Source organism: Juglans microcarpa x Juglans regia, chromosome 1D (assembly GCF_004785595.1).
Source record: "Juglans microcarpa x Juglans regia isolate MS1-56 chromosome 1D, Jm3101_v1.0, whole genome shotgun sequence".
Classification (NCBI taxonomy): domain Eukaryota; kingdom Viridiplantae; phylum Streptophyta; class Magnoliopsida; order Fagales; family Juglandaceae; genus Juglans; species Juglans microcarpa x Juglans regia.
Genome location: NC_054594.1, coordinates 44,583,706 through 44,717,340, shown reverse-complemented (window position 1 = coordinate 44,717,340; position 133,635 = coordinate 44,583,706). Strand labels below are relative to the sequence as shown.

Here is a 133,635-nt window from a genome sequence, read left to right as displayed (position 1 = left end):
ATTATTATTCACGTTTATAATTGATTTTAAGTATAAGGAGATATATAATGTGATCGATGATCATCGCCGATATATAATTTTCTCCTCCAGTAGTACATGTTCTGCTAGCTTTTGACCTCGGAAACTTCAGATAACTGAGAAATTACCCTAGCTAATTATGAGTTACAAACCATAATCTGCTTCAATAAACAGCTACCTAGCTAGCTACTACTTAAGATTCCCTCTGTATTCTGTCCGCTTATATTGTTTATATGAAAAAAACTGTCATGTTATCCAATAGTTTCCGTTGCATTTGACTGCTCATTTTTTTTTTATTTAATAATTAAAAAATAAATTTTAATGTATTGATATATTTTTTATATATTTTTAAAATATTTAAAAATTATAAAAAATGTAAATGAAAAATTGAATAAAAAAATATTACTTTTACAGTCACTTGGCACAATAGTGCAGCTCTATTTATATATAATCTGCCATCCACGTACGTCCCTTCATTCCTTTTTAGTTTTGATTTGGATTGAAAATTTTTATTAATTTATATTAAATTATTTTATCTTATCATTATAATATTTTTAAATTTTATATAAAATATAATAAATAATTTAATTTTTTTAAAATTTTTAAATAATAATAATATTAAAAAATAATATTCTAATAATATTTTATTTAATTCATTTAAAACTACCTATATTTATCCTAACTCATATTTAAAATTAAACGGGTCATTAGTGTTTTTCTTTTACGTACCTATCCTGATCTTAAACCATTTCTTTAACTAAAATTCTTTTGAAAAGTATTGATGATCTCTTGGTCGCTCGACCGTATGTGCAATAAAGAAACAAACTGCACAAAAATTTTGCAATATCTACAGTATGTAACTTATTAAAAACTGCACATTAACACACATGACATGAATACATTAGATTACTTCAAAGAGTCTAATTATTAATATGCGTACATGTGTAATATAAATATGAGAAATGATAGTTACAGTCGTGAATATAAGTGATGCACAATGATTTAAAAAAATAAATATATACAAGATTTTCATGAAAAAATTAATTAATTTCTTAATAATAAACTCCATTTTTTTTCAAAATGACTGCATACTTGCACACTTCATGACTGCATTTAATATTAATCAGGTGACCTATTCCTACCTAGACCGATTAATGAAGGAAACGAAAATGGTGTGAAGTGGATGTGTCTTAATATCTATATATATATATATATATATATATATTTGTTCATACTCTTGGATTGTCTAAAGAGCATTCACAATAGTTCTTTTATCTTATTTTTTAAAATATATCATTAAACTTTTTTTCTATTTTATATACTAACTTTTACATTAATATATCATACATTAGCTTATCTATTTTTTCTTCATATTATTTAAATAATAATTTTTTATTCTTTTTAAACATCTTACTTCTAGCAATAAATTTGTAATATCCATATATTTTTTTTATATTTGCAATATACTATTATATACAATGTAATATAATACAGTCTTATACATACAAAATAAAAATATATAAGCCAAATTAAAATTAAAAATAAAATCAAAATATGAAAAAATTGGTTAAATAATATTTCCAAGATATTTTTTTGAAAAAAAATAAAATAGAAGTATTTTAATGATGAACAGAAAAAGAAATTTGTATTGAAATGCAAAAGTAAAAGGAAATGATGGAGTAAATGAAATATAAATAATAAAAAATTGTTTGAATGATAAACAGTATCTCGGGGTTACTGTAGCAATTGATATTTTACATATTTTTTTTTATATAATCGGTTGGAATTCATTTTATGAATAATTTTTTAAATAATTTATATATTTTATATTATACATAAGTTATTTGAAATGCTCTATAATAACAGCTACAACCCTACGTACAAGCCCGAGAGAGAGAGAGAGAGAGAGAGAGAGAGAGAGAGTGTGAGAATTACACAAAACGTGGGGATCTATATACAATGTGTTCAAACTCATGTACTACACTACTAGTACTGTGTCATATGGGTAGGTTTCCTAACAATGATGTGAGCCACGTACTCTTTTCTTGTGTCTACTCATTACTACTACACTTAATACAAAACATCTCTAGATCGATCGAGGAGGACTAGAATTAATATTTACTTCTTTCTCGACGACGATACTTCTATCTATGCTAGTATGCTGGCCTGGCCACTTGTGTAGAAACTTCTTAATTAATTTAATTCGTATTATATAAAGGTTAATTTCTAGCTCGTCTCTTTCAAATCTTCGTTGCCGACTTACACATATATATAAAGATTACTTATAAAATTGATTTGATTATTGTATTTACAACTTGCTTTGGTTGCAAATAATTAAGTAGTACTTGCAACCATGCATCTTCATTAGTGAAGGAAACATGAGATTATCAATTCATCAACACTACAAAAAAAAAAAAAAAACATTTGGGACATATTATTTGTGACGAGAATGATTGTTTTAAATAAAAATAGACTTATTTTAATAGAAAATAATTATTTTTATAGAAAATAATTTACAATAAATAAGTAGTTTTAATGTAGTGTGCAATTATAAAGTGATGTAATTGTTAGATTATCATATCCAAAATATCATGTATTACCATATACAAATTAAGAAGCTGATCACCATGATCTTAGCCTTAAAACAAACAAACAAAGACAGTGTTCAGCTTGTAGTACTATACTCCTTAAAAAAATCGTTTATCGCCTTGTAGTACTGGAACGGTGGGAAAAGAGGAAAAAAAACATAAACGAAAAGGAGGGCTGCTAGGTACGTAGGACTAGAACTCTTCGTGGTAGGGGTATCTAGCTAGCTCAATTGATTGTTAGAGCCTAGAGCTTTGATGAAGGCCTCAAAAGAGGCTTATATAAACCAGTACCTCTGCTCCACTACTTCAGTCGCCTGCCCATTTAATTTTCTGGGTGGTGCTAACTAGGACACACACACACACAGACACACCCCTTGCAATATTACTGCATATATCAAACACACGTCGTTCAGCTTTGTAAGCTTTTGAATCGTTTCTCTACTGATCACCATGGCTAGGCCACAAAAACGATATCGAGGTGTCCGCCAGAGGCATTGGGGTTCTTGGGTCTCCGAAATTCGCCACCCTCTACTGTAATTAAATTCTCTTTAATTTGCTAGCTTGGCACCTCTAGCAAACAATATTTCTATCTTTTTCTTTTTCATCAATAGCTAGAAATTAACGTCTTTATTCTTTCCTTTGTTAGTAAAATAAACTTAAACTTCTTGATTAATTGTGATCTATTTTCCTTCTTTTATTTTTTGAGGCATCCGTAGTACTGATAGATGCATTTTTCTTTTAGCAGAGAAAAATTTGGATGGAGTTTTTGTGTTAAATATCTTGACTTTTGTAGTTTTTTATTTATTTTAACTGAAGTAACGTTCGTGTTGGTAATGTTATGCGCAGGAAGACCAGAATATGGCTAGGCACATTTGAGACAGCAGAGGATGCAGCACGCGCATACGATGAAGCAGCAAAGCTCATTTGCGGGCCAAAAGCACGAACCAATTTCCCATATAATCCCAATGATCAGTCTCAATCAAATTCATCTAAGCAGCTTCTCTCAGCAACTTTGAAAGCCAAGCTACACAAATGTCACCTGGCATCCCTGCAAATAGCCAAAACATCTGTAGAGATCAAAGAGCCCCAGGATGCACAGTGCATACCTGGGGTCATGACAGGTATGCACTGTCAAAAACATATGGAGAAATAAATTCATATTTTTGTTATTTTTAAAAAATTATTTAAGAAGATTTAAAAAAAAAAATATTGCATACCAGGAAAATATATATATATAATATTTTGGCAGCCTATATATATTACTTTATGATGGTGGGCTATCATGGTGTTATTGTTGATTGAGATTTACTATGCATAAGTTACTATTTACTCTTATATCCTATATTTATAATTTTTTCATAGAATGTGAGAGTATTTTTTATAAAGTATGTGAGTATTTTTCTTAAGATGAAGAGTGATGAATAGTGACTGAAGAGAATAATTTTTTATGTTAATTATATTTCAACATCCGATAGCCAGGCCAATTTGCAATGTTTATCTATGTGTCACTCTTATTGGGCCGAACAACGAGGACTTCTGAGAAAGGTTTAAAAAAAAAAAAAAGGTGAAGTTGAGTGGGCTATATTGGGCCCGATTACATGGCCCGGTTGGGTACAGTAGAGACGGGCTAGAAAGTGTTATTTTTAAGTTTTTATTTTGTCTTCAAAAGGACTGAATCTGTTCCACTACATGCCCAGCCCACCATGCTTTCCATGGCCTCGGAGCTCAAACGCGGGAGTCACAGCACAGTGACAAATTTCCCCGTGGCAGCGCAATAATAAGCCGCCACATAATCAATCTGAACTCGGAAAGAATATAACTGCGATCATAAACGACAGTATGGAATTAAAGATTGATGTGGAAAAAGACGAAGAAGCAGAGTGAGAATAGCAGGAACCAAACCAATTTTAATTTTGCATTTTAAGAAAACCGGAAGACCGGGGCTAAAATAGGAGCAAGAGATACGCTGGTTCACTCGTACCGAGAACAGGAATAGGGAATTTCCCATAGAAAGACGTAGGAACCCCAAACTCGCCAAAAAGTTCGTTACAAGCCATTCTCTTTTTGACTCTCTCTCTCTCTCTCTCTCTCTCTCTCACTGTGGCTTCAGAAAGAAGACGAAAGATACTTCTGTTTTTCGCAAAGACTCTCAGTGGGCTTCTATTCTTCACACGCAGCTCCCAGTGTCGTTGGACTGTGAGATAGCTTCTTCCGGTTGGTGTGACGGAAAAGCAAAAAGAAAATGGCTGAAAACAAGACCATTAGCTTGGATGAGATCAAGAAGGAGAACGTCGATCTTGTATGTTCCTCTTTTCTTTTGTTCTTCTTTTTTCCCGAGTGTGTTTTTGTTTTACGTTCTCCCTGTTTTCTGCATTATCTATTACTGTTTTGGGAGGGAGTCTTTTCGTTTCTGGCGACTCTGTTTTTGTTTCTGCGTCCAATGCGTTCTTGTAGTTGTTACTTGTTACGGTAGGCCATCATTTTTATGTTCTCATAATAGTGACGTTCGTCTCCTGGTTTCTGAACTCTATTTCTGTGCATTCATATAGTATTTCGTTTCTGTAATATCTGTTTCTTGTTTTTCTTATGTCCTTCGATCGCGTTTCTGCTTTCTTGATTTCTGCGTATGTTTTTTGTTCTCCCTGGTTTTTCTTTTTTTTTTCCCCCCTGTTAATTCTCTTGTTTTATGCTATTCCTCGTCACAAAATCTCAGCTACTGGTTTCAATGCTGTAAACTTATTCTCTGAGTTGTTAGGCTATTTGCTTTTCTTATCTTTTCGATGTGTTAGTTCTAGATCACTTCTTAAAAAAATCTCTGTTTGGTGGCCGAGTAAAATATCACGAATTTGAATTTTTCTTTAGGACCCTGGAAAGTCTGGAACCTCTTGCCGTTGAGCTTAGTTGAAGTATTTATCTCCCTTCTTTTGGCTTAGTGGCACACTGGTGTTATGATTAAGCTTAGTTAAAAGTATTGTTACACAGTTTTTGAAATCTTGGAATTTGAGTTAGATTGCCAGAAGGGATGGTTTTGAAGTCTTGTTTTAGCGAACGCCAAAAAAGAAAAGGAATTTGATTGTTTACTGTGCTAAGTTGTTATTTTTTTGTTGATTCATTACTCCAATGATATGCAACGTGCATGTGTATGCAGGAGCGCATACCAGTTCAGGAAGTATTTGAACAATTACAATGCTCAAGAGATGGTTTGTCAACCGAGGAGGGGCAGAAGAGACTTCAAATCTTTGGGCCGAACAAGCTAGAAGAAAAGAAGGTAATATCCATAAAACTTTTGTGTGTATTTCCCTCTAGTTTCTATAAATATTAACAGATCTGTTACGAACGATCCTGAAACAGGAAAGTAAGTTTCTGAAATTCTTGGGTTTTATGTGGAATCCTCTATCCTGGGTGATGGAGGCTGCGGCTATCATGGCAATAGCTTTGGCAAATGGAGGGGTAACGTCTCTCTCTCTCACCCGCGCATACAGGACACGCATGCACACACCATTAAAACAATGAAAAATTCTTAATCTCACTTTGAAATGATTTTCTTGTTTAAACTAAACAAATGTAGGGCAAGCCCCCAGACTGGCAGGATTTTGTAGGGATAGTGGCTTTGCTTCTAATTAACTCCACTATAAGCTTCATTGAGGAAAACAATGCAGGCAACGCTGCTGCAGCACTTATGGCAGGTCTTGCGCCAAAAACCAAGGTAATTATTATACATGATGTCACGGCTACAACAATACTTGAGCCATGTGTGATGTAGTCTAAGTCTGCGTTCTTGCTTTGTTGATTGTAGGTTCTGAGAGATGGAAGATGGACAGAGCAAGAGGCTGCAATCTTAGTACCGGGAGATGTGATTAGTATTAAGTTAGGAGATATTATCCCAGCTGATGCTCGTCTCTTGGAGGGAGACCCGCTCAAGATCGACCAGTCTGCCCTAACTGGTGAGTCTCTGCCGGTTACAAAGAATCCGGGTCATGAAGTCTTCTCTGGGTCCACTGTCAAACAAGGTGAGCTAGAGGCCGTTGTGATTGCCACCGGGGTGCACACCTTCTTTGGCAAGGCTGCTCACCTGGTCGACAGCACCAACCAAGAAGGACACTTCCAAAAGGTACCATCCCTAGGGTCCAGTGTGAAAATTTTTGAATGAAGCTCGAAAGAGCTATGAATGAACAGAGGAAAAGTGGGGGCTATTTTGTGAAATTGTGATATAATTTTATGATAACTCGGGAACTCGTTAAATAATTACTGGCAAACCTGATCCGTTCTGAATACTACGATACAGAATTGGGTTTCATGAGCTTTGGTGAAGGGCAGGCTTCAATAAATTCTGAATAAAGAGTTGTGCCAAGTTTGAACAACTAGGCCATCTCATTTTGCACAGTCTTTTGCTCTGTCTAATGTGCAGTGGATGCTGATTGTTTGATCAGGTGTTGACTGCCATTGGAAACTTCTGCATATGCTCGATCGCTTTGGGGATGATAATAGAGATAGTTGTTATGTACCCAGTTCAGAAACGTGATTACAGGAATGGGATCGACAATCTATTGGTGCTTCTCATTGGAGGTATCCCAATAGCTATGCCTACTGTTTTGTCCGTGACAATGGCTATTGGTTCCCACCGGCTGTCAAAACAGGGTGCTATCACCAAGAGGATGACTGCCATTGAAGAGATGGCTGGAATGGATGTTCTCTGTAGTGACAAGACCGGGACTCTTACTCTTAACAAGCTTACTGTAGACAAGACCATGATAGAGGTTAGTGGTTAAATTGTAGATGAGTACGTATAAAAGTATGCCTAACTATGCATGAGGTAGGAGAAAAGGTAAATACAGAAGAACATATACTGTGATCTAATTGTTGAGTGAATCAACAATCATAATACTCGGTGATTTATTAATCGTGGAATGTTGATTAACAGGTATTTGTGAAGGATGTGAACCAGGACGCTCTGATTTTACTTGGGGCTAGGGCTTCCAGGATTGAGAATCAGGATGCAATTGACGCTTGTATTGTTGGTATGTTGGGTGACCCCAAGGAGGTACGTTATACACCAAATACGTAATCATTTCAACTTACTCCTAAATTCTGTTTTTCTTTTCAAAGTTATGTATGCATGTGTGGCTGTGATCAGCTCACTGATCTTGCTGCTACCATACTCTCTCCACGCAATTGGAGCACCGTGCTTTACTTTCTTGGCCGGCTGATTGGTTTATTCAGTCTTTTGATAATATTTAAGACGTTTGTGCAGCCGTTTCTTATATACCCCAACCTTAAAAAGGCTATAATTTTCAAACGAAAGAAACAAAAAATTATTTGGATCTTGATATTAGAAAGGAAAGGAGAAGGATATGTTTGCAATTGCTCAGTATAAGGTGCAATTGCTCAGTATAAGGTGCAATCAACTTCCTAAGATCCAGATGAAGCCTAAAGTTGACAGGTAATGCAAAACTGGTGGGTATGGAGAATTGGGAAGGTTTTGGATGTAATCACATTTGTTTAAAAGATTTGGAAGTTTTTGGTTCTTAATTTTTTTTCCTTGTTGGCGATGAGATGAGTGGTCACATTGAACCTCAATTGATAGTTGTGACCAGCTTAATATTCTACCATAGTAGTAATCTTGCTAGATTTTTGTATGGTTGACTATTAAAATTCCACACCTTGTTTTGGCTATTTTTGCATGGCAGGCGCGAGACGGTATCAATGAGGTGCATTTCTTTCCCTTTAACCCAGTTGACAAGCGTACGGCCATAACATACATCGACTCTGAAGGCAATTGGCACCGAGTTAGCAAAGGCGCCCCAGAGCAGGTGCTACATTATTATTCGACTCATCATTAGTCATTACTGAGTTTTTTCGTTACAACTATCTTTGTACCGTGTTCATCTTTTATCTATAAAGCTAAGACCTCAATCTCTGCCAGATCATTGAGCTCTGTAACCTCCGGGAAGATGTAAAAGAGAAAGCCCATGCAATCATTGCCAAGTTTGCTGATCGTGGTCTTCGCTCTCTTGCTGTTGCTAGACAAGTGAGTTTGTGTTGTATTCTTCTCAGAGCTCTCCTTGGACGGTGAGGCTATTGTTAACCAAACTTGAGTTGTCATTGATTGTCTACTTTCAGGCGGTGCCAGAAAAAACCAAGGAGAGCGCAGGAGGACCATGGCAATTTGTGGGTCTATTGCCTCTCTTTGATCCTCCGAGACATGACAGTGCAGAGACCATTCGCCGAGCCCTCAACCTTGGCGTCAATGTTAAAATGATCACAGGTGATCAGCTCGCCATTGGGAAGGAGACTGGTCGCAGGCTTGGCATGGGAACAAACATGTATCCTTCCTCCTCCCTCCTTGGTGATCATAAAGACGAGTCCATTGCTGCCCTTCCTGTTGATGAGCTTATTGAGAAGGCTGATGGCTTTGCTGGCGTCTTCCCTGGTAATTGGACTGCATTCTTCATTTTGATTGAGATCTATGCGGCGTTCACCTGTAGCCATCTCAACATTGTGACTTTGGGAGAATCATTATATGAAATGAATAACTCCATGGGGGAATGAATTGGTGAAATACGAAAAAATTCTAATGATTAAATTAAGAGGGAAAAAGGAGTGCAAGAGTTTTGTTTCCTAAATGCAAGAATTTGTTGTTAATGTGAGATGGTTTAAAGTGAAGTTTGAATGATTGTAAGATTTTTCAAGCGGGAACTAACTAGTGGAAGCCTACAGAACACAAATATGAAATCGTGAAGAGGCTGCAAGAGAGGAAGCATATATGTGGGATGACTGGAGATGGTGTAAATGATGCCCCAGCTCTAAAGAAGGCAGATATTGGGATTGCAGTTGCTGATGCTACTGACGCAGCCCGAGGTGCATCTGACATAGTCCTGACAGAGCCCGGATTAAGTGTAATTATTAGTGCGGTCTTGACTAGCAGAGCCATTTTCCAGAGAATGAAGAACTACACCATCTATGCAGTTTCTATAACTATCCGTATCGTGCTGGGTTTTATGCTTCTGGCACTGATATGGAAATTCGATTTCTCACCTTTCATGGTTCTGGTAATTGCCATACTCAATGATGGAACTATCATGACCATCTCGAAAGACAGGGTGAAGCCTTCTCCTCTTCCTGATTCATGGAAGCTTAAGGAGATCTTTGCCACTGGCATCGTTCTTGGCACCTATCTAGCTGTCATGACCGTTGTTTTCTTTTGGGCTGCTCACGAAACTGACTTCTTCTCGGTAAGAAAATATCAATATCCCAGCTAATTGCAAATTCGTGGCATTTGTATAGACTTTCAGAAATATTTTATTGATGTTAGTTGGTCATTAATACAAAATCAATCTAATAGCAAATTCATGATTATTCTTACATGACATCGACAGGATAAGTTTCGTGTAAGATCTATAAGGAACAACAATGAAGAGCTTACTGCAGCTGTCTACCTTCAAGTGAGCATTGTAAGTCAGGCACTCATCTTTGTTACTCGGTCCCGGAGCTTGTCTTATGTTGAACGCCCTGGTCTCTTGCTTGTGGTTGCCTTTCTTATAGCACAGCTGGTGAGTGTTATAGGAAACTCAAGTTTCTGGTTTCCCATATGGTTCCCTTACAAAGGCGCATATAAATGACCCAAGTAGTGATTTGTTTTTCTGATGGATCAATGAAGGTGGCTACCATTATTGCTGTGTATGGAAACTGGGGCTTTGCGAGGATACACGGAATTGGGTGGGGATGGGCTGGCGTTATTTGGATCTACAGCGTCGTCTTTTACATCCCTTTGGATATTCTTAAATTCATTATCCGATATGTGTTGAGTGGCAAGGCCTGGAATAATCTGCTCGAGAATAAGGCAACAGATTTTTTTCTTGATTCAAGGAATATGTGTTTAGTAAACATCTTTTCACCAATCTTTGACCATTCTTTTTTTGCAACCCATTATCCAGACTGCTTTCACGACGAAGAAGGATTATGGAAGGGGAGAGAGGGAAGCGCAATGGGCTGCAGCTCAACGGTCGCTGCACGGGCTTCATCCTCCCGAGACATCAGAACCTTTCACTGATAAGAACAACCATGGGGAGTTGTCTGAAATCGCCGAACAGGCCAAGAGGCGTGCTGAAGTTGCCAGGTAATTTTCAGGGTTTGCTGACATATAAAGGAATATATGTGTGCGTGCGTGTGTAATTAGAAGTTAAATCAACCATTTTGTTTTGTTTCCAGGTTGAGGGAGCTCCACACGCTCAAGGGTCACGTTGAGTCTGTAGTGAAACTGAAGGGGCTTGATATTGAAACCATTCAGCAACACTACACTGTTTGAGGGAGGAAATAGTTTGGCAAATGAGCTGGGGCGGGGCATACAAGCGACAGAAGTTCTTTGTTTAACGTTTGTCCTTTCCTCTCGTGTGATTTTTGTAGGATGGCTAACTCTGATATTAATTAGCTTTTTATGCATATAGTCTGATTCATTTTCAACGATAATTCCTTTCGTTGTGCTTCAAGCTTGTCAACTATTCCTGTTTATCGAGTAGAAAGATTTTCTATAAATCCTGACTTCACACACAAACAATCGAAAACCGTAAATTACTTTCTATGTCATTGCAAGATATACGATCGAAAACCGTAAATTAATTTCCAGTAAGTAGTTGGAACAAGCAAACATCATGTATTGCTCAGGAAGAAGAAAGCTCAGTTGCATGCTAAATGTTTTAACCAATATGTTTCAAGTACCATAAGGCCCCTTCAGCTGCTTGCTCTGCTGCTGTTTTCTTTTTCAATTGGGGAGCACCAAAGCACTCCAAAACCGTGGTTGAGGCTTCCTCCATCACGACAATAACCTTGAAGGTGAACCTGTTTAGAACTACGAAATAGTCACTCACAATGTAGCATCCATGGAGGTAATATCAAATTATAGATTCTTACATCTTTGGAGAGTTGGGTGTTTGAGTAACATAATATATATATATATATATATATATATATATATATGTGTGTGTGTGTGTGTGTGTGTGTGTTGAACATACATTTTTGCATGGCTTGGCCCTTCCTCTTTGCAGCATTCAAATAAAGGGGGCTTCCAATACTTTGCAGCGCAGATCTCGAACAGATTTGATTTCGCCAATCCCTTCTTTGAAGCGCCTACGTCATTTGTAAAGGTAAATTCTTCGCAAATTCCAATCCAACATAATCTGAAAAAAAAAACTTTTTTGGAGGCAACTTGAGTAGTGCTTATGAGAAGATGAGTGTTCAGGCTAGAAAGGAATTGCACAAAAATGAACTCACAAGCTGACGTGACTTTATGTGATCTATTAGATTTGTTTTACAATAAAAATAACTTTACAATCGGACAAACTATATCAAACCACATCAATTTATAAGATTACTTTTATATAATTGATTTGTGACTAGAGGATTTTTCTTATGAGAAAGACAGTGAGAATCTACTACAATTTACCTGGAGTTGATGCTGAGTTCTCTCTTTACACCTTGCCTAACCTCCTAGTGTGTAACAGTATAATAGGGATAGGGATTTAAGACGTCTCACTTAAAGAGTGAGAAACCTCCATAAGAAGAAGACCTAGTTTGGGTAGTCATTACTATTCATAATTTTATTATCATTTTTTATTTACTTTTTACTGCTCACTATTCTATCATTACTTTTTTACTACTGTTTATAGAATGCCTGAGAATACCTCACTATCCAAACGCAACAGCTTACTACCATTTTACTACTATATAGTGTATTTAAAATTTTTATTTTTTTATTATTTTCTTTTAAGTATTTTTTTAACATCCTTAATCATTAAGAAAAAATTAAAAAAATATATAATTTCATTAATAATCACTTCCTTAACTATTAAATAAAAAAAAATCTAAAAAAATTTAAAAAAATAAAAAAATAGTAAGCCTATCATCATTCTTCTAAAAAACTGGACAATAAAGGTAAAGTGACAATCATAACCAATAGAAATTCACGACACTTATTAAAATAGTAAAATAAGACTGCCAATGCTATTTCCACGTGTACCCTTCCTTTGTACTCATTCTTTAACCTAACTTCAATCCCAGCCGTCCTTTAGATCGACGACCAACAACGTCTCCTTAGTTCAGTTCCCCTGCGCCTTTCCTTCATCCCGTGACTAACCTATCCATACTCTGGTTTGTAACATAGTGATTTTAGGAAGCCCATTCGCTATTCTAACGTACGGGCGTCTCTAGTATAATTGGAAATTTTTTTTTTCTTTTAAATATTAAAGATATTTAAAAAATATCTACAAATTTTCTAGTAGTCACTTTTTAAACATTAAGAAAAAAAATAAAATACTCAAATCCAAAGGACAAAATCGAGAGGCAACTAACATTTTCTCTGTTTACATCTAATAATAGATGGCGGGTTCTTGGAATAAAATACGGAGATTTACAAGAAAGATCTTATTAAGTTGTTTTAAGTTAGCGTTAAACTTATTTATCATACTAAACATTTCACCGAAATATTTATTATTTATAAAATTGGTAGGGAGCAAATAACAATACTGATGGGTGTGGCTTAAAACCTTTCAAAAAGAAGTATGATATGAAAAGGGACAAACATATAGATAGAAATGTAAAGCACCAATTTCCCAAACATCTCATTTTCCTCTTAAAAGGGGACAGCCTCGCTACTCTGCTGACCTTATTTTTTGTAAATATGTAATCTCTAATTTTGGGTAAAGAAGCCCAACAATGCCAAAAGACATAGCAGTAATGTATAGCACAAACAATCTTGGGTTTAGATCTGTACCATCTGTAGATTCATTCTGAAAGGCTATGTTTCCCCTGCCCCTAGTCTCCATCACTCCATTGGAGGTGAATTCTCTGCACTCTCTGGGACAAAGAGAAGCATCTTCTTCAACCATCAAGTTCTGTGCTTGAATGGTGTAAGCTTGATTCGCTTTTGTGGGTCGCCCATCATATTCAACCAGCTTTAGGCCCTGTTTGGCGCTTGGCTTTACTACTTTTCCTAATGCCCTGGTTTTGGGTTTCTTTGAATTAACCTGGAAAACCCCACACACACCAGACAAGGAAAAAAAAAAACCTGAAATACCCAATTGCAAACAGCCACATACAGGGAGAGAGAGAGAGAGAGAGAGAGAGAGAGAGAGGGATTGGCGTTTCTGTCTACCTGGGAGTGGGAAGTGGGAGGGGCGTGTGGATTTATGGGGGGAAGAAGCTTGAGATCAACAAAGAATTTTTCTGGGTTCGAGGAATTCATTTCCATATTGCTGTTTCCTATATACCCACTGCAGGAACTAATGGGTCTAAGCGGTTACGCAACTAACCAGAGAGACAGGTTTGCCGAAACTCGTACGTTTTACACCGAAATGACATTATCACCCAGGTATAGCTGCTAGATGTAGAGCAGCATCAAGCAGCAGATCTGTCCAGATAATTAGGTAATGAACCATCAACTACTTTTTTGCTCATGTCTTGTGCTTGCATTTAATAATTGAATTTAAAACGTCACTCTTCCATATAAATCATCATTATTATTTCGCTCTACCGACGTAATAGTATTTATTTTCTTTAGAATACGATTAGTTCTTGCAAAATAATTATTTCACAATTCGTTTGAATTTTATGACAAGGAATGGCTCTTCTCTGTAAAATAGTCGGCCCTCAAAATGATGAATATTTATTCCTCATGGGTTGTTGGGAAAGAAAATTTTTAAAAGCTTTTTTATTTTTTCAAAATAGTTTTTAAATAAAAAATATGCAAACATATTAGAAAATTTTCACTTGAAATGAAAAAGTATCTCATTAGTACAAATTAATAGCAATAGGTTGGGACGATCCAATGAAATTAAAAAATATATATATGTATATATCATATTTTTTATTGGAAATATATTTTTCATTTCAAGTAAAATGGAGAAATATCCTTATTTTTAAGCACATCAGACGATATTCAATGCTACTTCCATAAAAAGTGTATAGTTTTTTCTTCATTAATTCCTGTACTGTTCCCAAAAAAATATAATTCTGATATTACTATACTATTTCTAATACTGATACAGAGAAATAGCGGAATTAAGAATTTTCTGAAGCCTTCTGAATTCTGATCTCATGCATGGAGTATTACAGAGAAATGAAGTATATATGCTTACTTTGACCCTCTTTATGTGTATATATACTTGTTATAGCCTTAAATAGGGGTTAAAATAACATGCATGGATAATTACAATTATTATTCTTCCTTGATGCTTTCTAGACTCGGTTGCCAATGATCAAGAGATGCAAGTTTCTCGGGAGACCCTTTCATCCCAGGCCTCGTAAAATCACTACGCCTCTTTCTTGTAAGCAGTTTGACCTCAGAAGAACTGTTACTGCTGCTTGGTGATCCTGTTTCCTGACTTGAGTACTCCTCGCCATGAGTCTCTTGAGTCTTGATACCCTTTAGCAAGCCCATGAAGCAACTGTCATCAGAAAAGCAACACTGCTTGTCTGCATTAGGTTTCATGCTGCTGGCATATGTTAGGTTTGGAGAAGAAACAGCGCCATTATCTTCTTCCTCTCCTTTGCTAGATTGAGCGCTTCGGATTTGACGAACTAAAGACGGAGAATTCTTCAAAGCGTTGCGCTGAAGCTTCCGTATTGTGCCTATGGGCACGACATAAAACTTCTTGCCGGGCATCAGCGTCGTCTCTGGTTTGATAATCGCCCATGGCTGCTGGAATACATGTGGGTGGGCGACGCAACATTTTGGGTTCCGAGTCATGACCTCCGCTGCAAGGATTGGCCTGTCATGGAGCTCGACATGGCCACCAGGATGAACAATTTTAACAAGCATGTTCTTTGTGCTGCTAGTGCACAGCCAGCTTGAAATGGCCATCGATTCTTTGTCATAGACAGAGACAGAGACAGAAAAAAGCAATTGGGCTTGAAGTTTGGGGGAATTAAGTAGAGTTTCTTTTCTCGGGATGATCGAGAATATAGATTAAAGAATTGTAGTGCTGCTCAAGAAACTTGGAGTTGTATTCTTCTTCATTATTTGTTTTGTTTGATGCATTGATAATATCGTCCGCACTTCAGGCTTTATATAGTTGGCATTGTATAATTCAGCTAGCCAATGAAAATGTATTTGGGCCAAGAAAATCTTTGAATTGAACCAAAAAATACGTATCTGTAATGTTTATTTACATTCTATCTTGTCCACGCAAGATTTTCACAGGCAGGGGCTTTTACGAAGAGAGAGAAGATTTTGATAAATAATAAGAAGTCAAAGGCCGGTTCCTAAGCTGCCCATAAATGGTTTTTGGTGGAGCATGCCTAGGGCAGAGGAGTCCAACCATTGAGAGAAGAGGGGTACCACTTGAGAGAAGTGGCTAGATTTGTTACAGAGGCCAAGCCCAATGTGGGACCCGATCCAACCCTAGAATCTAACCGCACCTCAGTGATAAAGGGAAGATCGCCAACCCCAGGTTCTAAGATTCAAGTATATGTGAGGACGGCCATCCGATTAGCTGCCTCTGCTATTCTTCCAGCTCGACAAGGTGGTTTTCTTCTCGTGCCATTTGCAAGTCCTAGTTTTCCAGGTCTAGAGTTTTATCCGAGTCTACAGCTGTTAGCTCAGAAGAATTAGACATGTAATAAACAATAGGTAGTATTCGGCAAGCCACTCGCCCATTACTTTGGAATGAAGTAAAGGGCAACCCACCTCCTACTGGTCTTCTGACTGACTCTCTGAGTTCCATAGACGCCCTTCCTACTATCCCCTAGATTCGGAAGCCAACTCACTTATCAAGCTAAGAGCGCACTGAAGGTTTTTCTTATTGAATTGAACAAACTGGGGGGAATTCCTCAAAGAAAGGATAGGAAACACAGGGGACTAGTCCTCACTTTAGGAAGAAATAAAAGACTTCAGAGCTCACCTTCATACCCATCTAGGAACGGGAAAGCTAAAGACCATAGGCAACTAAGAGACAATGAAGGACGGGAATCCCCTCAAGAATGCTATCAATAACCTTCTGCCTCATATGCTGCTCTAACTCCTGGTCATTCATCCCTTTCACATGTACTGCATTCATGGTGGTAGCAGTCTCAATCAACTCAACAATGGTTTCCTCCAACCCTTCTGAGGTCGCGGTCATAGCCTTGGCAGCACCATCACCAGGCCTTTCCATGATACTCTCCAGCCCACTTGCAGTGGTCATTTATATAATGAAAAAAGACTCAAAGTTCAAAGTTCATGATTAAAGGCTCCTAAAGAAATTTTCTTCACCTTTTGAATGTATAACGGAGTTGGTAGTCCCAAGGATTATCTAGCCATTTCTGCAATGATTGTCGAGGGTACGAAAAAAAGGAGAGAATGCTAATCTACCTTTTTCATAAGTCCTTGGAAGGAGGTGTCGCATGATAGTTCTTCTCTCTCCCCTGTCATGCAATCCGAATGTTTTGAGGATGTGGTGGACTTATTCATAATAAAGTAGTTGCACCAAGCAGATCGTCCGCCGTGCTTGATCGAGTTGATTAACCTTTCTTAGAGGCGGGGGATCAAAGAGAGTAATGTTGTCTTCATTGATCGGTGGAGGAATCTTGCATCAAGAGTGACCTTTTCAATACCTGAAGGTGATGTCGTACATATAGTCCTTTCCAACATTAGAGGTCCCGAAAATGGTGCAATCGCATTGGGTAATTAAAAAAAGAAGACCTTTTCCGATTTTGACGAGAGCACCATACGCATGGAGAGTCCCAAACTGGCGAGAAAGATTGAGAAATTTGTGCCTCTCATTTTCTAAAGCTGCTAAGCAAGTGCCTTCTAACAGATATCACATTTAAGCCAATGCCATCTATTGCCTATCACCTACTTTGAAGGGAAGGGCACTGAGGAAAGCCTCTCTATGAGATGACGATGTTTGGCGCCATATTCCATATGTCACTTAGCCATCTCTGCCTCGCTGCGGGTCAACATCTCTGAAAGAAAGAAGGACTTCATTCAGTAACTTCATGATCGCCCTCTGAACGATCAAAATAAGGTAAAGCTTGAAGATAAGTTTTGTACTCTATTAATTTCTCAGTCCCTCTAGTCGAGTGGGCGTTGACCGGTCTTTCGAGTAGAGAGGTATTCGAAGTTTGTAGATAGATTTATTTTGATTTAAACAAGCTCTCTAGTAAAAATATGTTGCCGCGGAATAGTCTTATTTTGTTGGAGAATAAGATGAAAAATCATGGAAGATAAGGCAAAAAAAAAAAAAAAAAAACAATTTGTAGTTATCTGTGAATAGTCTTCCGGTTATTGAATGCTCGGAAGTAACTTATTTTGATTTCCTCTTTCCAATTCAATTGTTTTAATGCAATGTTATTTCATTCTCTCTTTCTCCTAGTTAGCAGATGCAGACTCTAGCTGCAGAGAATCTTTTTACATGCAAAATTCTCGGGTCCAATGTTCATTGCTTCTTCAAACGCGCAACGGCTTTCTAAAGCTCAATCCCTTGCTTTGTTCTATAGTAAGGGGTATTTTCTTTCAATAAGGCTCGCGCTAGCCTCTCATGTTTTTTGGCCCTCTTCAAGCAAACAAGCTCTCAATTTCTTGCTTTTGTTGATTGTAGCTTAAAAGTTACAGTTTAGTTTAAGTAAGCCACAATCGATGAAGCAATTGACAATTAGGAATTGGCTTTGAAATATTGGCAGTTAGCTTCAGGAGCAGAGGTAAGTAGTGAGTATCCCAAGATACGCACGAATGGTTGAGCTAGCCTCACATCTCTAGAGCTGCGGAGTATGAGGCTTCCCCGTCACCCTCAAGAGCAGAGAGGGAGCCGTAATTCGTATGCAGCTCATACAGTGAGAAACAGCTTCCTCCTCGATTGAATTCATACCAATGATATTTTTTATCTTATAAGATTTAGCTTTAACTGATTTGGCTTAGCCTTCAAGTTCAAGTTGTTGGTATGAAGATCTGCATTGAAATTCTCTGTGTGTTTGTCTTTGAACTAACTACGCTCTAAGATATGGAAGTCAAAATCCATTTATCATGTGTATATGTGTGATAACTCCAATCGATGCAAAGGCTTGAATAAAAGAGTTGGAAGATGAAAATTGTCGAAATTTGACCAATCAAGCTTCTGTCTTTCGAGCTATTTATTCATGTTTCTTTTTCCTGGGTTGTAGATTAAGCTTACAGCTGGAGACAAACCTCTCATTTTCCATCAAGCGTCTCAACATCTTTGTCTTCTTGTGCGTCTTTTTCCTTCTCTGTAGCAGTGGTTAACATATGTTACTGAACGAAGATGGCAATAAATAAAGAGGGGAATAAAATATAGGCTACGAAACAAACTAGGTGGAAAAGGAAAAACAAAAAACAGGATCAAGTTGCTTGCCTATTGCTCAAAATCTGTACGTGTTCTTTTTAATCATGAAGAACATAACTAACTTGGACGGTGACAAGTAACAATGGTGATTCACAGATGTTGTGATTGTTGTTCTCAAGCCTTGTTTCTTCGAGCAGGTATAAACGTGTTGATACGCACGAGGCCAAAAGTTGGAAAAATGAATTCGTTGTAAAAAGCAGAGTCAATATGATTTTCTAGTCGTTGATAAGATAAACCATGATGTAGCAAAATGAAATTGCCATAGAATGACCAACAAATTATCGACTTATTCATCCGTAGGATGAGAAAAGTTTATTTCACAGATTTTTGGATCCCCGCGCCTCTCTTTTTTTGGTTCTCTTACTGGTTTGAAATTGGTTCCCAGACTGTAATGGAAAAATTACATAAAATTTACTACAATTTACATCTTTAATTAAGGAAAAAAAAAACTCTTCGTACCATAAGTTTACTGCTGTCCAAATCTCACAGAAAAGGTAATCTGCAAAGAATGATCATGAGCACGAGAAAACGAATCGGGTGTTTTGAGTGATTGCCTAGAATGTGTTGATCTGGAGCATGACAATGTGTAATAGTCACAAGCTAGGTTCTCCAGTCAGCCGGAGGGTTCTGGGCGGCCTGGCTTCACAGGTTCTGTAACTCTGAGTGACGGCCTGGCTTTGCAGGTTCTGTAACTCTGAGTGACCCTCCAAGCTCACAAGGGACAAGAGGGATGAGTGAGTGCAGGACATCCGTTATCAACGGCCTGTAACATGGTTCTGGTTGTACACATAGCACAGCCACAGCAGCAACCTGTCCAATGGTAATACGATTATAATTTAGCTGCAAATCCCAACACATAACAATTCATTAGGTACCAAATATTAGTGTTTAGGAACCTGATATAAGTGCTTTAGGTCCATGGTGTTTTTTATTACAGGATCAACAATGTTTGGAAGCTTTGATCTGTCCGTAAGCTGGGGAATAGCCTGCAAATCAAAAATTGATTCAGACATCAAGCACCAGAAACTCAAAATTCACTTCATCAAAGGCAGCTTCGTGACTTTTGAAAGACGACCTACCCATGTAACAATAGATTGGCATTGGGGCAGAGCATCATTTTCCAATGGCTTTCTTCCCATAAGAAGTTCAAGAAGGACAACTCCAAAAGCATAGACATCACTTTTATCTGTTAGTTTACCTGTAAGAAATAATCTCACATCGTTTATATGGAAGAAAACCCTCTACTTGGAATTTTGGTTCTTTGTGGCATTAGAAAACCAAACATAGGGACAACTTAAGACAACTAATTGTAATGCCTTCTTGACTACAACTATATGATTAATGAGTGAAAATAAGTCATCCATTTTCTTCATCAACGGGATTACAGAAACAATATATAATTGACTCGTAATGATACATGGCCCATCCTACAACATCTTTTTTATCAGTAGCCCATCCTACAACATTAACATTGAAACCGTTATTTTCAACGTTACTTTTACCCTTGGAAGTTGGACATAGAACCATAGGAAATAATACATTCTAAGCATATGGATGCACTAAGGAACTTCTACACTATCTTGATGGTGAAAGACGGGGTTCATGTTATTTAAAAGAATCATCTACCTGAATTTTTTTTTTTTTTATAGGTAAACAAAACTTTACTGATCAAAGAATAGGCATATCGAAATACAAATAAAAGAACACTGAGTGCCCTAATCCAAATACCTGAATTTATGAATTATTATTACCCTTCGTATCATCACAGATTATTCACACTGTGCGATTAACTTGATCATTCTAAGCATTTTATACGCTACTCAGATCATGATGTCTGTTAGCAGCGAATAGATGCATACGCAAGGCAATTACAAAGAAAAAGCTAAAACTAGTTCTTTTAAGGCAAAACATAAAGACACTATGCTTAAGAGAACATGGAGCATTCGAGTGCAAGAACAGAAATTCGAAAGGTTTCACAGAAAGAAGAGCTCTCAAAGGAAGACAAATGCAACAAACACACAGATCATTCAAACGAATGCTTATTAGTATGCAGTTTAAACATCATATAAAATTCTCCATACCATCTGAAAGATACTCCGGTGCCAGATAACCTGATGTTCCTGAAAGCTTTATGTTCTTGTTTTCAGTGTCAGAAGTTACGGCAAGGAGAAAGTCTGACAGCTGATTCAAGAAAATCTCATTAAAGGAGAAAGCATTCTATTGAATATCACATACAGCCAAAATATCGTGCATGCCAGTTTCAACAGACAACCTATAGATCTTACCTTAGCATTGTAATTAGAATCCAGAAGAATGTTAGAGGATTTTATGTCTCTATGAACCACGGGAGGATTGGAATGCTCATGAAGATATTCTAACCCCTATCACCATTTATAACAACAACAACAACCGTGTTAGCATAAAAAATGGAGAAAAAATAAAGTAAAACAAGTTATGAGCATAGTGGACTTACCTAGCAACATCAACAGCTATTTTCATCCGCAAATGCCACGTTAAACCTGATCCCCGAGTAGATCCTACAACATCGAGAAAAAACAGATACAATACAAGCAGACCTACAAAGTTCTTTGGCTATTGTCCTTTTTAATTCTTTGCTTTAATTAATAATGAAGAAAAAAAGATATACCATGCAGTTGAGTTTCCAAAGAAGCTTTCTCAACCATTTCATAAACAAGAAACCTTGATTCTCCATTGATGCAGTAACCAAGTAGTTCAATAATATTCTGATGCCGAATTTTGCTCAAGCAATTTACCTCATTCTGCAATTCCAAGTAATCAATTAAGAGGAAACCTGTAAAGAAAAAGTTCAGGAACCAACAAATGGATATCCAAATCAATTTCAGCGAGAATATTACTTCAAATTCTCTTTCCACGCCTAGCCTGAAACCATCAATTCTCCTCACTGCTGCAAGGGATTTTTCGTCAAAACGAGCTTTGTAGATACGTCCAGAACTACCCTCACCTAAAACATTACTTTCATGGAAATTGTTTGTCGCAGCTTCTAATGATTGATAATCAAATATAGCTACCGCACTTTTCTTATCGACCATCATCAAGGAATTAAATCTAACCATCATTGGACTTTGCGACATCCCTTTTCCAGCCTCTTCAGATCATATTAGAAAGACAAGGTAAATGGAAAAAATGTGAACATTGATCTCAAAGGAAAAAAAAAACAAATGCAATTTTCATTAAATAGATGATACCTAAGCTTTTTTGACCTTTTTCATTGGAGTTCTTCGAGTTTTTCCATCTATAGATCCAAAAACATATTGAAAACAGCAAAATCCCACCAAGGAGAATGGAAGCAACAATGAGCGCTATAAGAATTCTCTTGTTCAAATCTTGGTGGTGCATTACTCTAACCTTTGGTACTCCTGGTATTAGCATGAGAAAACCATGACTAAACATGCTAATTTAGAAATACAGCAAAATGGTTTTTTTGATAAGCAGAAATTTTATTAGAACGCGCAAAAGGGAAATATAAAAATATAAAATGTGCATATGCATATATAAACATGGGAAAGATATCGTTTTCTGTTTAGACAATCATGGGGATTATGAGATCAGAAAAGGAAGCGAAATGTGAATGTGATATTTTAGTCCAAACCCAATAAATAACTGCCATGAAATAAGTACTGAAATATTAGAGAACAACATTAGCTTACTGTAGCATGATTCCGTTTCGTTCCCGAGGAAACTGGGTACTTAGCTCTTAAACTCCATGTCCTGATTTTCTTTCCATTTTTTTCTTTGTATGAAACACCCATGTAACCACAGCAAAGCAAGATAGTTTTTTTTTTTTCAAGTACAATTATACAATTGAGTGAAACTTCTGGTTTTTGGGAAAATCAAACAACAAACAGCCTTTTTCTAACCAATTTAACTTTTGCTTACGATACATTTTCTCAGAAATCAAACAGAGCACAAGAAAACGAGAAGAGATTAAACCCGCTAGAATACAAATTTACAGGAGATACTTCATCCTTTCACGGCATTGTCAGAAACCAAACTGTGCGAAAATATAATATCTAAAACCAAAAATCAAAACCCCAAATATCGAATAAATCTAGACTGAAAACATATCCACTCTAGTTGGGGTTTGAATGAATTCGAAAATTGGAACCAATGAAAACCCAGTAGACAAGCAAATACCCAACAGGCCACACAAGTCCCTGAGGTGGAACAAAGACCAAAAACAGAAATCCCTGTGCATTGTTGAAGTACCTGGAGATTCAGCTTCCATTTTTAGAGAAAATTGAGAAGTAGGCTCTCTCTGGGCAACAGAAGCAGGCTCCGAAATTGCAGATATAGCAGGCTCTGATCTGGCATCAATGATGATTGTAGACAAAATGGCGCTCGATACCCACATGGGAAGCAGAAGACCAAGAAGATTCATCATGCCACTTTTTCTCCTCAGAGAGGGGAGAGAGAATGCGTGCAAGAGTGTGTCAAGTTGTGTTGGGACTCTGAGAAACTTCCTTTGTTGCTTGTGTCGAGTTATCTATGTATGTAAAAATCTTTGTTATCTGCTGGCAGAAGAAGACAAAGAAACTGCTGGAGGGAAACCAAGAAAGCACTTTATCTATCTATCCGGTGGAGAGTGGGTGTGTGTATAATAACTATTGATACCTGAGGGGGCCGAAGGGCGGAAGGGGACGTGCATCGCGTGGGCCAAACACAGCCGTACCATCTTTTCTTTGATAAAAAAAAAAAAAAAAGTAGAGAGCGTTTTTGGGCGACTGAGACGCGTGGGTCGTCATGGGTAGAGACGAACTGTGAAAGAAGGAGAGTGTGCTGGAGTTCCGAGTCCGTGACCGTTATCTGTGATAAATTTATGCCCAGTTCGTAGGTTGAGATATTATTGTAATATTTCACTATTAATTATTGTTTTATTATTATTTTTTTATTACTATTTACATAATTCTTGAAAATACTTCACAACTCAAATACAACTTAGAAAAAATAATATTTGGAGAAATAATATATTTATTTTTTTAAAAATTTATTAAACAAACCCAAATTGTAAAGCGTCGGAGAAAAATGAAAAATGGAAATCGTAAAAATGCAAACTTGGTGGGAATTAATTAGTGACACGAGTATATTCTGTTGAAAGTTGAAACTAGCATGCAATGCATACGACGTACGGCGCCTAATTAATATGGCTGACAAAAATAGCTTGGCTGTTCTTTCATCTTTGGGTAAAGATCTAAGAAAACCTATTCTGTATCGTACGGGACAAAATCACAATTCTCATGTGAACCTTTTGAGCCTGAAAATTGACAAAATAAATATATAATTCCTAGTGGAAAAGATCACACAGTGTGTTTATTAATTTATGCATAAAACTTTGTATTACGTGCGAAACAAACGACAAGAACTATCAACTTTCTATAATCTTGAGGTTTCCATCTATATATATCTCATCTCCATGGCAAATGGCTGCCATATATTATAGGATTTTGTTATGCATCAGTCATTATTTATATTCATACTTGATATTTTTTTTTATTTTATAAAATATAGAGTATGAGATAGTAAATAGTAACTGATGAGAAGAATTATTCTATACTATATTTAGAAAGTATTGCTCCTTTTGTTAAAAAAAAAAAAGCATTGCTCCTTGTTTCGACAATTATGATTAGTGAAGTGCTACATCAAAACAAATATAAAAAGATCTCACAAAAATAAACTCACAAACTATCATGAGTTTATATGATATATTAAATATACTTTACAATAAAAATAATTTTATAATCTAACATACCATGTCAAGTTACGTCAATTTATAAATTTACTTTTGCAAAGTCTTTTGATGGATAAAATATTTTTCTTATGATTATACATATATTAACAATACGTATGTATAACAAGTAGCTATATTTTTTTATTTAAATGAGTAGTGATAGAAACAGAATTATTTTTACTACTTGTTTATAATTTTGGCATATACTTCCAGTTTATAATATTTTCTCGCATATGCTTGAGATTTGTATGGTGTTTTTTTTATCCTCTCTTTTTTTTATCTGTTTAAAAAAAAATGCGCACCAGGTGGTGCTGCGAGCACCACCGCAAGGCGCTGCTCGCACCACAGTGGTGCAGCGTGCACCACCGCAGTGCAGCGAGCACCAGCGAGGTGCAGCGAGCACCACCGCGGTGCAGCGGCGTGCTGTTGTGGAGCGGCTACTGTTCACGTGAACAGTAGCCGATGGAGGAAGAAGATGACCATTAGGTCATTTGACTTCCATGGGCTTGGGCCGTGAGGCCCAGCTTAAACGTTTTTTTTTTTTTATGACTCGGGCTGGGCTTGGCCCAATTTGTTTTTGGGCCATTCGGCCTTTCAGTATTTAATAAAAAAAAAAAACTGGGAAATTTTTTTTTTAAAAGCCCAACTTTATCAAGCCCATTTTTTTTTAACAGAAAATAAAAGGAGGGGATGAAATTTGCATGACTTAATATATGCTAAGATATATTGTTATATTACATGTGATTGTTTATTTAATGTTTTAGATTAAATTTGATCACATGTGAATATATAGTTATATTCATGCTATTTTTTTTTTCATTCCATTATTTTAAATTACATATGATCTTTTATTTAATTTGTTATATTAAATGTGATTACATGTATATGTGAATTGAACATGTGGATATGTGATTATTTTATCATCTATGAATGTTAGGCTTGAATGTTTATACATTAGTCTTTATTGATAACATAGAAAAAATTCCCACTAAGTAGTCTTAGTTAGAATTGTTAGTGTAAATGATAGACTGAAAAAAAAATTACAGTGACCCCAGTAAGAACTGTAAATGCACTGTATAGCCAAAAGACCACAGTGACCCTAGTAAGAACTGTAAATGCACTGATGGAACAAGAAAAATAGATTGTAATGGTCTTATATGAACCATCTTTGTAGACTGGCCCAACAGGTTACTGTGGTTGGAGTAGCTGTCCTTGTAGACTGGCCCAAAAGGTTACTACAATTTTAGTAGGTTATGTCTTTACATGTGACTAGGACTAGATGACTACTTAAGATAGTGGGAGTATGGTTGAGATTTATGATTAATTCTCCCATTTTTTTTTGAATTTACGCGGGAATTAGGTTAGAAATTTAATAATTGGATATTGTGGCGCAAGAGATGATTCTGAAGCCTAGCGATTTTTCGATCTTGCGACATGTCTAAATTATTTTTTTTCTAACTTGGATGGATGCAGCAGATTTCTTAGGTGTGTGTGTAATATCCCTTCTTTGCGTATTGTAGTGAAATGACATCTAAGAGTATAGTTGCCGATTTAAACAAAGGGGAGAAATTGGATGGGGAGAACTACGACATTTGGCATCGTAAGATTCAATATGTTTTAGATGAGCAAGAGGTCTTGGAGGCCTTATCTCACTCCCTTACTGAGCCCGGGGAAGGGACCTCGGAACAACACAAAATAGATCAACTAGCCTATACTCAATGGGCTAAGAAAAGTTGGTGCGCGCGCATAATAATGTTAAGCAGCATGCACAATGATCTAATGTGTGAGTTCGAGATCTATGACACTACCCAAAGCATGTGGGAGGCTTTGAAGTTGAAGTTTGGTGGAACTTCAGCCACTAGGTTGCGTGGGTTAACCATGAGGTTTTACTCCTATAAGATGCGCTCTGACCACACTATGAAGCAGCATCTTAGGGCTATGTCAACTATGATCCGCGAACTTAAGTCGGCAGGAAACAACCTGACTGATGAACAGCAAGTCCAGGCAGTGATAAGATCACTGCCGAATTCTTGGGAGAATATGAGCCAGAACCTGACGCATAACGAGAATATCAAAGACTTTGATGATGTCTCGCGTCACTTGGAATTGGAGGCTGAGCGCCTAGAGGCTGCCAAGCCCAATCACACGGCCTATGTGGCTGATTCTGGTTCGCGTAAGGCATCAAGGCCTAAGCGCAAGAAGTCCAAGAATGGGGTAGCTGCTGGACAAATTAAGAATGTGTCAGGAACTTCTCAACGCAGCAAGAGGGGCAAGCGCAGGAAGAACAAGTCGAAATTAGAGTGCTTCAACTGTGGAAAGAATGGCCACTTCGCTCGTGACTGCACTGAGCCGAAGAAGGTACACTCTAACTTTTCTCGCATTGTTTTTGTTACTAGCCATGTGATGGTTGCTCACTCCTATCCTGTGTGGACTGTTGATTCAGGAGCGACCGAACACATAGCGCGAGATAGAGTTGGATTTGTTGAGTATCGCTGGATTCCAGCTGGGAGTCATGATATCAAGGTGGGGAATGGAGCTAGCGTTGAGGTACTGGGACTTGGTACCTACAAGCTGGACTTGCGGGGTGGCCGCACCCTTTTCCTTCACAATGTACTATACGCTCCCGAGATCCGACGAAACTTACTTTCTGTAGTCACTCTATTAAGACTTGGTTTTCGTATTGTATTTGAAAACAATTATGTTTCCTTTTATTTGGGCCATGTGTTTTATGGTAATGCTTTTCTACAAGACGGTTTTATGATATTGAATTTAGATTATTCAAATATAAATGAGTCAATTGCTTTTCTTTCTACATTTGATAATTTGGATTCATATAAATGGCATGCTAGGCTTGGCCATATAGGGCAAGATAGAATGACTAGGTTAGCTAGAGAAGGCCTTATAGGCAATCTCGCTAAGGTCATCTTGTCCACATGTGAACATTGTCTAATGGGAAAAGCTAAGAGAAAACCGTTTGGAAAAGCCACAAGGGCATCTTTTCCACTGCAATTAGTCCACTCAGACATCTGTGGTCCAATGAGTGTGATGGCAAGACACGGAGATGTCTACTTCATCACATTTATAGATAATTTTTCACGTTACGGTCATGTCTACTTAATCTCCCATAAGTTTGAAGCATTGGAATGGTTTAGTCGATATCTAAGAATGGTTGAGAATCAGTTAGACAAGAGTTTAAAAGCTCTAAGAACTGACCGAGGACGAGAATATCTCTCTGAGCAATTTAAAAGGCTCTGTGATGAAAAAGGAATCAAAAGACAGTTGACGATATCGAATACGCCGCAGCAAAATGGCGTGGTGGAAAGGAGAAATAGAACACTGCTTGAGATGGTTAGGTCAATGATGGCGCAAGCAAACCTACCAATTTCTTTTTGGGGGGATGCACTTTTGACTGCTGCCTACATTCTTAACCGAGTGCCCTCCAAATCAGTAACTTCCACCCCATATGAACTATGAACCGGCGAGAAACCCAATTTGAGTAACTTGCGGCCATGGGGTTCAACGGATTTTGTTCACAATCTTTCTCATAAGTATGGGAAGTTAGGCCCTAGATGGAAGAAGTGTATCTTTATAAGGTACTCAGAACACTCTAAATGGTATGTATTAATAGGTGAACAATCTGATGGAAGTGTGACTGAGATTGAGTCACGAGATGTGGATTTTATTGAAGATGAGTTTCCAAGTAGATGTGAGGTTGATAGGAGTTTAGAACTTCATGAGATTGTAGAACAAGAGGAAAGTGCTCCAAGGAATTTAGTTGAGAATGAGGAAGAAATTCTTTAAGCTCCTACAAATTATTTGAATCCGAGTGGGAGCACATCACTTGTCAATCAATCACAACAACCTCAGCCGCGTAGAAGCACACGTGAAAGTATTCCCCGTTGTCGTTTTGAGATTGAAGGGGAAGCTTTTATGGTAGCTCCACATGATGATGACGAGCCTAGGACAATTTATGAGGCTCTCTCATCTTCTACAAAAGATGAGTGGATGAAAGCTCTTAATGATGAGATTGATTCTATGAAGACTAACCAGGTCTGGGATCTGGTTGATCTACCAATAGGACGTAAGACTATTGGGAACAAATGGGTTCTTAAGGTCAAACGCAAGTCGGATGGATCAATAGATAAGTACAAAGCTCGCTTAGTGGCGAAAGGATATACCCAACAGGAAGGTATAGACTATGAGGAGACTTTTTCACCAGTGGTGAGGTTTGCCTCAATTCGCCTAATTCTAGCTATAGTAGCAAATATGGATTTGGAACTCTACCAGATGGACGTTAAGACAACATTTCTCAATGGAGAACTAGATGAGGAGATCTATATGGATCAACCAACTGGTTTTGTGGTCAAAGGTCAAGAGCGCAAAGTGTGCAAGCTCAAACGATCTATATATGGCCTAAAGCAATCATCTAGACAATGATACCTCAGATTTCATCGAGTCATTCTCTCGAATGGGTTTACGATGATCACAGATGATCATTGTGTTTATGTCAAAAGGTCTAAGAAGAGTTTCATTATGTTGTCATTATATGTTGACGACATACTACTAGCTGGAAATAATAAAGGGTTGATAGTCGCCACAAAAGAGTGGTTATCCTTCAATTTTGAGATGAAGGATATGGGTGAGGCAGAATACATTCTGGGAGTTAAGATCTACAGAGATCGCTCAAAGAGACTTTTGTGTTTGTCTCAACAGACTTACATAAAGAAAGTCCTCGAGCGCTTCCTAATGAATGGATGTAAACCCATTGACACCCCTGTTGCAAGGAGCGAGAACTTGTCTAAAGTGATGTGTCCTAAGACTCAAAAAGAAAAGGAAAAGATGACCCGTGTCCCTTATGCTAATGTTGTGGGTAGTCTGATGTACGCAATGATGTGTACTCGGCCTGACATATGCTATGCAGTTGGCTTAATGAGTAGATTCCAATCAAACCCCGGACTAGCTCACTGGAAAGCGGTCAAAAGGATTATGCGATATCTCAAGGGAACTGCAGACTATGTGTTGTACTATCAGGGTTCAGATTTACTGCTAAAAGGTTACAGTGATGCCGATTGGGGCAGCGACCTAGATGAGCGCAAATCAACCACTGGGTATGTCTTTCTGCTCAACCAAGGCGCCATTACATGGAGCAGCAAGAAACAACCCTGTATAGCTTTATCCACCATGGAGGCAGAATACATAGCATGTTCTGCAGCAGTTCAAGAAGCTGTTTGGTTGCGGAGGTTCCTCAAGCATTTAGACATTGGCACGGATACATCAAATCCGGTGACAATATTCTGCGATAGCATGGCAGCCCTCGCATATGCTAAGGACTCAAAGTATCATGGAAGAACCAAACACATAGATATCAGATATCACTACATCAGAGACATGATAGTGCAAAAAGAAGTGGTTCTGAAACATCTTTCTACGAGTCGCATGGTTGCTGATCCCTTAACGAAGCCTATAGCAAGAGATGTCTTCGAGGCTCATGTTAGGAATCTAGGACTGCGTAGACTATAAATGTAATTTGTGTTTCAAATGACATAAAGATGTAACATTTCCTTTGGGATATTAATACAATATGATTCAGTTTTTGTCTTTATCGTATTGTTTTTAATACACACACACAAGATATGTCAACAGGCTTGGATCGGCTCACTCACACGAGCGATCGCCTCTAGTGCTTAAGTGGCGAGTAGAGATGAGACATTGTGTCCCTAGGTACTTGTCCATGTAGCCTGTAGTAAGCCAGATGCGAGTTCCTCTTTGATGCCTTGGAGACGTGCAAATAGAGGAATTCGGGTTGGACGCTTAAGGAGCGGCTAGACTAAGATCTGTACGGTGTTGATATAGACATATGCTCTTTAAGAAAGAGAAATCCACCGTAGCATGTGTTTCATACTATATGTGCTTATACGACCATATGAGTAAGTGAGTAAAATGTTTCCCTCTTTCTCACTGTGTGAGTCTCATTTCTTAAAAAATATCCTTTACTTTTGACTATGTCACGAGATGGAGGTTGTGATGTTTGCTACTTTGGCATGCTGTCTATGGCCATGATAGATACGGTCTAAAGAGGCATTGTTGGGAAAGCAGTTCGACCAAAATTGAGTGATATGAGTGTAGAGGGAAGACTATTCGATATTGTATCTTCGATAATGTTTGCTGACGTCATACGAATGACGCTACATCTTGGTAGCGGCTAAAGGTTGTGAACACATTGAAATATTTGGAGGTAGTCAAACATTGTTCTGAGTTTTTTAAATTCAAGAGGGTTCGAAAATGCTTGATCTTGATGTGATCAAATAAGTCTAGGACATGACCAGACACGTTAGGGATGTTACTATGCTGGTCTTCTCTGGGAGAGATTTGGTGTATGTACTCCCTCCTTTCTATAGATGTGCTTGGTGATCGCACGACCTATTTATTTGTATGAACAAGATTGAGAACATTAGAGAGATGCTGACTTGGGGTCATGCCCACTGTGTGCGAGTGGGAGATATTAGATGGAGGGGCTCCCACGTGGAGCTGACCCCCTCCTGCTTGTAATGCATGGCTTAAAGCCATGCGTTACTGCTGTTACATGATACAATTGAAGGCTGGCCTTTAAGGCCAGCCGTGCAGAGGAGGACTATATATAGTCCTCCCCAATTGTGTTTTTGGCACCATCTGAAAAATAGAAAAATACTCTCTCTCTTTTTGTTCTCTCTTGATAAAAATACTTAGGCTGTGGATTGATTAAGTGTTACTGTAGTTCCATACTACGTAGTACACTTTCGCCACTAAGAGAAAACGCTTGGAGTTTATTAATCTGGAAAAACTTGTGAAACAATTCTTTAAATTGAGCTTGAGATACTTTTCCGCTATGCATTCTAACAGTTTTAAATAAAATATATGTTTATAAAATAATAACACTCTTACAACTTTATTAACTAAATTGTAAAAAAGCTGTAAGAAACAGTCATTACTGAATAATTAGTGACACAATAACAGCGAAAGGCCACTCATACATTTTCCATGAAATAGCCTCCACTTGGGATATATTTTCAAGCATCTCTCCTCACATATTGAGCTTTCCTCAACTTCCAATATTCTAAAGTACAAAGATGATCATGAGGAAAAAAAAAATGTTAGATGATGACTCGAGAATTGCAATGAAGTTGTTAAAGATGGTATCATCTTGAAAGAACACTTAGTCAAAAAAATAAAAGAAAAAAGTAGAAGGGATGAGAGATATTATCCTAAAGACTGAGGGCTTGTTTTGAAAAAAATTTAATTTCAAAATTTTCATCTCATCCCCTTCTTAAATATTACTCAAACATAAATACTTTCAAACTAATCATTATAATTTTTCCAAACTTTCAGACAAAAAATAAAAAATAATTCAACTTTTTAATCTAAAAAAAATTATATTATTAAAAAAATATTATAATAATATTTAAACTTTATAATATTTTTTATTCAACTTTTTATCTCTCATTTCTCAAAACTCTATAAAACTTTATTTAAACTATTTCATTACTATATACAAACTAATTTTCTACTATTTATAAAATTTTTATTTCATCTCGCTTCCAAAACTTATCCGTAATGATTGATAATGCAGTCGATTTAGATAGAATTTTACATGAAAGTGTACGTGTACATATCATTTCACATTATACATGAAAATTCCATATTTATCACCGTCCCAATCTATTTATAATTATGTTAAAAAGATAAAATATATATTATATATATATATTTGATTCGAGTAGCCTTAAAATTTAAATATATAGATATATATTATTCGAATAGTTTTAAAATTTAAAATTCAAAATTTAAAATTGAACCAACAAGAAAGGTAAAATGAACTCTTTTCTTTCTCCTTTATTTCAAAACGCGGATATATCCACGGATCTCAAGATCTGCTCTACCAAAACAACTTTACCCATCTCTCCCTTTCATTCCTTCCAGTTCCTCCAACTGAAATCAATGTCAGAGAAACCCCCTGTACATCTTCCCGAAGAATGTTGGGAACTCGTGTTCTCTTTCGTCGACCACCATCGTCACTTCGAATCGCTATCTTTGGTCTGCAGGCAGTTCCTCGCCATCTCCAATCAACTTCGAGTTTTCCTCACTGTCACCGACCAGACAATTCTTTTCCTTCCTCGACTCCTCCGAAGATTTCGTCGTCTCCGCAAGATAGAACTCCGTGACTTTCATGGAGACCTCGAAGGCCTTCTTAATCAGATTGCAATGTCTGGGTTAGACCTCGAAGCTCTCCATCTTTCCAACCAGAAGAGTCTTCACCTCGATGGGTTGAGAGAATTGGGTTCGAATATGAAGAACTTGAGAAGCCTGAATTGCTCCAAGATAGGCTTATTGCAGGACATCCATCTGTTTACTATAGCATCATCGTTTCCAAATCTGGAAGAACTTGATATCAGCTATCCTGAGCATAAAGATTGCTACTCCTCAAATGGGTTGGATAATTTGGGGAGATTTTCGGGGCCTGTGACTGACTTGGGGGTTTCTGCGTTGACATTGAAGCTTAAAAACCTGATCAAGATCGACCTTTCAGGCAACCAGTTCATTACCAATCAATCACTAATCGCTCTGTCATCCAATTGTACCTTAATCAGAGAAATCGCGGTCCGAGACTGCTCTTGCATAACCCCAAATGCTATTGCTTTCGCGATTCGTTATAGTCGTGAATTGAGGTCCATATCTGTAAATGAAATCGGGTTGCCTTCAATGGAGGTTGGTTTCGTAGAATCTTTTCTATACGCTAAAGCCTTGGGAGATATTGATCTGTCAAACTCATTTGTTGCGGATGAACTGCTTTATTCAATTGTAGAAGCATGTCTCCCACTAAATAAGCTCACTCTTGCCCATTGCCACGGTTTCACGTTTGCCGGCTTCTCTTTGCTGTTGAACAAGTACCGGAGTCTTTGTTTGTTAAACCTTGAAGGAGTAAGTTTTCTCACAGACCAGAACATAATGGAGTTATCCGACTCTTTCTCCAAGTTAACCTCAATAAATCTCAGTAAATGTTCTAAGCTCACAAGTTCGACCTTCTTTACCATCATGAAAATGTGTCATCTACTGAATGAAGTCAAAATGGAGAGAACAAATCTAGGGAAGGAAGATCTTACTACGGATTTTGTGGTGAACCATCGCGTCAAGGCTCTAAACTTGGCTCAAAATGGTAAAATGGGAAATGAGAGTATCAAAACTTTGGTTACTGTTTGCCCCGGTTTACAACTCCTCGACCTAAGTTCTTGTTGGGAAATCACAGGAGAAAGCATTTCAGAAATTTTTAAGAGTTGCAGGGAGATCAGGCATTTGGAGATAAACCAATGTAGAGGGATCAAGGAGTTCATGATAGACTTCGAACTCTCCGAATTGGAGGAACTGAGTGCAAAAGGATCAGGGATTAATGATAATGCTTTGTCTATAATCGGAAAGAGAAGTTGCAGGCTACGACGTTTGGAATTGGCGGGCTGCCTGAATGTGACGGATAAAGGGGTGAAGGAAGTAATGAAGAACTGCAGAGGATTAAGGGAGATAAATCTGAAATGGTGCGATAATGTGAATATAGAGATTGCGTGGATGGTGTTTTCAAGGCCATCATTAAGAAAAATCACCCTGCCTTCTGCTGGTTTTCTTTCTACTGAAAGGCTAAGGAACCTGTTCTTGCGTCATGGCTGTTTTGTTGGGGAGGGCTAGCAAAAAGGACCCCGAAAGTGTCCCTCGGATACTCAATCATTTTACAGCTCCCTTCAGTTAACTTCTGCACATAATTAGTTGAAGATAGACGTTGTGTGAATTTTCATTTGTTTTTGTATCAGCAGACTCTTAATTTTAAGAGAAATGTCATTCTTCATGCTAGATTTTGTTATCCCACTGCTCTAATTTTGTCAATACAACACTCGCTGTTTATAGCCAATGTTAAAGAATGTTTTGAAGTAATTCAGTGCTGAGTGGTCTTCTGTTCAATAGGGAATGTAGTAATCTACATAAAATTGGGATATCAACTGTAAAAACGTTGATGAATTAAAGATGAGAGAAAGCAACCAAGTCATGGTTCACATGCTTACATTTTCCCTTTCTTTTGCTACCTTTTATCACTTGAGTAATCAAATAAATGTGGGTTAAAACAAAGAATTTTAATGGGTGAATAGTGAAAGCAAGAAGTCCCAAGGCAATACACGAAACAATGGTACCCCCAGTCAACCACTACATTCATGGTGGGCATGTTAAACATAGTGGACTACTTTGAATATATATTAACCACCCATTGAAATCTACGGAGCACTGTTAAATTAATGCTTTGTCCTCCTAATTCTCCCACCCATAGATCATAGGAAAGCTTTGTCCTTCTAGTTCTCCTTTTGCTTTTCTCCGATCTTTCCACAGATTTTTAAGAGCGTCTGTCCCTGTTGTTAGTGGGTGATAGATCATAGGATAAGATAAGCTAGAGTTATAACAGCTGGTTTAGTGCAGAGGCAACAGCATTAAATGGAAATTACAACCCCTGACAGAACACAATGACAACCAATCAAGCAGCGGCACGCAGCAAGCAAGGAGAAAAAACCAATAATATAATGTTGAACGTCAGGTTTTCTGCTAAATCTAATCGAGTTTTCTATTTCCTGTAATGGAGTATCCTGTTAGATATCCATTGATAGACTCTATTCCCAAAAGCAAGGGCTCTAGTGCCCTAGTATGAAACCAGAAGAAATGAAGTTTATAAAATATGTCGGCCCACTTCATTTCCCAAACGAATGATCTTCATTCCGCGGAAAGCATCATGTTTTTTTTTTTTTTTTTTTTTTTTTTTTTTTGGGAGAAAGCACCATTGCTTGGATGAAAGCACTAAGTATAAACTAATTGGGAAGAGCCATTGAGTGGGATTCCCGGAAGTCGTGTCACTGCAATATTAAACCAGCAACTTGTTCGAGTTGTGTTCCACGTAATTTTGTTGACACTGCACAACCGCGTGGAGACTGCAAAAAGTAAAAATAAATGAAGATTTTCTTCTTGAAGAATCCAGTTGATTCATAGCGGTTTATTTATGCAATCAGAAACTCTCTAATTTATTATAATACTATTTTATTTAATACCCATCTTAAATATCTCTTACTGAATTTGTTTCTTGTGTTCATAAGATTTACAAAATATCTCTTACTGAATACTGCAAAACAGTACAGAGTTTAGTGCCTTTTAAAAGATAATGTGAAACGGCAGTGTGGATCGAGCCACCATGATGCATACATAGAACACAACAAAGACTGCATTCGTATAGACAAAAAAAATACGCACTTTTACTGTATAAGTCTACTCCCATCCATTTAGATATCAAGTGCCTGGTAATCATGGTAAATGCACCACGCTGTCATGATGAGAACAATGTCAGCACCACCGTAATGAGAATAATTATGGGTGCGAATCATAAACGTAAGTAGTCATTACTTATTGATGTAGGGCTGAGGCTCCACCTCAAACATATAAGAAGAAAGTGCTCATTTCTTGATAGGGCATTATCCGTATTGGAGATAAAATTCAAAATGATCCTAACGCCACACCACAAGCCAAGGGAACAATTATGCCGAGTCACACTTGAGGATATTGCTACTGATATTTCGGGCTAGCAAATTTGTTAACGTTGTAATATTTTATTTTTATTTTTGAATAGCTTATATATAGGAGGAGGTAGGGGTGGGCAGCAGGGCCCCACCCTCAGCTACTCTACCCCCGTCCGCCCTGCTTTCGATCCGGGGGCGGGTATGAAACCCTCCCACCCGCATGGTGCAGGGCATGCGGATAGCACCCCTAGGAGGAGGTTATGGAGAGTTTGTATATAAATATTACACACTATGTACACTTGATATTATCTTGAATGAAAATCTCTCTTCCAGTGAATCTTTACAATCCGGTAGATATCAATCGTGACATTGGATAAATTAGCAGATTCTTGAGATAAATGAGATTAATAAAAAAAATAAAGCTTGGAAAAACAGGATCTCTCTTAATTCAGAAAATAGAACTTGGACCAGCTTCCTTAATTGATAGCAGAAACATATGGTGCTTTCTTTACACCTATTTTAGTGAATGGCAAAAGTGAGGACGTCGTGAGCTGAAGGGGCTCGCAAGTGTTGCCACATCGCCCTCTTCTCATATGGCATGCCCCAATTTGGTATTTATAACAAGGCTAATACGTACTAAAATGAACGTTGTGATGCTGTCATGCTTGTTGGCAAAATATTTTGTGGGGTTTTTATGTGAAGCTTTAATCCGAGATTAGCATCCTTGTGCTAATCATAATCTTAATTGCTATGCGATTTTGATACGCCTTCCTTGCTACACCATATTTGTGACCTGGTATGTGATCAACACAGGGATAGGAGAAGGTGTTGAAGTAGATGGACTCTACTCTTGTTTGCTTATATATTAGCTGCAGGTTTTTTTGATGATCAGTGTGCAGGAAAAAAAAAACTGAAGTATATGACAAGCACAGCTGATGAGAAGAACTAAACTATTTCTTTCATGGTTACATGTTTAATTTTGTATGTTAAACAAAAAATAGAAGTCTTTTTTCTTCTTTTTTCAGTGGTGAGGTAATATATATATATATATATTTATATATATTTGCTGGCTAGCTTGCTTCAGGTATGCTTTCTAAGTCAGGCATCCACCCTCTACAGTTTTCATCACCCGTGTATTCACCTGCCCCGCCTATGCAGCTTTTACTCTGAAGTTGAGAAACCTTCTCACCAACAGAATCGACTCCTTTCTCTAGTATCTCTAGCAGCTCTTTCTTGGTAATGATCAGTTTAATCCTGACCACCCCACTTTCTTGCACTGCTTCCCCCTCTGGATTTGCAAACCTCACCGTTTTCTTCTTCCCAACTTTTGGTGATGGCAAGGGAAGAGGTACTAGATGGTATACATGACCTCTGAGCAGTTTGGTTTCTGGTTTGAGATGCCGGAGGACAGGAAGGGTGTCAGATATTGCATGGCCAGGAAACTCCAACAAGACTTGGTGGACTTTCATGGGGGCTTTGTATCTGAGAACTTTCCCATCTGTTTTCATGATCTTGATAGCTTTTGTTTGCAGAACGAAGCTATTTCCCATGGTTTGTTTATTGAACCAAATCCTGGTTTAATGGAGGATTTCCAAGTGGAGAGTTCTAGGAGCAAAATGTGTTATATTTAAAGGAAAAGGTTGTAGAAAATACCCTCGTTATGTTTCAGATATTACAGAAAGTGGCCTTTCTCTCTCTCTCTCTTCGAACCCCATTCAGTTTATTTTTGTTGTCTCAGCTGGACTGAGTTCACGACTACTGGGTCATGGCCTCCTAATTGAAGTAATCATAGCCTTCTACAAACTTAAGAGGGTCGACTCGTGCAGAGTTGTGGGAGTCAAAACAGGTTGGCGATTGTTGGAATTTATAACATGCAAGTAAGATCATAAACCCTCACCACATAATTATGATTAGCTTTGCTTTCATTAAACAGTTGATCATGATATTGCTACCTCAGTAACTCTTAGTCATAAATCTTGGACTGGTTTACATCTTTAACAAATTTGTTTGAAGATCAAGCACAGATTTGACAATTGAAGTATGACAGAAAGGATGAAAACAAAAAAACTGCAAAAATATCAATGAATAATAGTAAGTCAGAATAACAATATCAGAACAAGTCTGTTATTTGTGAATCACACAGAGAATTAATCACGTAAAGTGAGGTTTTTACATGCTTCAGATCTGGAAAAAAAAACATTTGCCAAACACGAGTTTGTTGCCAACCTCATGGTAATTTTACTAGTAGAATCATTCATAAAGTGTAAAGGGCAATGAGTCAAATCAAGTATGTGTCGTGTATGGCATTACACAGAGTTAGGACCACCAAGTGGATTCTCACCAAAACCCATTTTTACAGTGAAAGATCAATCAAGATCCAGTAGAGCTGCGACTTGGTGGTTGACCACTGTGCACATTGTGATTGATTATTTCTAATGCAACACTGACATCTTGCCCTGCTCTTTTCAGCAGTAACATCACCCATATGCTTGTTGAGGTTGGCTAGGTATTTGAGCAAGTTACACTTCTCTTCTCTTCAAGTGTTTGGATGCCAAATTAAAATCATTTTTGAAGATACCGACCCTCCTTACTTGGGAAAAGATAAGAAAAAAACGACAAATTGTATTTCTTCCCATTATAAAATAATTTGAAGTACTTCATTTGAGGAAGAGATCAAGAGTTCAAGATCACACTTTTACTATCCAATTCCAATGATCCGTTTTGGGTGCCATTATGTAGCTGATAGGAAGATGTAGATTTTATTATTTGTATTATATTCTTAATACTCCCATTTACGTGTGAGATTGTCTATTTTTAATGATTAGGCCCAACACATAAAATATTTAATTAAATAGGTAGAGTGTAGAGTCAAGGTTCGAACTCAGAACTTCTACTCTGATACCATGTGATCATCATTTGTTCCAAAATCTTAAACTGATGGAAAGAACTAGATTTTATTATATTCTTAACAGGATATGCATAAAAAAACCGAAAGGGATGAGCCGAGTTGTCAAAAGGATGAAGACAACCATGGTAAAAGTGTAATGCAAGAGTTGAAATATTAAAACAGATCCTGGCCAAGTTGAAGGAAATGGCAGGGGAAAAGATAAGAAAAAAACGACAAATTGTATTTCTTCCCATTATAAAATAATTTGAATTACTTCATTTGAGAAAGAGATCAAGAGTTCAAGATCACACTTTTACTATCTAATTCCAATGATCCGTTTTGGGTGTCATTATGTAACTGATGGAAAGATGTAGATTTTATTATTTGTATTATATTCTTAATACTTCCCTTCACGTGTGAGATAGTCTATTTTTAATGATTAGGCCCAATATATGAAATATTTAATTAAATAGATAGAGTGTAGAGTCAAGGTTCAAATTCAGAACTTTTACTCTGATACTATGTGATTATCATTTGTCTCAAAATCTTAAACTGATGGAAAGAACTAGATTTTATTATATTCTTAACAAGATATGCATAAAAAAATCGAAAGGGATGAACCGAGTTGTCAAAAGGATGAAGACAGCCATGGTAAAAGTGTAATGCAAGAGTTGAAATATTAAAACAAAGTCTGGCCAAGTTGAAGGAAATGGCAGGGGAAAAGATAAGAAAAAAACGACAAATTGTATTTCTTCCCATTATAAAATAATTTGAAGGACTTCATTTGAGGAAGAGATCAAGAGTTCAAGATCACACTTTTACTATCCAATTCTAATGATCTATTTTGGGTGCCATTGTGTAGTGGGAAGATGTAGATTTTATTATTTATATTATATTCTTAACATTCCCCCTTATATGTGGAATAGTCTCTTATGGTTTGGCCAAAATCCAATAATAACTAAACTTTAGCATGTGCCAAAAAACCACCACAATGGATTAGACATTGCTATAAAATTTTAGACTTCAACTACAGTAATTCTTCAAATTTGTAGGTGAACAGTAGGTTAGCCAGATATTAAAATATTCAATTCTCACTCCTTTCACAAAATAGGTATTTTTTGTAATTAAGAAAATTGGTTCAATTTATTATTATTAAGTATAAAATGTGATAAAAATAAATTAATTAGTTAATATTAATTAGAATATTAATTATTAAGTTAATTATAATGATAAGTTAATTATAATATAATAATTATTAATATTAATATTAATATTTAATATTTAATAAATGTGATAAATATAAATATAAATTTAATTAGAATATAATTATTATTAATATTAAATTAATAGAATTATAAAATGTGATACAAATAAATTAAATAAAAAAATTATTAAATTAATAATATTTTATTATTATATAGAGAGTAAATAGCTAATCCAGTGTGGAGATTGAATTTAAATGGAATAGTCAAATGCAAAAAAGTGTGATATTGGCTAAATTTTAAAAATGAATTTGGCCAAGCCAATGATGATACTCTTAATGATTAGGCCCAACACATGAAATATTTAATTAAATGGATAGAGTGTAGAGTCAGGATTCGAACTTAAGACCTCTGCTTTGATACCATGTAAAATTATTACTTGTCTCAAAAGTTTAAATTGATAAAAATAGTTAGATTTTATTATTTGTATCGTAAAAAACCGAAAGGGATGAGCCGAGTTGTCAAAAGGACGAAGACAGCCATGGTAAAAGTGTAATGCAAGAGTTGAAATATTGAAACAGAGTCTGGCCAAGTTGAAGGAAATGGCAGGGGAAGTTTTGAGTGTAAGCCATGAAAACGATTGAGAGGCGGTTGGCGCGTGAATTGTGCGGATTGGAGAGTAGTGCAGAAAAGGTGGGCTTAGTGCTGAGTGATGTTACCAATACGCAAGCTTGATATAATAACACTCTCGTGGTGTAATTCTTTTAACTAGTGGAGGTAGGAAATAGTTCCCTTCACTATAATTTCCAATGGAAACAGAAAGGGACCATGAACTTTGTTTCATCTGGAGGGGGGGGCGTCTGGGCTAAATGCTTCATCATAGTCATAGCATTCGGATTTTGACATTGAAGTATCATCATAATCAGAACTTATTTTGTTAAAAACAAATCGTTGGATGGTTGGGTGGAGAAATTAACGATGATTATCCAGGCATGCCGAGTTATATTGGATGACTATCCAGGCATGGCCTTCATATATGATATATGTACACACACTTCCTCAAAATCTTTCAAGAATAGAACTGTTAAGGTTGCGTTTGGATGATAAGGTATTCTCAAATATTTTGTGAATAGTAATGAAAAAATAATGATAGAATATTAAATAATATTGAAAAATATGTGAAAAATAATAATAAAATAATAAATAATAATGAGATTTTTTTTTTTTTTGACTTGTTTTTGGGATCTAAGGAGGATTGAGATGGTGTGAGCGATTGTGTCAGCATGATGAATACGCCTATCTGTAATGTGTGTTTGAAAACAAATAAAAAGAGAAGGCAAAAGAAAGAAAGAAAAAGAAGAAAATTCACATGAAACTTTCTTTTAGGCCCAGAAAGAGACCTGTAATTATGTTGAAGTACATTGCATTCAATGCATATAATTGTAAAAGTGGCAAGACCGTTGCAAACTGCACACGCTTTTCTTTTCTTTTCTTTTCCCCAAAGCACGAAAAATGAGAAAACTTGATCAAACGGCGAAGTTTTGTTTTGAAGGTAACTAAGGACGATCAGTTCAAACTGGGGTGTTGAAACAGTAAGCATGATTTTTCGTCATGTTGCTGTTGATATCCGACCTGTTTCTCGAAGCAAGAATCGTTACCCTTTTTCTTTTTCTTTTTTTCAATATTGGACTATGGTGTCCTTCGAATAACTCAAAATGGAAATGCAACTACTGCTCACACTGGACTCCTTTGTCTTCTCTCAATCATATTAAGTCTTGAGTTTTAGAAAAAATTTACACAATCTCATATTATTCACACAACCTTCACACTTCACATTTTTTTTAATTTTTATTATTTTTTTTGTTTTATCAAATATTTAATATATAAATAATGAATAAAAGAATTGAATTAGTTTAAAAAGACTAAACTCAAAAAAAAATTTAAAAAATTAAAAATTTAAAAAAATGTGATGTATGAAAATTAAGAGGAGGTTGTGTAGTATTGCTTTGAGTTTTAAGCTACATTTTTTGATATTGAGAAGTTGATTTGTGAATAATAATATTTTTTGAATACCATTAAAATATAATGTAAATAAATTGAGATATGTGTGTAAATATATAAAATAGATTGATATGAATTTAATTTTTACGTAAAAATTTTAAAAAAATAATAAATTATATCAATAATTAATTTGAAATAGATTTAGATAACTAACCAACCAAACATGGCCAAGAGCTTCCTTTTAAACACAAAAGATAAAGACAAGGTCCCTTTAGATTTTCGCCCAACATTCCCTCTTTTTTTGTGAGAGTATATGGCTTCTAGATTGCGTCAAGACTCGAGAGTGGAGAGATATGGTCGGCTGATGTGGCGTGGCGATGAGGGAGCGGAACTTGCCTCTCACTGGTTGAACGGCACCGTCATGTAGAATTCTCTTTAATTAATTGGATAATATTTTTCCTTAGACTTGGGGATTAAAACGGTCATTAAGCAATTATGATGCTTTTTTAACTTGATCATTGCAATTGGCATTTTCCGGAAAAGTGCCATTTGTCCTCCTTTTGGAATGTCTACGTGGAGGCCCTGAATGTCGCTTGCATATGTCAGCACATGTTTCGTTTTCTACTTCTTTTATTCATCAAAGACGGATCCCCCTATTGGTGCTTAATTAGTGTTGAAATTTAGTATTATAGAAGCGAGATAAATGCTACACATCATTTTCATACTATCATGTTTGTTTAAATAAAATAATAAAACTGACAAATCACATATTAGTATAAGATATAAAAGATGATAAATAAAATTTTTCATACAAACTATGAGCAAAATCTCAAGTATGAGTTTTACCTTGAAATTCGGATAAATTTTAGAAGATCCTAATCACTTTATAACATAAATTAACGCCTTAAATCAACAATGCATTAATTATATTTTATAAACATAGGAATATAAATCATTTTCTTAATTGATTATAGTCTCATAAATGATTCCTATCTAAAGTAAAATATAGTTAAATCAAACCTTTTCAATATGTCTAAAGATAAAAGTATATATGTTACAATTGCAAACATAAAATGAGTAGGGTAATGTAAACCATTTATAAAGTAACTGGATACCATATAAAAACATTTTTATAGATAAGAAATTATTCTTATTAGTCACTATTCACCACCCCATACAGTATGAAACACCCTCATACCTTATAAAAAATATTCATACACCATATAAAAAAGTTATAGATGTGGAATTTGAGAGTAAATAGTGACTGATGCATAATAAATTTTTTTATGAATTATGTAGAGAATACCGTATTATTTATATAAATAATACATAAACAGTATAATATTTTGCCCATTTTGATATTTTGTTTATACAAATAATACATAAACAGTATAATATTTTGCCCATTTTGGTATTTTGCTTTGTTAGTGCGTGTACCACAACTCGTTTGAATAACTTGTTGCACTTCAAAATTATTCCAGATAACATCACATTCCAATTGTTAAATTTTCTACAGCATAATTAGGCATTGGTGCAGTGTCTTGACTACTGAGAATCATCACCGTCCACCAGAATCTTTGTCTCCTACGGTGACTTTGGCATTCAAGATTTACAAGTTTTTTTTTTTTTTTTTTTGGTTTGATAAGCAAAGAATTACAAAACTTAGCATAATGACATTGTATTTCATTTGTGTTAATTCTTCTAAGTTCTTATTCCACTCTATGCTAGCTGAAGTTGTGATGTGATGGCACAGAGAAAATAGAAAAGGAAATTGGGACATGCTACACAGAAGTGCACATTATTTAAAAATATGTGATTTTACTTTTTTACCTTCATACTTCATATTTCATATTTTACATGTTAAGAAATAAGAAATATGAAGTATGAGAGTAAAAAAATAAATCAAATATTTTTAAATAGTATGCAAGAATATGAGACTTATGTCTAGATTTTTTCTAACGAAAAATGATAATGTATTGAAATTTAAACAACCATGCCTTCAAATCTTCCAACCATTAGCAACATTAACGGTTGGGATACAGAAACAGTTTCATTTCATCATTACAACTTTTCTAAATTCCCACACAATATAATAAACAATTCAAAATTTTCAAATTCTATAATAATAATAATATTAAAAAAATAATATTCTAACAATATTTTATTTAATTTTCAACTTTTATCTTAAACTATCTCATCTCATCTCATGTCACTATTCAAATGAGGCCTAAAAAAGAAAAACCGTATCTTCGGAGAGACATGCATTAAGAACATACCTGTTCAAGAAAAAGGGGAAAAAAAAGGTAACAAAGAAATATGAATCATAAAATGGTTAAACAAAAAATCATTGTAATGTCTTTTAGCTCCCTCGACAAATGGAATTATGGAAACCTCAGGTAGACCAACTAGAATAGTAATCTTGCAGAGGAAAAGAAGAAAAAAGGAAAGAGAAACACAGCGATGGTAAAATTGTTGACTAGTCTAATTTTCTCGTAATCAAGGTTGTGCCAAAGACTACAAGTAATTATCTTACAAAGAAAACACAAGGTTGGCATTGTTGACTAATCTAGTTCTTGTAATTAGGATTGTCCCGGAGACCGAGCTTAGAGAGAACCAAGCAGTAGGAATCCCAGTCGGTTCTTCGGAGATACTTCAATAACCTCTTCCTCATCTGCACCATTCCTATAAGACCCTTCCGAGAATGCTTATCCTACAACATTATGACAAGTTAATCAAATTAGGAAAAAGGGGGAAGTAATGACACCTCTAGGATTTCCATCTATGCAATCGATTAATAGGTAGACTTGTTGGCAGTCATACTATTATTTTCTTTTTCCATTTTTCGGGGCGCTAATGGGCAGGCACGGTTCAGATATCATGTTATAAGTAAATTCTCACTAAACATGCCCAATAATTTAGAAACTAAATATAGTTGGCTAACCACCTCTTTATCAGGAGCGGATGCAATTTCTTGTTCAAATAAAAGGATTGGTATTAACCTCAAGTAATACTATAAAATGCTAAATATAGTTCATCAAACTAAACAGTAGAGAAATGAGCAGTGATACAATGAACACCATGTAATATAGTAGACTGTATTAAAGAGATACTTAGTTCGATTGTCACCTTCTTGTGTAAAACAGAAGATAGATGCTTGATCTTAGTTGTGAGTTGTGCCACTGCAAAGAAATCAAAGGAAGGACCTCAATAATCCTTGGCCAGTTAAAAAAAAACACCACTAGTTGAAAATATGATATGTATGGAAAGACTTCAAGGATAAAACTGAAATGCTCACTTCTCCGATTTCTCAACCGTAGGTTCAAAAGGAATATAATACCTTCCCCTTGGGGAAAACGGTGTGGGGAGCCGGGGCATACACATCCACCCAGATATGTCATGGATTTGAATGTCTCAAAAAGAATTCTACATCATTAAGTAGATGATTATACTGCTAAACATCTCTGCTTCCCTCCCATCATCAAATCCATTATCATCATACATTTGCAAAAAATGAATAGAGGAAATTAGATCAAAAATTTTACGTTAACCGGTTTTTTTTACGTATAAAAAAAATCACAAAATATGAGATACCCTTTTGCCTATATTTATCAAAAGGGAACTACTAGCTACCCAATTTTATGTCGCAGTAGGGATTTTAATAGCACCCACTCTCCAATGAAAGTACAAAACAACCAGATTGCATAGAAAAAAGGCAAAGTCCCCAAAAGTTGTCTTTTTGCTTTCTAGATCAAATTGGCCAAACCATACATATACAGTCACTACTCTCCTCAGACTAAGACACATTCTACAAATGTCAAAAACAGAAAATGGAAAAAAATGAAAAAAAAAAAAAAAAACAGCCTTCTTTTTGTGTTACAAACAGAAAGAGAACTAAGAAGATAAGCCTGGACACATCAATCAAAAGATGAGCATGTGAAGATAAAGGCTTTACACAAGTACCATAAACCATAAAATGAGAAACAAAGTAATCAATCAGTATGGAAAAGGGTAATGGAAGTATAAAATGAACCCCTTTACCTTGAACACGTGCAGATCCGCAATCTGACTCTGACATTTTAAATTCATCTCTTACTTTTGCAAGCTCAATTTTCAGTTTTTCTGCAGAAGACATATTATCCGGATGGAAATACTGCATTAAACATATTTCAAAAAAGAACAATTAGAGCAACAAATCTCCTCCAATATTAGAAAGTAGAGTAACTTCATGTGGAATGATTGAAATGTAGGCAATCAATAAGTTCATACTGGGTACAGTTTAAGGACATGCACTTTCCAAAGAATGAGCTACCCAAAAATAAATATCTTGTGTGCACATTTTTTTTTATCGGTAAATAAGATTTTATTGATCATAAGAATAGGCAAAGCCCAAGTACACGGGTCATATACAAGAGCAGCGCCTACGAGTGATGTTCTAGTGAAAATGCCAATTCTAGAAGTGATGGCGACAATGTAAGGTTCACTTATTTCATCTGAGATTTATGCCAGTTCCGTCATCAGCATATACTGAATTTGTCTTTCAGGTAAAAATGCTCAATGTAAGAAGGACAGGATGCTAAGAGTAATACTGGACATATACTAAATCCTAAATAAAAGAATGCAAAAATAGGATCACAAATAGATGAAGATTTCAAATTAGCTCTTTCGCAAGATTATATGAATTAAAAAAATACACTTCACGAAAAGCCCTTGCAACAATCTCATCCAATTGAATGAATAACAAGAATGTAAAAAAGCGAGTAGGATACTTGCCTTTTCAACAAGATGCTCCTTTGGAGGTTGGAGCATAAAGTTTGGAGTTCTGCCTAACTGACCCAGAATATCCATTCTCTGGACTGAAAAAATAAATCTGAATCAGTAAATTATATGAGTTTATAGATATCATATCGAACAGCAGGAAAACTTTAAGCTAAATAATTATAAAAAGCTACAAAATTTTTAAGTGTTATTCCACAACTGAACAAACATTCTAACCAGCATTATATGAAAATGTTAATAAAAAATAAAACAAAATGAAAACAAGTAGTGATATTGCAAAATTTTCTTTGGACCCTGCTAACACACACAAAGGAGTTCAAGAAATCCTTTTGTCACATTTAAAGGTTAATCTAACAGGGATAAGAAGAAAGGAAGAACTAAACCAGGCCCGCTCATGATCTACTATATAGGTAAGTCCGGATTCTAGAAATTATCCAATTGATGGAACAAGATTAGTATTGTGGAGCAGCGAGATTGATTTCATTCTCAACACTTTAAGGGGAATAAAAGGGTGGAAAACCATAGAAATTAAATATTTTCACTATTTATGAAACAAGAAACAAAATTTTACCCCCAATCAAGCCAAGTCCTAGAATGTAGCAGCACGATATCTGTCATTTTTTCTAAAATTTTACAGAAACCATGGAAAGAGAATCTAAATTGTAGTTATAAAGCCAAAATGGAGCACAATCTACCATCTAGCATCTTTTAACTCTTGGAATTTGATAATTTCAGGTTGATTAGCTTCCGGATGATAACTGAGTTCAGCACAGTCAAATAATGTTTTGTTCTGGAGTAAAGAAAAAAACAGTACCACTCAAACAAGTAGTCCAAAAGATACCTGCCTAAATGCATTTTTCATCTTTAATGTCTTAACCGGTCCAAAATAATAAAATACTACTCTTCGAAACTTCCACTCCTCTCACTTATCTTCAATCTCAGCAACCGAAAACAGAGGTTAAATCCGCATACCATGAAACATTAAAATATAACATCATAATAAGCACAATTTAGACGTGCATAGAGACATCACTAGATTGAAAACCTTGACCCCCTCTCGATGTGCCATTATCGAATGCAGAAATGTTTTGCCTCTCACAATCGTTCACCTTTTTAGGGAGTTTTAGCAAGGGGGTGTGGTAGCATATTAACATTTTTTTAATACGTAATCAAGAATTTTATTGATGAAAGCAGGTTACAAATTAACATAAAATCAAGCAATCCAAACTACCCCTTTCTTCATTCACAATAAAAATACCAAACAAAGAAACATAGTTTCCCATCCTCTACCAACCATAACAATTTTCTATTATTTTTCATATTCTATTCCAAGACTAGCATGCAAATTATCAATTCCATAAAACTTCCTCAGACCCAAAACAGAATGTACATTCTTCCATGATCTACTATCCAAATGATAGAACATGCTTAGAATCTATTTTATTGAACTACATGCAAAACCATGTTACTTACTGGAACTTTTCTTCGCCTTCTCATCGTCTGATATCTTCATTCTCAACAAGCTCTCCCTCAAATCCTTAAACGAAACCCCGCCAATCCTCGACTCTGTCTCCTTATCCTCCATCTCCCTCAGTTTCACCAACCTCTCGTTCAGTTCCCCAAGTGAAAACCACGCCTTCCCTTCTTTGTTCCCATCCGACCTCAGCTTCCTCAGTTTCTCCCCCAACTCCCCATAGCTATACATCTTCACAAACTCCGTCTTCATTGCCATTTTCTCCCCCTCCGTATCCTTCCGCTCCCTTTCCTTCCCAAACACTGAAACCGGCAGCGTATCAGTCCCGCCAATCACCGGAACCGGATCCGTAGACGGCTTCAATTTCAAATTATTCTTAAATTCCGATAACGACATCGGGTCAGCCCTCCTCCTCTCATTCTGTGCCATACCGGGCGACGAACGTAGCTGCCGTAAACTCAAACGAATTGCTTCGAACGAATGATTTCCGCCACTGCCGCCAAATTTTCCGGGGCCCGAAGCTGTGTTGGTAACGTTCTCGTCGGCCTTCTCCGTCACATTCCGTTTGTAAAGCTCTTGAAACGAGATGTGCTGGGATGAAGATTCGGAGGACGGTGTCGTCGCATGTGCGGAGTTGGGTCTGGAGAGAGGTGGCACAGAGGATCGGAGGCGGAACTCGGAGAGGTTCCTGCGGATTTCTTCGAGGGAAGCGATTTTGGAAGGCTTGGAGAAAGATGAGTCTGAAGGGCTCAAAGGTTTCGCTGGGATTGTGGGATTCCTTTGTGAAAATGGGGAAGCGGGTCTATGTTGTCGCTGTTGTTGTTGTTTGAGACTGGCTTTGACATCAGAGAAATAGGAGGATAAGGATGATTGAGATTCGGAGGGGTCGGATGAGGCGGATGGCGGGGATTGGTCGGCAGAGGTGGGCTCAGGAGGGGTCGAGGAGGTAGAAAAGAGGTGAACGAGGGAGGGGTTGTGGAGGGTTCTGTGTTTGGGTCTGAGTTGGAGAGCAGCCATAGGAGGCGAAGAGGAGTGAGCTTGTTAAGGGATGTAGGGTTTGGGAGGTGAAGAAAAGGGGAGTGAGGGTTTAGTGTGCGAACCAGGTAGGGATTTTGGTGTTTTTGGGGTTGAAGACGAAGACGCTGAGGAATGGTTGGGGCCAGGTTTAGGGCTTGGGCCACCTGAGACAGGTTATATACTAGAAATTTAAAGAATGCAGCCTCTTTTCTTCTAGGCCCAATAGAAGGGGGAAAACTCTTCAAAAGGAAATCCGAGCTTACGAACTTTACCGCGAATACATAAAGTGACCCAGTAGATATTTGTGAAAAGTGGCCCATCCTATAAGCAGCGGCCGAGCCTATCATTATATGGCCCAATCACGTAAGAACCACCTTATATCAGTTGAAAGATTACAAGGCATCATATTTTAGATAAAAAATTATACAATACTGTTTGAGTTTGTTCTCTCAATTTTATCGCTTATTTATTTATTTTTTATTTTTTTTAAATACATTTGGGGGAGGGGGTTTGGAACTCCATACCTCTATTTTGGAAGCTAGGGGTTATGCCAATCAGATTACAAGTCTTTGGCTTTTTTTTTTTAACTTCATAGTTAGAGATGTGACAATTTGCACTAATGACACACCTAATAGTAAAACCTGAGCGGCATAGTAGCGTTATCCTTTTAGATTAGAAAAATAAAAAGAATAAAGAAACTAATTACTTATCTTTAAAGTTTGATCTATCTATCTATTATTTCAATTAATATTAGTTTTCAAAATAGTTCAGTTTTAACATTATTCTGGGCAAGTTTAAAAGTCTCAAATAGACAAGTATGTAGTAGTTCATTTATAAAATTATAAAAAAGAAAAAAAAGAAAAGGTAAACTCCATTATAAAATTGTAAAAAAAATATTTTCATTTGTAAAATTTAAATTTTAAAATTTATCTTATAAATCAAAATATGACATATAAATAATATGTGGTGTATATTATTTATTATTATTAGATAAATTTTTTAAATAATATTAAATATCAAATAAATGTATTAAGTTACGAGTGTACAAAAATAGGGGGACTAGACCGAACAGGTAGATTTGTTCCGATTTTATAAGCGGTTTGGTGCGGTACAAGTTCTTAGGAATCAAAACTGGTCATAAACCAGTGTAGTAACGAATTTTAGTATTTTGAAAATCGTTTAAACTGAACTAGCCCGGTATATATATTTATAATTTTTTATATTATATATTAATTTAATTTAATATTATATTTTTTATATTGGGTGCACCCCAATCCGTCCGCCGCCCCCCTACTAGGCTAAAGGCCCAGTACATTTTTCTGGACCCAGAATTTAACTAAAAAAATTAAATATATTTAAAAATTGAAAAAATATATAGTATATACATATATATAGATAGAACTATATACTAAATTTCAACTATTAACTACTAAACTATTACAAATTACAATTTACAATTATACAAATTAAGACTCTAAGAGAACTAATAAACTTAAACTAATAAACTTGGGATTGTGGGATTCCTTTGTGAAAATGGGGAAGCGGGGTCGGGCCCCTGTTGCCCACCCCTACCTTTGGGCGCATGGTAGAATCTAGATGATGTGCCGCCCATCTCACTGCGACTCCGTCAGACTCCTCATTTTTTTTCACTTTTCACATGCACTTTCTTATTAAAGACTAAGGCCTCGTTTGTTTTCAGGAAACATCTCATCTCATCTCACTTCATTATTACAACTTTCTCAAATACCCACACAAAATAAAATAAACAATTCAACTTTTTCAAATCCTAAAACAAAAATAATATTAAAAAATATATTCTAACAATATTTTATTTAACTTTTTAACTTTAATCTCATCTCATCTCTGAAAACAAACGAGCCCTAACTTCTGAGAGCATCCCCTTTGGATTCCCCATAAAATTCTATATAATTTAACTAAAAAAGTACATTTTCTAAAATTTTTTCCTAAATTTTATTCATCTTTAAAAAACCTTCTACATCTCGTTCCTCATCCCTATCTCTATTCTATTAAATAATATTTCTCTAATATTTCTTTATTATTTTTTCTCTCACTTCCATTTACAATTTTAACTCTAACTCTTTTGTCTTATTATCTTCTTTTCAAATATCACATTCTACTAAATACTTATACGATTTTGACTACCGAATACAGTATTATTTTTCAAACCGAAATTTGTATTATAAAAATAGTAATTTTTTTTTAATATGTGCATTTTCTAACTGTAACATTTTGAACTCCTACTTCCAATGGTAACATTTTGAACTCCTATCTCCAACAGTAATATTTTTTATTTTTTCTCCAACAATAACTTTTTTTGTCTTCTCTCAAACGGTAACATTTGTTGTCCTATATGTAACGGTAACTTTTTACTCTATAAATAGACATTCTGCTTGCATTCACATTCTCACAAACTCAAGTCTCATTTGATCTAAAACACTGAAATTCAACAGTCTCCCCTGATATCTCACTCCCTTCATCAAATGGCTCGTACATTCTTTCATAAATTGCTCACATACTTATCCTCTGAAGATGAGTTGGATGTTGTTCTTAATGACGAGGCTGATGGACAATCATCGAGGCATCGTGGCAATCGTCAAGAGCATGAGCACCTATCTCGTGATTATTTTGTAGAAAATCCAGTATATCCCTCGAATCTATTTCGAATGAGATTTCGGATGAGCCGTCTCCTATTTCTTCATATTCTAAATGAGGTAGAATCTTACGAATCGTACTTCGTCCAAAAAAGAGACAGTGCCGGAAGACTTGGTTTATCTTCTATACAAAAGATAACCGTATCACTTAGAATGCTGACGTATGGGGTTATTAGAGATTTTATGGATGAATACATACGTATTAGTGAAAGCACCACAATGGAGAGTCTTAAAAAATTCTCTGAGACAATAGTAAGTGTTTTTTCATAATCATACTTGTGGTCACCAAATGCCAATGATATTGCTTGATTACTTGCGGTTGGTGAACAACGAGGATTTCCAGGAATGCTGGGAAGCATTGACTGCATGCATTGGAAGTGAAAAAATTGTCCCGTAGCCTTGAAATGTATGTACTCCGGCCACATTCGTGAACTAACTATTATTTTAGAAGCAGTTGCTTCATGTGATCTCTGGATATGGCATGAATTTTTTCGTATGTCCGATTCACATAACGACATTAATGTGCTAGCGATATCTTCTATTTTTACGAAACTTGCCTAAGGGCGTGCTCCTCCAGTCAATTACACAATCAATGGCAACGACTACATTATGTGATATTACCTTGCGGATGGTATTTATCCCAAGTGGCGAACTTTTGTGAAGACGATTCCATTACCACAAAGGAATAAGAAGAAAAATTTTATGAAAGCACAAGAATTCATAAGAAAAGATGTCGAGCGTGCATTCGAAGTACTTCAACAACGATTTACAATCATTCGTGGACCTTCCCGAATGTTCAAAGTCAAGAAACTAAAAAATATAATGAAAGCATGTATTATTCTACATAATATGATCATTGAAGACGAGCGTGATGATAGTGAGGGTCATGATGTTGAGTATGATCAACTTGATGATGAAGTTCCGGAACTGTCGTGCAATCATACAACTGAGCTTACGGACTTCATCCGATGTCATCATCATATTAGAGACAACTCGACACATCATCAGCTCCAAGCAGATGTAATTAAGCATCAATGGTTATTATTTTCCCAACAATAGACATGTCGCATAATCTATGATTTTTTTTCCGCCATTTTAGTAGTGATAATATTTGAGTTAATTATGGTAGTTTCGTATTACCTTCATGTTAGTAGTGGCTATATTTGAGCGTGCATCTGTAATAGTTTCTGAAAAAGTAATGCTACATACAACCGTGAAGTGCGTAAACGCCGCGTAATCGCTTTGAAAAAGAGTGAGGTCTACTATTAAAAAATTAATTTTTTTCATGTGGGTCTCATATTTTATTCACTTTCTTCAAAGCGATTACGCGGTAGTTACACAATTCACGGTTGCAAATATATTTTCTCTATCAATAATATTGTCATACATTTTTGTTTGAAACAGAAAATAAAGAAATAAACTGTGAAAAAATTCTTAATTTTTTATCAATCCAAATGTGCAAGATCATTGCGTCTCGTCATGATTTTCCTCTGCAATTCTTCGAAATATAACCGTTGCAGTGCTGGCATGACCCTGACGTCCATCATCATAATGCTCTGATCCGCTTCCTTCTTGGCGAGCTCTACTTTCTCCGTCTCCAACCTCAGTCTTTCGTCCTCTTAATGGATTTTATTTAGCTTTCTTTTCCTTGTTAATTTCCATTTTCTCGGCCTCCAACCTCAGTCTTTCATCCTCTTGACGGATTTTATTTACCTCTTTTTCCTTGTCATATTCCATCTTCTCGGTCTTGAGGCGATAAAACTCTTTCTCATGAGCACATGACTCCTTCAAAAGCGTATACTTCAGCCTGCTGAGCACAACAATCTCTTATCCTGTCATGCCTTTGGCCTTTCGTTTTCCTTTCTCAGCTTTCCTTTCTATTGGTCGATCCAATTCGATCGTGTCATTATCTGGGTCGAGATAATAAACTGAATCTACCATCTTAGCGCCCGAACATCGAGTCGAGGTAGGGGACATCATCTTCATTCGCTTTAGATCATCCTTTGTGGAACGCCAAATCCATTTAGGTTGGTCTTTCAACAGGTGCCAACAATGCTCGAACTGGAATGAGCTTTTTTCTAGCGATTGGTACATAACCTTGGCCTTGTCATACTAGCATGTAAACAAAATAACGACATGTTAAACCAATGTGAAAAAAAAATCTAATTATTCATAACTCAAGTAAGAGTATGGATATTTACCTTATCTTGCTCAGTCATGCCACTTTGATTCAACCCTTCAACCTGGGCTAGTTTCGCACAAAATTTGTTTGTCTCCTTTTGAATAACAGACCACCTATGTATTAAAGACTTCATTGTCTGGTCATTTGTGATTTCTTTAAATTGCTCGAAGTATTCAAAATTTTTTTTCCAAAGTTGGAAGTGTTTTTAGTCTGTTCTCTGGACGGCATCAATACTACAATTAAGCCATGAGGAGACAAGTAACTTGTCTTCTTCGGGGGTGAAGTTTGCACCCCTTACTGATTTCCTAACTCTGGTACACTCGTTATGGTATAGGGGTAGGGAGTTACCAACAATCATAGGAGAGTTTCTACTTTGCCCACTGTAAGTGGGGTCTAGTTGAGAATTTTGACTTAGGAGGTTGGTAAAGTACATAAGACCTGGGTCTTGTGAATCCATATCTAAAAATGCATTGAAATGTTAGATACGTAACTATGAAGTTTAGGGTTTTTCCATCGCTGGCTCAGAAACCAAATGTTTACATCTACCAATTCACATATTCACACAAACCAACAACTAAATAGCATGTAAATCACAATAATGCAAAATGAGAGCATTCCCATTGGATTCCCCATAAAATTCTGAAAATAAAGAAATAAATGGAGCTCATAATGGTGGTAATATTGACAGTATGCGTAAGCAATGAGCCATTCACATTGAATGGCTGCAAAACCCCACCCGAACGTCCATTGCCTTTTCTATAAAGTACCACAAACTGCAATATGGCAATTCGGGTGAGGATTACTCCACCATATCGATGGGGCCCTATTAACACTTGTGAATTAACCCGAATTATAATACCATCATCACAGCCTAATAACAACCCCTCTCCTTCGAGAGATACGAAACACTGCAAAGAAACCCAACACAAAACAAATTACCCATAAAAAGAGCAATGAAACATAATTGGTTTAAGGAACCAGAAATTATATTTTTTGGATAACATGAAATTTACATAATTGGTTTAAGGAACCTATGAAATTTACCTATCATTCCCTTTTTTCAACTTCGGGGGTAAAATGTATGCACATTAAAAGAATCAATATTGAAAGTTTGTGGTGTCTCTGTTTTCAATAAAGGGTGCTAACTAGTAAGAAAACATGTGCATAAGGATATGGTTTCCCGAACAGAGACACCAATGACAAGCAAGATCTTCCCATGCCCTTTTGAATAAATCACAAGCAAGATATGGTTTCCTGAATAAAGGACCTCACTGCCACTCCTTACAGCTTGCTACCATATATAAGTAGTAAAACTCAAAACACTTTGAAGCCTAATTTGCATTGCAAGGATAAAATGAAAACTACATTATCTGCTAGAAGTTTTTGAGATAGTGCTACTGCCTCTATAGCAATGTTATACAAGAGCAATTCTGCATAAACTTACAAATACCAAAAACCCATTGCTTAACAAATTGGCCAACATCGTTCAATTACTTTCAATAATTCTCCTTCCATGAAATCAAATACTACAAATAATTACACAGTACATGTTGAAAGAAGATAAACCACAAGTTGAATCACACATTAAAAAATAAATAATTCCAAAACTGAGAAAAATAAAACAATAGGTCTCATATTCCATAAATATGAGCTTCATTGAGTATTTCATTTAATGATGAAGGATTCTCACTTTTAACTAGGGGTGTAACCGGTCCGGTCCGGTCCGGTTTTAGACAAAATCTAAGACCGAATCGGTATGTATCGGTTTTGTATTTTCTAAAACCGATTACGCACCGGTTATCCTTCTAAACCGGTACTTCCGGTTTTACCGGTTTCTGGTCCGGTTTTCCCATTTTTTTAAAATGTTTATAAAAAAAAAAAAAAAAACTAATTTAACTAGTTTGTTTATAAAAAAATTTGTTTACAGCCAGATTTAGTGCTGTTCACAGGCAGGTTCTATTCATTCATCTAACTAGTTTTGTTTAGTGGATGGGATCTTTTATTTTGTAATGCATTTGTAACTTTGCTATATGTTTGCACTGCAACAGCATAACATTATATACTCTAAAACATAAATAAAAATAATCACCATGCAAAAGTCTTTAATTAACAGAAACTTTATTTGTCAAAGGCCAATGGCCTGATGGTATAACAATCAGGCAAAATGATAAACTGGAAGCCTTAGCACTAGCAGGGCATGCCACATGTTGGAACTCACGAGACACACTTTATTGAAGAGTAGGCTGGACATGTCATAGTAGGCAAACAGGGAAAATAAAAAGCACATGTACAGCCTTTGATGGTTCACAATGAAAGCTTACTCGCAACAACAAAACCCAATCGGTTGTTAACATTAAATACTACACATACATGGACTGACTGTTACCAGCAACAAAACCCAATCGGCCACAAGTTCTACAACCAATTCAACGACAAAGCCTAGGCCACAACCAACAACAACCCAATCGGCAATAACAAACACTAATAAATTTCGGATTAAAAAAAAAAAAACCCTAATATCACAAAACCCAATCAACCCAATCGGCAATCAAGATTCACAAAAATCTCAAAATCACAAAACCTAATCACAAAAATCATAATATCACAAAATCCAATCACAAAAATCAAAATAGGCTACTGCTAGTATGTAATTTAAAAAAAAAAAAAAAAAAAACCTTACCGTGGGCTGGGGGCAGATCGGCAGAGAGTTGAGAGAAGAGAGATTGTGAGCGACGAGGTCACGGACTCACGAGAGAGTTGAGAGACGAGAGAGTGAGATACGGGACAGTTGAGAGTGAGAGACGATTACGAAAGAGTTGAGAGACGAGAGAGTGAGAAGCGGGAGAGTTGAGAACTTGAGAGTGAGAGACGGAGAGAGAGAGAGAGAGAGAGAGAGAGAGAGAGAGCTGCAAGTCTGCGACTGCAAGAGAGTGAGCCACAGAGCGGCGACGGAGAGAGCTTGCGGCTAGAGGCGAGAGCAGAGTGAGTGACTGAGAAGTGAGAGACGAAAGAGATGAATGGCGCCGCTGCTGCTGAGTTCAGAACTCTGCGAAGGACGGAAGGAGATGAGTGTCGAGTGATAGTGATGAGTTCACTTTAGGTTTTTCAAACATATTAAAACAGCGCCGTTTGACATTTGCCCTTTACTATTTAATTAAAATTTAATTCTTTGAATCTTTTTAATTTGTTTTTTTTAAATGATAATTAAAATTTTTATATATTTCTAATACATTTAATAGACTATAGACTATAGTGATTATAGTGATTTAATATAATTATTATTTATTAACTATATATATTTGTAATACATTTAATATACTAAAGTCAAATATTTTATATATTAGACTATATAATATATATATATATATATTTGTAATACATTTAATATACCATAGTCTAATAGTATTAATATTAGCCTATTAGTATAGTTATATATTAGTATTAGTTATAAAGATTAATATAACTATATTAGTATAACTATAACTATAGTTTATAGTCTACATCAAACTATTAGTATTAGTTAAATAGTTATAGACTTGTATATTAGTATATCTATATAATATATTAGACTATATAATAGTATTAATATCAGCCTATTAGTATTAGTTATAGTGATTTAGTATAACTTTATTAGTATAACTATAACTATAGTCTATATTAAACTATTAATATTAGTTAAATAGTTATAGACTTATATATTAGTATAGCTATATAATATATTAGACTATATAATAATATTAATATTAGCATATTAGTATAGTTATATATTAGTAATAGTTATAGTGATTTAGTAGAACTATATTAGTATTAGTATAAGTTATAACTATAGTCTATATTAAACTATTAATATTAGTTAAATAGTTATAGACTTATATATTAATATAGCTATATAATATATTAGACTATATAATAATATTAATATTAGCATATTGGTATAGTTATATATCAGTACTAATTATAGTGATTTAGTATAACTATATTAGTATTAGTATAACTATAACTATTGTCTATAGTATATATTAAACTATTAGTTAAATAGTTATAGACTTGTATATTAGTATATCTATATAATATATTAGACTATATAATAGTATTAATATTAGCCTATTAGTATAGTTATATATTAGTATTAGTTATAAACTTTTAGTGTTAATTATAAGTATAACTATAATCTATAATTTATATTAGACTATTACTATTGGTATTAGTTAAATAGTTATATAACTATAATACTAATATAGTTATATATTAGTATTAGTATTAGTTATAGACTTATATATTAGTAATTTAGTATAGCTAAATAATATATCAGACTATATAATAGTATTAATATTAGACTATTGGTATAGTTATAAGTTATAAGTTATATATTAGTATTAGTTATAAACTATATATTTAATATTAGTATTAGTTATAAACTTTTAGTGATTTAGTATTAAAATTTTATGTAATAATTTATAAATTATAATAAGAAATTATTTCATATATGATATTATTTCATATATATAATTATATATATTATATATAAAAATTTCACATAAAAATTTATAATTATACATAATATATAAAACTTATATATATTAATTATTAATATATATATATAGAATATTTTGTATAAAACTTATATATACAATAATATAAATATTATTTTTTTATATATATTTTTAATCAACCGGTCCGGTCCGGAAAATCCCAAAACCGGAATCGGACCGGAACCAACCGGTTTTCCCATTATAAAAACCGGTCCCGGACCGGACCGGTTTAAAACCGATAAAACCGGTCCGAACCGGTTTTCCGGTTTGAAATTACACCCCTACTTTTAACGCATTCAAAAGCACATACAATGTCAAGACCCAAATTTCCTTTTCTTTCTCCTAATTTACACAGTAGCCAAGCATAAGATACACAAAAAGGGTACATATTTTAAGTTTCAAGCAAACCAAGAGACATATATTGTATGATATAAAGCATCATAAACCAATACATGAAGAAAAAGAGAAATCATTATAAAGCAAAAGGGAAAAAAAATAAATCAGCTATTCAGTTTCTTCTTCTTCCTGCAACTGGAGATTTCCACAATAAGCAAACAGTCCATGAAGAAAAATGAGAGCAAAATAAAAACGATCACACACAAGCACAACGTAAAACACAATTTTAATTCAATAAATCTAACTAGATTTCGGAGCAACCAAACAATGGTGAAAAAAATGAGAGCAAAATTAGAAATATCAGCTTCGACCGCAATACAAAACAAATTTCACAACCACATAAGTCTGAAACTCACATCTTATAAAAAGTGAAAGAAAAAACATCTATACAGAGTAATTTAAAAAAAAAAAACATCTACGAAATATCATTACTTTCTCGGCAGCCAAACACTCAACACAACCAACCAAAATGCAGATAAATCAATGGCAACACAATGTCAAAATGAGAACCAGTTTCCTCAAACAAAGCCCAAAATGAGAATGACTACATGAGTGACAAAAAATTAAAAAAAAAAAAATTGAACCAATCTGAAAGTAAAGGAACATTCTCGGCAGCCAAACAATGAAGAGATCGACAAAGCAGAGCACCAAATTGTAGGCTCTTCATCGCATACTTACCTTGATCATGGCCTCAGGAGGAAGAAAAATGGGAAGAGAGAAATAGAGAAGGAGAGAGGTATGCAGTGAGAAATTTTTTTCGAAAATGAGGGAGAGGGGCTGCGAAATTTGGTGTTGTGAAATCAAAGTCACAAAATTTTGAAAAAAACCGAAATCAAAACTTACAAAATTTGCTGTTAGAGAGGGGCTACGATCGTTGGTGTTTCGAGGGAGGAGTCAACACGATGGGGATCTACAGTCGTTCCCCATATATGGAGAACGACTGTAGATCCCGTAAACTTAAACCGCAAAATGGAGAATCCAATGGGGAGGAGTTTTTCTCCAAAATCTTAAATTTATCTCTAAATTATAGGGATAGATCCCATATAGAAAATCCAATAGAAATACTCTAAGATCGCAACCGTTGATCGGTTCCGACCTTTCCGTACAGGAGGCTTGGAAATTTGGGTTAAATAGAAGTTTGCATTTGTATGGTGTCCAAAAGTTGAAAACTTGATTTTTATTATTTGTTTTCTAAAAATATTGGCCTTTTTGGTGGGGACAACCTTGTCACCTAATTGTGGATAAAAGTGTATGTGTAGGGAGAATCGGGATATATATAATAGAGAAGCTGACTTTGTTGGTTGGTTAATGGTAATAGGACCGGACCCAAAAACATCCAGTCTCTGGACTGAAAAAATAAATCTGAATCAGTGAATTATATGAGTTTCTAGATATCATATCCAACAGCAGGAAAACTTTAAGCTAAATAATTATAAAAAGCCACAAAATTTTGTAAGTGTTATTCCACAAGTGAACAAACATTCTAACCAGCATTATATGAAAAATGTTAATAAAAAATAAAACAAAATGAAAACGAGTAGTGATAACGCAAAATTTTCTTTGGATCCTGCTAACGCACACTAAGGAGTTCAAGAAATCCTTTTGTCATACTGGAAGGTTAATCTAACAGGGATAAGAAGAAAGGAAGAACTAAACCAGGTCCGCTCATGATCTACTATAAAGGTAAGTCCGGACTCTAGAATTATCCAGTTGATGGAACAAGATTGGTATTGTGGAGCAGCGAGATTGATTTCATTCTCAACACTTTGAGGGGAATAAAAAGGTGGAAAACCATAGAAATTAAATATTTTCACTATTTATGATACAAGAAACAAAATTTTACCCCCAATCAAGCCAAGTCCTAGAATGTAGCAGCACGATATCTGTCATTTTTTCTAAAATTTTACAGAAACCATGGAAAGAGAATCTAAATTGTAGTTATAAAGCCAAAAATGGAGCACAATCTACCATCTAGCATCTTTAAACTCTTGGAATTTGATTAGCTTCCGGATGATAACTGAGTTCAGCAGAGTCAAATAATGTTTTGTTCTGGAGTAAAGAAAAAAACAGTACCACTCAAACAAAGTAGTCCAAAAGATAACTGCCTAAATGCATTTTTCATCTTTAATGTCTTAACCGATCCAAAATAATAAAATACTACTCTTCGAAACTTCCACTCCTTTCACTTATCTCCAATCTCAGCAACCGAAAACAGAGGTTAAATCCCAATGAAACATTAAAATATAACATCATAATAAGCACAATTTAGACGTGCATAGAGAAATCACTGGATTGAAAGCTTTGACCCCCTCTCAATGTGCCATAATCGAATGCAGAAATGTTTTGCCTCGTTCACTTTTTTAGGGAGTTTTAGCAAGGGGGGTGTGGTAGCATATTAACATTTTTTTAATACGTAATCAAGAATTTTATTGATGAAAGCAGGTTACATATTAACATAAAATCATGCAATCCAAACAACCCGTTTCTTCGTTCACAATAAAAATACCAAACAAAGAAACGAAGTTTCCCATCCTCTACCAACCATAACAATTTTCTACTATTTTTCATATTCTATTCCAAGACTAGCATGCAAATTATCAATTCCATAAAACTTCCTCAGACCCAAAACAGAATGTACATTCTTCCATGATCTACTATCCAAATGATAGAACATGCTTAGAATCTATTTTATTGAACACCATGCAAAACCATGTTACTTACTGGAAATTTTCTTCGCCTTCTCATCGTCTGACATCCTCAGTCTCAACAAGCTCTCCCTCAAATCCTTATGCGTAACCCCGCCAATCCTCGACTCTGTCTCCTTATCCTCCATCTTCACAAACTCCGTCTTCATTGCCATTTTCTCCCCTCCGTATCCTTCCGCTCCCTTTCCTTCCCAAACACTGAAACCGGCAGCGTACCAGTCCCGCCAATCACCGGAACCGGATCAGTAGACGGCTTCAATTTCAACTTATTCTTAGATTCCAAAAACATCAGCTCAGCCCCACTCCACTCATTCTGTGCCATCCCGGCCAACGAACGTCGCCGCCGTACATCCTCTCGAATTGCTTCGAACCAGTGCTTTCCGCCAGTGCCGCCAAATTTTCCGGGGGCCGAAGCTGTGTTGGTACCGTTCTCGTCGGCCTTCTCGGTCACATTCCGTTTGTAAAGCTCTTGAAACGAGATGAGCTGGGATGAAGATTCGGAGGACGGTGTCGTCAAATGTGCGGAGTTGGGTCTGGAGAGAGGTGGCACAGAGGATCGGGGGCGGAACTCGGAGAGTGCTGGGATTGTGGGATTCCTTTGTGAAAATGGGGAAGCGGGTCTATGTTGTTGCTGTTGTTGTTGTTTGACATCAGAGAAATAGGAGGATAAGGATGATTGAGATTCGGAGGGGTCGGATGAGGCGGATGGCGGGGATTGCTCGGCAGAGGTGGGCTCAGGAGGGTCGAGGAGGTAGAGAAGAGGTGAACGAGGGAGGGGTTGTGGAGGGTTCTGTGTTTGGGTCTGAGTTGGAGAGCAGCCATAGGAGGCGAAGAGTGAGCTCGTTAAGGGATGTAGGGTTTGGGAGGTGAAGAAAAAGAGAGTGAGGATTTAGTGTGCGAACCAGGTAGGGATTTTGGTGTTTTGGGGGTTGAAGACGATGACTCTGAGAAATCGTCGGGGCCGGGTTTAGGGCTTGGGCCACCTGAGGCAGGTTTTATACTAGTAATTTAAAGAAGAGTCGTGCTACGAATTAGCCACCATTTACATTTGATCCGTAGGACACATGATATGTCCATTATTTTATTTTTTATTTTTATTATTTTTTCAAAATTAAAATCTTGTTTTTCCCTCTGCACCCAGTTCCCTCTTTTCCACTTGATTCCCTCTCTCAGCTCACTGCCTCATCTAGTCCCGCTGTGCATCATCTATAGTGCCATCACCCACCACTATAAGCTCCCCCTCGCGCCGGCAACTTCCAACTACCTTCAATTCACCATGAAAGCCCTCACGTGTAGTGCTCTCATGCGAAACCATAAATGGATTCTCCTACACGGCTTGTCGTTGCTATTGCCACCGTCGTCAGCCACCAGCCCCACCATCGAGCACCATTGAGCCCCTTGACCTCCCCCTAACCCCATCGAGCACGACAGCCCTCCCCCTCTCTTTCCCGAAATGGGTTTCACCCATACGGGTTCTGCCCTTTACCAAGTCGTACGCCGCCACCCACGACTCTAGCCGCCACCTCGAGCCTCCCTCAGCCACCACCAGTTCTACCGCACCTCCCTTAACCCTCTATGCTCAACCATGCCTCTCATTTGGCCTTGGGGGGTACGAGTGGGTGAGAGAATGCAATGCAGGTTGCGGGTGGGGGAAATGATGGTGATGTCAGGTGGGGTGGGGGAGAGAATGCCGACGCCGGCGGGTGGTGGGGGTCAGGGGAGAGGATGGGCGAGCGGCGAGGACGGGGGGCTTGGGCGACACGGGGTAGACGAGCAAAAAAAATGAAACGAGAAATGAGAGGGAAGTGGATTTTGTTGTGAAGTTTTTTGGTCATTTAACTTTGGGACACGTAAGGTGTGATCCGAATGTCCCAAAACAGTGGTTGCTTCCAATATTATTTCTTTAAAGAAAGCAGCTTCTTTTCTTTTAGGCCCAATAGAAAGGGGAAAAACTCTTTGAAAGGAAATCTGAGCAAACGAGCTTTACCGCGAATACATAAAGTGACCCAGTAGAAACTTGTGAAAAGTGGCCCATCCCACACGCAGCAGCTAAGCCTATCATTATATGGCCCATCCACGTGCGAAACACCTTATAACAGTTGAAAGATTACAGGGCATCATATTTTAGATTAAAAAAAATGATACAATTCTGTCTAAGTTTGTTCTCTCAAATTTTATCGCTTATTTATATATTTATTTTTTTTTTTACTTTTTTTTTATACATTTGGAGTAGGGGGTTTCGAACTACATATCTCCATTTTGGAGGTTATGAGTTATGTCAATCAGGCCACAGACTTTTAGTTTTTTTTCTTTTATTTAATGGTTAGAGATGTGACTATTAATGTATTGATAAATATATTTAAAAAAAATTGAATAAAAAAATTTTAAAAAAAAAGTATAATTTGCACAAAAGACATGTCATGGTCAAATCTGAGCAGCATAATAGCACTACCTTTTTAGATCAGGAAAACAAAAAGAATAAATAAACTAATTACTTATCTTTAAAGTTTGATCTATCTATTATTTCAATTAATATTAGTTTTCGAAATACTTCATTTTTAACATTACTCTGGACATATTTAAAAGTCTCAAATCGACAAGTATCTAGTAGTTCATTTAAAAAAAATAAAAATAAAAATAAACTCCACTATGAAAAATGTAAAAAAAAAAAAAAATCATTTATAAAATTTAAAATTTAAAATTTATCTTCTAAATAAAAATATGGCATATAAATAATATGTGGTGTAGAGGCTTTAAAATATAATTGTTATATAAAAGGAGATCTATATTATTTATTATTATTATATAACTTTTTTAAATAATATTAAATATCAAATAAATGTATAGAATTAGGAGTGTAAAAAAATAGGGGGACTTGACCGAACAGGTAAATTCATTCCGGTTTATAAGCAGTTCGGTGAGGTACAGGTTCTTAGGAATCAAAGCTGGTCATAAACTATTGCGGTACTAATTTTTCGTATTTTGAAAACCGATTTAAACATAACCGGACCGGTATATATATTTATAATTTTTTATATTATATATTAATTTAATTTAATATTCTATTTTAAATTGGTAACTAATATAACATGAAATTCTAATCTTTTTATTCAAATCTATTAAAAGATCAATATAACATATGATATAACATAAAATTAATTTTTAATAAAGCATTTGATATAATATATAAATTTTACTTGTAAATATAAATATTTATATTAAATTATTAATATAAATTTATTTTTGATATATATATGATAAACATATTTTTGGCATAATAAATTATAATATATATTCTTTTTGTAAATACATTTTTACACATTTGATCATATATACTCATATAAAAGGTAGGATTTAACCAATTCGGTTTTAGACATATTTTAGAATTGAACTGGTATATACTGATTTTGAGATTTGAAGAACTGATACTACACCAATTAGACCTCTAAACCAGTACTTTCAGTTTTACCTTTTTCGATTTTATACAAGATATGATGTGTAAAGATAAATAATAATGGATGAGAAAAATTATTCATCAAATAAATTTATAGAAACTCTACTTACAACCACCCTTGCGGAACTCTATGCAACCGGCGATACTTTTCATGACAAAATTTATTTTTTTAGTCCTCTGTTCCCTCTCTCTTTCTCTATCTATTGCTTTTTGACCTTCTTCTTCCTTCCTCTACATTTCTCTCATCTGCGCATGTTTATGTTTCATGCACGACTTGTTCATTTCAGATGCTCTCTGTCTTCTCTTTTGCAATAGAACTGAAGAAGATGCAGAGGATCTTCCAAAGCACAGTATCTCAAAGAAATTTCTAGCTGCGGCAGCCTCACTGCCTCTCCTAGCTAGCCCATAACCATACCCACTCGAAGAAGAATATGATTTTCTTGTGCCCAAAATACCCCATTTCTCCGCAAAGTCTGCAATGACATGATGCACATACAGAATTGTAGAGTGCTGCAAGCGCCTTGTCTAGTTAACAATTGCTTCCACCACATCCGAGTGACAGTGACCGCAACAAATAGTGGCTATCCCACCGAAGGCATCCAAATATCTACGGCCATTTTCATCATACAAATACTACATTTTCTCATCTACCAAATTTAGCTGTAAAGCAAGAGTCAAACTTTTTCATTACCAAATATCATTCGCACTCAAGATCACACATTTGTTTAAGGCTCGAAAAAAGATAAGATTTTGCATTGATTTCTACATATCCGATAAAGATAAAAGAATATAGAAATGAATGAATGAGGTGTCTAGATATTTGTCTATATAAAAAAACTTGTTGGGTTCTTGTATAAGTGCAATATAGAAGGGCTGAGGTACTCCTTGTGCTTTTCCAAGATCTCAGATGCAGATGGGCTAGTGTAAGGGGGTTTCGTTATTTCTAGCTTCCCAACTACTGACAATTTTGAGTTGAGGACGCAAGTTTGAGCGGACCGACGGTCTCGTGGGAATCATCTAGAAAGAATATATTGTAGAAGGAGGATGAAGAAGGTCAAAAAGCAATTAGTAGAGAAAGAGAGAGGGAACGAAGGACTAAAAATAAAAATAAAAATACATGAAACATAGTGTCGATTGCACGAGGTTCTGCAAGGATGGTTGTAAGAGCATCCTCATTGACTTAGCCAAAGTTGAAGGATGACTAAAATTTAGATAATCTGTATCAAAAAGACTCCACATTGGATCAGATATTTATAAAACAATTTAGATTTCAACTACAGTGCTTCACCAAATATAGCTAACTACAATTACTTCATCAAACATTAAAATATTAGTTTCTCGCTCAAAGCAAACAAATTAAATTAATTAGAATATAATTAACATTTAACATTTAGAATATGATTATTATTAACATTTAATAATACTTTTTAATATTAATTTAATTAGAATATAATTATTATTAACATTTACTAATACTTTTTTACTATTAATTTAATTAGAATATAATTTTTATTAACATTTAATAATACCTTTTTTAATATTAATTTAATTAGAATATAATTTTTATTAACATTTAATAATACTTTTTTTAATATTAATTCAATTAGAGTATAATTATTATTAACATTTAATAATACTTTTTTTTAATATTAATTTAATTAGAATATAATTATTATTAACATTTAATTGGTAGAACTATAAAATGTGGTAAAAATAAATTTTATTAATTAATTATTAAAATAATAATATTTTATTATTATATAGAGAGTAAATGGATAATCTAATGTGGGGATTAAATTTAAATAGAATAGGCAAATATAAATTCATGTGATGTTAACTAAAATTTGAAGATGCATTTGGCCAATCTAATGAGAATGCTCTTAGAGTTTCTAATAAATTTATATTGTTCTATCTTCTGTATCCACTGTATCAAATTCGGATATCTTTATCATTGTTTTAAGTTTCGTACTGTATTGGCCAGTACAGATACTATATACGTTTCGTATCGGCCCAAATACCGGCTGATACTGGCTTCAATTTCGATTTCGGCCTGTACCGGCCGATATTTTGGTCTTCAATTTTGTTTTTTTTTTCATTTTTTTAAACTACAAATTTATTTTTTTATTTTTAATTCAGATTAGGCTATTTATAATTATATATATATTTATATATAATTTATTTATATATAAATTATTATTTTAAAATATAATTTATATATATAATTTATTTATATATTAATTATTTTAAAACTATACACGACGATATTAATATAAAAATATTTTATTTTAATATTTTTACCGATATAACTTCCGATACGATATTCACAAGATTGATCTGCGTCCCTCTACTCCAACAGTCCAACCGCTGAAACATCCATCACTGTGTAACATCCTCACAATCCGTATGCATATGTCCACCTTCAGATCGGCGCGTTAACGGCCACATCCCTATCAAAAGCAAACAAAACTGTGAGAGCACATAAAAAGGGTGACATGAAAGGATTGGTGCCACGTGTACGAATGGTGGACCCGGACACGAGAAATAAAATAAAAGTTGAAAAAAAGAGAGAGAACAGGCCGAATGAGCAAGCATCCATCCTGCCCGTTCCCCAAACCACATATATAAAAGCCTCTACCTTTAACCCTCCCATTAGTTAACTAACACGCGCGCGCGCACATACGTCCATACTAGTCAAGCAAGATTTTCCTCCTTCGCCACCACCATATCCACCAACCCCTTCCGGGCTCCCTCTCTTTCTTTGTAAGAAACCACGTAGTGACCGGAACATGAGCGACGAAGAGTGGGCTAAGGATGCCATGACCGACGACTCGTTGGTTGCGTACGTGCTGCTACGGCTCAACCAAGAGCAGCCTCCGACACAGCTACCGCCACCGCGGGGCCCGCCGGCTCTCCATCTTGACTGGACTGTACGCCAGCGGCGTTCGAAATCGGTACCGAGGACCGGCGACGGGAAGAAGAAGGCCGAACTAGCGAGAGCTAGTCCCACCACGCCACTCTCCTGGAGCGGCGCCACCTCCGTCAGCGGTGGAGGACTCGAAGGTTTCGAGGAGTCCAGCCGGTCGGTAAAAAGGACGGGCGTTTCCAGATCTAAGGTTAGTTGCTCTGATTCTCTCTCTCACCTCTCCCTCTCTCTCTTCCGAACCTTAGTCGGTAGGTTGGTGATGGCGAGGTTAGGACGAAGGATGACTGGATTTTTGAGTTTCTCATGATTTAACGCTTTAATGAATTGACGGTAACACCCATCTAAAAGTTAGATATTTACGTGGATTGCGTTTATCAGGGGATGGAATCTAGGCATCATCAGCACCTGTCAGATTTTCCGTTCTTTTCAATCTTTTTAGGAGCTTCCATTATTCTTTTTTTTTGTTCTTTGGTTTTTCCAAAACTAGATCGGTGCGTTCGCCGGTGGTCGGACTGGCCGTGTTGCAAAAGTCCTTGACCAAACTGCCCTCCCAATTTCGATAAATGAAGTTCCATTTCCATTTCCCATATTTTTTTTTTTCTGAAGATCTTTATTTATTATTTCACAGAAGATTCATAACTTTGATTCAACGCATTGGAGTACGGAGGGCTCTGATCGAGTCTCTTATCACGTTTTTTTTCCTCCTCCTCACACTACTGCCATCCGTGTCATGGCCACATTCGAATTGACCAAAACACCCTTCTACTAAAAAGTCCTTGCTGCCTGCCACCCCCTAATTCCCTTGTCGGAGTCAATACTCCTCCATTGGTCATGTAACTACTTTTCCAAACTCCTCTGTGTCTCTCTGTGTCAACTCGAGGGGCCATTTATGTAAATGTGGAGAGAAGTGTTTTAAGCCGCTTTTGTCTTTTTTTTTTGTTTTTTGTAATCTCGATCGGTGGCGTGTTTTCGTGGCAAATAGGTCTGCGTATAGTTTGGTGTAGTGTTGGTAGTGGTTGTGCACTTTATGTTTGCTGCGGGTGGCCAAATGATTCCCTGTTGTCGCCGCAGATTGGCTTTTCCTGTGGGCGCACGGTAAAATCTAGATGATGAACCGCGCATCTCACTGCGACTCCGTCGGACGACTCTTTTTTTGCCCTTTTCAGACGCTCTTTCTTATTAAAGACTAACCTCTGAGATCGCAACCGTTGATCGGTTCCGACCTTTCCGTACAGGAGGCTTGGAAATTTGGGTCAAATAGAAGTTTGCATTTGTATGGTGTCCAGAAGTTGAAAACTCGATTTTTATTATTTGTTTTCTAAAAATTATTAGAATAAAATTACTTTACCTCCCTAATCTACCGCTCCATTTCACCGCGTAACCGAATTTTTTTTTATTTAGTTTTTAAAAAAGTGATTTTAAGCGTATTGAAATTTTTATTTTTATTTTTTAAAATATTTAAATATATTAAAAAATTAGAAAAAGAAAATTAGAAAAAAAAATTTAAAAAGTACAGTCGGTCAAATAGAGGGAATAACTCTATACGGTAAAATAGTCCGACTCAAAATATTGGCCTTTTTGGTGGGGACCACCTTGTCACGTAATTATGGATAAAAGTGTATGTGTGGGGAGAATCGGGATATATATAATAGAGAAGCTGACTTTGTTGGTTATTGGTAATAACACCGGACCCAAAGACATCATCGATATAAAATTTTTAGAGCAATGCTAAATATAATTATAAATTTTATATTAGTTATTTGTAAAAAAAATAATCTTGCTATTAAAATATAGTTTTTTTATATTTTTTTAAATGGAGTCTATTTTTTTACTAGAACTTATATGAATTTTATTTATTTGATACTTGTACCAATTATTTCTCTAAAATTTAGGTTGTGTTTAGATGACAAACACATTTTAATATATGTAAAGCTAATTATTGATGGAATATACCATTTTTATAACTTCTCATAAAAATTAAATATATTTTAACTTATTTTATATATTTAAATATATGTATCAGTCTATTTTATATATTCAAATATTAGAAAGAATTTAAATCATATGAAATCGTCTCAACACACCGCATTAGAATTTCAGGTAAGGATTTTTAAAAGATGCAAATAATAAAAGCCACAGAGTTGGGTCGACAAGGGATTGCTTTGAGGGTGTGGGGTCTACAAATTGAGAAAAGGTCAAGGCGTGTAGTTCATACACGCGCGTGTAGATTCAAGAGCAAGTCGCATGACTTCCTTTTAAAAAATAAACGACGTAAACCTTGGACATGCTAGTGATTTCCGCACAACAACATTTTTCTTTTAATAATATTAATATGCATAGAATTTTCCATATACATTTGGGTAAAAGAAAATTGTGGTGTGGTGCTTTTGAATAACCAAGCCAAATGCGTGTGTCCATGCTATGCTTCGCTCTTGCTTCTGGCCAACAGATAATAACGACAAAGAAGGAAAGCCCTTGCAATGTCTCCGACGAAAAAGTGCACTAGAAATTTCATAACAATTATGTGGGTCTTTCTTTGACTTTGAGCATAAAAGGTCCGTTTATACGGTCTAGCATTTTGTATGCACAAGAGACTTTCACGTGTTTTTATTTTTTATTTTTATTTTTTATATTCGAGAAAAAAGAGAGCCAAACGGGTATCTCTGGGCGTCTCCAATGCATATTCTGCAAAGCTTTCACCTATGAGTTCTTGGATGTAAATCTATAACTTCTGTTTACATGATTGTAACCTATATCGCGCATGTACAGGTAGCTGTTAGGGGTGAAACTACCACCAACAAGAGGTCGAGGAAGAAAAAGGTAACCTACCTCTAAACTTTCACGATATGGCCCCATCAATGAAGATTTTCATGATGGAACAAGAACAGGTGCCAATGTTCCATGTTGTCATGATATTATTGTGCATAAATTTTTAATAGAAGAAAAATCTAAAAACTTTGTGGTTACCGGCTGTTAATAGTGTTCTAGACATGGTATCTCAATCATTAATTACTTTCCAAATGGATGAGCCGCAGTCATCTTAGAACTCTAATTGTATGTCGATCAACGATTAGTGAACAAATGTCATTGGAATATCAGGTGGGAATTATTTTTTTTCCTTTCAATCCAAGCTTGAAATGAAGTCATGAACTGACGTGTGCCACCACCTTGCTTTGGTCCTTTATTTGTTTAACTTTTGATGATGAGTAAAATAATAGTTGGAGTCGCATCTCTTAAATATTTCCTCTTTTTGGCAGTCATTAGCTGAACTTAGAGAGGAGGAAAGTTTTCTCTTAAAGGAAAGGAGAACTTTGAAAAGTGTATGTTCTTGCGACCTCTTTTCTTGAGATATCTTGTTCCCCTATGTTTCTGTGACTTCTTTGGTGATATCTGAGTAATAAATATTAATATTTCAATCTATTCATTGGTCAGGAACTGGCAGCCTTACGTCTCACTGTCAAGAAACAAAGAGATGCAAATGAAAGCTTCAAGAAAATGAAGGTCAGTTTGCGCTCTCTCTCTTTCTCTCTCAGAGGCAAATCTTTTATCAAATCATGGTATATGAATTAAATCGTCTTGGTTAACAGTTATCTCCTAATGGTAATTATAGTGTGGTCATGTGTAAATCGATGCCTGCGCACATTAGTGTATATGCATGCATATCTGTATGTTTCTAATAATCCGCTGTTTATAGGAAGACAGCTTTTATGAAGTGGTCATTCTAGCAGATGTTCTACACTCTACACTACACTAATATAGAGAATCTCATTTTGTAACGATTGGCTACATAAAATGAGAGAACGGAAAAGGCATACATGATTCTTAATTTCTTTTGTTTCCTAGTTAGGAATCAAGTGCATGCCAGTTTGCTTCTATGACTGTTTATGATGCAAAGCCAAGAGGTGGTTGTACAATACAATGAATAAACAATGCAGTCTAAACATATCTATATGTTTGTTACAGCTTGATTTGCAGTCACAGCAGATGATGAAAGCTACAACCTCTATGGCATCCAAGGAAGCCCTCTCTGACCGACCCCAGAAAATGGAAGAAGTTTGTGACCCTGCTTTGATCTTTCCATCAGACGTGTCATGCGCTAATCTTGATGCTGCCCAATCCCCATGCCAATCGAAAAGTTCTCCGACAGTACAGGAGGTTAGAGACTGTGAAACTCCGTCGATGTTGCCTGATCTAAATCTGCCACTCGAGGAGGATTACACATCAAAAATTTTATATGGAATGAGCTAATAAGAAAGAGAACCGGGATGTCTACTGATCTTCTGTTTTCGTTATTAAGCTGATCGAGTTCATCAACTGCATCTATGCTTAATAAGAGATAATGCTTTAGTCTAACCATATATGCGCGCGGTAGGTCGAGTTATTATAACTGAAGTGAAAAAGAAATTCCCTCACAGCATCCTGACACAAAGGTGTGGATTTGTCATTTAGACACGAAGGTACAGAGGGTAGTTGTACTGTAGAGATCGTAACGCATTCGTTACATTTATAACATTCTTTCCTCGCTGTTTCTACAAGCGTCCAAAATTCTTTGGGGCCAACCCTCATTCCTTCTGTTTCCTTTCAGTTTAGGAAATCCTCACAGACAAGGTGTAATTATTCTACAGACAATCAAAGTGTTTGTATGATTCGTTGTTGCATTTTTCTTCTCCATTATTACAAATGATGAAAGCCGGAGGGGTGCTTGAATAGAGCCTACGATTGATTATGTAGCATTTAAATTATGTGAACCGCAACTTTACACAGATTCTTCAAAAGATGACTGGTGTTTGATACAGATTTGAGTACTGCTAACAAAAGGCGTGGAGTTTTTACAGTCTAAACTGCAAAAGAAGGAAATAAAGCTTCTTCTGCTTAAGAGGTTTTATGAAGTCGAATCCCGTACATTGTAGAAAGATATCAAAAGCAGCAACTTTACATAATTTGGATGGCATCAGTCTATGAGAGCGTCAAAAGTTTCTTCGACTTTACACAAACTGAGTGGAAAAGCAATTGTGCAAAACCAACCCCATATATAAGATAGTCAAAAGTTTCTTGTTGATGCTTTTGTCTGGTTCGCTGAAAAAGGCTCACATATTACTGCTAGTCTTCCTAGTTGGTATACCTTACTTTTCAGACACTCTCTAGGCATACATATATTAATGCAAAAAAGTAGGTTTGCCTCACTTTGTGCACTTTACTAATGTGATTGGTTGCGTTACTTTTTTTTAATATAAAATAATTGGTTTAACCAATCACATCAGTAGAGTATGTAAAATTAATTGTATGTAACAGAACTCATATTAATGCCATTCAAAAAAAAAAAAAAAAAACACAAAGACAAGTCAATCTGCTTGAAAATTGCCTTGGGTTTGGGATGGTATGCTCTTTACCATTACCTCACAGTTTTGGGGTAAGAAAATTTGGGGGCCTTTTTTTTTTTTTTTTTTTTTTTTTTTTTTTTTGAGGGGCTATAACCTTAACATGAGGACAGATATGCGAATTACGAATGAGTTATGTCATCATGCTAGATTGATTAGTACACTATTCCTGGAAATTTCGAGGAAAATGTGAAGGAAACTGTGGTTTGTGGGCCACGAGACAAAAATCTAGTAGGACAAGACATTGAAGCTGCTCAAGATAGTTAAGAGTGCCTCTTTAACCTCATTGTGTGTGCAGTCCCATGTTATATATATATAGTATGCAGCAAATATTTGCTGTAGTTTGGAGCTTCAAATTGGAAAGTTTCCTTGGCACTACAGTGAACCGAACCAAACTTCAGCGTGGTTGCAATCGTATCTGACAAAGATGGTCTCAAGTCATCCCCAAAATATTTTTTCTATTTTCTTCCAATTTTGGCCAAGAATATTTGAAATTTTGGAACATTGGTGGTAATTCGAGGAGTTTGGACTCTTATATCCGCAGCTTATTGAAGAGTTTGGACTTGTTCCCTTTTTTGTTTGGTTAAAGAAAAATGTTACAAGAAAATCTTACACTATATATTTCCACCTGATTAATATGTGATTTGTTATTTTTATTATTTTATTTAAATACATTTAAATATTAAGATAGAAAGATAAAAATGATAGATTACATATTATTTAGGTGGAGCTGAATGATGTAAATCTTTATGTAAAATTTCTCTTGGTCAAAATGTAGGCAGTAATACAATGCAAGAAACAATATGATATTTAAAAAAAAAAAAAAACATTAAAAAAAAGGAAAAAACAAAGATAGGCCCACACCCGGGGTAAACGCAAGGATTGGCAATTCGGCATAGTTATTGGGCCGGGACTGGCCCAGCAGTTAAACTGTATGGACCGAGACCGAGAAGTTCTCTAAACTGAAACTTTTTATTTGATAGTGTACAGTCTCTCTCATAAAAAAAATTTTCTTATAAAAAAAATATTTTTGTCACAAAAGAATTATTTAAAAATAAATTTATAAATTGATGTGATTTAATGTAGTATATCATATTATAAAGTTATTTTTATTATAAAATAGATCTAATGAATTTCATGAATACACAATTTGTGTGTTTATTTTATTTAATTTCTTTGTCTCTCTCCATTATAAAAAAAATATACAAATTACAAAGAAAATAGTAATAAATGCTTTCAACCCAGGTAGCTTTGCCCTTGCACCAGCTTTTCATCAAATCTTTATTTTTTATATTTTAAAAGCTTCATAAATTTTTTATTTGAAAGATGCAAATCCATCACTTGAAATTAATAATAAAACGATTTATTAATTAGACGGCCAACTAGGGTAAAAATAATAATTTCCTGGGGGCAAATCCACCGGACTACAGCTTGTTAATTTAATTAAATTCCATTATATTGTGTTCGCCATCAGTCTATCTATCGTAATAAAGAAACAGCATCTCCATTTATTACCATCTAAGATTTTACTGTCTCTGACGCACTGTTTAATAAGGGCAAAATGATTTGTTTTTGGATTTTCAACATCAACTGCAGAAGATCTTCACTGCGACTGTACCTCTCCCTGCTCAACTATGTCAGCAGCTAGCTCCAGTGCTCAGTTTTCAGTACAGTGAGAGTTAGTATCGGACTCATCTTATTTTTCAAATTTTAATTAATACGTAACTTCTTTACTTTTAATTAATCATATAAAATTTAAAATCTATATTACATTAGTCATCACACTCTTTATAATAATAAAATTTTATTATTTTTTATTATTTATTTTTTTAATTAATTTATATTTTATTTTTATAATTTCAATAACTTCCAACAATCATATTCATATTCATTTTTATTTTCACAATCTAATAATTTATAATATAATAATCTTATATATATATAGATGATAAAATCTCACATGAATAAAAATCTAATATCTATAATATAATAATTTTAAAAAATACTTTTAGACTTGTTATAGTTCTTTTCATATTTAAAAAAAAGAATAGATTTACTGTAACTTATAATTTAGATAAAAATAATTTAACTAATTCAATATGAAATAAATATAGATAATATTTATTAAATTTAAAGATAAAAAGATATTTAACTAATTCAATCACATTGCTCTTAATCGGTACAAACTTGTGAAAAGTATCAATCTGTTTGTTTCCAGCTCCTTGTTCAGGCCTAGAAAACCCTCGGCGGATCTCTCCGTTTCAAGTCTGCCACACCCGACCATAATGGGCGATTTTTAAGTTCATAGTAGGGGTCTGGCCTCCACACACGTTTAACAGTGTTCTAGACTTAAATCTTCATCATTTCAAATATCTGAACTGATTAATGCACAGGGACGTATACGTTGCGAAAAGGCCAAATATATAGGCGAACTACTTGGTTGTACTTGCTTTTAATTAAGAATTTAGTTATCACAGCGAAAAAAGATCCAAGATTTTCCCTTTTGTATTGCTTACGAAAATGTTGACACATCTTTTCTCTGCTGCTTTGTACTTGATGGTCAAGGTCTTGGGAGCTGGGAGATGGGGGTCTTGGTGATCTCATCGTCTACATGCATGAACAGATCAGTCACCCACGAACGCTATCCAACTAAAAATATATTCCATACACAACGCAAAGATTTTCTGCAGTTTCACTCCCCAGAGAATAATCTCAATAGCCATTGCCGCTAACAATATTATATATGAAATATCAGTAAACTTCGTTCGTTATTGGAAGACGCGCGGTCGACTTATAAAAGCCAAAAAAATACTAAATTAAGAAAATTAAATCACTGGCAGATCTCTGCAGGTTAGGTCACTTGAACAAATATTGCAGACTTGAAACGAACACATTCATATATATTGCAGAGAAATATGAACTGGAACATCGCAGGCTAGCTAGTTCTCAATCCCACAAACAAGTAAATAAAAACTGACGGAGAGAGTAGAATCAAGACTTACTACAGTAGTTGGTTTTTAGTATCGATATATATTATATTCATCTTCGTCGCCCACGACCTCAAAAGGACCTGCCGGATTCTTCATCCTAGTACAATAAAAGCACCTGCTTTCATGCACATGCATGACAACAAGAGCCACACAAAAAACGAGCCAGCCCGCCCCATCCCTCCCAAAAAGACAACAAAAATAAAAAACAAAAACAAAGAAAGAAAACCCTACAGGATATGCTAATCTAAATAACTACAGATGGAGTAGCACTTCTACTCAGGAAATTCACACCCAGCTTCAGCTCAAGCTCAACATTACCATTTCCATAAGCATTCGCTTCCCTAGCCGTGACACTTGCAGTAGAATTCGAACTGAACAACTGAGCCACAGAAGTGACCACTGTACACTTCTTGGCATTGCGCGCTGCCTTGGCTTTGGCACTCGCCTTCTTAGCATCCGAAGATGAAGACGAAGATGTTGAGGGCGAGGCAAGTACGGGTAGTACCGAAGGAATTTCAAAGTTAGTACGGGCTTTTGAGCCTCTCAGCCTCCTCGCCGCTGCGTCGTAGGCACGGGCTGCTTCCTCCGCAGTGTCGTACGTGCCGAGCCAGTGCCTGCACCGCCCGACACGGTCGCGTATCTCCGCGGACCACCTTCCCCATGGCCTCTTCCTCACCCCTCTGTAGTTTTTCTGCACCGAAACGCTTCCCGTGCCCTTCTTATCGTCCACCGTCTTCAACGTTTCGGTACCAAAACACTGTGAAATGGAAATAAAACCCGAGTTTTCTGGCCTGTTGCTGCTGTTTACACTTCTCTTGGTGTTATCACTGCCAAAGAGGACGTGTTGGCCCACAACAGCGGCGATTCCATCAAGAACCTGAGGCGTTTCAATTTCGGGTTCGGCTTCTTTGCTGTCGACACCACAAGAAGAAACAGTGGCTGAAACACCGGTCGAAAGTAGGGGAAGCTGACTGAGAGGGTGGAGGAGGTTGAGGTGATTAGGGGCCGAGCTTGGAGTAATTGGTAAGTGGGTACCGCAGGAAGGCCCATCAGAGCACGGTGTTTCGGTGAGAAACCCTAGCGTCTCGTGTTCACGAAAATGCGCCGACTTCAGGAAGGGAACTGTTTGCAAGGCTTTGCAGTTCATGGTGTTACTGTCACCGCCTCTACCTTGAACGCAGGAGGTGAACAACCAATATTGAATATTCCTGGAGACTCATGAATTTGCATGGAACAGTTTATATAATGCCAAATAAAATTACTATTTATTATTTAAAAAAAAAAACCATTAAGATTAGGGTTTTTTATTTTTTTACGAAGATTTAAAAGATATTGCTGTCCATGGCTCAATAACGATGAAGACCATATTCCCGACTTATATTTTGAAAAATTTAAATCATAAACTTCACATTTCTATACGTACACAATTTAAAAATATATAATTTTATTTTTTTATCTTGAAATATTGAATAGAAATATAAAAATAAAAAAAAAATCACATATTTTTAAATAGTATATAAAGTGTGAAGTTTCTATATAACACATCTCTTATATCTTACCTAATTGTCTTGTCTTGAAGTAGGGATATACGATAAAAAAAATTATATGTGTTAGTCATTATTTATATTTTATATTTTATATTTATAATTTTTATAAGATATAAAGTATTTTTCATTAGATATGAGACGTTTTTTATATGTTGTGGAATGTGAAATATAAATAATAGTAGATGAGATAGGATAATTTTATTTTGAGAGGAGGGATGTACGATAGTTATTGACTAAAATATCCCCAATATGTGTTGAATTTTACATATGGGTTTCATTGTTAGCTTTCATGCATGAGCAATTGCGAATGTTTCAAGCCAACTACAAATCAGACCCTTCTAGCATGCATCATAGATGGATGTATATAATGTTTTGTGATATCATTATTTATACACAAAATGTCCAACATACCCCGATCATGGGCATTTCAGATGGGGCCAAAAATGGCATTAAGGAATAAATGAAGGCTAATCGGGGAACAAGACGATTTGATGGGCAATTAAGGGAGTGCACCATCTCGAGGATTTGATGGGAACGTGGGGTGGATTCATAGCCGTTGGATTATGTAACGTGACGATGATGAGAGGGCGTCACGGTTCCGTCAAGGGAAAAGACTGTTTGACTGCTTAGCTTTTTGCCATTGGTGATAGCTATTAAATACGTTTCGATTGCGTTGCTTTGGCTTTAGACACAGGGAAGATCGGGTGATCGAGTGTAACGGAGGTACGTGGGAATAACCGTGCGGAGTCAAGTGAGAGACCGTTAAGTAAGAAGATGGTGTGATCGAATTGGTGAAGATAGGAGGGAATGTCAGCCATTGATCTGGAGAAAAGAAGGGGGGGGGGGGGGTGGAATTGCCACACGAAAGGTCAGGATCTTATCAATCACGGAGATTTTGGGTCCACAGAGAGTGTTGGCTTTGGGGGGCAAAAAAATCTTTGGAAAATGGATGATCATGACTGTGTAATCTTTTGGGAGATACAGAGGGAAAGGGATAGTTGTCTGCTTTGTCTACTTGTCTTGAATACGCAGATAAAAGGGCAAAAGTTTCCTTAGATCTTGTGGAGTTTTCTAGGGTTGGCAAATCATGAGTATCCCATCCGTTTTTAATCAATAGTTATCTATTTTTTATTCAAAATTTTTTTTATCACTCACTATTCATTATCTCACATCATACATTCTATACAAAATAAAAAAATAATTTATATATAACATTTTTTACAACACATTTCACAACAATATGTTAAATAAGGAATAATTTTATAAAACACTTTATAAAAATAGCATTACTTTACAAAAATACATTTATCTTGCAACAGTGTTGTAAAAATGTGTTGTGTATCATTTTTCTACAAAATATCCTTACACTTTATGAAAAAATTCCTACCCCTATGAAAAATATTATCATATCCTATGAAAAAAATAAATAAATAGAATTTCACATCATGTGTGTGGTGTGTGATGTGAATAATTACTAATTTATAGCAAAACTCTTCTTCTATTTATAAGTGGACATTGAATTGAGATGAGATGATTTGAGATAAAAATTAAAAATTAAATAAAATATTATTATAATATTATTTTTTTATATTATTATTATTTTGAAATTAAAAAAAATTAAATTATTTATTATATTTTATATGAAAATTTGAATTATTTATCAAACGAGAAGTCCAGTAAGCCGGCCTATTTTTTAAAAAAACAATACAACCTTCAAATATGTATATAGCAATATGCTAAATTGTTGTAGTAACATTAATATATTAGTGTTGTAGAGAGGAGCTCTATGATCACGCTCATGGATGATTACTACACTGATTGCCTCCTCCCCTTTTACTTAGAAAACATTAATATGTTAGTGAACTGTTCTTGTCAATTAATTACATGACTCAGTACTACTTAAGATGAAATCATCGATGAACGTAACGAGAATATCTGGATAGCATTAAATACTCTGATATAATTAAGTTCAATATATTGGTCGGTCAGTGAGTGTTTATGGTCAGTTCTTCAGAATCGCGGTTCTAATTTTCTTAGCATTTTAAAGAAAGTAGTTTATTATAACGTCAAATGGATATGTACACCTGACTGTGCATGAATTTGCAACCTCGGACGCAACTCTTTTTTTGTCGAATTTCAATTAGTTGATGACTCAGAAGGGTCCAAAACCGCAGAGTGCATACGAGTAAATTAGGACCAATCCTGGTTTGCAAGTCTGCGTGATATATGTCATGATCATCGTGTGATCTTTATGTACATGAGAAGGGTTCCTGATCTCTTCTTGTAATTTATGGTGCTTAATTTAAAAGCATTTCGAAAATGAAGAATTGAAGCCAAGCCCGGGCCGGCTTATTTCGAACAGAACTAATATTCTGATCTATCTAATACGTCCTTTTTACGACTGGGGAGAACATTCATGCGTTAAAAATCACTTGACAAGGTACGCATTCAAGACAAAGTGAGTATCGCCCAAGAAACTGTTGGGGTGATCCATGACATTATCCGACGATCGATGGCCATCTTTTAGTAGTCGGAAGTCAATCTTCGAAATGGTGGTCCATGCACCAACCTCAAACAATTATTCTCTCTCTCTCTCTCTCTCTTACACACACACACACATACAGAGACAGACATCCACGAGAGGAAACCATGGTGTTGGCTTGTTTTGGGCATATTTCAAGGCGGTGCCGGAAGTGGCCTACTCTCGTTTTGATACTAGAAAGAATCATTCGATACAAACAAAAAAGAATGTCGGTCTATAACACCCTATACACCTTCTAAGAAAGAGGAAGACAGAGGAGTTGCCAAAAAAGAGAGAAAAAGATGGTGTTCCCCAGAGAGAAAGAGAGAGGACTGAAGCACGCGAAGTTTTTAGTGTTGTTTTACACACACACTTTGGACCGAGAGACTCTCTCTTGCTTGGAGAGAAATGGATTAAAATTTCATATGGAGCTTTGAGAAAGAAAGAGAGAGAGAATTGGTGGGAAAATCCCAAGAAGATAGATGACAAAGAAAGTATGTTATTATGATAGCTTTATGTTTCTCGAATCTCGGTCGTGTACACATTTGTTCAAGTTTCAATTACATGTTGCAAGTAATTCTTTATTATGGCTTTGTGGGAAATGTGAATTGCCCCAATGCAACTATCGTTTTGCGCATCCCCTTTTAGGTCACATTGTTTTTGTCACTTTTAAATATCCTTCCATCTCTTTATCTACATCTTTTGTGAGAATGGTACTGAGCAGGCAGAGTAAACAGCAGTAAAACATGGAGGATGTTTTATCATCACATGAGCTAGGGAGTCTGGAAAAGGCATTGGGCTGGGCAGAGTCTACTGGGCTATATTTGGGTTCGAAACATGGACCAAAGTGATCTAGAACAAATCGTTCTCATAACTGATGCATTATATTTGTCACGTTATTCTAATTAAACTGCAATTTCATCAGAATCCCATAGCGGAAGTAAAAATGCATAGCTAGATATGATCTCACGTTAAACATAATTACAATTATCCCAATTGGCAGTGATCTTATACGTAATTTGGTTGGGTACTATATTAGCACCGCTCCTATATAAAATAAAATCTTGGGGACAGCCAAAAGGAGGTACTTATGGTTGAGCAATAGATCATTCTATGCATGCTTGCAGAAGGATAGACTGAGATTGATGAAATATATGGCACAATGTCATGATCAAACTCTAGCAGATCATGATATTATCTATATCATGTTCACATTACAAATCTCACGTGCAACTCGAAACTGAAATCAACATTTTCATAGTTTCAGTTACCCTTGTCCAGTGCCGGTAAACCTCCAAGCAGAATCTCAGCTGCATGCTCCAATTCCTGCTCTGTGATGATCAATGGCGGCAGAAGTCTAATAACGTTTCCTTTTCCCGCAGTTAACACCAGAAGGCCAGAGTTTCGGCAGGCATCTACTAATGGTGAAGCGGATGCATCCAGTTCTATCCCAGTGATCTATAAGCCCTAGGCCTCGTACTTCTCGCACATGAGAGTTGCCTCCTAGCTTTTTAATCAGCAGTTCTTTGAAGTACTGACCTTTGTTTGAGACACTGGCCAGAAAACCAGGTCTTGAGACTTTCTCCAAAACGGCTAGAGCAGCAGTACAAACAAGTGGGCCACCTGCAAACGTGCTGCCGTGATCTCCAAAACGAATGGCGGCGGCAACTCTTTCAGTCACCAGCACAGGTCCTAGGGGAAGGCCTCCGGCAAGAGGCTTTGCAAGTGTCATAATATCTGGGACTATACCATACGCTTCATGTGCCCATAGATAAACGTATCGGTACGACCCAATCCACATTGCACCTACCATATCAAAATCTATAACAATCAGTCGAACAGTGGGCTAGCGAAAAGTTTTTTCATAGAATATGTTTTATCTTGATCTGCTAGTTTCATCAGCATTAATGTTCTTAATTTGCTTTCAAAGGAATGTTAAAGAAGTTTGAATTCCACTTGTGGCCCATTGTCATGTAATTGAAAGCAAATTAAAAGCAGTAGTACATGACTCATGGATGTACAAGATATCTCCAAAGACACAAGCTATAATATATGTATTCGTATCAAACTTTGGATCTAAGATAAAAAGGGATGCATGGGACCAAAACCTTCACCTAAATGCATGCATGATCACCAGGTTTTATGTACCAATATCTCTGGGTTTCCTATATTCCAGCTCAAATGACAAATGAGATGAAGACCGTGAGTAGTTCATTAATGCAAGATTAATGTCATTGTCGACCTATGGATAGAAAGAAAAATGCAAGAAATAAAATTATATTTTTTTTGTCTGTTTATCAAAACACCCATTGTACATATATATGCCCACTAGCTTACACAAACAAGAAAACGTCCAATTCGAATAAAGAGACAGATCACTCGCAAAGAAATGCAACTACTTGAAGGCTCTTCTACAGTACTTTTGCAAGGATTGGTGCCTGATACTTCATAAATCCAAGCAAAAATTATCAACTAAATGCTGAATTGGCACAACGAAATTAATGAACATATATAAAATCAATTTGTTCAAAAGCCCGCATCCAACATTTTCCATCAAAATTACATGGACATGGCCATTTCCATGAGCTAGGTAGGCTTGCGTGCAGTTGTGGGTTTAGGTGTTGGATCACCAAACCAACCTCCAAATCGACAAGAAACTTGGCTAATTAAACTGAAGCAGTGTGTGTGTATATATATATATATATATATATATATATATATATATATATATATATATATATATATATATATATATATTTGCAACCGTGAATTATGCAACTGACTCGTAATTACTTTGTAACAAGTGAGTAAACATGAGACTCACATGAAAAAAATTAATTTTTTAACAGTAGATCCTACATTTTTTTAAAACGATTACGCAACGTTTATTCACTTCACAATTATATGTAAAATTACTCTATATATATGCCAAGTATTTAGATATTGAGTAATAATATCCACGTAACACATTTCACAACATTACAACATATAATGTAAATATGAATATTTTTATAAAATGATATTACTTTTACAAGTTCACAAAAATAACATTCATTTTAAAATATTATTGTGTAAAATGTTATGAAAAGTGAATAGTATTTATTATTTTTCTTTATAAATTATATAGAATATGCTTCCAAAATGAACAGCTGCCTACCCACCTACCTCGTCAAAGACCAGAAGAGAGCCAGAATCATCACGAGCTCTGCGCAAGGAATATAAAAATTCCTTTCGTGCAGTATATGTGCCGCCCTCGCCCTGGATGGGCTCCAAGTCCAAAAACACAGCGGCGACTTTTCTACGTTGAATCAGTTGTGTTGCAGCCTCTATATTCCCATACTCCAGGAAAGTGACTCCTGGCATGAGGGGTTCAAAGGGTGATCGGTAATGCTCTTTGCTGTCAATGCAAGGGATCCCATTGTTCTCCCATGGAAGCTATTCCTGTAGGAAATGAACTCTATCTGGGGCTGTTCCTCTTCTGGATGCATAAATCTTTGAAACTTTCTCGCGAATTTAATAGCAGCTTCGTTGGCTTCGGTTCCAGTGTTGTAGAAAAATACACGATCAGCAAACGTCGTACAATCCACAAGGCGTTTCGCGAGCTCCACCTTAAGAAACGATGGCATTTTGCATTTAAAGTTGGCAAATTTCAGGAAAGAAAAACCAAACATTTCTTGCTTCATGGTTCTTACCTGTAGGATCGAGTAATAGGCATTGCTGACGTGGGTGAGCATACCGGCCTGCTCCGTGACCGCCCGCACCCAGTCCGGGTCGCTATGTCCGAGCGCGTTGACGCCTATCCCAGAGTCCAGACGTCAAGTCCAGATACTCCCGCCCCTCGGGGTCGTACAATTTACAACCTTTGTCACTGAAGATCACCGCCGGCGCTCTGGCATACGTCCCAACAAGTACCCTACCCTCGGCCTCCATTACCTCCTTGCTCACCCCTACGGCCTTCTTCACAGAATTCGGCGCGTGAACCTCCACGTTTCCGCACGCCTCCACCCGACGATACTGACGGTGTGGGTGCATTGCCGGAGATATCGAACGGCTGAGAGAAAATTGGAGGGAACTCATTGTATATCGTGGTTGGTGTCGTAAAATGAAAGTACGTGAACGGGGACTACAAAAATAGTCAAAATTCTCAGTGATGAATATGAATACGAATACGATTTGATTTAAGAGAATGGGATCGATGAATTAATTCGAGTTTTGTAGCAAAAAAAAAAAAAAAAAAGAGTACAATAATAGAGAACACGAAATTATTGGAATCAGGATTGAAAGTTGAAATAATTGAATAGATTTAAATCAAATTTGTAAGCCTTTATTTTCTTTCATTTTTTGGATGACCTTTTTGCTCGCAGCGTTTATGCTTCATAAGGGGTACCCCTTGTTTTGTGTTTTCACTTGTAACTATTAATCACACGTAATTCCACGTAATAACGTCGTGTCTTACCTTATTTTATATTTGAGTAGTGATATATGTTATTATATATATAATTTTATTTATAATACTCATTTTATTAATTTTAATTTCATAATTTTCAACATATTAATAATTAATAGGTAGAGAAGTAAGTGTTTTATAAAATTTTTTTCAACGCATTTAATATTTTTCTAGAATTAAGAATTAATACGCCTTCCCTAAAAATATAAAAAGAGGATCAACAAGACAAAATAAGGATTTTAATATTTTATACTTTTATTTCTTGAATGTTTCATGTAAGGGTATTTTCTCTCCCTAAATCCTAGCGGGCTTAAAAATAGCAATTAAGAGAACTAAAATCAAAGGCCCAGCTCAGAATGAATAAAGTCTCCAACCCGGCCCATGAGTGGGCTCCTTTAGACGCAACTTGTATGAGGGAACGTGCTACAGGGGATGTGACTTATCGACTTGAAAATCTCACGAGTAGTGTCCAACTCTTGAGTGTTTGCCCTTATAGTGGGTGTAATGTACTAAGAATTCTCAATCCTTTAACAGGAGGGATATCAACGGACCACTAAGGATACTAGCGAGGAGGGAGAAATCGGAAAATTACGCCGCATTAATGGCACTATTACCTGAGCTACACGCCACATTAATGACGTTGTTACAAAACCATGCCGTATTAAAGAACTCTGGCAAAGAGAACAATACGAAGGATACTGATTCCATGAGGGCAGACATGATCTGTCCTCCAGACTTATGGTATAAATGGTTTGTTCTTTATCTCTATCTCATCTCTTATCTGATCATTTTAATTTTTTCAAATCACAAAACAAAAATCATATTAAAAAATTTATTCTAATAAGATTTTATTCAACTTTCATCTCATCTCATCTGTGTAACCAGACGAGTTTTAAAATAAACTCAAATTGACACATGATTTTTTGTACTTTATAATAACAATAAAAAAATCTACTTATCATCCATATATTACACATCATGTGATTTGTCATTTTTACCCTTCTATTTAAACACACATATTAATGTGTAAAAAAATGTGTGTTCAAATAAAAGGACAAAAATAACAAATCACATGTTGATGTGTGGTGTGGGGATGATAAGTAACATAAATAATATAAATAATTTGTTTTGCTTTATAATAAAAATAATTTTGGAATATAGAGTTTTGCTATTCATCATCCTATACACTACACTTGTTTTTATTTTTTGTTTGTTTTATAAACTAATCGATATTTTTTATTCATCATCTATACACCACATATTAATGGCATATAAACATAATGAAAACATGCAAGTGATTAAAACAGATAATAGTTTACCATTAAAAGATGATGTAAATACTTTAATATATATATTAACCAAATACTTTGTTGTGATCCTATTCAATTCAAAGAAATAACCAATGATTTGTTGATTAATTTAAAATGTCCTCAATTATCTGATTTTTGTTGATATAAATATGTATTTATAACTAAAGTTATGATAAGAAATAAGTAACTATCTTCACATATGATAGTTACTATGAGTAAACAATTAGAATCTAAATATCTCCTATTAATCATACTATTAAAGAAGTAAAATAAACCTTATTATTTGTTCTCTATGAGATCTCATCTCATCTAAAAACTATTTTTTCTAAAAATAAAAATGATTTATTATAACTAATCTCTAATAAATTAGAAAAATTAACTATTAGTAATACTGCATCTACCTCAAAACAATCCCATATCAATGTATTAAGTAAAACAAATTCTCCTGTATTATCTGATTATGAAATTATTAATATTGAAAACTAATTATAATAATTCATTATTCATTTGAATTAGTCTAATTTTAGTTAGAATATTATTTTCTGAAAATTCTTTCTCCTAAGTTATATAATAAGATAACATATACTATATAGTTACTATTAGAAGTATAATATAAGTATACTAACTATGAGAAATAATATACTAACTATAAGTATAGGTAACCATATAACTATTATAAATTGAGAAAATCTATTCATCATCTATTTTTTTTATAATTATCTCATTATCTTATAATATGATATTAGATGATAGGTTCACAAATGAGATAGAATAAATAGTCACAATCATATAATGTTATATTATAAGATGATAAATAGATGATAAAAATTAAGATGTCGAGTAAGATTACTCTTATAAATTATAATAACAGTATAAGTTTACGTTTAAAAAAAAAGTATAAGTTTACGTAATCTCCCTCTTTGTTGGGTATTTAATTTTTTTTTGGCATTTTATATTATTACGTTATGCATATTGAAATAGATGGGCCCTTCCCTGTCAGAATTCGAGATGCAGTTTGCATTTCTTCAATCTTCTAGAGTTCCAACAGCGACAAGTAACCGGCGAGTTTTACAACTTGGGAATGTAAAAAGGGTCACCTCAAAATATCTTCCTTCAATTACATTTTTTTTTTCCTCTGGGATCGTCAATGTCTGAATAAGGTTTCGTTTTCCCTTTTTCTGGTCCTGTCCGTTTCAGGTAACAATTTCATCGGGTTTCGGCTTCTGTTATTCTCTAATGTCACGAGGCAACGTGGTTTCAGATCTAGGCCTTCTGTTACTATCATCAATGGAATTCTCCAGAGAGAAATCTGAATCATTATGTTCTGACCCTGTTAAACCGGTTCAAATTTTATATATCTTTCTAAACCTGTGATTATGCGCCCGTCGAATTGCATCTTTATTGCGTTTTGTTCTGGCAGTAGTGGTAGTTGTTGTTGTTGTTTGTGGAATAATATTTGAGTTATTACATGAAATAGGATTTTTGTTGGGTTGTTTTTAAAAGAATAATCTGTTTGATATCATATATTCGTAGGAAGTTGTGTCCTCATCTGAACTCTAATTTTTTGTATAGTGATTGGTCCTATTGTTTCTTGCCTATTTATTGCTTACTGCCTTTAACGTTTACGCTTTACTGACTTCTGAAGCGTAAATTAGCTGCTTCAAATGTGCTATGTGAAAATTATGCGTGAATTTGTCTGAACTTTTGGGACGAAGGCATTTAAAAAAAAAAATGCAAAATTGTGAATTTATATTCTCATGAATTCATCGAAGAAAATATGTCCCTAAACTCCAATCATATTACACAATTTTATTGATTGGAGTTTAAGGACATAATTTCAAAATTTTTTTCTGCCTAATGATATCTGGAGCGTTTAGGTTGGATATGTAACTTTTACTTATCCAAAAAATATCTGGAGAGTGTCAATTGAAAATACGAACAATTCTTTCTCGTGGCATTTGGATGCTCCACTTGTTATCGTGGCCGTTTGATATATTTATAATCTCTTAATTGATGCTCCTCTGAACAACGTGCAATCTGTTTTTGAGTAATGTCAAAAGGGTGGAAAAATCGTGGCTGAAATCCTCAAATGCGGTTGTTCCATTAAAATTCAAATAAGTTTCAACAGTCAAATCTGATGTTTATTAAAAAATCAGGGGCAAAAATGTCTGCAACCATCTCCTAAGGCCTTTATTATTTGCATTTTAGTAAGGTCTCTTCCCTGCATAATTTTTTTCGCCATATTTCCAGGTGGTTGTGATTGTGTCCTGTAGAGCCGGAAGGAAAAAGTAAGGTTGTGATGGATGATTTACCAGATGAGTTAGTTTGGAATATTTTGAGCAGGATCAAGAAAACCAATGATAGAAACTCTGTGTCTTTAGCATGTAAACGCCTTAACGAATTGGATAATGAACAGAGGCAATCTATTCGAGTTGGCTGTCGATTAGACCCTGCAAATGAAGCTTTGACTTCCCTATGCAGTAGGTTTCTGAACTTGGCAAGAGTGGAGATAACTTACTCTGGTTGGATGTCCAAACTAGGAAAGCAATTGGATGACCAAGGGCTTCTCATCCTTTCCAGTTGCTGCCCTTCTCTGTCTGATCTCACCTTAAGCTACTGTACGTTTATCACTGATTTGGGTCTTCGTTTCTTGGCTTCTTGCTCCAAGCTTTCCGCATTGAAGTTGAATTTCACTCCCAGAATCACAGGTTGTGGCATTTTATCTCTTGTCGTGGGCTGCAGAAATCTAACCATTCTCCACCTTGTCAGATGCCTGAATATTACCAGTGTTGAGTGGCTTGAATATCTAGGCAAGCTTGAAAGACTTGAGGACCTTTCAATTAAGAACTGCAGAGCAATTGGGGAGGATGACTTGATTAAGCTAGGTCCTGGCTGGCAGAAACTAAAAAGGTTGCAATTTGAGGTGGATGCTAATTACAGATATATGAAGGTTTCTGATAACTTAGCTGTGGTTCGATGGCAAAAGCTGGGGTACCCATGTGAAAACCTGCTGGAGCTTAGCATGGTGAATTGCATCATCAGCCCTGGGAGAGGTCTTGCTTGCGTGCTGGGGAAGTGTAAGAACTTGGAGAAGATTCACTTGGATATGTGTGTTGGGGTAAGGGACTGTGACATTATTGGCTTAGCCCAAAGATCTAGTAATCTTCGATTCATTTCATTGCGAGTTCCGTCTGATTTCTCACTGCCTCTTTTGTTGAACAATCCTTTGAGACTGACAGATGAGAGTTTAAAAGCTGTGGCTCAGAGCTGTTCGATGCTTGAATCAGTGAGGATATCTTTTTCAGATGGAGAGTTTCCTTCATTTTCTTCATTTACATTAAATGGAATGCTTACCTTGATACAAATGTGCCCTGTTCGTGAACTTGCTCTTGACCATGTTTATTCATTCAATGATGTTGGAATGGAGGCTCTTTCCTCAGCTCAGTATCTTGAAACCCTGGAGCTTGTAAGATGCCAAGAGATTAGTGATGAGGGACTGCAGCTTGTGGGTCAGTTTCCTCGATTATCCGTTCTACGATTAAAGAAATGTTTGGGGATTTCTGATGATGGCTTAAAGCCACTTGTGGGGTCATACAAATTGGAATTGTTGGTTGTGGAAGATTGTCCTTATATTTCTGAAAGAGGTGTTCAGGGAGCTGCAAAATCTATATCTTTCAGGCAGGACCTTGCATGGATGTACTGATCCTGTTCTGTGCTCTCAAACATTATTTAACCCAGTGTGTTTGGTCTGTGAATGTAAAATATATAGTTTCTGTAAAAGTGAGTCATTTTACACAATATTTGTATAAAATTGGTTGTGCAGTGAGTTTGCCTATGCTGACTATCATGATGCTTATTATACTTGTTTTTCTAGCTCCTCTTTTGGAGTTTAAACTTTAAAAGCCTTGTGCAGGAACAGACACTGCTAACTTGTAGGAGCATTTATTTATTTTTAACCTGGATCTAATGCTAATAAATTCAGCAACAAATAATAATATTAAAAATAAATCAAAAGGTAAAAAAAATTAATGACCTGAGATGAGATAATATGGAGTAACTTTGTAAATTGAATTGTGCAGAATTAATTGCATCAGATGCGTGGCCCATCTTCGTAGGAAAAACAAGCATCTTTGAGTGCTGCTTTCCTTCCCTATTGCTTTTTTCGCGAGCACAAGGAGAAAAAAAAAAAAAAAAATGGTATCCATTTCATGTTGAGGCCTGTTTATTATGAAAAATGAACTAACGTTGTTAAAATGATCCCAAGGAATCATAAAGGGGGAGGGTTTTTATTTTGATGACTTTGTCTGTTATATTATTATGCATAACGTTTCTTCGTGGCTGGCTGATCAGCCATGTGGCAAAGAGTCCTCTTTTGGTAGTCTACTAACAACAACGTACGAGAAAATCCCTCCTCCAATCCACTATTAAAATTACCATGTATTACTACATATCCTCCACATTAGGATATTGACACATGCTCAAAGCTCACATTAAAATAATGTATTTACAAAATCTAGTTTGGAAACTTGATAAAAGCACATCCAGAAAGGATACACATGTGTGAGCCACTGCTCATATTTTCGTGTTTTTTTTTTCCCTCCTAGAAGAAAAATAAAAGTGGATTCCACTAGCTCATCTTTCTTTCCTTTACTCCCCGTATAGTTTCCGAAGATCCTCAGCTTTTTCGGCTGTTATTAACCTTCTTTCCCTCCTTAGTGCTGCTGCTCGAAGAGGTCTCCTCCATTGGTATTGACAAAACAGTGCCATCCTTAATTTCACTTGACAATGATAACTCCTCCATCGTCTTCCCAGCTTCAAGGAATACCATCAGATCTCTAAGCTGCAAATATGTGGAAAATCAAACGATTCCCATTAATTTATATGCATGTTTTTGTCTTCAGATCTTTTGTTCGGCCCAAGATTTAGGAGCTGGGAAACCAGCTTGAGGACAAATATGTCAAAGTTTCAAAAAGTGGTGTGTCCAGGGAAAAATAAACTGATTTGGAAACGGTATATTACCTGTTCTTCCGAGTCTCGTATTTTATCATCTTTCAGTTTCAAAGCCTTTTTCCCTCTGTAAAGTAACAAACTCGTATTAGAGCTAAATTTAAGCATCTTTCGGGTCATATTTAGTAAGGTATCTTAAACTTGGAGGCAATCTAATTCCACGGGAAGAAAGAAGTGAAGCAGTAATGCTAAAGCTCCAACGAAGTTACGGGGCAGAGGACATGGATGCAAAATACAATGGTCCTTGAAACTAGTCAAGTCCAAATCATTTTATATGGCACTCCCATACTGATATCCATAATGACAGTCTTCATAATCTTAATCACAACAAAATATAGTTACGCATAAAATTAAAAACTCCATATTAACCAATACGCACAACGTGGTACAGCCAAGCATACATGCATGGAGAAAACACATACAAATGTAATGTCAAGCATTCTAACCTTATTCTTACTGAGAAATAACACAAAAGTAAATTCAGCATATCCATACCCATGATCAAACCAATAAGCATAACATGAACTCCTAAGCATACAACTATACATGCATGCTTAAATCTAGTTAACAATAGATTAGCTTAGCATCACTTCATGCCACTCAATCGTTTATTTATTTGACTAAAATGACTTTTTGTATGGGTAAAATATTAAACTAGAACAACTTAGCATCATTTTGAGCCACTAAATAGTTGGGATGATGAGATTAAAGTATCTTAGCAAAATAGTCTATCGAGTCATTTACCTTTCTTCTATTTCAAGTATCTTTGCTTTCCAAATCTCCTGATTTTTCAAAAGACTCTCATTAAGCTGCATCCAAACACAAATATTTAACTTATGACAAAAAAAAAAAAGTTGCTAGCCAGGAGGCAAAACTAAGCATAAGAGCAGTTATATCATCGAATGATAATTTTTTTTTTTTTTTATATGTAATCAAAGTATATTAATAAAAGAATAGGCAAAGCCATGTGTAGTAAATCGAATGATAAATTATTTCTGCATCCAATGACAAATCAATTAACGAGACATTAATACTTACATCATCAAGAATTTCCTTTTCTTTAACACATCTATCCAGCTTAGCCTGCATCTTCTGAAGTTTTTGACCGACAGCCTTGTCCACAGCTTTAGAAATTTCTCTTTCAGTTTCTTCTTTGATATCTTGCAGTAGGGACTCAAAGTACTGTGACGAAAACAGGGGTTACTGATCTCGAATAAGCAGCCTAAAAAAATCCTAAACGCTTAAGGCTTGGTTTGGATAGTGAGATGAGATGATCTGTGAATAGTAGTGAAATGGTTTGAATTAAGATGTTTTATGGAGTTTTGGAAAAGGAGAAAGAAAAAGTTGAATAAAAATATTATAAAATTAAAACATTCTTAGAATATAATTTTTTTAATATTATTTATGTTTTAAGATTTGAAAAAGTTGAATTGTTTTTTGTGTTTTGTTTGAAAGTTTGGAAAAATTGCATTGATTAGATAAATGATTAGATGAAAAAGTTGAAAAGTGTTTGTGTTTGTGGTGTTTGAATATTGAGATGAGATGAGATGGGAGGCTGTTGCTATCCTAACCAGGCCTAAGACTGTTTACACTGCCAATTCCCTATAATGGACTAAACCAAAGAATCAGAAGAGATTCGCCAGATGATAAAATGAATGTCAAACTCCATCGAAGTAAGAACTGAATGGTTTTTAAAATACAATATTGGGCGCAGCAGAAAAACTCATTTTCCTTTTCAGGGTAAAGCGGATGCACTTACTAATTTTTGATTCTCAAGTTGAGTGGCAAGCAATTCGTTGTATTCATTAACAATCTGCACATAACATTTCATAATGAGTATTTCAAATAATAAGAAACAAAGTGGGACTGAAAACAAAAGAACATTTTAATATCAAAGAATTCCTTTACAGCTTCCACTCTACTGTTCAAAAGGGCCTCACTAAGTCCAGAATCTGTGGATTCACAACTTCCACACGCATCACTATCAAGGGTGCAGTGGGCATTCAACTCAACCAACTTTCCATCAGTTTTGGACTGAATCAGTCGGTGAACATAGTTGTCACCCACATAATCCCACACTCGTTGTGTTTCCACTTCGAGAGAATAGCAATGCTGTGTTTCTTTCCAATGTACTATGGCATGCCCTCCTTCATACCTTCATTAAAATTTTGGGTAAGGAATTGCAGAAACACATGAAACTGACAATAAGGGGAAATCACACTGTTCAAGTTATTTTTTTTTTTTTTTTCAGGACAGAAAGCATTGAAGGGAAGAATATAATTACCTCCCACAGCCAACAAAGCCACAGATAACACAAATCCAGAGATTCTCAGAAGTTTGACAAACAGAACATATTGATTTTTCAGGCTGCTGCTGACAATACCGGCAAACCTGAAATAAAAAGTGGAAGCCAATTACTCCCAAAAGTTGACAATGCAAATTTTTGACAGAGCAGTCCTTATAAATAACCAATAACGTTACTACTGTAGCCAGATGAATAAAAGACATAAAAACGTAAAAAATATTATTTGCAATAAAAGCTACAAACTATTTTTTTTAAGTGCAGATTTTATTAAAAAACTCACAATGCATAGCCTCAGTACACAAAAAGTATACAAGAGGAACGCATAATTAGGATATAAATAAGACAAGCTTGGACTAAAAAAAGCAAGACACTTGGGATCTGTTAGAAAATTCTAGATTCAATTCAGTTACCAAACTACCCTCTATTCATGAGTTGAAGAAAATTACTCATCCACCCCTCACTTAAAAATAGCAATAATTTATAAAATACAAATCCAAACTAAAAAATAATCTAAAACTACAATTTTATGACTCTTGCTTTAATCAGACTTCACATGTTGGCGCCACATATGAAAAGTTCAAGTTGTAGAAATTGAAAATTGCGCTAAATACAGCAACTTGACTCTCGACCCATGGATGCATCAGGTGGGGTAAATAAAATGAGAAAAAAGTAGTTGACCAGGAGCTTTGGAATGGGGTTAGCAATTGGGAGTGAGTTCTTGCATACTTTTTATAGGTTGTGGTGGACATGAAAACTGATTTGGAGATGATTGTGTATGGTAGTGCCAATGGAAATCTTGCAGCGTTGCTCCCATCTCCAGTCAACAGAAAAACTATAGCAGCAGTGCAAACATCTTTTGGACTCAACTAATTATGTGCTAATAAATTAGGAAGTTAACCTTCCCTAATCTGGATTAACTTAGCAAGACCCATATATTTTTTTTTACAAGTATATACAGGACAAATGTACACGCCCATACAGAGAATATAGAACCACAAATGAAAAACTTACCGGACAAGAAGAATCCGTCCACATTGAGATACAAGAGCAGTGAAAAGAATGATTGCAGATGGTTGTGAGAATGCCATTCATGTCTTGGTCTAATCTCTCTGCAAAATGAGGCACAGATAAGAAGTATACAATCACAAAAGCAGATGTAAAAAATAGGCCATAATCCTGTGCAAGCAATTTTCACTTATTATAAACACAATGTTTCCGGTGACTGCCAAGGTAAAAATGTAAAAAAACGTGTACTTAAAAATTGAAAATAAAAAATAAAAGAAGTGGAAACAAGGAAAAGAATTAAGGATGAAAACGATGATCAAGAACAATAACTGGGCTACCAGGTTAAACGTCAACAAGGCTAACATGGCACATTATCTCCAAAACTTAAAAATAAAATTGAGAAGGAAAGCTATAGCTGCAGCCAGACTTAGGTCCTGGCAATTCAGTGCAATGCCTCAGTCATAGTGTACAACCAGGTATGTTTTGAATCTTGAATCCCAGGAAAAAACAAAGACAAGAAGAGTCCAGCAGTTTGCAATTTTGAACTCCATGACTAAAAATCCATTTAAACTTTCCCAAATTTGAAAATCATGCTAAAAAACTAGAACATTTTATGTTCACAACACCTCATGTTTTCTTAGAGTGGAGTATATATCCTTGTCTCCAGAACATTCTACAAAATAAGTCTCACTTTCATTGTTCAATAGAATATCTGCCAAAAAAAAAAAACTATTTCAACTAGGCATCTATCAAAGATGTACGTTCTGGTGCATCATCCCAAAATAAATGAGAATATAAATATCATACTTAAACAAGCACCCCAAAATTAATGAAAATTAATTTCTAGGATAGATAATGGCTATTCTTCATTTTGCTCTTGCACTGACAACTTGTGCAACACGTTTCTAAATGAAGCCACTTAGATTCGGTACAAAGTAATAGCCACGATATGTCACACTAAAAACTCTTCCCGTTATTCCTTAAAAGGGATAGTAGAAATATAATAAGGAACTTTAAACCGTTGCTTTTCTACAAGCATTTTGTCTCTCATCTAAAAAGCTTTTACCAGCTGTGTGCTCATGAAGTGCTGAATGAAGATTAAACCTATGATTCCATGCACACACTACACAAAGGAATAAAATTACAGAAGTAAAAAGCGTTATGTACCAAGACAAACTGGACAAGCAGGCTGATCAGTTGAGCTTGCAGGGGTTGCCTGCTCATGTTCAATAGAGCCTGTGTACTGGACATCCACTGTGAAAAGCACACGGCAAACCTCTGCCTAAATTTGAATTAAATGTAAAACAACAAATAATAACATCATTATTACGATTAAGATGGTATCCTTGACCCATCATTTGTAAACAATTATATATAATTCGCCAACTCACTAGACGCAAAGATATTTATTGAAAGCAAACCAAACCTCTAGGGATGAAAATCGCCTCCCATTGAAATGCCTGTAGAAATTATCGGTGGACTCCTGACTATCAAACCTAATCAAAATACTGTATCGATCCTCCATTCCATCATTTCTGAACCTCAAACAAAATAGACACAGAATAAAGAGGAAATCCAATGACATAAATAAATAAAACAACAAAGGAAAATAATTTGCAGTTCAGAATTTGAACCTGACAATTCTCATCTCTAAGATATGATTAATGAATGAACCACAGAACTGGCAGAAATCTGCATATGTCATATAATTTGGAACTCCGAGAACGCAAACAAGAGGCTTCCTTCCAACCTAAAAAGCAAGATGAACATCAACCTCAACAAATCTGGAAGTTCAGTTTTAACTAAAAATTCAAACTCCAGTCTTCGAAACGCAAATCACTCAAGTTGAGCTTCTACCATGGTTTTTTCCGACTCTCAAGAAAATGTTGCATAGAAACGGACTCTATTTTAATATTTGAAAGTTTCCAATATATTCCATTTGAAGCTTTCAATATAAAGGTCTAAAGTTTTCCATCGATATTTCCAAAAATGCTGGCCCGAAATATTTTAAAGATCTATTTCTTTTTAACTGTGATTTACAGCTGATATACAAAAGAACAATAATTCTTTAGTTATAACACAAGCAAACAAAATTCACTGATTCTTAGCCTTTCCTTTTTACATACTAAAATCCTATGCGAATCTGTTTTTCTCGGCGAGAATTTGAAACCAAACTCCATGCAGAAGTACGAGCTTACGGGGAGATCGGAGGAGGAGGAGGAAACGGCGTCGTCGCGATAGAGGTGCATGACGCCGCGAGTCTCCTCGATCCTAGGGTTTCCGGAGGAGAAAGGAAAGGCCTGAGTTAGAGCGGAGAGCGAGAAGGACGAGGAAGAGGAAGAGGAAGAGGAAGAGGAAGATGAGGTGGAATCGCCTGAGATCATCGCCGGTGGTGATCGGAAGACATCGTCGCTCGAGGGTCCGGCTGGTCCTACGCTGGAACTCGTAGACATGGATAAGTTTTTTGGGTGCACGTCTGACGGAAGGTAAAGAAAGTTCACAGTATAGGCATACGAGTATACGTTATAACCGCAGGTCCGCAGTTATGCAAGAAAGGGTAACGCATACAAGTTCGAAATAGAAAAGTTTTATACAAGTTTTTTATAAAATAATAGATTTTATTAATAAATAATAATTTTTTTTATACTTTTTTAAAATAAAATTTACATTTTTATAAAGATTTATATAGAACTTATCTATTTAGAACTTATACAAATTATTTCTCTACAAAAAATGGCACCTCATTTCTAGCTAAAGAAAACTTTAATATCTTACGAAAATACTTTGCAATGATGAGATGTCGTTAATCAATATTTAAATTTATTATTTTAAAAAGATAAATACTTGATAAAGACCGATGGGTAATATTTGATAAAAATAAAATAAATATAGAATATAACATAAATCAAATTAATTATATATTCAAGTGAATAGTGTATATATGACCTTGACACTCTAATCTTATTAAAAATATAATATCATTATAATTATTTATATAAATACATAAAAAATATAAGAATTAAAAAATTATTGAAGATATTTTACAATTAAAGAAACTACCTCGGTTAGTAAAATCTCCTAATTTCAAATCATGTTTTTGTATATTAAGCCATCTAATAGAAGTGTCATTATTTTTTTTCCATCGGGTTTTTAGACAAAAATGTGAAGTAATGTATGAATGCCTAAAATCGGTATAACAGTTCAGAATGAAAGAAAGATCCATTCCCGACTCTGTTGAGGTTGTTCTGGGCCTCAATTGGCGTTGAGTGGAGCTCCTGGCAGTAGCCCGATACGGCTGTACGATATCCATGTGTACGTCCATAGCGGTGAATAGTAAATAAATGCAGAAAAAATAAATAGACACACAAAAATTTATATGGTTCAACACTGGGCTTATGTCCACTAGGGTTCAGGGAGAAGAGAATTCACTATAATATACTTATTTATGATCTCTCATGATCTTTTATCCTTACTGTACAATGGATATCTAAGTTATATCCTCTGGTTTTCCTCCTCTTGCTGGAGTCTCTATGGTAAGGTTGAATAAGGTGAAATCTCCCATAAGCCTGACCAAAAATCTCTACAGTCATATGTGCCTATTCCTTTTTTCTTTTGCTTCTCCTTTGCTTTATGTCACTTCACACATTCTTTATGTCCACTCCCATATTTTCCTCCAACACCTTTTTCAGCATTGTCTCCTCATTCCCTCTCTCTTTCTTCTGATGAGTCCCCCTCCTTAGGTTGGGCTTAGAAAACACTGTGGGCCTGATATATTTTATCCCTTGCCCAATTAATCAATGATTTAGGCTTTCAACTGCCCATAAAGAAACATTACTGAGCACAATACATACAACGGAGCAAGTCCATTAGGATTCCTAGATAATTGCATAACATGGAGATTGTAGTTGGAAACTAGAGTGATTTTGATAAGTTAGTTGGAAACTAAAGCGATAATTGAAAAACACCAATTCAAAATCCTAACTTCAAAATCCTCCTTAACTGTTACAAGGACAACCATATTCAGTCCGAAGAATCGCAAAACTAGATGAGCTAGAAGTAGCAGTGCCTGAACTTAGAACAATGGCTTCCTCATTGTGGAGACTGTTTGAATACAAAAACAAATGGTCCATGCATATTAGCCCTTCTTTCATCCAGTTTCCATTCATACTGGAGAAGGAACTTGGGAATCTACTGACTTCAGTACCTCTTCCCCATTTCCTTGCATCCACCAACTTCTGCATAAGCAAATGTCAGCCAAAAATCAATAAATTATAACCGTATCAACTACCTTAGATTGATATGACTAACTACTAGACGCACCAATCATGTTTACATGAAGCTCCATTAAGAGTTTTAGAAGAATCTCCACATTATCATATCACGAATCAAACTATAAATGACATGGTGTGCTAGTTCTTTTCTTTTGTTTTTTCCTGGTTTGACATGGTGAGCGGCTTAAACAACTGTTGGAGTTTATTCTTTTTTTTTTTTTTTTTTTTTTTTTTTTTTTTTTTTATGAGTGAGTTTATTCTATTTTATTCTGTTGCCCTCACCAAAACCAAACAGAATATTAATATATCTTAAGTAGGTAAATATCTTTCCACCAGTGAAAATGATAATGGTCTGCCAAAATTTTGCAGGATACAAAATGCACATACATTTCCATCCGAGTATATGTCACCAGTTCGATAACCTCTACTCAAAGTGTCCAGCACCGCAGTCTCAATTCTCTTGGCAGCATTTTCTTCCCCTAGACCGTACTTCAAAAGCATGGCAGCACTGAGCACCGTTGCTAATGGATTTGCCTTATCCTGCATATTCAATCATTAGATTCTCTATCAAAACAGGCATATAATTATTCAAGACTAAAAACTTGATTTGTAAGCAAACCAACCTGTCTAGCAATATCAGGAGCAGAACCATGAATAGGTTCAAAGAGTCCAGGTCCCTGAGCCAATGACAAGTTCAATTTCAGTACGAAAGATTATTCAAACATTTTTTATTTAAAACAAAGATGATTTGAACTTCATCAAACAGATATACAGGCACTACAAGAACTTGTTTCCAAATAAAACCAAAAACTTCAACAAAGAGAAACTAAATGATTAACCATACCGATTCACCTAGACTAGCAGATGGAAGCATCCCAATACTTCCAGTAATCATTGAAGCCTCATCAGACAAAATGTCCCCGAATATGTTGTTCGTTACAATTGTATCAAACTGCAATTTTCATACCAGACATTTTAAGGCTTGCATTTATAAAAAAATGTGGCTTTGGAAGTTCACTTACCTTCCCAAGTAAAACTTTCATAAGCTGGGTGTAAGATGAAGAGAAAGATGATGCGGGCATTTTGAAGGCAAACCTGTTTTGGGTTCCGAACAAGCTGCATTGCGGCATTATCAACATACATGTGTGAAAGTTCAACATCAGGATATTCTGAGGCTATAGCTGTTACTCTTTTCCTCCAAAGGATCGATGCCTGAAATAATGACATTAATAATCTTGTAGCATGTTTCACAGTAATCTCATCCATTTACATGTATAAGATACGACAAATCTTACTGCTAAGTCAGCCAATGACACCTTATTATTCAACTATTCCTCATATAAGATACCATCTAATTATTTATTTTATCATATATTGCAGTTCAACCTAACAGTTTTGCAGTTGAGTTTCACAGAAAATGTTCATAAAATGGTGAACCATAAAAAATGCATCTTCAGTTTTTTCAAAATATTTAGTTTCAATTAAGAATGAATTAAAAATTGATTGAGAAAGTGAGGAAAAGACACCAAGACCTCTGATATAAGATCAATCTATAAAACAAGAAACGTTCCCCATATGCACACTAACATTGCATCAGACGACTGTCGTAGGACATGTAAATTACCTCTTTAAAGTGAGAACTTACAACAGCCACATCTATAAGAAAAATGATGTTTTTTGGTGTATTGGCTTGAGTACTTCTACAGGGAGCCACACTCATTTTTCATACAATAGTCTAGGACATAAATTATAACAGAAAGAAAAACAAATACAGCTTGTCCATAGAACTCCTTAAACTGCATTACAAGGAACAAAACCAGAAGTATATTGGCACAAAGTACCTCCAATACATTCGCTTTGTCAACAGAGCAAAGTTTTCCATGCCGCTTCCGAGCAGTCTCAAATGCCACACGAGCAATGCGATCAATCTGGCAGGTAAATTCTTTATATTTAACAACCACTTATTTTCATCTACGAGTATACAACACAATAGGGAGCAGTACATTTCAGAAACTAACTTGGATTTCCCTTTAGCACTACCAGACCACTGCAAATATAGAATGCAGCTTCGAATGCCATATACAGTCAATGATACAAATCCCACACGTGCTGTTATTTTTTTAGAGCAGAAAATCTTGAAAATTGAGTAGTCTCAACTCGCAGGACTTAAACATGCAAGACTTGGGACAAATATGTCTCTTTTTCGAAACTAGATATCCCATGGCAAGCGTGCGCTTCGATAAAGTTTTTGTTCATCCAAATTAGCTTAGACTTATGCTTAAAAACGTCATGTGCCAAAATAATCTTATGGGTTTCATGTCCCCTCACATGCTAAGACAGCCAGTTCACCGCAACAGAGATATCTCTATATCCTAGATCTTCCTTACCAAGTAAACCTATTGCCATCTAAGATGATAAACAAAAAAGGAAATGAATGTGTTCAAAAGTCAGAGAAAAAATTAGAACAATATCTCCAGTTGGCGTAAAGGAATTGTTCTACAAATGTAATAACCAGAATGCAGTAGCTTAAAATTAAGTCAAAGGAGAATGATTAAAATGATAGTCAATCTTGCAAGGACTTATTTTGGCTAGAAAACCCTAGGGGTTGGCTTAAGTGGTAAAGGCCTTGATCTTGGTGGTATGCTCCCTCCAAGGTCCAAGGTTCAAATCCCATTGGGTGCAAACAATCTCTAAGGGCCATTGGACTGGGAGATTTTTCCCTTAAATTACCCAAGGTGCACTTGCAGGAAACTCCTTTTCGAGGGCCTATGCACCCCTGGGATTAGTCGGGATGCTGTTCCCAGACACCCGGTGCCAATAAAAAAAAGTTGGCTAGAGTAGGTAAAAACTGATGGGATACAAAGTCAATTAACACACAAGATTGTTAGTAAACAAACTTGTATCATTTAACTACCTCATGAGTGGTATACACCTCAGTATTGAAGCCAATCTCCTCACCATTCTCATTGGTGCTGAAACCCCTGGGCTTTCCGAAATAAATACCTATGTCAAGAGGAAAATTTCAATACATGCTTACAAGGAAAGCCACTCACAGAAGAAAACCCAATCTATGCAACTGTAGTAGAATTTTTTGCACACTGACCTCCAGTAAGCTCTCTTACAACCATTAGGTCAACACCTACTGCAACCTCTTTTTTCAAAGTTGAAGCATCCACTAACTGAAATGAGTAAATCACATAAAATGATACATTTATCAGGTACACATCTGAGACAGAGCACTGATGTAGAAATCATAAAATAATTTAACAAGTATAAGCCATCATTTTAAAAAGTTAAGATTTAAAGTGATTCCAAGATTCTACATGAACGACTGGCTTCTCCAGTATCAAGCAAGGGTCCAAGTTTTCTTTCAGTGAACTATTGTATATATTTTTACACCGTTGAGATAATAAACCATCATTACCAGCATGTGGCAATCACAACTCCAGCAAGTCAGCACTGAGATACTAATTCAACATTTAATATTCTATTTTTTAAAATTCTAAAAATAATTTAAAGAGGTTTGAAACAAACTAAACATACAAAGAAATCCAGTTTCATCCTGTTCGTCCTAAATCATTTATTTTTCAGCATGTCATACGCCCCACAGACGTCTGGATCCAACTTAAATAAAAGAAATGTATGATTTATCCGTAGGATTTTTGCAGATGTGTATGACAACGGAGAAAACTGTTGTGTTAAAACTATTTTACTATGCATAAAAATGATATCTTGAAAACAGAAGTTGCTACTCCAGCGGACTAATCAAGGAAAAACAAACCCCAAATTTGGGGTGCACTTCTGGCAAAGGCATAACATTACCTCTTCCAGACTTGGCCATCGCATATTGTATCCTAAAACAGGTGTCTGATATGACACATTTACGTAAAAAAGGGAAAAAGGTAATAGAACTTGGAAAGGTACATTACACAGGAAAAAAAAAAAAACCCAGAGAGAAGCACCTCCACGAGTTAAAAGATATACGAGTACCTGACATACTTATAAACTAAAGCAAGTATATCCATTAGTCATTCGATACTTTTGGATTATTTTTAAAGCCAATTGAAATTTTATTATGGATTTATCCATATTTAAAGCCTAATGTGCATTAAAAGAAACGCCATGTTTTTTTTATAAGTAAAACAAGTATTTACTAATTCAACAACTGTCAATTACAAAGTTAAATATGCCCTATTTATGTAGGTACATTAGAAACTAAGAAGTCATGAAGGTCCATGCCATTAAAGTCCACAACAATGACCCAAGTACAAAGAGTCCTAAAAAATAAAATTTTTAGCTCCGCCATAGATCTCTCTTTGTCTTCAAAAGTCCTCTCATTGCGCTCCTGCCACAAACACCACATAATACAGATGGAGATCATCTTCCAAACCGCTTTGATCTGTCGCACACCTCGAATTGAGGTCCAGTAAGCCAATATATCCAACACGGTTTTCGGCATAACCCACGCTAGGTTCGTTCTTTTAAACACCTCATCCCATAGAGTCCTGGCTACCTCGCAATGTAAAAGTAAATGATTCATCGACTCACCCCCTCTTTTACACATACAACACCAGTCTGCAATGATTATCCTCCTCTTTCTCAGATTATCCATAGTGAAAATCTTGCCTAAGGACGTTGTCCACACAAAGAATGAAGCTTTGGGAGGAGCCTTATGACGCCAAAGCCTTTTCCAGGGAAACTGTATCTCATAAACCTGTGTGAGGACCTTATAAAAGGAACGAACAATGAACACCCCTTTCCCTGCAGGACTCCACCACAAATCATCTTCATGCTGGATATTCGGACGACACGAATACAAGAGACTATAAAAATCTACAAAACTCCTCATCTCTCAATCTTGTGCCGCCCGGTTGAAGTTGATGTTCCAGTGAATGCTCCTTCCTGAGACTTCCATAACCTCCGCCACTGTGGCATCTTTGGCACTTGCGATCGAGAAAAGTGTAGGAAACAAATCTTGAAAAGCAATGTTGCTACACCAAGCATCCTTCCAAAATCTGATCTTGGAGCCTGTACCCAACTGCAATCTAGTGTGATGATGGAAGACCTCCCACCCTCTTCTAATATGTTTCCATAGCCCCATTCCATAGGCCCCTCTAACTTCTCTAGTACACCATCCCTCCTCTAAAACACCATATTTGTTCTCAATCACGGTTTTCCATACGGCTTCTGGTTCCTTGATATATCGCCACAATCATTTGCCCAAGTAACGCCCGATTGAACAACCTCAAATTTCTAATACCCAAACCACCATTAGAGATAGGACGACACACCATCTCCCACTTGACTAGATGGAATTTAAACTCTTCTCCTAAGCCCCCCAACAAAAAATCTCTCTGTAGCTTCTCAAGTCGACCCGCCACGCTTGTCGGTATAGGGAATAAGAATAAGAAATAGGTGGGTAGATTTGAAAGTGTACTTTTGATTAACGTAATCCGGCCCCCTTTCGACAAGTACATTCTCTTCCACCCTGCCAGTCTCCTCTCTACTTTTTCAATCATTGTATCTCAAATCGAGCGCGCCCTCGAAGCTATACCAAACGGTAGTCCCAGATAAGTCATGGGAAGAGATGCTATCTTGCAACCCAATGCCAGCCAACTCCCATATATTTTGAACTTCTCCAATCGACACCAACTCGGATTTATGATTGCACATAATAAGCGTATCGTCTACAAACAGCAAATGAGAAATAGTAGTAATACCCCTACTCGGTGATCCAATCTAGAATCTACTAACAAACTCATTAGTCACCAAAGCCGAGATCATCCTGCTTAGTGCTTCCATAACAATAACAAAAAGTAATTGAGATAACGGATCCCCTTATCTCAAACCACGAGAGCTCGGGAATAAACCCTCTGGGCTGTCATTGATCAACACAAAGAACCTAATCGTGGATATACATCAACTAATCCAAGATCTCCACCTTTCTCCAAACCCACACCTACCCAGTAAATATAGAAGGAAATCCCAATTAACATGAACATATGCTTTTTCCATATCTAACTTACACATAATCCCTGAGCTGCCAGCCTTCAATCTACTGTCCAAACATTCATTAGCAATTAGAGTCGCATCAAGGATTTGTCTACCCTTAACAAAAGCATTTTGAGGCTTAGTAACAATCTTCTCCAAGACCTCACTTAACTGATTAGCAAGCACTTTTGCAATAATCTTGTATGCACCATTCACTAAGCTAATAGGCCAAAAATCTGTGATCTCATATGTCCCTACCTTTTTAGGGATTAATGCAAGAAAAGTGGTGTTGAGACTTTTCTCAAATTTCCCTACCGAAAAAAACTCCTAAAAGACCTTCAAAAGATCTTCTTTAATCACCTCTCAACATTCTTGAAAGAATTCCAAAGAGAACCCATCAGGGCCGAGGGCCTTATCTTTTACCATTTTCCTTACCACATCATAGACCTCTTCCTCTTCGAAAGCCCTCTCCATCCTAGCTACGTCCCCGGCTCAATAGTGTCAAAAACCAATCCATCGAGAGTAGGCCTCCACCCCATCTGCTAAGTGAGGAGCTTTTCAAAGAAATCGACCACATGGTCTTGAATAACTTCTTCTTCTCTGCACTCCACCCCCTTAATTTAAAATGCCAAATTTCATAAATGAACTATGAGTATATCCTGTAAACTTTGCATCATAACAAACATTACCTGTGGTAAAACAGTTGCCGGCCTCAAATTTGCAAAAACTTTCAGGCCAGCCCGAAGTTGTAGTAACCCAGTCTCTGGCTTCAAGTGCTTTTCATTTTTATCCCATTTATACCTTAACATAAGAAACAACATTACATCAATTAAATTACACCCCCCTGCAAAAACATTTATATGCAGTATACACATAGACAGGAACGTAAGTGCATACACACAAGCATAGTTACATATATACAAAAAAGAAAGTGATGGAACAAAATTGGAGAGCAAAACTACCCTCCAATTGCCCCGAGCAAAACTGCATCCGATTTCTTTGCAGCTGAAAGCGTCTCCTCCGGCAATGGTACTCCAGTCAGATCCAACGCAGCTCCACCCACAGGCATTTCTTGGAACTTAAATTCAATCCCTAATATATGAAAATACGTATTTATCTTTATCAGAGTTTTTTAAATATAATCGTATTGATAATGTGCTGCTCGTGTATATGTCTCGTGCATTTGGGCTACGCCTACTTTTCTTACAAAAATATAATCGTAGTCCTAATCCCCTAAACGTAAAGACTGTGTTAAAATAAGTCCACTTCATTGAGCCCAGAACAATTATTTTCGTTTTTTATTCGCAAAAAAATAAATTTCTTCAATGAAAATGAACACAAACGAAAATTTCTGCCTCCTAAAGTTTCCAATGCTGTAAAAAAGAACTGAACCTCATTTAACTCGCGAAACATGAAGAACAGAAACCCAGATTTTTCTTCCCTTGTCTTTTTTTTTTTATCGGAAAACAAACATTGAGAGAACCACAAAAATAAAATAAAATAAAATACATAAAACAAAGTATATTAGAGTGAACTGAAGGACCTTCGAGAGAGCCGGCGAGCTTGAGGACGTTGGTGGCGACGGAGATGACCTCGGGGCCAATGCCATCGCCGGGAAGCAGAGTGATGGTGTAGCGTTTGGACTGTGTAGTTGCGGCGCACCTGATCCGACCCGATTTGGGTGATTGTTTGGACACAGACCGGGAAACAGGGTTTAGTGGGAAATAGGACCGGAAAGCCTTGGCGTTGAGTTGCAGACAAGCCGCCATTCGTTTCTTTAACTCTTGAGTTTCTGCGGGCGTTCGTAATCGTGAGTCGACCGATTTCTGGCGGAGTAGTGACGGAATTTTCCCTTCTTTTCTCCTCTTTACTCACTAATCTAACACGTCTCAATGTGTAAATACTAAATAGAAAAAAAAAATTAACCAATCGGTGTTTTTTATGGGATTATTACGGAATGGGCAAATTTTAGTCTGTACACAAAAATTCTAAATAAAGTTTTTGTTCAAAATATAGTTGTAAAAAATGATAAATATATTTAATTTTTTATAATTAAATTATCTAATTCGATTAAGAAATTAAAGAGTAATTCCAAAGGACCAACATATTAAACTAGGCATCGTTCTTTAAGTTGAATAACTGCTACGATCTACTTCAAAAATAAATGGAAGACATTTATGTATAATAGGAGAGAGCTATGTTCTTTTTTATGCTAAGAATTGTTTGTGCATTCCTTAATCATCGAAGTGTCGGCTTTTCGATAAACTTCTTTTTTATTAATTATTTCTGATTACCTACGAGCTCTGCAAACAAGTTCCCCTACAAAAATATTAAAAAAAAAAAACTGAAAGAGCTTTTGATGAAATATGTATGCCTAGAGGTAAAAACGGATCCGCGTGCTTTTTGACCAAAATTGACTCCGACCAATGGAAGGGATTTGTACAGAACAACTGATTGTACTGGTCGATGGAGAGGAGAGATACTGATTGTATTGACTCCGATGATTCTCTGAAGGTTCTCAATCGGTTCTTGATCGCCCTAATGGCAATGTTTATTTTAGAGAATAGAGAGAGAGTGAGTGAGTGAGTGAGTGAGTGATTGATTGAGAATTGAAGAAGAATGAGGGAGGGGAAGAAATTATCTCAATTCGAAACGACGTCCTTTGGTTTAAAATCAAAAGACAACTTTTCAATTATATATTTTTTTACAAACTGACGTTTCAAAAGAATGTCGTTTCACCTAAATACAACGACATTTTCACTTATTTGAGTGAAACAACGTCGTTTTATATATGTATAATTTAAAAAAGTATATATAATTTATATAATCAGTCGGTTTAGCGGTTCGGTCCAGTTTCAAACAGGAATCGAATCGGTCGACGACGATTTTGACATAATTCTGCTGCCAGCCAACCGGTTCCACGCTGGTTTCATGCTCCGACAATCGATTTGAGGAGGTTACAGTCGGTTTCTTCAGTTTGTGTACACCCCTAAGTATGCCAAGCCAGGAGAATGATTAAATTTTAGAAGAAATTTATCGTTTGGATACAGAAATTATCTCAACTCATTTCATCATTATGATTTTTTTAACTTTTCACATAAAATATAATAAACAATTCAATATTTTCAAATTTTAAAATAATAATAATATTAAAAATAATATTTTATTGAATTTATTTAAAATTATTTTATTTCATCTCATTATCTAAACCAACAAGTAAGGCTGCAACCCGAGCAATCCGTTCAACATTTGAGCCCGATCCAATTTGACCCGTGTTTCTGAGTGTGTCAAGCCGAGCCGACCAGACCCGAAGATTCAACCCGTCTTCTTGTTGTTTGTTAGTTTTTTTTTTCGTTACCGGGTACACGCCCAAGCCAACTAGAATTGGCTGCTGAACCCTACAACACCACCTCTTTGCGCTGGTGATTTCCGTCGGGTTTTGTGGAATACTTCACCTAGAGTTGCGGAAGAAAGCAACGGAGAAAAGCAGCAGAGAGAGAGAGAGATCGAGAAGGACTAGCGGGATGGAGATCTGTTGCAGAGCTTCACGGTTTCGATAGCACACGGGATCTTTGACCAGAACATCCCTATACTTTCTTACCCAATTGCCGAGTGTTGTAGATAGCCCATATTCGCTTATTATGGAATCGCATCAACAACTTCTTCACCCAGATCTAAAGCTCTAGCTAAGGTTTCGTACTCTTCGCGTCGGTGATTTCGCACTTATTCAAACGGTTGGAGTCTGCAAAATGAGAGAAAGTTGAAATGGGTAAAGACATGGAAGAAGAGAATCAACGAGAGTGGTAAAAGAAATACCGTGTGCCGTTGAAACCGTGAAGGGGAACAAACAGAGGCGATGGTGAATTGTATCGTGAGGAAGAGAACTGGCTAGGGTTTCATTCATAGAGGATAAAAATGTGAGCTTGAGTTTTTAAAGAGGTGGGTCGTCGGGTTGTACGGGTCGAACTTGAACATTAGTTAAAATTGATTTGTCAGGTCAGGTCGGATCGAGATTAACGGACGGGCCGGGTCAATCGGTTTCTTGCACAGACCTACCAACAAGTGACTTTCAATCGAAAAATGGCTGCCGTGGCGGTACAATCGCAATGAATTTATTGCTTTATTAACTTTCAGAAAGAGCCATTCTAATTTACCAAACTAATGCGGCCTCTGATACAGCAAGTTAACACGCAGTCTTGATTTGATAAAGAAAAATTATTTATATACAATATTTTTTATAATAATTTTAAATATATTTTAAAAATATACTGTGTATATCAATACTTTCATAAATTATGCCTCTTTAGGACACCTAAGCGGCTAAGCCCAACCCAGAAATAATATTAGGTGGCGTTTGTATTCAAAATTCAATTTAATTTATATTATTTTATTATTATAATTTTTTTTAAATTTTTACATAAATATAATAAATAATTTAAATTTTATTATACTATTTATAAACCATCTCAATTCATCTCAACTCATCTAAACAAATTTATTTAGCGGGTTTGGGAGCAAAGACAAGATGAGATTTAACAACTTTTTTAAATTCTTATATAAAATATAATAAATAATTTAATTTTTTTTAAATTCTAATTCAATTTTTTTAAGATTGCGTTTAGATATTGAAGTGAGTTGAATTGAAATAATAAAATATTTTTAGAATATTATTTTTTAATATTATTATTATTTTGAAATTTGAAAAAATTGAATTGTTTATTATATTTTATATTAAAATCTGAAAAAATTATAATAATGAGTTGAGATAAATTGAAATGAGTTGATGATCTAAATGAAATCTAAATCTTAAAATAATAATAATATTTTAAATTAATATTTTAAACTTTCATATGAAAATAAAAATTATAATCTCACTCTTCAAACTAAGCAAACAATTTCTCATAAATTTTGGAGCTGCAGAGCCAATTGACCAAAACCCAAAGGTCCCAAACCACGCTGCTCCTGGCTTTCAGAACTGAGCGAAACTCACGGACAAGAATGCTTCCTTCAATCTTCTCTAGACGCTTTAAGCTCTTCCCTCTTCTCTCCCGCACTCAATCCCTCGTTTTTCCCTTTCCTCAATGTTTCTCCACCGAACCCATTTCTTCTTCCCACCCCAACCTCCCAGAACCCTACTCAGACCCCACCACTGTCTGTGAGACCCTCTCCTCCTACTGCAACGATTGGAAGCGCGCTTTCGAGTTTTTCAACTGGGTCGAAACCCATTTCCGTTTCCAACACAACGCTGCTACTTACAACCGTATGCTTGACATTCTTGGTAAGTTCTTCGAATTCGAGCTCTCTTGGGATTTAATTCGACGAATGAAAACAAACCCATTATCGAGGCCAAACCATACCACGTTTCGCATACTGTTTAAGCGCTATATATGTGCACATTTGGTTAAAGAAGCTATCGACATGTATGATTCATTAGAAGACTTTGATTTGAGGGATGAGATGTCATTTTCTAATCTTATTGATGCTTTATGCGAGTATAAGCATGTAATTGAGGCCCAAGAACTGTGTTTTGGGAAGGACAAGAAGTTCAATATCATTGTAAACAGTACGAAGATTCATAATATGATTCTTCGCGGGTGGTTGAAGATGGGGTGGTGGGGAAAGTGTAGAGAGTTTTGGGAAGAGATGGATAAAAAGGGTGTTTCTAAAGATTTGCATTCATATACTATATATATGGATATAATGTGCAAGAGCGGAAAACCATGGAAGGCTGTGAAGCTGTACAAGGAGATGAAGACTAAGGGGCTAAGGTTGGATGTGGTGGCATATAATACGATAATTCATGCTATTGGTCTTTCGGACGGTGTGGATTTTTCGGTTCGGGTGTTTAGGGAAATGAGGGACTTGGGTTGTAAGCCTAATGTTGTGACTTATAATACAATTATAAAGCTCCTCTGTGAAAATGGGAGGTATAAGGAGGCTTCTGGGTGGCTCAATCAAATGCATGAGACAGGTTGCTTTCCGAATGTCATTACATACAATTGCATTTTCAGGTGTCTTGAGAAGCCTAGAGAGATTCTTCTACTGTTTGATAAGATGATTGAAAGTGGGATTCGTCCTGGGATGGACACTTACGTGATGCTTCTGAGAAAATTTGGGAGATGGGGGTTTCTTCGACCGGTTTTTATTGTGTGGAAGAAGATGGAGGAACTTGGTTGTAGTCCGGATGGGTCTGCTTACAAGGCTCTGATTGATGCTTTGGTGGAGAAAGGAATGGTAGATATGGCCCGCAAGTATGATGAAGAGATGTTAGCCAAAGGGTTTTCAGCTAAACCAAGGGTTGAGCTTGGGAGAAAGCTTGCAGGTGGAGAATCTCTTGACAGCAGCTTTTAAGAAGCAGAATTTATGAGGGCGGTGTTGATACATAATTGGCAGAAAATGAATCTGACAGTGAGCTTGCTCTGATCCAGAATCTGTGACATGGAAGAAAATGAATGAAATTTGAGAAATTTGTTTTTCAGAAAAGTGGAACAAGTTTACTTCAGAGTTCTGAATCCTGATGAAGAATATATTGCTACTTTTTGGGTATGAACAAGTTCCGTTCTCATAATTGACAGTGAGCTTTTCTTTTCTTTTTTTTTTGTTTGGTTTTTTTTTTGGGGGGGGGGGAATCTATTTATTCCTCCCCCGTGGTTTCTTTTCTTACACTTAAATGATTCAGTATAGCACTATAGCTCCCGAACCAGCTTGTAACAATGGCCTCCTAAATTAATGCTTGCCTTCAGTTTGTACAGATGAACCTCTGGGGTAGACTGCAGTGCACCAGATGAGCAAATGCACTGGGGGTGTAGGGCAGGCATGTTCGGTGAAGCTTGTGCACTTTTGCGAGCATCTGAAACCATTCCTCACGTGCCTTCATAAAATCAGGGTGGCCGGTCTCTTCTCTGCAAGTTTGAGTAATCAAACTATGTTTCTTGAATTTTCTGCTATTTTGGAGGCAGCTACAATATGGTCCCAGCTGTAAGATGTTGGAGTATTTGGTTAACAAGAAGGTTTTTTTTTTCAGCAAAAATACTCTCACACAGTGCAAGTAGCTTATGATGCTCAGAAGCTGGTTTCTGTTTTCATGCAGAAAGTTGGAGCCATAAAGCAGAGAAGACATTTGATTCTAAGGTCAGTGAGATGAGATCTTTACATTTTTAAACCTGTATCCATCTGCTATTTTAGTGCGCAACCTTTTAACCATTAGAAGAGGCTCTTTGGCAACCATCAGGAATGCAGTTTTCCAAACAATTGTGGCTCGCTTCCAACAGCAACAAAAGGGTCGCATGCTTGGGAATTATCATATGCAACCCAGGATAAGTTGATCACTTGCCAACCAAAGGAAGCGTGCAAAATGTGAAATTGTCAAATATGGTGGCATTACTCATCATTGACCATGGTTTGCATAAGTTTGCAAGGCAAGTTAGACAGGTTACAGCATTGTTGTTCCTTTGTGTTAAAGTCCAAAGAAAAGGTGACTGCATAGTCCTAAAATTTTACGTGAAATGAAAAACATTTTTAATTTAAAAAAAGAAAAAAACACTATAGGTTTGCACCAAAAACAAACGTATAACAGACAGAAATTTTTGCCCTTTTTCTGTTAGTGATGGTTCTTGTCTCCAACATGTCAATGTCTCTTGCTGCAAGACTCATCGTATAAGGGTAACGTATGACCAAACTCTTGATGAATAAAAATAATACATACTTCGCTTATATTACAAATTGAACGGAAAATCCCTTTAGTGGCCGTCTCCCTCTTTGTACTTTTTCAATATGGCCGAAGCTGTTAAATATAATTAAATCTAGGCTTTCTTACAAAACCTCCATAATATTCTGAACAATCATTGCATTTTAAAAGCCATTATCGATATGTATTAACTCGTACCGTTTTTAAATACCAAAGTCATGTCAAAACACATATTCCTCGATCGAGGGGTTTCTCAACAGCGTGGGAGAACCAAGAGAATATTATGTTAATAGAGTTTTGTTACGTATAATCTTATACGCTACATATTATATTTATTTATTTATTTTATTTTTAAATTAATCGAATTCTTCTACTCATTATTTATATATCATATATTTAATAAAAAAATAATGTGTCGGAGTAGAAATATTTTTCATATTAATGTATTATCGCTCTCCGTATTTTAGGCAAACGTCAGAAAACGATGACTTCCCTTTTGACCCCCAACATCCAATCATAAGCATTCCACGTTTAATCCATGAGCCCTGTTCTAAAGCAAAACAAACCTGTTACCCTGCAACTTTTTTTCCAATAGAATGAGAATATCACAACACAAATGGCCAGTCCGGGCCAGACATGAAAGTTACTCCTGAGAGCTGTGCAATGTTATGAGCGTGAGCAACGCATTTGGTATTATTTAAATATAGAGGCATGTGGGAAATTATGCCAATAAAAAACCTGTTCTGATATTTTCTAACTCCCATCATCACTGAATGCATCAAAACAGTCAAAAGCTTCGATCTCCTTCACAACAGTCAACATAATGTCTTCTTCCCAATCCACCGTGCCATATTCTCAATCTGATCCCAAAATTGATGAGGTGCAATGGATCATTCAGATCCGTCGAACCCTTGAATCAGACCTCGAGGATGATGAGGAAATCCTCGTTTGCATTTTCAATGTCCCCAAAGCTCTTCTGGCCACTGATCCAGATTATTATATTCCACAGGAAGTTGCTCTCGGTCCTTACCACTCCTGGCGTCCAGAGCTGTATGAGATGCGGAGGTATAAGCTGGCGGCAGCAAAGAGAATTCAAAAGCAACTCAAAGACCTTAAGTTCCAAAATCTTGTTGATCAATTGATGCGGCTTGACCACAAGATCCGAGCGTGCTATCACAAGTATTTGGATTGCAATAGTGAGACGTTAGCAAGGCTGATGGCTGTAGATGGGTCATTCCTGCTCGAGTTCCTTCAAACTTACGCCACCCACGAAGGAAAGGTGCTAGCAAGAATTTCTTCCAGGATGTCACACTTGGTTGACCAGCAGGAATGAAGTCAGCGCATAACGCAATTCTCAGAGACGTGGTAATGCTCGAGAATCAAATCCCTTTGTTTGTATTGAGGAAGATGCTAGAATTCCAGCTATCATCCCTAGAGTCTGCCGATGATCTGTTGCTTTCAATGCTAATGGGGTTATGCAGAGCTGTTTCACCTTTTAAGGTGGGGGGAAACCTGCCAAAGGTTCAACTCTCCCAGAGCGCCCATTTGCTAGACTTTTTGTACGAGACGATCGTGCCCAAGTTGGAGGACCCAGTACCGGAAATCACCGAAGCTGCAGGGGAACATAATGAAGGCATGCAAGGGGATGAAAACTCTTCTGCAGACCGAGGTTACGTGAAACAACTCCTAGATGAGGTTTGGAAGCTGCTTTCGAAATTAGACGTCGGCCCTATACATCTTATCAAGAAGGTACTCGTGTCTAGACCCGTAAAAGTCATCATAAAATTGCCTTGGACTATCCTCTCTAACCTTCCTGGATTCAGCATCTTAAAACAACCCGTGGAGTTGCTTTTTTCCCAAAATAAAGAAGCAGTCAAGCCAGAAAATAAGTCTTCAAGCTCAGAGGACAGCATAAGCAAACCACCATCGGTAGAGGAAATCACAATCCCCTCTGTGACAGAACTTATAAAATCAGGGATCCGTTTCTCACCCACAAATGGCAGCATTTCAAGCATTGCTTTTGACGCAAAGACAGTCACATTTTACCTCCCCACCGTTAGCTTAGATGTTAACTCGGAGGTGACTTTGAGAAACTTAGTAGCATATGAAGCTTCGATTGCATCAGGTCCATTGGTTTTTACGCGTTACACTGAACTGATGAATGGAATTATTGACACTGAGGAGGATGTGAAAGCACTTAGAGCAAGAGGTATCATTTTGAACCGTTTGAAGAGCGATGAAGAGGTGACAAACCTATGCAACGGAATGAGCAAGTCGATCAGATTGACAAAAGTGCCATTCTTAGACAAGGTGATTGAAGATGTGAACAAGCATCACAGCCGCAGATGGATTGTTAAAGCTGGCAATTATTTCAATATTTACGTGTTTGGTTCTTGGCAATTTCTCACATTTCTTGCCGCAATTTGCCTTATGGTCTTGATGTCATTGCAAGCGTTTTGTTCAGTTTATGGCTGCACTCGCGTTCTTCCAGTCAAGACCATTACTAGAACATGATAGAGATCGATCGATGTAGCTAGCTCGATCGGAGGTGCCTAGATCGACTTTACTCTATCGTTATTAAGAATTGAGATTGGTAACTAATTTCTCTTTCGGGGTTGAGATTTCTCGGGAAATAGTTTGCATAATTTGTTTTTTCTCGCTAGGACACGAGCAATATATAATATATATAGTTTCTGTGAGTTTCTACGCTTCTCTAGGAAAGTTGCATGGTTTGATGCAATTTCTTACTTTTCTTTCTTGTTCTTTCGAAGGTTGTGGGAATGTCATGATGACAATATATTGTGTTATTGGTAGCTTGTTAAAGACTGTAATGATGAGTGCTCAAATTGTTTTGCTCTCAATTTCTTGAAAAATAAAAATAAAAAAAAGGTGCGTTTGAAGATCTAAGTTGCTTTATCATGATCATTAGCACGTTGTATCAGTGTTCATTTCTTTCCATATAATTATTATAATTTTTTTAAATTTTTACATAAAATATAATAAATAATTTAATTTTTTTAAATTTTAAAATAAAATAAAATTAAAATTTTATATTATAATAATATTTTATCTAACTTTTAATAAAATATCTTGCGTAACAGACGATGGTCGAAGCTCTCTTGCCCTAGTACCACCTTTTGTTAATTTGGATCACATATTTTTGGCTCGCCTTTTAAAGCTACGTATATGGCAAGATAGGTCAAATCTAAAAGGTAAATATTCTAATTATAAAAATTATATAAAAATAATTTTATAAATCGAAGTAATTGGATATAATTTGTCAAATTATAAAATTATTTTTATTATAAAATAGATTTAATAGATTGGATAAAATTACATCAATTTATAAAATTATTTTTTATAATTTTTTATGAATGTAACAATAATCAATCCAAAATAACCAAGCAAGAAAAAAGTGTTTTACGCATAAAGATGGGTAATAATACCTTGAATTTTTATTTTTTATTTTTTATTTTTTAATTATTATGGGGCATTGATCAGTTTATAGCTTAGCACCAATGGAGTGATATTAACCAGGAACAAGAGCACAAACATCAGCCATCGCAACCAAAGCTACATGTTCTCCAACAAGAACATGCATGTGCTCCCTCGCCACCCATCCCGGCTCTTTCCGTTGCAGCATGCACCGAGGTTCCCGGAGACTTTCCGGCAACTCCACAGTCTATGTAATGAATCGATCAAAGCTAGACTCCAAAACGAATGGTTATCAAAGTGTTTCTCATGCAGATCATCAAGCCCCCCCCCGCCATCATCTTGATCAACGCAAAAGGAACTTTCGGCCCAGGCCCTCCAGATTCTGTTCCATGATTAATGGCAGTACTTGTGCTCGTGATGGGGTCGCAGTTGCTAGATCGATAGTACTGATTTCTATCTTCTTAATTGATCTATACGAGTAGTGCTAGCTATTATTTTTAAATAGTAGGTTCTTTTAAAAAATAATAATTATATTTATACCTTTTTAAAACAAATTTTTTTACTGTTTATTTAAAATTTGTACACATCATTTCTAATTCTCTAATAGAATAAAACATTTTATTTTCTTTTATGGGTAAAAGATTTTAGAATAAGAGAAATTTTGCTTGCAACTGCGTGGGGAACCCTAACGTAACCAGTGCCGCATGGAAAATGAGAAAGTGGACCCGCCCTCTCTCCAGGATTCCATAGTCGCATCTCTCATAGTCGTTACCCTCTCTTTCACCGTTTTCCCTTCTCCCCCCTCCATTAACTCCCTCATTCACTTTCCCAACTCCTCCCCACTCACTCACCCCTCTTTCGAATCCTTCAGTACCAACGCCACCTTCAATTCCTTCACCATCACCATTATGTTCATCCTTTGCTTCGCAAATAGAGGCTACCCAACCATTGGCACTTCGACACTCACCGCTTCAAGCGTCAAGCTCCACGCGTAGTGCCTCACGAGTCCCCCTATTGAGGCGTGACTTAAAACCTCCACCTGCGGAGTCCATTGTTTCACCATGAAACCCTTATCCTTACCCCATACATCAACTTCCTCGAGCTCCCCCCAATCTCTGACATTCCTTTCAATATTTCCTATGTAGAGTTTCTCTTCCTACTCTCATCTCTCAACAACCCTGATCTTCACCAAGCCCTCCAAACATCTTTCAAACCTCCAAATTCAAAGCCTTGATAATCGATTTCTTCTGTGATGTTACTTTCCAAGTGGCTACAAACCTTAGCATACCCACATACTATAAATACACATCTAGCGCAAGCACTCTAGCCCTATTCCTTTGCTGCCCCACTGCCCACCCTGCATAAATGCTATGGTAAAATAAAGGAAAATCTCATGGATTCGCTTCTTGATATTCTTGGCTTACCTAGCATCTTGGCGTCAAATCTCTAAAAAAAATATGTTTGATCGTAGTTCCAAATTGTATGGGTATTTTTTAACCGCGACAACCAACATGGCCAAATCAAATGGACTGATCGCAAACTCTTTCGAACAGCTCGAAACAAAAGCTATCAAGGCAATATCAACTAGACTATGTGTTCTAGATGGACCGACTCTGCCAATATTCTGCATTGGACCTCTGGTATCATGAATCAATCGAGGTGGAGGTGGACAACATGAGTGTTTGACTTGGCTAAACTTGCAATCGAGGCAAAGTGTTGTGTTTCTTTCATTTGGAAGCAAGAGATTGTTTTCGACAGAGTAGTTGAAAGAAATGGCAGTAGGAATAGAAAACAGTGGCCAGAGGTTCTTGTGGGTGGTAAGAAATCCACCACCAAAGACGAGGGTAATGTTGGAGTATGAGCTTGCCAAGCTCTACCGTGGTCAGGTGGCTTATACTTGCACAGGGGTATAGAACTATGACATCGTTCATGTTGCGTTGGGAGAAACAAAACAGCAGCATGAAGAGAGAATGGAGGGAAGATAGAGATTTGAGGTGAAGAAGATGAAGAGAAATATGTCTCTTACGTTTTGTTTTTCTATTTTTTTCTTTTCTTTTATAATTCCACGTAAGTTTCACGTACGACCAATTATCTTTCCGTTCTGCACGTTGGTTGTCCTTTGCAGAGCTCTGGGAGTAATGGGCGGCCGATCCATGGACTAAGGCTGGCCTAATTGTCCTTTCGAATTTGAACTATAATTGGAACCCAATATTTTGGGCTGGATCGATGTTTCCATTCGGCCTGTCCTGCTTGTTTTTCCTATGCAAAAATGAAAATTATATACATCAATTACTATTCACTATCTTACACCTTACATTATATGAAAAACAACCTTGCATCTTATAAAAAAAATTATATGTGTGGGGTGTGAAAGTAAATAATAGTAATGCATAGAATTCTTCATGTGAAAATAATGCATCAAAGTTGTTGTGGTTGTACAATATAAAAGATATCTACAACTAAGCCCTTATAAACATTTATGATAATTTCATTATCAGGATAAATCTAAAGAGATATTATTGTACAACTAGGATTATTGGTACCAAAAACTTGTGATCCAATCTAATTCAATTCGTGTTGATCAAAAAGTGTGCTTAGAAAAAAAAGGAAAAAGGTAACCGCGTTTAAAGGAAATAAGAAATTATTATTTCTTATATAAGCTATACAATTTTCACTTAAATTTTATTATTTTTAGTGAGGTGATACATTTTAACTACGGGTGAAAACTGACCCTATTGGCGTAGTTTTTGACCAAAATCGACGCTGACCGATGAAGGAAATTTGCATGGACAACCGACCATATTGACTGATGGGGAGGAGACATACCGACCGTATCGACTACGGCGGATCTTTGACAATTCTTAATCTCCCAAGTGGCGAGGTTTTTCTGAGAGAGTAGAGAGAGAAAGTATTGCATGGAGAGAAAGAATGAGATAAACTAAGAAATTGGAGAAGAAGAGAGGAGGAGAAGAAGATGATCTCAAATTGAAATGACGTCGTTTGGTTTAAAATCAAATGGCATCGTTTCACTCATATTTTTTTAATATATTATGTATAAAACGATTTTGTTTGGTTTAAGACCATACATCATCGTTTCACTTATATTTTTTTTGTATACTTTAGGTATGAAAAGACATCGTTTTAGCTACAATATATAAAAATATATATTTATTTAATCGTATGGTTTGGCGGTTTGAACTTCCGAACTGGCTGACGTCAGTTTTATCTATTTTATATTGTCAGCCACCGGTTATCCGTCGGTTTTGGCCAATTCCTGACTTCGACAGCCGGTTCTTATCGATGACAGTCTGTTCGGCCAGTTCATGTTCACCCCTAATTTTAACTAATTTAACGTATTAATCGAATGGACCGCAATGCTGCGATGGAATGAATCATCCTTATTGAAGCAAATTTGCCTCAACTCCTAAACCCGAATTATTTTTTTTTTAATAATTTCCAAGGAAAATGAGCTTATGGCCCTTGAGTTTGTCTCTCAATTTGACCGTTCATATATTTTATTCTATTTTTTAATATATTTTATTTAATGGATAAAAATGTGACTATTAATGTATTAATATTTTTTTATTTTTAAAAAAGGCTTAAACATATTTTAACTAAAAAATAAAACAAAAAAGTACAATTTGGACTTTTTTTTTTTTTTTAAATATGTACAATTTGGACTTGGGAGAACGTTCACTAGTCAAACTTGGCGCCTGGCGGGATGGTAGCACTATCATAGTTCCAATCATGTTTCTAAATATTATAGTTTGTAATGTTTGCCGAGAAATAAAAAAATGGCCCAAAGTGATCAGCTGATTTCATGTTCATTCGAAAATATATAGTTACCGTTTAGATATTAAGTTGAGGTGGGAAAAGAAAGTTGAATAAAATATTTTATTTTAAAAATTAAAAAATTAAATTATTTATTATATTTTATATAAAATATTAAAAAAATTATAATGATAAGGTAAAATAATTTAACTATAAAAAGGCTATAATGTTGTCGATCAAATTTATTTATTTATATTATTTTATTATTAATTATTATAAAGAGCGAGATTAGTAGATGAATGGCACCTGCAGAAAAGAAAGCTACCAATTTGAAAGTTCGTTTAGAAAATAAACTTTTTAAATTTTAATATAAAATATAATAAATAATTTAAATTTTTAAATAATAATAATCCTCTTAATTCAATTCAACGGTGCTTAAGTTTTCTTTTTGTTTTTTTGGAACACCAGCGTCAGGAACGATAAAGCAAAGTAAGCCATAGATAGATGATAGGTACAGTCCTTCTCGATCCATACCATCGTATTCCTTTCCCGATTTGAAACTCCAATCTCTCTCTTTCAACCCTCCATCCACCTCCTGAGCTGCAATCAGCCTCTTTCCCCAGAAAGCTACACCTTTGCTATCGGTGTTTGCTTTTGTAGCCCTTTATCTAGGTTGAGCGATTTGATCTGAATATGATCATAACTTAAAAGTTTGTGTTCGGTTTCGTTAGATTATTGGGGAGTTTTGATGGATAACAATAATTGGAGGCCCACCCCAAATCAAGTCTCCGTAGGAGGAGCAGTAGGTGGAGTAGGAGGAGGAGCAGGAGAACCCACCATGGACACCGGCGATTGGAGGACCCAATTGCCGCCCGATTCTCGTCAGAGAATTGTCAATAAAATGTATCTCTCTCTCTCTCTCTCTACCTTCCTTTTCTTAGAAAAATAAACTGTTTAAACTTTTTTAGGGCTTGTATTTGATTTGGTTTTTATGTATGGTTTATTAGCAGTGCTACCAATAAACTCCACATCCTACACACCCATTTAAAAACATGTCATTTTACATTTTTATCATATTTTAGTTATAAACATGTCTGGAATGATTTTCATTATGTAGATAAAAAAATAAAATGACATATTTTTAAGTGGGTGTGCAGGGGTGTGAGTTTATATTTAGAATTTTTCATGGTTTATAAGCGGCAATTTTGTTCTTCTTACCGAATCAAATAAAGAAAAAAAAACTGGCAATGGTTGGTAATCAAGTGTCATTAACGAGGATAAAAATCATCATGTGTAACACACCTGATAATAGGTGTTTGGATGACTAGAAAGTAGAGGAGAAAATACAAGAAAATTGGTCCCATTCGAGGTTGACCTAGCCTCTAAGAGAAAAGAGAGAGAAAGCAAAATAGGGAAATATTCTCATTAAAGTTCTGGATTCCTCCTTTCGGTAGCTACAGTGAACATATATGCTAGAATCTTGCCAAACATCTGGAAAAGGCCCTTAGCAGCTCCTCTGTTATGGGCCTTCTGCTGCGCTATCGAGCCACCGAAAGACAACAAATACGAATTGAGCTCAATTGAGAATGGGTCAAAGAAGTTGGATCGGCTTCTGAAGCTGGGTGGAATCATTGACTTGTTCACTTGATTTCGATTTGAGAATTTGGAAATGTGAATCTGTTGACAAAGGTGACCCTCCCGAAGGAGATTGGAGCAAAACTTGAACCCATTGATGGAAAAAAAATATGAGAGGATTGGTGTTTCGAGTAGGGATTCGGCTGAGTGTTTAGGAGGGTGGAGTCTGTTTTGATTTATGTTGGGAAATAAGGGTGGGTGTCGATTTTGGTTGATGCACTCTGAATAGGGAAAAGTCTGGTTTCTTTGCCCTATAGGTCTCCCATGGGGGATGCCTTGTGAGACGAGGCCATTCGTTTGGGCCTCCTTTCATGACGCACATTTCCTCGTCAGATCCTTCCTGATTGCTGAAGCCAAACAATCCAGATTCGACGTAATAAGGAAACCTTTTGAAATTTCCTGATTGTGATCAAAATCCGTAAACATAGAGATTGTAGAAATAGATGGAAGGAGGAAAGGGCAATCTGATGATGGAAATGTTTTCGGATCTCTAACGGAATTTATGGAAACTTGAGAAAGAACAATCTGTTCGATCTGATCGAGCGTGATTACTTCTCTTGTATTTCACAGACTCAATCCTCCAATTGGTTGCAGCTTTCTTGAAAGTTGCTGGCAAATTTGTCAAGAGACAATTGAAATAATTGGTGCATTTTATTGTGGCTTGCTCGAAAATCATTCAGATGTTGTTGAAGAACATCAAAGCGTTGAAGATTTTGTTCCATTAGCTCTTTGATATTGAGTAAGGATGAGATGATGTTTTCTATTCTCATGGATTAATGAAGCCGATGCCAAGGAAAAACCTGGCTTTGGATACCACTTGTAACACACTTGATAGTAGGTGTTTGGATGACTAGAAAATATAAGAGAAAATACAAGAAAATTGATCACATTTGAGGTTGACCTAGCCTCCAAGAAAAAAGAGAGAGAAAGCAAGGTAGGGAAATATCTCATTAAAGTTCTGGATTCCTCCTTTCGGTAGCTACAATGAACATATATGCTAGAATTCTTGCCAAACATCTGGAAAAGGCCTCAGCCTTGATAAAATATGACCCAAAGCTAATAACACTAATGGGCTGGATAAAAAGAAATAAAAAGCTAATGGCCCAGCTACTCTATGGCCCACTTCCTTACATAACATAAAGGAAAACAACAAGTAAAGTAATAGGCCCAAACTGGCCCCTGGCCCATCTATACTGTTCCTGGATTGTGACATCATGTAGAACGAAGTATGCTATATTCGTGTTTACAACTCTAGCGCTGTAATTTCTTTTCCTTGTCGGAGCCTCTTATGTTATGGACTTACGTATATTCTGGAATTCAAGAACTTCAAGAACAAGAACAAGAATGCTACAAGAACCTCAACAACTGAGTTTTATTTCGAGGAAAAACTCACACCTTCAAGAATAGAATTTCATATAAGTATTCAGATATCATTTCCCTTTCCTCAATTCCAGTTTTATACAACTAACCTTTTACAATATGCACCGTTTCTCTCATTATACAAAACACCATGTTTTACTTATTACACAAGCCTATTTTATTTCTTATTACAATATGGATCGTTTCACTAATACCATGCGCCGTTTTGCCCACTGGACTCTCCTTCTTTCCCTCGAATCCCATCTCCTTCAACTACTTCAACTGCCATACATGACATCTTAACGTATTCATTAGTAATTTAGCTTAACTCCCCAATATATTCGATCCATTGGAGGAAATAACGACTCCTATTTCACATGATAAATGGGTTCCACCATTGCCCTTTATTAGTTTCATGAAACTAAAAGTATTTCTCTTCCCCAAAAAAAAGAGTGTTTGTTTGAAGTTTGGAATAGTTGCTAGATTGACCATGTCTCCGTTGGTTTGTGGCATCAGAAGTGAAGGGCATGGTGCATGCACCACTGGCTGAAGGCCATGTCTTTGTATTGTTGCAAATTCGAATCTTGGGAATTGATTGGAGATGGTTCTATGCTTGGTTTCTCATTTTCTTCCATTTGAATTTTTCTACATGCATAATTTTCCTTCCATGTTTGGTTTTAAATATTACTGCTAATTACAAAGAAAAGCCAAGGGCATCACTAAAAAGAAACAATTCTTGAAAATTGGGTCAGAATGGCATATGGTGAGCTTGAGAATAAAAATATTGCAATACGAAATCAAGCAAGGTTGTTTAATTTATCAACATCGGAAAATGTTAAGAAATAGAGGGATTTTTTTGTGGCAACAACGAAATTAATGGACAAATAACCGTGAATTCATATTTTCATAGATTCCACTATTGGCATATACACGAATGCTCATATAACTGTTTAATTATTGAATCAACTTACATGGGTAGATATCTGCTTAAGTTTGGTGGCCTAAGAACATCAAGACCAAGAACCCGTGTTTGCTAAAACAATGAAGAAACCTCTGTGGTAAGATAAATCCATGGAAGTTTGCAAAATGCATCTACAGTGTGGCACTGACAATATGACTTCGATGCTAAAGTGGCAGCGGTGTGCTAAAGTGAAGATTAAACAGTCACATGCTGCTGCTGTTGCTGTTGCCTGTTCTTCACACATTTAAAATTTAAGGAAATTTTATGTGTAGTTTCTCTTGATATTTTTTGTGGCGCTGGTTCTGTACTATCAGCATATGGTTTACCAATTTGGGTTTCTGTTTTATAAGTAGCTTCTTTGTGCCTGTATGGCAAGCAACTTATTAAGGGCATCTCTTATGTTTGTAGAATGGATACATTGAAGAGGCATCTTCCTGTTTCTGGTCAAGAAGGTTTACATGAGCTCCGGAAAATAGCTATACGGTTTGAGGAAAAGATTTATACTGCTGCCACAAATCAGGTACTTCCATCGTGATGGGTGCCATCATTGGCATGATGTGAATGCATAGTTGTGGGTAGATATACATGCAGGTTACAGGATATAATGGGAGGAATATTTTTATTTTGCATCTTGCAGTGTGGTGAGATTTAATTTTTTGCTGATCCCTTATGTCAGGGAGATTATCTGCGGAAAATATCTCTGAAGATGCTTACAATGGAAACCAAGTCTCAGAATCCTACAACCAATTCTTTGCCGTCCAACTCTTCTGGCAATAGCAATAAGCCCCCAGATTCAGGTAAAACCATCAACGAGTGATGTGCATGATTTTACCTTCATATTAATTCTTTCATATTGAATAGGGGTGCTTGGTATGCAAACCCAAGTTCACAATCAAGGGCAATCGCTTCCTATTCCATTGCAGTCTCAAGCACGACAACAACTGTTATCCCATAACATTCAGAATAATGTTCCATCTGCTGGAGTTCAAAGCTCTACCAGTTTACCATCTACACTGCCTCCTGTATCTGGTTTGAACCAGGCTCCTATCTCGAATGTTGTTGGCCAGAATACCAATATGCAGAATATATCTGGAAATTCCCAGAACCCAGTTGGTAATTCAATGGGGCAAGGGGTTCCCTCTAATATGTTTACAAATAATCAGCGGCAAATGCAAGGAAGGCAACAGGTTGTTCCACTGCAGCAGCAACAACAGTCACAGAATCCGCAGCAGTATATGTACCAGCAGCAATTGCAACAAAAGCTTTTAAAGCAGAAGATCCAGCAGGGAAATATCCCGCACACACTCATGCAATCCCATATTCAGCAACAGCAGCAGCAGCAGCAGAATCTATTACAAACCAATCAGTTACAATCTTCTCAGCAATCAATCATGCAATCATCATCTGTCATGCAGCCTTCTGTGATGCAGTCGTCGTCTCTTTCTGTTCTTCAGCAGAATCAGCAGCCATCTATTCAACAGGCAACACAGAATATGCTTCAGCAACATTCGCAATCAGTTCTCAGGCAGCAGCAACAGCCACAACAGGCAGCTGTTATTCATCCGCAGCAAACACCAATGCAACAGCAGCCTATATTGCCAACACAGCAACAGCAGCAGCAGCAGCAGCAGCTGATGGGTCAGCAGCCAAATGCTACAAATATGCAACAGAACCAATTAATTGCACAACCAAGCAGTGTTGGGGACTTGCAGCAGCAGCAACAGAGGCTGCTTGGCCAGCAGAATAATCTTCAAAATATGCAGCAGCAGCAACAGCAACAGCAACAGCAACAACATCAGCTAATGGCTCAGCAAAGCAACCTCTCTAATATGCATCAACAGTTGGGCTCTCAAAATAATGTTTCTGGGTTACAGCAGCAGCAGTTGCTCGGAGCTCAGTCTGTTAACTCAAGTATGCAAACTTCTCAGCACTCAGTGCACATGTTACAACAGTCCAAGGTTCCAGTGCAGCAACAATCACAACAGAGCGCAGCTAATTTCTTACCAACTCAAGGGCAGCTGTCACAATCACAGCCACAACCACCACAGCAGCAATTGATGTCTCAGATTCAGTCACAACCTTCACAGTTGCAGCAGCAGTTGGGTTTGCAACAGCAGCCGAATACATTGCAAAGGGATATGCAACAAAGGCTTCAAGCATCAGGTCAAGCGTCGGGCTCCTTGCTTCAACCACAGAATGTAATTGATCAGCAGAAGCAGTTTTACCAAAGACCCGTTCCAGATACATCGTCAAGTACGTCATTGCTATTATGTGGTTTAGTTTCTTGTTCCCAAGTCTCTTTTGCTTTTTGGTGCCTTTGACTTATTTAGATCATCATCATTCACTTTGTAAGACTATCATCCTCAAGGTTTCGCATCTCTCTCTCTGTCTCTCTCTCTCTCTTCCTGTTTCTGTCCAAGGTTCCAACTACGGTTTTATGTTCTCAAAATGCATTGTGGTCCAAATTTTTTTTGGTGTAAAATTGCATTTGTTTAGTAGATGCATGGCTGGAAATTTTGAGAATGATATCATTCATTATGTGCTACTAAGGAGAAAGCTTCCATATCTCAAAATCTAACTTGTGGGCCAAACAACTAAGCTCTTGCCAAAAATGTCCCTGCCCAGTGCCAGCACCACTTTATCCACTACACAGCCATCACCACTTTCACCGTGTTGTTTCGCTTTGCTGCAAGTTATATAATCATTTATCCACAAGCACCTCCATGGACTTTTGCCATGGGTGAGGTCTCCACTGCCAAAGCATTTTGATCACTGATACACTTGTTGTTTTCATCATTGCACTTTGATCGCCCTTCGAGTTAATTTTCAGACCATTATTGGCCCCTTAGTTACCTGTACCACTCTATCAACCTCATAATTTTTGAAACTTTTATGGGTCCCTTAATTCCTCACACTTCTGCAAGCAAATGGTTATCATCATGTGTAAAATCTGTAACCCTCTTATAATAGTTATTCATTTTTAGATTTGATAATCTTTTTGTTGGGGCAAATAGTGCTTACCATTTTCTTGTTTGCCTTGCAAGACAGAATATTTATAATATTTGCCTAGCATTTTTTCTCCATATGAAAAGCATGTGAGTGTATCTGTCATTGTCTTTTTCCTGAAAGTATTCCAATATTGACCGATTGGTTGACTTTGGAAAATATATATTTGATCCTCATGATGCTGTCAATTTTCTGATTCTGGCTTATAAACTGTCCCAGGTAGGATTTCTTGTTTCAAAATGTTCTGGGCCCAATGGCATGAAGAGATTCTGAGAGCCACATAGATTGTCAGTGGACAAAATTTTCTTTAACTTGGGGTTTTATGTTTTTTTTTTATAAGTAAGAAGCAATTGTATTGATAAAGATAGGTATAGCCCAAGTACACCGGAGGTATAGATATGAGTACACCAAATTAAGAACTAGAAATTGTTACAAGGAAATCAGGGAAGCTGAGACCATTTAACTCTAAAGCAATGGCCCACATAAATAAAGTCTTCCAAAAGAAACTCCTAAACTCCTCGAAGGAGCATTCATGATCCTCAAAGAATCTATCATTCCTTCACTCCAAATACACTAGAAAATACAAATAGGAGTCATCTTCCACACAACTGCAATCTGTGGTGTCCCTGTGATCCCTCTCCAGCTAGCTAGTAGTTCCACCACCGTTCCCGGCATGACCCATGCTACTCCCAATCTGCTGAAGAAGTAAGTCCATATGTCCCTTGCAAAATCACAATGTAAGAGTAAATGATCTACCGTTTCTCCACTATTTCTGCACATACAGCACCAGTCCGTAATTATGAGTCCACGCCTTCTTAGGTTGTCCATGGTTAGTATCTTCTCTAAAGCTGCTGTCCAAACGAAGAACGCAGCCTTGGGAGGTGCTTTACTCCTCCATACGTTCTTCCAAGGAAAATAGGGCCTATCTTGAGCTGCAAGAACGTCATAGAAAGTGCTTACCGAAAATTTCCTTTTCTTGGAGGGCCTCCATTTCATCCTGCCTTCAGCTGGAACCGTGACAGCGATGTTATATAGTAAGCTGGAAAAATCCACCAGAACACTCACTTCCCAATCTTGTGCCTCCCTAGTGAGATTAATGTTCCACTCTTGTGAACCATGTCTAACTACCCTCACATCAGCCGCCATAGCTTCATTTTCTCTTGCAATTCTGAAAATGTTAGGATAAGCATTTGTAACAGCCATATCTCCCACCCACACATCATTCCAAAAACTAATTCTATTGCCCACCCCCAAACAGAACGTAGTTACTCGAAAAGGCCCCCCACCCTTACCTTACGTGCTTCCACAACCCAACACCATAAGCCCCCCTCCCCTCATTAGAACACCAACCCCCCTTGCACACCCATACTTCGCATCAATTACCCCTTTCCATAAGGTTTCTCTCTCACGATTATAACGCCACAATCATTTTCCTAATAGACCCTTATTAATGGATCTAACATTAAGAACCCCCAACCCACCAGCGCTCAAGTGGGGGTACACACTTTATCCCATCCAACTAAGTGAAATTTAAACTCATCCCCTAGTCCACTCCACAAAAAGTCACGTTGGAGTTTCTCAATTCGGGATGCAATGCTTGCCGGGATGGGAAATAAAGACAAGAAATATGTAGGAAGGTTAGATAGAGTGCTCTTGATAAATGTGATCTTCCCCCCTTTTGATAAGTATAACATTTTCCACCTGGCTAGTCTACGCTCTAATTTATCTAACACATCCTCCCAAATTGTCTTGGCTTTAAAATTGTACCCAACGGGAGACCAAGATACTTTAGTGGCAGTGAGGAGACCACACATCCCAATAAGCTGGCAACCCATTAAGATTTTTCACCGCACCCACCAGAGCCATCTCCGTTTTAGCAAGATTGATCTTTAACCCGGATACCGCTTCAAAACAGAGTAAGATAGCCTTTAAAAATTGAATATGTCCTGCATTATCCTCACAAAATAGCAACGTATCATCTATAAACAAAAGATGAGAAATAGTGATGGAGCCATGGTTAAAAGCCCCCGCTAAAAATCCTAAACCCCCCCCCCCCTCTACAGCAGCCGACACCATTCTACTAAGGGCCTCCATCACGAGGACAAATAAGAGTGGTGAAAGTGGATCGCCTTTATGTTAGAGTTGTTTTCATAGTCACGCTATGTTATTTGAATGAATTATTGTTTTCTTTGTTTGTTTTTTGTTTTTTTGCATCAAGAGTATGGCTTATCACGGATAATTTCTGTTTTGCCTGTATTAGGCTTCTCTAAATTGTTTCCCTTTTAAGCAAATATTGATTTGATTACATTTGCTCATATTTACGTATGTTTATACTTTTGTAGCATCTCTAGATTCTACGGCTCAGACAGGACATGGAAATGGGGGTGATTGGCAAGAGGAGGTCTATCAAAAGGTAACATGCCATGACTTATTGGTCAGAGCTCACTTATCATATATATATATATATATATATATATATATTTCTGAAGGAAAAAATCCTTGTGGGAGTTCTTATATATATATATATATTTCTGAAGGAAAAAATCCTTGTGGGAGTTCTTGAATTTGGGTGGAGGTGTAGTTTGGACTTGATTGCATTAACCTTATTTGCTGAACAGTAGCAAGTTAACAATAAAAAACTATATACATATTGAAGAGAGAACAAGCTTGCCAACTTTATAGGATGTGAAGAATTATCCCATGACTAGAGGATATATGAACTGTACAATTTTATTTTTGAAAAGAAATACTGATGTGCGGTTTTGAGCTTAGTGTTACGGTCAGACCTACACACCATTATCTCTTCCCTGTGGGAGCTTTTTCATTATGATATCTGGATGGGATATTGGAGTTGTTACAACTAAGTATCTGGTGTCAAATTTTAGGAATTCTTCATTATGATATTTGGATTGGATATTCAAGTTGTTGCCAACTGTCTGATATTAAGTTACTAATAAAAAAAATTGTCTGATATTAAGTTTTGCCTGGCTCTTGCATATTGGACTGGGCAAAGATTATTTTATGCAGTACTGGAAGTTTCCTTTTCTTTTAGTCCATGATTGGAAGAAGTGTTTGTGGCATGATGTACTTGAGTTGAAATAAAGAGTTTGTTGCAACAAATTTCTTTTATAGATATTGAACGTGAAGCAATGAAGAGTTTAAATAATGTGTCTTGCTAATTACTATATGACAGATCAAAGCCATGAAGGAGATGCACTTGCCTGAATTAAATGAAATGTACCAGAAAATTGCTGCAAAAGTGCAGCAGGTATGTTATTCTTCAAAACTTTCCTTGTGCGACTCATTGACTTAAGTTTACTCATTATTCAGCCTTTCCTATTATACTTATGTGGTAATGGCATCCAATAATTTCTTTTTAATCGTTAAACAAAAATTTTATTGATCATGGAATAGACAAAAGCCCGAGTATACGGGAATGTCATCCAATAATTATGTTAGTGTTAAGAAGTGCTTTGGATGGGAAAAGTGCTTTAAACTAGTGTGGGCTGTCTACATGGGGATGTTAACACCCTCCATGATCAGAATCTGCAGCCCCACTTCCCAAACACCCAAAGACAAATAACATGAAAAGTTTAGAAATAGCTTTGTTGTGATTCTAAATTGATCTTTGAACATTACTAGTTTTCTTGTTCTTATCATGTTTGGTTTTGCTTTGTTCTCCAGCAAGATTCTCTATCACAACAACCGAAGTCAGATCAGCTTGACAAGTTAAAAACATTTAAGACTATGTTGGAGCGGCTTATTACATTCTTACAGGTTTCCAAAAATAATATATTACCGTACTACAAGGAGAAGTTGGGATTATACGAGAAGCAGATATTAAGTTTTATAAACACAAACAGGCCCAGGAAGCCTGTTTCTTCGCTGCAGCAAGGACAGCTTCCCCTGCCTCATATGCACTCCATGCAGCAACCACAATCTCAAATTACCCAAATGCAGTCTCATGAAAGTCAAATGAACCCTCAGTTGCAATCAATGAATTTACAAGGTTCTGTAGCAACAATGCAGCAGAACAATATGACGAGCTTGCAGCATAATTCTCTGTCCTTATCTGGGGTTTCAACAGCTCAGCAAAACATGATGAACTCATTGCAGCCCGGTTCTAATTTGGACTCAGGACAAGGCAATGCGCTGAGTTCATTGCAGCCAGTGGCCATGGGATCTCTACAACAAAATCCTGTGAGTGCTCCCCAACAGGCAAACGTCAACAACTTGTCCTCACAGAGTGGAGTGAATGCGCTACAGCCAACCATCAATTCTCTTCAGTCAAGTTCTAATATGCTTCAACAACAACATTTGAAACAACATCAGGAACAGCAAATGATGCAGCAGACACAGCAACTCAAACAACAATATCAGCAGCGCCAGATGCAGCAACTGATGCAGAAGCAGCAGCTAATGCAACATCAGCAGCAACAGCAGCAGCAACAGTTACACCAACAACCAAAGCAGCAGATGTCTGCACAGTTGCAGTCACAACAAATCCCGCAGCTTCATCAAATCAATGATGCAAATGACCTGAAAATACGACAGGGTTTGGGTGTTAAGCCAGGGGTCTTTCAGCAACATCTACCAGCAGGCCAGCGTGCTGCTTATCCTCATCAACAGTTAAAACCAGGAGCATCATTTCCTACTTCATCACCCCAACTTCTTCAGGCCACGTCCCCACAGATTCTCCAACACTCTTCTCCACAGGTGGACCAGCAAAATGTTTTATCATCTATCACAAAAGCTGGAACGCCACTGCAATCAGCAAACTCACCTTTTGTTGTCCCATCTCCTTCAACTCCTTTAGCTCCTTCTCCTATGCCAGGGGATTCTGAGAAACCTATCTCTAGTGTTTCCTCGCTCTCAAATGCTGGAAACATTGCACATCAACAGACAAGTGGAGTGGCCGCTCCAGCTCCATCCCTTGCCATTGGGACTCCTGGGATATCAGCCTCACCTTTGCTTGCTGAGTTTACCGGTCAAGAAGGCACTCATGCTAATGCTTTGATGAATGTTTCTGGAAAGTCGAGCATTACTGAGCAGCCTCTTGAACGTTTAATTAAAGCGGTTGGTTAAATTTTTTTCACCCACTATGATCTTTTATGGTGCTTAATAATATTTCCTCACTCAAAAATAGAAAAACTTTATTTGGTACTTGCTTTTATCTTCTTCTTTTTCCCCATTCTATTCACATTGGTTATAGCTTAATGAATTTTCAGGTAAAATCAATGTCACCTAAATCATTAAGTGCCTCTGTCAGTGACATTGGTTCAGTTGTGAGCATGATCGATCGGATAGCAGGTTCAGCACCAGGTAATGGATCCAGGGCTGCTGTTGGTGAGGATTTGGTTGCCATGACAAAATGCCGGCTCCAAGCAAGAAATTTCATCATACAAGATGGATCCAATGGGACGAGGAAAATGAGGCGCTACACGAGTGCCATGCCCTTAAATGTTGTTTCATCAGCTGGCAGCATGAATGATAGTTTCAAGCAGCTGTCAGGTTCAGAGACATCTGACCTGGAGTCGACTGCAACTTCTAGTGTCAAGAGGCCTAGGATTGAGGTATAAATCTCAGCATGTAGTGCTACTTCTATAAGTCAGGATAATTAAATCATGTAGTACTCATTGCAGGTTAATCATGCCCTTTTGGAAGAAATAAGGGATATAAATCAAGGACTCATAGACACGGTCGTTGATATAAGTGATGAAGATGTCGATCCAACTGCAGCTGCTGCTGCTGCTGAAGGGGGTGAAGGAACCATTGTCAAGTGCTCTTTCAATGCTGTGGCTCTCAGCCCAAACTTGAAATCTCAGTACACTTCTGCACAAATGGTGGGCTTTCAGACCTTGTAACATGAAGTTATTTTTTATTGTGAAAATCTCGTCTGTAATTATATGTGCTTCACTTGTATGCAGTCTCCAATTCAGCCATTAAGATTGCTTGTTCCATCAAATTATCCAAATTGCTCCCCCATTCTCTTAGACAAGTTTCCAGTTGAAGTCAGGTGATGGAGTTTTGCATCATGCCTCCCTTTTATATGTTGCTTTATTATATAAAGTAAAGAGAAATGATAGTTGCAGTCGTGAGTGCTCAAGCGCCGTGCAATCACTTTGAAAAAAGTGAATAAATACGGGATCCACATGAAAAGAAATTAATTTTTTAATAGTGGACCCCACTCTTTTTCAAAGCGACTGTACGATGCTTACGTACTCCACGACTGTATGTATCATTATTCATAAGTAAAAAGTATGAATGGTACTGCCTGTTTCTTACTGCAGGAAACAACTTCTTCGATCCTTGTGACAAAATAAACATTATATGAAATAGAGTCTCTTATTTATTTATTTATAAAAGCTTTATGGGAAAAAAACCGTTTATATTTTGCTGGTTTTACCATGAAACTAATAATTTCAGTTATCTTCCTCATTCTCTTCATCTAATGGTTTTCATCTTGAAATTTTCCTTTACTTTTTTCCTGACTGTTAGTGGGTAAATGGACATGGAA

The 133,635-nt window shown here is 36.3% G+C and overlaps 17 protein-coding genes across 27 annotated transcripts in view; 8 read left to right on the top strand and 9 right to left on the bottom strand.

Annotated features, from left to right (window-relative positions):
• Positions 1 to 2,928: 2,928 nt before the first annotated feature.
• On the top strand, positions 2,929 to 4,146 carry LOC121248082 (ethylene-responsive transcription factor ERF003-like). The gene is made up of 3 exons (XM_041146442.1): positions 2,929 to 3,139; positions 3,453 to 3,727; positions 4,082 to 4,146. The coding sequence occupies exons 1-3, from the start codon at positions 3,057 to 3,059 to the stop codon at positions 4,144 to 4,146; spliced, it is 423 nt and encodes a 140-aa protein (XP_041002376.1). The 5' UTR covers positions 2,929 to 3,056.
• A 475-nt stretch (positions 4,147 to 4,621) lies between these two features.
• On the top strand, positions 4,622 to 10,946 carry LOC121262031 (ATPase 9, plasma membrane-type). The gene is made up of 15 exons (XM_041164471.1): positions 4,622 to 4,905; positions 5,755 to 5,874; positions 5,958 to 6,056; positions 6,175 to 6,312; positions 6,403 to 6,717; positions 7,037 to 7,363; positions 7,528 to 7,647; positions 8,294 to 8,416; positions 8,530 to 8,634; positions 8,727 to 9,036; positions 9,324 to 9,838; positions 9,983 to 10,156; positions 10,264 to 10,446; positions 10,541 to 10,722; positions 10,815 to 10,946. Exons 1-15 carry the CDS (start codon positions 4,849 to 4,851, stop codon positions 10,909 to 10,911), a joined length of 2,865 nt encoding a protein of 954 aa, XP_041020405.1. The 5' UTR covers positions 4,622 to 4,848; the 3' UTR covers positions 10,912 to 10,946.
• A 109-nt stretch (positions 10,947 to 11,055) lies between these two features.
• On the bottom strand, positions 11,056 to 14,141 carry LOC121261097 (ribonuclease 3-like protein 1). 2 transcript variants are annotated; one of them, XM_041163284.1, is made up of 5 exons: positions 13,753 to 14,141; positions 13,372 to 13,624; positions 11,615 to 11,729; positions 11,311 to 11,451; positions 11,056 to 11,256 (listed from the first exon to the last, which is right to left on the bottom strand). In XM_041163284.1, the coding sequence occupies exons 1-4, from the start codon at positions 13,846 to 13,848 to the stop codon at positions 11,334 to 11,336; spliced, it is 582 nt and encodes a 193-aa protein (XP_041019218.1). In that variant the 5' UTR covers positions 13,849 to 14,141; the 3' UTR covers positions 11,056 to 11,256; positions 11,311 to 11,333. The 2 variants fall into 2 exon arrangements, with proteins under 2 accessions (XP_041019218.1, XP_041019209.1); XM_041163275.1 differs by having other exon boundaries at positions 11,311 to 11,441; positions 13,753 to 14,140.
• Positions 14,142 to 19,172: 5,031 nt separating this feature from the next.
• Positions 19,173 to 23,718, bottom strand: LOC121259413 (probable receptor-like protein kinase At1g80640). 3 transcript variants are annotated; one of them, XM_041161011.1, is made up of 10 exons: positions 23,588 to 23,718; positions 23,183 to 23,459; positions 22,162 to 22,332; positions 21,582 to 22,061; positions 21,408 to 21,471; positions 21,220 to 21,316; positions 21,016 to 21,115; positions 20,014 to 20,132; positions 19,831 to 19,920; positions 19,173 to 19,744 (listed from the first exon to the last, which is right to left on the bottom strand). In XM_041161011.1, exons 2-10 carry the CDS (start codon positions 23,355 to 23,357, stop codon positions 19,577 to 19,579), a joined length of 1,464 nt encoding a protein of 487 aa, XP_041016945.1. In that variant the 5' UTR covers positions 23,358 to 23,459; positions 23,588 to 23,718; the 3' UTR covers positions 19,173 to 19,576. The 3 variants fall into 3 exon arrangements, with proteins under 3 accessions (XP_041016945.1, XP_041016952.1, XP_041016936.1); XM_041161018.1 differs by lacking the exon at positions 23,588 to 23,718 and having other exon boundaries at positions 21,582 to 21,714; positions 21,811 to 22,061; positions 23,183 to 23,530; XM_041161002.1 differs by lacking the exon at positions 23,588 to 23,718 and having other exon boundaries at positions 23,183 to 23,532.
• Positions 23,719 to 32,560: 8,842 nt separating this feature from the next.
• Positions 32,561 to 34,655, top strand: LOC121258772 (F-box/LRR-repeat protein 2). Its single transcript, XM_041160317.1, has one exon. It carries the CDS (start codon positions 32,676 to 32,678, stop codon positions 34,410 to 34,412), a length of 1,737 nt encoding a protein of 578 aa, XP_041016251.1. The 5' UTR covers positions 32,561 to 32,675; the 3' UTR covers positions 34,413 to 34,655.
• A 2,549-nt stretch (positions 34,656 to 37,204) lies between these two features.
• Positions 37,205 to 37,885, bottom strand: LOC121261479. The gene has a single exon (XM_041163888.1). It carries the CDS (start codon positions 37,819 to 37,821, stop codon positions 37,342 to 37,344), a length of 480 nt encoding a protein of 159 aa, XP_041019822.1. The 5' UTR covers positions 37,822 to 37,885; the 3' UTR covers positions 37,205 to 37,341.
• A 6,805-nt stretch (positions 37,886 to 44,690) lies between these two features.
• LOC121259530 lies at positions 44,691 to 49,787 on the bottom strand. Of its 2 annotated transcripts, XM_041161159.1 has the most exons (6): positions 48,843 to 49,787; positions 48,611 to 48,722; positions 47,132 to 47,214; positions 46,400 to 46,511; positions 45,488 to 45,540; positions 44,691 to 45,071 (listed from the first exon to the last, which is right to left on the bottom strand). In XM_041161159.1, exons 1-6 carry the CDS (start codon positions 49,626 to 49,628, stop codon positions 44,928 to 44,930), a joined length of 1,290 nt encoding a protein of 429 aa, XP_041017093.1. In that variant the 5' UTR covers positions 49,629 to 49,787; the 3' UTR covers positions 44,691 to 44,927. The 2 variants fall into 2 exon arrangements, with proteins under 2 accessions (XP_041017093.1, XP_041017084.1); XM_041161150.1 differs by having other exon boundaries at positions 48,611 to 49,786.
• A 12,473-nt stretch (positions 49,788 to 62,260) lies between these two features.
• Positions 62,261 to 63,495, bottom strand: LOC121248073. The gene is made up of 2 exons (XM_041146432.1): positions 63,391 to 63,495; positions 62,261 to 62,917 (listed from the first exon to the last, which is right to left on the bottom strand). Exons 1-2 carry the CDS (start codon positions 63,493 to 63,495, stop codon positions 62,261 to 62,263), a joined length of 762 nt encoding a protein of 253 aa, XP_041002366.1.
• Positions 63,496 to 68,157: 4,662 nt separating this feature from the next.
• LOC121260730 lies at positions 68,158 to 73,138 on the top strand. Its single transcript, XM_041162728.1, has 5 exons — positions 68,158 to 68,682; positions 71,262 to 71,312; positions 71,750 to 71,812; positions 71,925 to 71,993; positions 72,456 to 73,138. The coding sequence occupies exons 1-5, from the start codon at positions 68,356 to 68,358 to the stop codon at positions 72,738 to 72,740; spliced, it is 795 nt and encodes a 264-aa protein (XP_041018662.1). The 5' UTR covers positions 68,158 to 68,355; the 3' UTR covers positions 72,741 to 73,138.
• Positions 73,139 to 77,104: 3,966 nt separating this feature from the next.
• LOC121248063 (ethylene-responsive transcription factor ERF084) lies at positions 77,105 to 78,043 on the bottom strand. Its single transcript, XM_041146422.1, has one exon. It carries the CDS (start codon positions 78,005 to 78,007, stop codon positions 77,105 to 77,107), a length of 903 nt encoding a protein of 300 aa, XP_041002356.1. The 5' UTR covers positions 78,008 to 78,043.
• A 4,014-nt stretch (positions 78,044 to 82,057) lies between these two features.
• Positions 82,058 to 85,187, bottom strand: LOC121262058 (acetylornithine aminotransferase, mitochondrial). Its single transcript, XM_041164493.1, is given in 7 exon segments — positions 82,058 to 82,389; positions 82,391 to 82,705; positions 82,708 to 82,734; positions 84,094 to 84,326; positions 84,329 to 84,536; positions 84,621 to 84,740; positions 84,742 to 85,187. Coding segments are annotated over 7 exon segments (1,365 nt in total). The 5' UTR covers positions 85,006 to 85,187; the 3' UTR covers positions 82,058 to 82,191.
• A 2,432-nt stretch (positions 85,188 to 87,619) lies between these two features.
• On the top strand, positions 87,620 to 90,529 carry LOC121259541 (F-box/LRR-repeat protein 14). The gene is made up of 2 exons (XM_041161171.1): positions 87,620 to 87,882; positions 88,936 to 90,529. Exon 2 carries the CDS (start codon positions 88,985 to 88,987, stop codon positions 90,386 to 90,388), a length of 1,404 nt encoding a protein of 467 aa, XP_041017105.1. The 5' UTR covers positions 87,620 to 87,882; positions 88,936 to 88,984; the 3' UTR covers positions 90,389 to 90,529.
• Positions 90,530 to 91,144: 615 nt separating this feature from the next.
• On the bottom strand, positions 91,145 to 97,534 carry LOC121259310 (BRAP2 RING ZnF UBP domain-containing protein 2). Its single transcript, XM_041160856.1, has 12 exons — positions 97,201 to 97,534; positions 96,637 to 96,752; positions 96,429 to 96,537; positions 96,170 to 96,284; positions 95,009 to 95,106; positions 93,977 to 94,083; positions 93,601 to 93,847; positions 93,452 to 93,505; positions 92,731 to 92,874; positions 92,437 to 92,501; positions 91,705 to 91,759; positions 91,145 to 91,525 (listed from the first exon to the last, which is right to left on the bottom strand). Exons 1-12 carry the CDS (start codon positions 97,453 to 97,455, stop codon positions 91,361 to 91,363), a joined length of 1,530 nt encoding a protein of 509 aa, XP_041016790.1. The 5' UTR covers positions 97,456 to 97,534; the 3' UTR covers positions 91,145 to 91,360.
• Positions 97,535 to 98,798: 1,264 nt separating this feature from the next.
• On the bottom strand, positions 98,799 to 107,168 carry LOC121259550 (3-isopropylmalate dehydrogenase 2, chloroplastic-like). Its single transcript, XM_041161182.1, has 11 exons — positions 106,808 to 107,168; positions 106,227 to 106,356; positions 105,954 to 106,065; positions 102,377 to 102,452; positions 102,188 to 102,276; positions 101,115 to 101,201; positions 100,369 to 100,485; positions 100,118 to 100,225; positions 99,897 to 99,950; positions 99,661 to 99,813; positions 98,799 to 99,237 (listed from the first exon to the last, which is right to left on the bottom strand). Exons 1-11 carry the CDS (start codon positions 107,031 to 107,033, stop codon positions 98,998 to 99,000), a joined length of 1,392 nt encoding a protein of 463 aa, XP_041017116.1. The 5' UTR covers positions 107,034 to 107,168; the 3' UTR covers positions 98,799 to 98,997.
• Positions 107,169 to 110,165: 2,997 nt separating this feature from the next.
• On the top strand, positions 110,166 to 112,975 carry LOC121259631 (pentatricopeptide repeat-containing protein At1g80550, mitochondrial). Of its 6 annotated transcripts, none has more exons than XM_041161313.1 (3): positions 110,166 to 111,807; positions 112,008 to 112,150; positions 112,289 to 112,975. In XM_041161313.1, the coding sequence occupies exon 1, from the start codon at positions 110,263 to 110,265 to the stop codon at positions 111,613 to 111,615; it is 1,353 nt and encodes a 450-aa protein (XP_041017247.1). In that variant the 5' UTR covers positions 110,166 to 110,262; the 3' UTR covers positions 111,616 to 111,807; positions 112,008 to 112,150; positions 112,289 to 112,975. The 6 variants fall into 6 exon arrangements, with proteins under 6 accessions (XP_041017247.1, XP_041017239.1, XP_041017214.1 ...); XM_041161305.1 differs by having other exon boundaries at positions 112,008 to 112,178; XM_041161280.1 differs by having other exon boundaries at positions 112,008 to 112,242; positions 112,355 to 112,975.
• Positions 112,976 to 113,774: 799 nt separating this feature from the next.
• Positions 113,775 to 115,465, top strand: LOC121248052 (putative UPF0481 protein At3g02645). The gene is given in 2 exon segments (XM_041146411.1): positions 113,775 to 114,270; positions 114,273 to 115,465. Coding segments are annotated over 2 exon segments (1,689 nt in total).
• Positions 115,466 to 120,593: 5,128 nt separating this feature from the next.
• LOC121257753 (mediator of RNA polymerase II transcription subunit 15a-like) overlaps positions 120,594 to 133,635 on the top strand; it is a 13,793-nt gene continuing 751 nt past the window's right edge. Inside the window, exons 1-10 of one of the 2 annotated variants that reach the window (XM_041158955.1) lie at positions 120,594 to 121,060; positions 124,521 to 124,632; positions 124,789 to 124,909; positions 124,974 to 126,365; positions 129,461 to 129,531; positions 130,312 to 130,386; positions 130,803 to 132,194; positions 132,347 to 132,691; positions 132,761 to 132,961; positions 133,046 to 133,134. In XM_041158955.1, coding sequence (XP_041014889.1) covers positions 120,906 to 121,060; positions 124,521 to 124,632; positions 124,789 to 124,909; positions 124,974 to 126,365; positions 129,461 to 129,531; positions 130,312 to 130,386; positions 130,803 to 132,194; positions 132,347 to 132,691; positions 132,761 to 132,961; positions 133,046 to 133,134 — 3,953 coding nt within the window. In that variant the 5' untranslated portion in view covers positions 120,594 to 120,905. Of the gene's footprint in view, positions 121,061 to 124,520; positions 124,633 to 124,749; positions 124,910 to 124,973; positions 126,366 to 129,460; positions 129,532 to 130,311; positions 130,387 to 130,802; positions 132,195 to 132,346; positions 132,692 to 132,760; positions 132,962 to 133,045; positions 133,135 to 133,635 lie in introns of those variants that run through there. The other variant, XM_041158964.1, reaches the window with a different exon arrangement.

Coding starts and splice junctions, on each gene's coding strand:
- LOC121248082 (XM_041146442.1), top strand. CDS start 3,057: ATGGCTAGGCCACAAAAACGATATCGAGGTGTCCGCCAGAGGCATTGG. Junction 3,140..3,452: donor GAAATTCGCCACCCTCTACT/GTAATTAAATTC, acceptor TGTTATGCGCAG/GAAGACCAGAATATGGCTAG. Junction 3,728..4,081: donor CATACCTGGGGTCATGACAG/GTATGCACTGTC, acceptor AACATCCGATAG/CCAGGCCAATTTGCAATGTT.
- LOC121262031 (XM_041164471.1), top strand. CDS start 4,849: ATGGCTGAAAACAAGACCATTAGCTTGGATGAGATCAAGAAGGAGAAC. Junction 7,648..8,293: donor TGTTGGGTGACCCCAAGGAG/GTACGTTATACA, acceptor TTTGCATGGCAG/GCGCGAGACGGTATCAATGA. Junction 10,447..10,540: donor ATAATCTGCTCGAGAATAAG/GCAACAGATTTT, acceptor CCCATTATCCAG/ACTGCTTTCACGACGAAGAA.
- LOC121261097 (XM_041163275.1), bottom strand. CDS start 13,848: ATGGAAATGAATTCCTCGAACCCAGAAAAATTCTTTGTTGATCTCAAG. Junction 11,730..13,371: donor TCAGAATGAATCTACAGATG/GTACAGATCTAA, acceptor CAAATGACGTAG/GCGCTTCAAAGAAGGGATTG. Junction 11,257..11,310: donor GGCCTTATGGTACTTGAAAC/ATATTGGTTAAA, acceptor CCTGAGCAATAC/ATGATGTTTGCTTGTTCCAA.
- LOC121259413 (XM_041161011.1), bottom strand. CDS start 23,357: ATGATGAATCTTCTTGGTCTTCTGCTTCCCATGTGGGTATCGAGCGCC. Junction 21,472..21,581: donor TTTGGAAACTCAACTGCATG/GTATATCTTTTT, acceptor TCGATGTTGTAG/GATCTACTCGGGGATCAGGT. Junction 19,745..19,830: donor ACCTAAAGCACTTATATCAG/GTTCCTAAACAC, acceptor ACCATTGGACAG/GTTGCTGCTGTGGCTGTGCT.
- LOC121258772 (XM_041160317.1), top strand. CDS start 32,676: ATGTCAGAGAAACCCCCTGTACATCTTCCCGAAGAATGTTGGGAACTC.
- LOC121261479 (XM_041163888.1), bottom strand. CDS start 37,821: ATGGGAAATAGCTTCGTTCTGCAAACAAAAGCTATCAAGATCATGAAA.
- LOC121259530 (XM_041161150.1), bottom strand. CDS start 49,628: ATGGCTGCTCTCCAACTCAGACCCAAACACAGAACCCTCCACAACCCC. Junction 47,215..48,610: donor GAAGGCGAAGAAAAGTTCCA/GTAAGTAACATG, acceptor TTATTTTTTCAG/TCCAGAGAATGGATATTCTG. Junction 46,512..47,131: donor AGGAGCATCTTGTTGAAAAG/GCAAGTATCCTA, acceptor TGTTTAATGCAG/TATTTCCATCCGGATAATAT.
- LOC121248073 (XM_041146432.1), bottom strand. CDS start 63,495: ATGGTGGGGCTGGTGGCTGACGACGGTGGCAATAGCAACGACAAGCCG. Junction 62,918..63,390: donor TACACGTGAGGGCTTTCATG/GTGAATTGAAGG, acceptor TCTCCAACTCAG/ACCCAAACACAGAACCCTCC.
- LOC121260730 (XM_041162728.1), top strand. CDS start 68,356: ATGAGCGACGAAGAGTGGGCTAAGGATGCCATGACCGACGACTCGTTG. Junction 71,313..71,749: donor AGAGGTCGAGGAAGAAAAAG/GTAACCTACCTC, acceptor TCTTTTTGGCAG/TCATTAGCTGAACTTAGAGA. Junction 71,813..71,924: donor AAAGGAGAACTTTGAAAAGT/GTATGTTCTTGC, acceptor TTCATTGGTCAG/GAACTGGCAGCCTTACGTCT.
- LOC121248063 (XM_041146422.1), bottom strand. CDS start 78,007: ATGAACTGCAAAGCCTTGCAAACAGTTCCCTTCCTGAAGTCGGCGCAT.
- LOC121259541 (XM_041161171.1), top strand. CDS start 88,985: ATGGATGATTTACCAGATGAGTTAGTTTGGAATATTTTGAGCAGGATC.
- LOC121259310 (XM_041160856.1), bottom strand. CDS start 97,455: ATGTCTACGAGTTCCAGCGTAGGACCAGCCGGACCCTCGAGCGACGAT. Junction 92,875..93,451: donor AACTTGAGAATCAAAAATTA/GTAAGTGCATCC, acceptor TTTTCGTCACAG/TACTTTGAGTCCCTACTGCA. Junction 92,502..92,730: donor AAAAGGAAATTCTTGATGAT/GTAAGTATTAAT, acceptor GTTTGGATGCAG/CTTAATGAGAGTCTTTTGAA.
- LOC121259550 (XM_041161182.1), bottom strand. CDS start 107,033: ATGGCGGCTTGTCTGCAACTCAACGCCAAGGCTTTCCGGTCCTATTTC. Junction 102,453..105,953: donor CGGCAACTGTTTTACCACAG/GTAATGTTTGTT, acceptor TACTCATTTCAG/TTAGTGGATGCTTCAACTTT. Junction 101,202..102,187: donor AGGTGTATACCACTCATGAG/GTAGTTAAATGA, acceptor TTTACCTGCCAG/ATTGATCGCATTGCTCGTGT.
- LOC121259631 (XM_041161297.1), top strand. CDS start 110,263: ATGCTTCCTTCAATCTTCTCTAGACGCTTTAAGCTCTTCCCTCTTCTC.